At 41.8% G+C, this 142,465-nt stretch overlaps 10 protein-coding genes and 1 non-coding gene across 21 annotated transcripts; 5 read left to right on the top strand and 6 right to left on the bottom strand.

Annotated features, from left to right (window-relative positions):
* The first annotated feature begins 5,799 nt into the window (after window positions 1-5,799).
* On the top strand, window positions 5,800-8,867 carry LOC114788860 (homeobox protein engrailed-2b-like). Its single transcript, XM_028977789.1, has 2 exons — window positions 5,800-6,210; window positions 7,761-8,867. The coding sequence occupies exons 1-2, from the start codon at window positions 5,859-5,861 to the stop codon at window positions 8,075-8,077; spliced, it is 669 nt and encodes a 222-aa protein (XP_028833622.1). The 5' UTR covers window positions 5,800-5,858; the 3' UTR covers window positions 8,078-8,867.
* A 2,954-nt stretch (window positions 8,868-11,821) lies between these two features.
* cnpy1 (canopy FGF signaling regulator 1) lies at window positions 11,822-24,678 on the bottom strand. 3 transcript variants are annotated; one of them, XM_028978047.1, is made up of 8 exons: window positions 24,518-24,678; window positions 23,724-23,843; window positions 22,759-22,867; window positions 19,286-19,401; window positions 15,210-15,419; window positions 14,369-14,465; window positions 13,791-13,858; window positions 13,515-13,708 (listed from the first exon to the last, which is right to left on the bottom strand). In XM_028978047.1, the coding sequence occupies exons 2-8, from the start codon at window positions 23,751-23,753 to the stop codon at window positions 13,640-13,642; spliced, it is 699 nt and encodes a 232-aa protein (XP_028833880.1). In that variant the 5' UTR covers window positions 23,754-23,843; window positions 24,518-24,678; the 3' UTR covers window positions 13,515-13,639. The 3 variants fall into 3 exon arrangements, with proteins under 3 accessions (XP_028833881.1, XP_028833880.1, XP_028833882.1); XM_028978048.1 differs by lacking the exon at window positions 13,791-13,858 and having other exon boundaries at window positions 11,822-13,708; XM_028978049.1 differs by lacking the exons at window positions 23,724-23,843; window positions 24,518-24,678 and adding an exon at window positions 22,415-22,507 and having other exon boundaries at window positions 22,759-22,872.
* Window positions 24,679-25,464: 786 nt separating this feature from the next.
* Window positions 25,465-52,510, top strand: LOC114788926 (RNA-binding protein 33-like). Of its 3 annotated transcripts, none has more exons than XM_028977877.1 (15): window positions 25,465-25,508; window positions 26,240-26,315; window positions 26,701-26,749; window positions 27,649-27,722; window positions 28,195-28,501; window positions 29,260-29,328; window positions 30,626-30,776; window positions 31,489-31,604; window positions 33,241-33,403; window positions 34,841-34,899; window positions 41,822-41,959; window positions 43,994-44,818; window positions 51,986-52,168; window positions 52,286-52,302; window positions 52,410-52,510. In XM_028977877.1, exons 1-15 carry the CDS (start codon window positions 25,490-25,492, stop codon window positions 52,468-52,470), a joined length of 2,307 nt encoding a protein of 768 aa, XP_028833710.1. In that variant the 5' UTR covers window positions 25,465-25,489; the 3' UTR covers window positions 52,471-52,510. The 3 variants fall into 3 exon arrangements, with proteins under 3 accessions (XP_028833710.1, XP_028833711.1, XP_028833713.1); XM_028977878.1 differs by having other exon boundaries at window positions 51,989-52,168; XM_028977880.1 differs by lacking the exons at window positions 51,986-52,168; window positions 52,286-52,302; window positions 52,410-52,510 and having other exon boundaries at window positions 43,994-44,201; window positions 44,296-44,473.
* A 5,766-nt stretch (window positions 52,511-58,276) lies between these two features.
* On the bottom strand, window positions 58,277-70,467 carry shhb (sonic hedgehog signaling molecule b). The gene is given in 4 exon segments (XM_028977537.1): window positions 58,277-58,950; window positions 62,656-62,917; window positions 64,733-64,967; window positions 70,394-70,467. Coding segments are annotated over 4 exon segments (1,245 nt in total).
* Window positions 70,468-71,180: 713 nt separating this feature from the next.
* On the top strand, window positions 71,181-77,220 carry dnajb6a (DnaJ heat shock protein family (Hsp40) member B6a). 2 transcript variants are annotated; one of them, XM_028978111.1, is made up of 10 exons: window positions 71,181-71,322; window positions 72,024-72,100; window positions 72,189-72,298; window positions 72,622-72,675; window positions 72,795-72,905; window positions 72,988-73,134; window positions 73,244-73,409; window positions 73,572-73,642; window positions 75,723-75,854; window positions 75,995-77,220. In XM_028978111.1, exons 2-10 carry the CDS (start codon window positions 72,036-72,038, stop codon window positions 76,060-76,062), a joined length of 924 nt encoding a protein of 307 aa, XP_028833944.1. In that variant the 5' UTR covers window positions 71,181-71,322; window positions 72,024-72,035; the 3' UTR covers window positions 76,063-77,220. The 2 variants fall into 2 exon arrangements, with proteins under 2 accessions (XP_028833944.1, XP_028833946.1); XM_028978113.1 differs by lacking the exons at window positions 75,723-75,854; window positions 75,995-77,220 and having other exon boundaries at window positions 73,572-74,339.
* trpa1a (transient receptor potential cation channel, subfamily A, member 1a) lies at window positions 76,521-88,858 on the bottom strand. The gene is made up of 27 exons (XM_028975646.1): window positions 88,760-88,858; window positions 88,529-88,679; window positions 87,110-87,285; window positions 86,475-86,582; window positions 86,019-86,127; window positions 85,788-85,933; window positions 84,300-84,436; window positions 84,160-84,208; window positions 83,961-84,060; window positions 83,755-83,855; window positions 83,371-83,540; window positions 82,787-82,951; window positions 82,265-82,379; window positions 81,787-81,953; window positions 81,367-81,457; window positions 81,231-81,290; window positions 81,041-81,139; window positions 80,869-80,939; window positions 80,540-80,690; window positions 80,368-80,457; window positions 79,675-79,844; window positions 79,413-79,542; window positions 79,154-79,336; window positions 78,288-78,356; window positions 78,110-78,211; window positions 77,906-78,024; window positions 76,521-77,470 (listed from the first exon to the last, which is right to left on the bottom strand). The coding sequence occupies exons 1-27, from the start codon at window positions 88,856-88,858 to the stop codon at window positions 77,263-77,265; spliced, it is 3,336 nt and encodes a 1,111-aa protein (XP_028831479.1). The 3' UTR covers window positions 76,521-77,262.
* Window positions 88,859-95,445: 6,587 nt separating this feature from the next.
* kcnb2a (potassium voltage-gated channel subfamily B member 2a) lies at window positions 95,446-112,448 on the top strand. Its single transcript, XM_028975398.1, has 3 exons — window positions 95,446-95,676; window positions 97,045-97,743; window positions 108,744-112,448. The coding sequence occupies exons 2-3, from the start codon at window positions 97,165-97,167 to the stop codon at window positions 110,655-110,657; spliced, it is 2,493 nt and encodes an 830-aa protein (XP_028831231.1). The 5' UTR covers window positions 95,446-95,676; window positions 97,045-97,164; the 3' UTR covers window positions 110,658-112,448.
* A 432-nt stretch (window positions 112,449-112,880) lies between these two features.
* rpl7 (ribosomal protein L7) lies at window positions 112,881-115,452 on the bottom strand. Its single transcript, XM_028975402.1, has 7 exons — window positions 115,406-115,452; window positions 114,752-114,857; window positions 114,514-114,680; window positions 114,179-114,316; window positions 113,948-114,057; window positions 113,520-113,736; window positions 112,881-112,937 (listed from the first exon to the last, which is right to left on the bottom strand). Exons 1-6 carry the CDS (start codon window positions 115,417-115,419, stop codon window positions 113,528-113,530), a joined length of 744 nt encoding a protein of 247 aa, XP_028831235.1. The 5' UTR covers window positions 115,420-115,452; the 3' UTR covers window positions 112,881-112,937; window positions 113,520-113,527.
* LOC114789432 (small nucleolar SNORD12/SNORD106) lies at window positions 114,385-114,471 on the bottom strand. Its single transcript, XR_003749682.1, has one exon. It is a non-coding gene; the product is annotated as a small nucleolar SNORD12/SNORD106 (small nucleolar RNA).
* Window positions 115,434-118,381, top strand: rdh10b (retinol dehydrogenase 10b). 2 transcript variants are annotated; one of them, XM_028975401.1, is made up of 6 exons: window positions 115,478-116,254; window positions 116,329-116,561; window positions 116,767-116,865; window positions 116,946-117,091; window positions 117,179-117,310; window positions 117,573-118,381. In XM_028975401.1, the coding sequence occupies exons 1-6, from the start codon at window positions 115,987-115,989 to the stop codon at window positions 117,676-117,678; spliced, it is 984 nt and encodes a 327-aa protein (XP_028831234.1). In that variant the 5' UTR covers window positions 115,478-115,986; the 3' UTR covers window positions 117,679-118,381. The 2 variants fall into 2 exon arrangements, with proteins under 2 accessions (XP_028831233.1, XP_028831234.1); XM_028975400.1 differs by lacking the exon at window positions 117,573-118,381 and having other exon boundaries at window positions 115,434-116,254; window positions 117,179-117,564.
* A 4,769-nt stretch (window positions 118,382-123,150) lies between these two features.
* Window positions 123,151-125,876, bottom strand: elocb (elongin C paralog b). Of its 5 annotated transcripts, none has more exons than XM_028977599.1 (4): window positions 125,782-125,876; window positions 125,540-125,566; window positions 125,309-125,452; window positions 123,151-123,553 (listed from the first exon to the last, which is right to left on the bottom strand). In XM_028977599.1, exons 2-4 carry the CDS (start codon window positions 125,541-125,543, stop codon window positions 123,363-123,365), a joined length of 339 nt encoding a protein of 112 aa, XP_028833432.1. In that variant the 5' UTR covers window positions 125,544-125,566; window positions 125,782-125,876; the 3' UTR covers window positions 123,151-123,362. The 5 variants fall into 5 exon arrangements, with proteins under 5 accessions (XP_028833432.1, XP_028833433.1, XP_028833434.1 ...); XM_028977600.1 differs by having other exon boundaries at window positions 125,786-125,854; XM_028977601.1 differs by having other exon boundaries at window positions 125,770-125,840.
* Window positions 125,877-142,465: the final 16,589 nt, after the last annotated feature.

Consider the following 142,465-nt stretch of genomic DNA (forward strand, 5'->3'; position numbering starts at 1 on the left):
TGATCACGTGGTGCATCGAAAAAGAAGGCGTCGAACGTGCCTTCGAGGCGTCTTAACTGCTTAGCCTGACAGGGGCGATGACGTCACAAGAACCCCGTCACGGTGGTAACGTTTGTACTTAAAAAAAAATCTATTTCCTTTTGTAATTATTATTTTAAGAAATAGTCACGTGACGTCCTGCGTGTTTTGTCTGGTCTGTGGCTTCTTGTTTTGTCTAGACGCGCTCTTTTTGCCAATATTATGTTGCCCCCCTGAGGCAAAGGGGCGCGCAAGGAGCCCACTTGACCGTAATAAAAAGCGATAATCCAGGTGGCCGAAATAGCGGGACGTGCAGATTGAATTCCCAATTAAAGAGCGGCGGGGACACGCGACACCGGCCTTGGAGGGAAAGGTGGGGAGGGAGTGTCCTTCATAGGCCGGGGTTTGTAAATAATGACGTGACAGACGATATCAGTTTCGGGCGCGTGCCTGAACCGATTGATTATGATTGATTATGTGGTACCTACACCCATGATCAAGGAGCCACAACGCGTCGGTCAGTATCGGAATAAAATCAATGTTTTACGTCATCGTCGCTGAACACCGTGGAACACAGTGGACCAGAAGCGCCCTGCGTGTAGGGCGCAGAAACCCCGGATCAATCAAACCGTCTACGTTCAGCTCTAAATTACATGTGCTCGTTCATGTTGCCTTATAGTTTAAGGATTAAAACTTTAGAAAAAAATGGGAAAGTTTCTGGAAAACACCGGGGAAAAGACCGGGGAAAACGACGCACAACGGTGCAAAGACACACCCACAGTATCCCATAATGCATTTTTTTACACCGTTACACTTCCGAGGTAAAAATAGGAGACCGGCGTTGGTCTAAGTTAATACAATAAGTTTCTGTCTCTCCACCGAGATCTGCAGTTTTACGTTGTAAGAAATGCGCAGTTAATCCAGTTTACGAGGTGCCGAATAAAACAGCTGTGATATAACACTACCGATTATAATATGATATTATTGTATGATTTATGGTATCAATACTAAGAACTAAACATTATTGTTTATTTATTAATATTATGGTCCAATTTGTGCATGATGCTTCCCATTGTATGTTTTAATTACAGGAGCAATACGTAAATGACTAAATAAAGTTTGTTAACCCTGCAGGGTTAACAAGGAAAAAAGATTATCATTCAGTATTCATTTATTAATTAGAGAAGGACGGTAATTTGCATCGTGTTATTTTTACTGTTATTCTTGCATAGATTGAATATTAAATAAACGAAAAAAAAAAAAAACCCAATCATGCCACGGGTAGCTGCATCAGCAGACAAATTCCCTTTATAATACCGAAAGGTGAAAGTTCACCACTTTCGCTCCGTATGCGTGGATCCTGCTGAAATCCTGAGTTTTGGTCGTCAACATTTTTCCCTTCTTTACTCTGACGGTTACATTAGTGGCATTTGGCTGACCCCCTCGTCCAGGGCTGCTTCGTCTGTACCCCACTTTTCATCCAGGCGGAATACAGCGGAGAGCCGAGCCTCCGGGGCCGAAATCCGCTCCGTCTCACACGAGGAGAAAGTCACAGGCAGGCGACATGAACTCAAATTTAGAAACTCTACGTAGCCTGGGAACGTTTTTTTAACGCGACCAACGAGGGGTACGGTGCGTTTTTTTTTTGTCACCACCGGGACGCGCGACATCACGGCCAGTGTCACCGTTTCAGGAAGCGTGTCAGTAACCTTCCTGATCCTGATCCGCGCCCCCCCCTATTCCCTCAGTTGGCATTGTGAAAAGGCCGACAGGAAGTTGGGGGATCCCGTGTGACCCCCGCATTGTCCCGCACCCCCGTACCACGGGTGCTGATCCTCGCTCTATGATCTGTGAGCTGCGAAAGCCCCCCTTTTGTGCGCAAATTCAACTTGTGTGAAAATTGAAGAAAACACACTCACACACACACACACACACAACAAAACGAAAAAACGAGAAGAGGAGCCACGAAAATGTCATTTTCGACGTTTCCTTCTCGTATTTTGATCAATTGAGGTTTTTTTTTATTTTAGCAACGTTGACTGAGCGTTAAAGTTTAAACTCCCCTTCACCACAAATAAGAGTCGTCTCCGTTAAATGACAAAGAGAACAGTCGAGGGTGACCCCAACCCTGTCCAGATCCGGCCTTAAAAGCCCACTCGGGTTTTTAAATTTTATTTCTGTTCCGTTCAGTGAAAATAAAGGGGGAAAAGTTCCGTGTTGTGAGCAGATATGCGCCGGACTTTCGGAAAGGCGATAATCCCCAGAAATGTGTACGATATTAGACTTTTATAAAAAGCATATCCAGTTTCTCGGGCTCCCTCCCCACACACACACATCATGAAACGTCTAGAGTTTCCATCACAGACATTGTTTTGACTGAAGGGGCTTCAACATTTCACCAGAGAGAAGGAATCACGTTCCCAATTAGACAACAACACACCAAACACCCCAAAACGATTGACTTATATCACTTTAAACTTACAATAGATAATACGATAAGATAAACCTTTATTAGTCCCACAAGTGGGAAATTTGCATTGTCGCGGTAGTGGATAGAACACAAGGTAAGAGCAGCGAAAAACAAACACAAAAAAAAACAATAGAAAAGAATAAAAAACTACATTTAATTTATATTTAAGGCATTTGGCAGACGCCCTTATCCAGAGCGACTTACCACGTGCTTTCAAGTTACCATCGATGAAGTGATCAACAATAAAGTCTAAAATGTACACTATACAATCTACACACATATACACTATACAATGTACACTATAAAATCTAATACCACAAATACTACTATTGATAACAACAACAATAATGGTATTAATTATTATTCTAATAATGCATATTCTTCTTATTACTGATAGTTTCCATATTCTTGCTATAATTGCTATAAATGTGTTTTAATAGAATTATATGATGATTTGGAATAAGATTTATTAGATCCGTGCATGATTCGGGTTCTCCCCTTTAACGACCCTGTCGGTGTAAATCATGGCAGAAGATGGCGAGTGAGGGTTTTCTGCCACGCAGGACAGTGTAGAACTTCATATTATAGAACTGTGTACTGCGTGTTACGCATCTGTCACAAAAAAGAGAAAGGAAGGAAGGAAGGAATTCCTTTCTTCTCGCTTGTGTAGGACCTTTGCTGATCGGGGTTGGCGTGTCACCCTCACGTCATTTTAAGTGGAGGGACGTCGTGGCACGTCGACTGCACGTCGCCATCCCGGCAACAGCGCGACGTCTCGGACCGGCCACGTCCGCTTCGGCCGCCGACACGAACGCGTGAGTCGAAAGCGAGGCGATCAAACGCACCAACGCGCCACGACGCACGCGCCCGAACGTCTGAGCGTGCGCGGCGATTGGCCGGCCTCGGCCGGGTACGGGCCAATCAAAACGACTTCCGCCAGGCTTCGGCTTCTTGTAGTCCGTGGACTGGTTGCCAGGTCCGGAGTTTCGCGCTCGCCCTGTTGCTGCAGGTGCGGCATTATAGCCTTTCAATCTCACCAAGTACTGAAGTAAAGGATCGAGGTGTCATCATTGGTGCAGGTCTCTCATTCGATTCGCATGTAGATAATATCACTCGGATAGCATTCTTTCACCTTAGAAATGTAGCAAAAATAAGAAAATATCATCTCAATGCATGATGCAGAAAAGTTGGTCCATGCATTTATTACATCAAGGTTAGATTACTGCAACGCATTACTGTCTGGATGCTCTAGTAGGTGCATGAGTAAACTCCAGCTAGTACAGAATGCTGCAGCCAGAGTTCTAACTAGAACTAGGAAATTTGACCACATCACCCCAGTCATAGAATCACTGCACTGGCTAGCCATCATATTTAGGATTGACTACAAAATCCTACTTTTGACCTATAAAGCTCTAAATGGTCTCGCCCCGCAGTACGTGAGTGAACATTTAGTTATTTACAACCCCCCACACCCCCTGCGATCAACAGGTGCGGGGTCACTACTGAAATTTGCCCTCTGCTTTTAACCCATTACCATAACAGGCACCCAGGGAGCAGAGTGTGTGGACTGTGCTTTGCTCAGTGTCACCTCAGTGGTACCTAACCTAACCTCGGCGGATCGGGATTCGAACCGGTAACCTTCTGATTACGGGGCCACTTCCTTAACCGCTAGGCCACCACTGCCCCCACTTTAAAATCCACTTTATCACACAGTCACCCTGTTAAGCACAGACAGTGTTAAATTCACCCTAGTTAGGCTGTCCTAATTAGGGTACCGGGCCACTGTAGCACCAATATACCACTATCACCACATATTTCAGTATCAGTCGTACAGTGCAACCGTCTGCCGCTGCTTCTGTTTGGAGTCCGGCAGACTCCAGTGAAGAGACCAGCAGAAAAATCCTGGTTCCTGACACCTGCTAAACAACAACTTAGCATGAAATGAACCAGAGGGTCATCACAGCCACCACCACCGTAACAACTACAGCTTCATGGATTTTCAAATGGACCAGTAGCATCATAATGGACACATAATGTAGACCATGACACTGGACTATACATTGGACTTCTCCACCTCTACAACTGTAGGACTTTTTTCTCTTATTGGACAAATCAACACAAACCCTGCACTGACACCACTTGCAGGCTCATTCTACCCTGGAAGGGGGTCCCTCTATAAATCACACCTTCCCAAGGTTTCTTCCATTCTTTTTTCTCTCTCCTAGGGTTTTTTTGTGTGGAGTTTTTCCTTGTGTGCAGAAGGGTCAAGTGTGGGGGGTGTCAACTGTAGGGCCTGTCAAAGCCCATTGAGACATACTGTATGTGATTTTGGGCTATATAAGAAATAAATGTAGAGAGTTGTGTGTGTGTATCATCTGATGTGTATCATTAATTAACTTTAAACTATTCCGCCGTGGATCTGGCAACACGACGAACAACGAGCGCGCTCAGAACGCGTTCCTCCGTTCGGTCACGTGGCCTGAGCAGCGTCGGAAACGAGGGGCGAGGTTCCTATCACGGGAAACCGGCGTTTCCACGCCACGCGTCGCCGGTACGTGGACTTTCAGTCCTGGGCCCCGACAGACCGTTCCGCGACTGTGCAGCAACTCGTGGCTTCTTGAAGCTGCGCAGTTTAATAACCCGAATTAATAAGAAACATGACCATTTCTTCCCGATCACGTGACCGTGGAAACCCTCACTTTTTACATTTACAGCATTTATTACGACCTCCACGGTCCAGGCGGACCGGACTGGGAACCGCGCGTTCACCGACGCGTTTTTATAATTTTTTTTTTTTTGCGGTTTGGTCGCGTTGTCCCAGCGCGTTCGGACCGAGCGGAGCGCTGCGGCTTTAAAAAAAAGGCGAGGTGGGGCGCTGTCAATTATTCCGGCGTCGCCGGACCACGTGCTCGCCTTGCAGGCCTCCCATTGGCCCAAGGCACGTGTCTGGGATAAGCGCACCGCGACGTCACCCGCGGGACTCGTATTAAAAATAAGAAGGGGTAAAAAGGCCCGTAGTGAAAGTATTCGCGGAGCGGTCGGCGCCGCTTTATTTATCTGTAGTTTAGGCGCAGCGCTTGTTGCGATCGGGGGGGGGGGGCTTTTCCGCGGGGGACCCCCCAAAATATTTATTCCGTTAAGAATATATATATATTTTTTTCGTTTTTTTTAGGTGAACCCAGTTCTGGATTTAAATACGAAAAGAAAACTATGATTTTTTCGTTGTGAACACGGCCAGGGGTTGGCTCGTGTTTTTTTTTTTTTTTTGGTATTTTTTTTTATTTGATCGTTTTGCTTCACCGTGTGTGTTCATTTCGGACGTGGGGAAGTAAACCTGGAAGTGGCTGGTGGGGTGGAAGAGGGCTCCAGCATGGAGGAGAACGATCGCGGTGACGCGGCCGTCCTGCCCCCCCTGCAGCCGCACCGGGTCACAAACTTCTACATCGACAACATCCTGCGGCCCGACTTCGGGAAACGGCCGAAAGAGACCGAGGAGGCGGCCGAGGACGCGGGCCGGCCGGCGGGAGAAGGCACGTCCAGCCCGCGCCAGGTGACCGGGCCGAAGAAAGGCGACGCGGTGACGGAGCCCCGCGGGGACAGCGGCGACCCGGGCCTGAGCTCGGACTCGGACAGCTCGCAGCACGGCGCGGCGCCCACGTCCCGGCCGCTGCTGTGGCCGGCGTGGGTGTACTGCACGCGCTACTCGGACCGGCCGTCGTCAGGTGAGCGCGCGCGCGTCCCTACTTTGTGGGGAAAAAAAAAACTCCACCCCGTTACGCAGCGTTACGCAGCGAGCAGCGCCCGCCAAGATTTACTCCGCCGATTCTATCAAAACAATATCAAAACATAGTTTTCATTTAATAAATCGTTCATTAAGTATATAATTAAAAACTTACGAATTTAACTTAATTGCTCGTCAGGGCCACGTAGGTAAATAACGGTTCAGGCCTACTATAGTCTCGAAAGTTAAAAGTTAAGTGTCTAAGCAAAAAAAAATATATATAAAAAATTGCGTTCTAATATCGAACGTGTTATGATTATGAATCCTTTTAAAATCATTATTTTTTGGAGGGGGGAAACCCCATCGAAGCCTTTTGTGTTCGATCTCAGGTCCTTTGTGGAAATTCGGACCACGATCGAATCAAAGAAACTTCAATCGTTTTTTTTAGCGCGTCGTTGTCGCGGCTACGAACTAGATTTACGACACGATCATCCGTAAAGTAAAGTAAAAACGCGTGAAATAAAATATTTTGGTCGGATCCGTGCGACGTTTAGGTCCGGTTTTTGCGCTATTGTTCCATCCTTGCCTTTGTTAATATTTAATTAGCATATTTTTGACAATGGATTTGAGCTCGTGAGTGAGGTCCGCGGCATATACATATGTAATCATATGCACGCATTCCTGAGTAACGGGCCTTTCATCAGCGCGGAAAGTTCACCCACGAAGGAAAATTTCCACTCCGGTCGCGCGCATTCGATCAACGCGAATAAAACTCGCGCCATGAATCTCAAAATCAGCGGTGAAGAAAAAGAAACGGTGCCAAAAACGAGCCACGATCGGAATCTTTTTTTCCAGTTCACGAATAATAAAAAAATAAATGCGCGGTACTCTGATTAGCAGTGTTCATTTTGTTTTACTTGAAAAAAAACATTATTAATATTAATGTAATGTTTCGAGCAGCCAAAAACGTGGACAATAATAAAGATCTCGTTTTTAATCGTGCTAATTTTCGATCGGGAGAACGCGTTTGGTCGTGAAATGTAACTTAACCAGCAAATTCACTCTAATTCAGACGAAAATACGAGTTTGGGGCTCCACGTTGGCCACAAGTTCAGCTGCTACTATCGCGACAAAAAAAGAACGAAAACCGTAAAAATCCCTTCATCTCTCCGCTGCAGCGTAACAGGGGGAATTTCAAATGAGAACGATTTTAAAAAAGGCCCGGAGGATCCAGCGTGGTAATAAATGCAGGTTTTTTTCCCCATATAACGACTTTATGAACATCATAAGCTTCCAAATTTGGTTACTATGGTAACAGAGAGAAAGAAGCACCCCCCCCTCCTTTCGGCCTCACCCCACCCCCACACACGGAGCCACAGAGCTAAACTCGAGGGCTCTGAAGATCCGATGCTACTTCATTTCATTGTCGGTTCGCTCGCTGCCAAGCGTGACATTTATATTAGTGATATCACCGCTAATATTATTAGGCCAGCATTGTTGTTATTATTGCAGCGTCTCTTCAATTCGAATCCGTTTTAACTCAACCTGCAGGCCCGAGATCTCGCAAACCAAAGAAGAAGAACCCGAGCAAGGAGGACAAGCGGCCCAGGACCGCCTTCACGGCCGAGCAGCTGCAGAGACTGAAGGCGGAGTTCCAGACCAACCGGTACCTGACGGAGCAGCGGCGCCAGGGCCTGGCGCTCGAACTGGGCCTGAACGAGTCCCAGATCAAGATCTGGTTCCAGAACAAGCGGGCCAAGATCAAGAAGGCGACCGGGGGCAAGAACTCGCTGGCGCTGCAACTGATGGCGCAGGGGCTGTACAACCACGCCACGTCGTCCAAGGACGACAAGTCGGACAGCGAGTGAGGCAATAAAAAAAAACAAAAAAAAAACACAAAAAAACACCAGCATTTCCAACCAATCCTGCAGTATCGCCTGTACATACCGTTTACGAATATTTACGTTTGTTTGTTTGTTTTTTTTTCGTTCGCTCTCTCTTTAATTATTAATATTGCCGAAGGTTGTCTTTTCTTCTCGACGCCACGATCACAGTCGTTCTGAAATCCACGCTGAAGTCCAAAGATAAATATCCTGCTGCGTTCAGGCAAAACTGTGCAAAGCAGCAGCTGTGTTCCGTGTTTGTTTGTTTGTTTGCTTTTGTCTGTTTGTTTGTTTGTTTGCTTTCTGGTCCAATGTCAGGAATATTTGTTTTGTTGTTTTACGAATTTGTGCTGCAGAGACATTAGGGGCAGGAAACGGTGAATTGTATATTGACAGTATTTATAGGCAACAAGCGCGTTATACTTGAGACGTCTGAATGCATCTATTCCATTTAAAATACACGGATCGTTTCCACGCTGGAGCCACGTCGGAATGTACAACGCTCACGTAAGCGAGGAACCGATATATCATTTTTTAATGAAAAAAAAAAGCAATACTGATTTAATCATTTTTATATACATATGCTTGCGTTCATAATGTGGCGAGTGTAGAAATCTACTTTTGTAGCTGGCAGACAGACAATGATCCCGATATTTACAACACCGATCCGTTAACAGAGCAGTCATGAATTAAAAAATAAATTAAAAAAATCTGCTGAGAGTTCCTCATAACTCGTTTTTATCGTATGCAGTGACCGTAATCTTTGTATTTTCTGAACGGGGTGTACTGAGAATGCATTTGGGGGGTGGGGGTGGGGTTAAAGGGTTGTGTTTACATCGCTTGGACTATTTATCTCGCAATAACTCGTTTATTTGGTGAATGGAAACGTTTCGAGGCCTTTTGCATGAAAGCTGCGGTTTAGTTTGGCGATCTGCAGACTGTCTACATACCAAAACGTGACGTTCTGTTGGTGCGAGGTGTGTTATGGTCGTTGTGAGACAGAAAGAAACACAAAAAAGTGTGTATGAACTGAGATTCACCAAACGAACACACTTTGCCTTAAAAAAAAGTTTGAAAGGACTTTTGTATAAAAGCTGTTGAATGAAAAGCCTCATAAACAGCAGAATATATACAAGAAAACAGAGTGAAAGAATTCATGTCAGTTTTTATTATTTTCCAATGTTCCTGTTATAAGTATTCTTTTGGTATAAACAAAATGTACATAATTTGTATTCTGTTTATTTGTGTAATTAACTACGACCTGAGAGCTGGAAGCAAGTAAATAAAAGCAGCTAAAACATCCACAGACACCAGGCGAGAGTCTTTTCAACGTACAGAAACACATTCCACAAAGCCCGGTCCTCATAGGGATGGGAAAAGTTTGCACATCTGGGAAAACTATTTTCTACAACAAATATTGAAAAGATTTGAAAGGCTAGAATAAAAATAATAATAATAATAATAATAAATCATCAGTGCAGCGTACACACGTAACTGCACCATCACGGCCCAGATCGCACAGGACACGTTTATACACGATTACTAATGTGATATCTATAAAGAAGAGACTATTACACAAACCTATACTACACAGAGATTATTAGTAGTAGTATTGGTTATAATTTGTAACGGTACGTGCCAAAGCGCACATAAATTCCCTACTTCCGCCCCCGGGGAGGAGCGCGCAACTAAAACTAATTTAAATATTCCCACATGTCCCAGTAACCTAAACGGAAAAGCTGCAAACTTAGACGAAAGAACGGGGGGGAAAAAAAAAAGAAAAAAAGAGGGGTGCTTGTCACGTGACTGAGCCGCCAGCGCCCAGCGAATGAGCGTCTCTCCACAAGCGCGATGTTCCCGCGCCGACCCGCCGCTCATCTGCATTTCTGCATGTGGAAGTGACGCCCAAGGATGGAGGGAAGGGCCCCACTGCCCGGGGCCGGGGGACCCCGCTGAAGGTCAAAGCCTCCGGTGACAGCTGCAGGTGGCGGATTGTCCTCCGGCCGCAACTCGGCACTTTTCAGATAGACAAAAGGAGGGGGACAAAATAGATGGCAGGGCCACTGCCATCCAGGTGACTTCTTAAAAAAAAAAAAAAGCTTTCAGTGGTCAGTATAGCACCAGCCCATGCAAAGCCCGGTCGCCCTCAAACCCAAGAAATGCGCACCCTTGCATGGCTGTGGCACAATAGGCCAATCCTGTCCCCCCCACCCCCACAGAGTCATTTATCCCCAAATTTTTTTTTTCCTTCTAAACGCTTCCTAGTCAAACTTGAATATGCAATGAAGGGCTGGGGCTTTGTGGCGGAAATATAATTAAGGCAGTGAAAGATGTAGAAGGTGAAGAATGGGGATGACATCAGGCCAATTTCACACTTGGCACTCGGATGGCCGAGCCAGAGCCAGGCTCTTGCCACGCAACGCAGATCAAAGCGCGCTGCCATGGCCTAAAAGCCAAGAGGGGGACTTAAGTATGCTAATCTCCAGGACAAATATATTTTAATCTTGTTAGAATACAAGTTAATGCCGTAGCCCAGTGGCTGAACTCTGGTGAAGAGTGTTGGGGGAGAGAGAGAGAGAGAGAGAGAGAGAGAGAGAGAGACACATTTCCCTCACATTTCTTTCTGAATGAGCGCAGGGCTCTCCTGCTCCATTCACCAGCAGCTGACGTCCCCTCCTCCCCTCTTGCAAAAAAATAATAATAATATCGCGCTGCTCATATGAAGACGCACTTGCACGGAGCAGGTCAGCGAGCCGGAGCCTCTGCGAGTGAGGGTCCGGCTCCCGCCGCTTTCGGCCACAGCCGGCAGCACCTTGGCAACTCTTGATCTGCCATGTATGTCAGCTGCAGGCTGGGGCGCGCAGGCAGAGCAGCAGACAGGTCGGCAAGCTGGAGACGCGCTCCCAGGGCGCTCACCGCGGGGAGACGGAGAGAGGGCTTCCCGGAGCGCAGTCTGCTAAGGCCGACGTTGAAACTCCCACAGATACGCAGCCTACAGACTTCGCCAAGTTAAAAAAGTACCAATTCTGTTCTATAGTGACAACTGAATAAAAAGTAAGCTGAAGTAGGGAAAAATGTATGGAATTTCATGCTCTCTGTCACTTTTAAGGGAGCAACGTGGATTAATGTTTCTAAAAATCATCTCTCTCCAAAACAACCACTGTGTTACATCATGCTCATCCATTATCATCAAAATTACTAGGATTTGACAATGCAACTTTAAGTAAATGAAAAAAAATGAACTGGGGTACCACATCTAGAATGACCTTTGACCTTTCTGAAAGAAAAGAACATTATTAAACTCCTCTCAGAAGAATCTATTGCACATCAATTCCTGTAAAGTCAAGGCAGAGAAAACAGTGAATCCAATGATTCCAGTAAAAGTAAAATTGAACTGAGAAGATGGAGGAAAGATCCATTTTAAACTAGAAAACAAAAAAAGAACAAAGTCTGAAGAACAACAACGTCTGTCTCAGAGCAGCTTTAGGGACACTTACCTTCAGGCTTTAAGCCCAAACGTACAGAAATCAAGACACCTCATTTCACACAACATACTGTATAACCATCACTTTTCTTACCCATTCTTCATACATAAGATACAACAGTATAATAAAAATAATTAATATCCGTTGTGTACTTACACTTACGGCATTTATCAGACGCCCTTATCCAGAGTGACTTAAAATCAGTAGTTACAGGGACAGTCCCCCGGGAGACACTCAGGGTTAAGTGTCTTGCTCAGGGACACAATGGTAGTAAGTGGGGTTTGAACCCAGGTCTCCAGGATCCTAGGCGAGTGTGTTACCCACTAGGCTACTACCACCCCACTTACTGTCACTGTACATGATAACATTTGATTAAGCAGTTTTTGAGGTGAGTCTCAACCCAGGGTGGGGTCCCAGTGTACCAAAGAGGTGCACATGCGCATGCACACAAACCATTCACTCACATTCAAAGTCACCAATCCACCCAGTGTACATGCCTGTGGATGGCGGGAGGAAACTGGAGAACCCAAAGGAAACCCACACCAACACAGGGAGAGCATGCACACTCAGCAGATTCAGACACACAACCTTGGAGGTATGAGGCTACATCGCTACCCACCGTTGAACCTTTTGCAGCCATACTAAATTAATTGAAGAAGGTTTCTAATAATAAACAAAGTTTCTCAAGTAACAGACTTGGGATAACGAACACGGCCTTCCATTGGAAATCAAGAATATTTTCATGCAGATTTGCATTCAGATTTTCCATCATTAAGAGTCATTTACAGCATCAACAATGTCTGGATATTTGACACGTTATTTTATGTTGTTTTAATAGACAAAACAATTCCTAAATGATCCATAACTTCGATGATATAAAAAGTGTACCCACACACACATTATTTCAACCTCCCCCCTTTGATTTAACAGGAATGTTTACAATATTCATATAGACTATTTTGTTTAATTTTTTTGGAAATAAATTTTCCATTTTCATAACCACAGTAACACATGTAAATCACATCTTATCAAAAAATATATATAGCCTAGCAGACTAGAGAAAAATTATGAACTCTTTCTGGTCTACCTGAAATGTTTTTGTGTTTTGTAGATGTTCTTCATCTAATAGCGTAGTGGCCACACATTCTCATCATAACCTTGACATTTCAAGGAAACATTCAATGGTCCCAGTCCGTGTCTGTGCAGAATGAATTTAATCCCATCGTGGCATGAATTGTGCTACTACCAGTACTACTTTGAGGGGGAGAGGGGCGTACAGTGCCGTTCCTTTCCCCTTTAGCGAGCTCCCATCCACCCACCCACTTCACCAGGGGCATCATGGCGGCGTACAGCAGAGGCAGGATGTTCTCCCCTCTGCACTGCGCATGCGTGCTCCTGCCTGGTGGAAGCTGGGAGAGACAGGGGGGGCGCAAGGGCGGCGCTGCCAGGCCCACCAGACAGGGCGCCATGTTCAGTCACATGGGACAGACGTCTCAGTCCACTTTGTCCAGTTAAGGCGCTACGGCCAGATAAAGAGCCCTTCCCTGGCTATTCCAGTCGCTATAAGCCAGTTATTTTAAAAACAACGTTACCACAGAATTTTAAATTAGTCTGTTAATAAAGCAAATTCATACGTAAAACCAAAATAAAAAACAATGTGTACCTGAATTTAAAATCATAAATCATTTAAAAAAAATTCAATGTTTCTATTCTTAAATATATGTCTTTAGCATATATAAACACATTGGCCAATATAAAATTGAACTAAGAGATAAATAAAAATTATAAAATTAATAAATGTTTATCCAAAATAAATGAGCCTTAGATTTAGAAGAAAGAGATGTCAAAAATGTAAAAACAATAGAGTATGAAACTTCAATGCACTGAAATAATGAATCATGGTGAAATTTGCGCAAAATAGCAAATGAAACCAAAAATATTTATAATGAAAGCATTTTATTATTAAAACACAAATTCATTGAATAGCTGTCTCACAGTCTACAAATCATCATTCACCAGCCAATAAGAAAACATCTACATTCATCTCCTTCAAGGTCACAGCTCACACACTGGTTGTTCCTCCAGGGAGAACCTTAAAGCTCAGCATGGAACTGGCTTCCTTTACAGTGACCTAAATGTGAAGATATGAGGCTATGCATTAGCAGATTCTTGCATGATGGGACACATTATTATAAATATATATAGCAGTGCACCTTAAAGAAGAAAAGTAGGTATAGAATACGAGGTTCCAACACGCTTTTGATAGAAGAGCTAGTGTAATCTATGTTCAGAGAGCACAAAGAACCACATCAGGGCATAAAATAATCACATATCAAAACGTAGTTTAATAAACAGAACACGTTCTGTGCAAACATTGGGCTCTACGTCTGGATTTTTTGCATAGCAGGGCTGAAATAAAATGCTAGCAAATGCATAGCGCAACAAAGCAGTCGAGATTGTGGAGGGTACAGCGCTTTACCCCAGGTCTTATGCAAACCAAAAATGTTTTTTGTTTTGTGTTTCTCATGGTTAAAAGACTGGAGATGGTACATTTACAAATATTATTTTATTTATTTTTAAAAATTAATTTATAGTGTGCTCAATACAGATCAACCATCTGACAGTATGTAAAATAAACCATGTGAATGCAACAAATTCATTTGTTTAATCGCTGCCAAATAAATCGGAAATTTCATTAAATTCAAACGTCAAGTTGTAATAAAAGTATTTACATTAATGTTTGTTAAATTGCATTTATTCTTATTTGGTCATTACTGCAGAAAAACTATACCTGATAAATCAGCACACAACTTGTCAGCCACGTGGTCTGCCTCGCTAGCGAACAGAGAGATGATATCCTCTTCAAACTCTTCAACAATGGTCTCGCACTGTGCAAACAGAATAACAGGCCGGTTTTAGGGACAGTCAAGAGTTGCCCTACCTGAGGCTGCTCTCTTTAATGTTAACGTGGCCATCTTTCCTATCCGACATTTTCCTATTGGCAGATCTGCCATCTTGGAAAACTTTGCACTACTGCATGCTCTACAGACCTTGCTAAACAAGGAAATAACAATTGATTGTACACTTCCAATAAATCGCATGGCAAACATGAATAATAAAAAAACAAGTATTAACCTAATATAAAATATGTATATCCTACACTGAACACAACTTGTAAAGAGAGATTTTGCACACTGCGAATTTCTATCATCAAATCATGAAATAGCAAAAGCCATACTCATATATAGGAAGCTAAACATGGAATGAATAATTGAAAAATAAATGAATGAATAAATTAAAACTAAATGCAAATCAGAAAAATAAATTAATGTTTTTTTCAAACATTGAATTGAAAGAACAAAATTTATAAATGAGAATAAAATTAAAACATGTAATTACAAGCAAACATATGATCTGCATTAAAATCTGCAGTTGACATAGAATCAAAAATTAAAGCACTGATTTAAATCACATTTCGAAGACCACAAACTACAGGTTCAATTCAAAAGTTCTGTGCATGCATTAAATGTACCTGTATTGAACTCAAATTTTTATTTTTTTTTTTTAAATACATTTTTTTATAAAGATTTCTTGTGTGAAAGAAACAGAAAAAAAACCCACAGCATACTCACAGCAAATTTTAAAGAGTTGGAGCCGTCTGGACCATCAAACTGAAAATTTTTGAAATCAGGAAAGTCTCCACTCTTCTCGGTTCTTGGGGCAAATCTCTTGTAACTCTTCTCCTTGGTGTCTGGATCCACATAGAGAGCGTAATCGCTCATGCTGGTACAAACTCCTTCCAGCAGCTCAGTTAAGTGAGTTTCTGATCTAGCAAATGGTACCTATTAGATAAAAAATATAACACGATATCATTACAATGAATTCTAGTTTGACAAACTAATCTTTACTAATTTCCCCATCTTTCGTGAAACCATTTCATACAGCTGCGCGTCCAGGTCACACCAGTGACCTTTCCCTTTAGTTCCCATCTTAAACACATCCCCATGTGCCACAGAAAACACATTTAACCTGTACCCCTAAAGTTGGGAAAAAAGTAGATCTCCGCTCCTTGGAAAGCCGGACAAAAACCACGCTGTGCCGTCTAGACAGGTCAAGGTGCACCCTGCACCGCCCCCTTTGGCCTCCCCCGGAAGAGGAGAGGGGAAAGGGTGAATAGAGGTGGAGAATGTGAAAGGAGTGCTGGGTGGGGGGTAAGGAGGTTGGGATTTGGCTGGTGGTGGGGGGGTGTGAGGGTGTCAACAGCAGCCAAGTGCAGGGTGCAGAGTTGAGGCTCATCCTTTTGGTTGCTCTTTTTTTTTCTCTTCTGGCGTCACAGCTCCTCCACCGTTCAGTGATCAAAGCAGGAAGTTTCTCCTTGTCAGCCCTGGTCAAAGGGCAGCAGGGAGGTCTAGGGGGTTAGAGGTAGGGGGGAATATATATGGTGTGGGTTTGTGTGTGTATTTGTATGTGTGTTTGTGTGTAGAGAGAGAGGGAGAGAGAAAGAGAGGGGGCAGATTGCAGATGAACTGGACTTGCCACGAAGATATGTATCCCTGACCCTATTGTCCCTTTTCAGACACAGTATGGACCCTTCCGGTCTCATTGATTATATTAGGGAGGCGTTCTCCCCCCAACTCTGCCCATTCTCTCCCCTCCTTCTCTTGTGCATCCACGATACAAAGAAGCTTCCATGGCTCACTGCCATCTGGTCACAAACAAGATAAAGGGTCCCAAGGAAGGAGTGCGACCATTCCACACACATCCCCCTTTTAAATTAAAAGCATTGAAATGCATCTGGATGGGCAGTGAGATAAGTCTCCAGCCCTCCTGAAATTAAAAGGATCCAACGAGCTTCAATACGCATTATTAATAAAACCAGACAAAACCGAAACATGGCGGTACTGCCAGTTAATAGGACAATCGTGTAAAATGGGGGCCCTGTAATCGGTGTGATGTTCAAAGAAAGCACTATCGCATTTTTCCATCTGGATCACCCATTTACCAAATGCATATTAATCATTACCCCTTTTAGTGCTTGAAATCAAAACACAAGGAGAGGTTACAGAACTGAGGTAAAGGCCTTATAATAAGCATCTTTTTTTGGGGAGGTCAAATCTCTCCCATGGACCTTTCTTACTGTGGCTTCACCAGCTCATCCTCAGCCAAGACCCTTATCACACAGTCCTGAAAATGCAGGGGAATTAAACTCCTGGCCGTAACAGTCTAAGGACTCTGAATAGGCGCTGTCAATAAAGAATTTCCACAGGAATTAGAAAAAAGAAAAAAAAAGAAAAAGGGAAGGGGGGTTAGTAGAGGGGATGGGCAAGCCGGGCAGAGAAAGGAGTCCTCATGGACACAAAGTGTCAGGCTCCATAGGACTTTATGGTTCATGCAGGAATAACAAGGAAATATTTATGTAAATTGTTAAATTAACTGAATATGAAATCAGCCTATTACTGAAAAACAAGCATTAGTGTCTTCAGAGAGACATCTTCCACAGAACAAGTGCATAGAGGGGAAATGTAATTCTTCAAAAAATATACACACCCTGCCAGATAAAAGCCAATAGCTCCTGCAAGTGAAATTATGCTGTCAAAACTAGTTGATTTATTAACATCTCATCTTTCATTAAATACAAAAAAAAAAGAAAAAAAACTCACAATACTGTGTGTCTATATATATTAAATATATATGCAAAATTATGATCATATTTACACTTATGAGCATGAAAATTCTCTCATATCAGGACAAGATCATATTTACCTTTCAGTTCCTTATGCAGGAGAACAACAATTCCAAAGAGACCAAAAAGAGGAGGGGGGGGATCAGCAAGACTCAAGTCACAGTGTGAACTCAACAAGAACTGACACAACACATGGTGAAGCAGTGTCTACACATGCACACATATCCACACACCCAGTACTGGTGCTCTAGCATCCACTTAAAAAAACTACATTACGCTCAAAGTACTGAAATGCAATTCACTACTTTTGTTTCTTTCATGAAATGAGCATGAATTGTAAACACATATTTCATAATCAATTTAAAATAGAATTCATAATAACCAGCAATGAATTTTAGTCCTGTTAATATTGTACAGATCTTACTGGGAATACCTATATGGAATGAACATTTACCTTTAACACGAACCTACCATACAAAATAAATAAATTCAAACGTTTTTGGAGCGTTTCTTAATGGGTTAAATATTTCTTAAGTGCACTAAGCACGGATGGTGAAAAGGGTTTTAAGCGAACAGCAAAAAGGTACAGACGAAAAGGCCAAGCTAAGTGGAAATGGGGCTAAGTAAAAGCCTTGTTATTAGCTACCAATAACAATCAGTGGGGATTAACCCCTGTCATCAACAGAGGACTCAGCCACCTAATGACAGTCCCAGGATACCCGGGGTCAGAGCTTCCACTTCACAGAGGCCTGACCTTTTCACCGCGGTACACTGAGAGCTCAGGGAAGACAGTAGGCTGTCAGTTCTGCTTAAGCCACACAGATTCAAATCACAAAACCTATGCAGATATAGCCACACATCTGCAGATTGTGCCAGGCAGACTTATCAAGCAGTCCATGAATCAATTTGAATTAAAAACATTAATTCTTGACATGAAAGAACTTTTCCATGCCCGGGAAGTAAAAACTAAAAAAAAAAAAAAAAACTCAGCTTACTTTAGCGGCTCAGCCAGACGCTTTGCAAACTCTGGCAAGATGCTGTGTATAACAAGATTGTCACATTTTAGGCCCGACCCGACAAGTACAGCCTCCTTTTCACCCCATCAGCATCCAATTTTTCATCTCTCTTGCGATAACAATAACTTGACGATGGAGACCAACCAAATTAACATTTCATTAACAAAAAAAAAAAACATTTTATAAAACAAATTTACAACATGCAAAACACTTTGTCACTGAAACAAATTTACAAGCTGCGAATCATACACGAAGGATAGGTACTCTAGACCAGAAGTTGGTGTTGCAGGCTCGACTGAAAGGATAGTATTTGAGCCTGAATCCACTAAGATTTACAGCTCTAATGTGAAGTGCGTGGCATTTCCTATGACTAGGGCTGTGCTTCTCAGATATAGTGTCAGATCACTGGGTGAGTGTGATTTTTAAATTTTATGTCTTTACCCAGCCAATTTGGTACGCCGGAGATCTGGCATGGCGCCTGAAAGCTATCAGCCCCACACACTGTAGTGAACTGTAAAATTCACCATAGCATATGTTTTGCATGCAGTTTTAGAGGATGTTTTGTAGATGCATTACTTTAAATTGCACAGCAAAAATAACAACAAAAGCTCTTTCACTTTTCCATGATGTCTTTCAGCGCTGCTATGTAGCAGTTAAAAAAAAAAAAAAAACTCATGTAGGTTAATCCTATATGATGATAAATTTATTCACCTCTTTTTTTAGTCCTCTGGTTTGCATTCATTCTTTACACATACCATCTGTCGATCATTATTTTATGTGGGATCTAATACTTAGTAATTGGGCATGCATAACTGACCACATAATTCAATCTTTACAGAAGACAACAAAAAAATGAACATGAAGCTCTTAATGATCAATTAAATAATACATGTGCCCATTCCCCCTATTTGGTGTGGCTGAACACAGTTTATTACAGTTTATTATAGTAACATAAATACAATACAATACAAAAATGAAATAATTTCAGGAACTAGTTACTGTAACAAACCTTTTTATCTGTGAGACTGCCATCAGGGTTTAGCCTGAATCCCCCGACATGAATAGTCTTCTTTGGATCGGTCTGACTGATGGAATAGTTGAGCTCATCGGCAAGTGCCATGCATGCTGCAGGAGACAATGGTTGTTACTGTCCATATTACTGTAATATGTTGCATGCTAAAGAAAAATTGCTACATAAAACACATGGGCTTTATTCTACAGATTATGATGTGACATAGGACAGATCAATAGCATCCACAATGGCATGGAAATCACACTCCAGCAGAGTTTAGTAGCTGAGATTTAGTGCCCATAAAGTCAGGACAAGGCTCAATTAGCTTGGCTTCACCTCGCATTGTCACTGGAGACCAGTGATCATCATTAATCATTACTGATGATCAGTTATGTGTTACTTTGCACGTTGCTTAGACTCAAACGATGCAGTGAATACTAGCATTAAGAAGCATCCCATGGTCACGCAAAAGCTGTCACGGCATTTCAGAAGGGTCAAATTATTAAGTAAATAAAAATAAAATTACTATGATTGGATTAAGGAAATTTTTCTTCATTATTAAAAAATGGGGTGGTAGTGGCGTAGTGAGTTAGACACTCGCCTATGAACCAGAAGACCCAGGTTCAAATCCTACTTACTACCATTGTGTCCCTGAGCAAGACACTTAACCCTAAATTGCTCCAGGGTGACTGTCCCTGTAACTACTGATTGTAAGTCGCTCTGGATAAGGGTGTCTGATAAATGCTGTAAATGTAAAACATGTAAGGATAGTGCTATGTTGTCTGAGAATATAAAACATTTGTTTGGTGAAGTCAAATCACAGAATGGAGAACTTAACATGGCACTAAACCACTGTCAGGCCAAAAGCAAGACACATGAGATTAACACAACATAATGAAAAAAATTGTCTATGGAAGATGACTGAAAACAGGGCTGAATAATTTAGCAAATTTTAACTGAAACTGCAGCTTTGAATAAGCGCGATTTGAAAATCGCAACGACTGTGATTATTTTTGCACAAATGCTGTGTTGGCTGGAGACAGTCAGTGAGCGGAAGACTGGAGCGTTGGTGAGGCAGGCAGAAGAGGGGCAAGCTGCCAAGATGCCGCGGTGGGGAGAATGGGACCGGGCGTGGCTCGTTGCGGTGGTGATAGTGTCAAATGGCACGTGTTGCAGCCGAATGGGCAGACCGTGGGTGGATGGTGCCACTCCAGTGTACGCGGGGACAGTGGGTTCAGAAAGAAGAGTAAACAACGTTTGGGCAGTAAAACAAACCTGCCCGCGGCCCCCCTGCAGTCGGGAGGGTCCAACAGGTGCCATGACAGTTGATCACATTGTGTTGCTGTACCTGAGTAGACAGTCATGCTCACCAATCAGATGTCTCTCAATTTAAAGCTACACCCAATTAAACACGAGCAAGTTACAGTGCAGTATAAAGCAGTTCATATTTCTAAGTACGATTATGCTACAGTTTTTAATACACATAGTATAGTGAATACTGAACAGAAATCGTAATATCTGTCAAATAAATTGCAATGAGCTATTTTCTTAAATGAAACAACTATGCCAAATACATGCTGTAAGCAAAACGAAATAACAGCGTGTGAAACTTTGTAATATGCCACAAGTGTACATTCAGTCCTTGAAGTTGCAGTGGTGAAAGCAGGAAAACCTGGCAGAAATATGGACTGATTGACCTGGATGAAAATGTGACGCTAGATGAGGTAACAGTTCAATTTCTGTGGCACTTGATGATAATGCTATTTCATTTTTGCTTTTTGGAGCACTGACCATCTGATTACAACTTCTGGTTGGCCTTTAAAGGAAAAGGGCAAAGCATCCTCTGAGTCACTTGGCAAGGGCTCAATCATGTGAGGTGGCATTTCGAACTGACCCAATCCTGTTCATTCACATACATAAGGGTGAACCATATAAAGAAATGCATGAATTACTGGCAAGCTTGTACAACACTCTCCACACCCCTTACTGAAGGGCTACACCACACAGGTTATGAAAACTAAGACGATTACAGTCCTCACAACACAGAACCTCCATATTTATTACCCTAATCAGAGTTGTGGCAGCCAGAGATCATCCTATGACGGGCAGGGACTCACCAAGGGGCTCACACACACACACACACACACACACACACACACAAACACAAACACACACCCTTGGGTGGCCGGAGGAAACTGGAGAGCCAAGAGGAACCCGTGCCAACATGGATAATCCACATACATGTATATTTGGGCTATCTGTTCAGATGATGTTTTTTGTTTAATGGGGTCTGATAATTGATATACATTTACAATTAAATTTTACAAACTTCTATTTAAAGTTAATTTCATTAACTAATGGCAAATTATTCTTTATACTAAGACATGCACAAACATTTTACAAGAATAAAGCATTAAAATAAAGCAGCTTATACAAATTACATGCCGGAGCTGGACAAATCAAATGAATACATGTTTTAATATCATCAACATATTTTGCTTAATTAAAAAAAAAAAAAAAATCTTAACAAATAACACAGACTCATAGGGATGAGTATTGGAAATACTGTCATGTAAAGATTTGAGCTATAATTGCTACTCACACAGAGGTGTAAGTAACAATTCACTAAAGAAAGGGGGAGGTGCTGTCTGAATAAACAAGATACAGATTTCACCTGAGATAACAAGACAGAAATCCACCTTTAAGTAAATGCTGCAAAGGGGTTGCAAATGTCACTTTGGTAACCCATCCACTGGGAATGCATGTGACAGTGCATTTCTTGGTGCCGGTCCCAGGCCCGGGTAAATGGGGAAGGATGCGTCAGGAAGGGCATCCGGCATAAAAAACGCTTGCCAGGTCAATTGTGCGAACAGCCCCTCTGATCAGCTGTGGCGACCACTAATGTTTTTATAGGCTCACATTATCATGTGGATGACAGAGCAGACCAATAGAGTGATAAACCTGTATGGTATAAATGAACCTGAACTCTTTACGGCCCCTTATACGCAAGATACCTTTAGAAGAAACTGACTGGTGGCAGAAAACGTGCTGGTATGCCTGAATGGAGGTGAAGAGGGTGAAAGACCCCCAACAGACCATAGAGATTGTTGCAATAATGTGTTTTACCTTCCTTTCTCAGCAAGTCTCTTCCTGGTGGCTTCATGTTGTGCGCGTGTACAAGTGTAGTGTGAGTGACAGCAGGGCTTCAGCGCTAATTGGCTATATTCACACAAGTAATAGAAATTTTTGTGAGCAGAACATTAAACAACTCCGCAGACTGAGCAGGAAAAGCAATACAGATAAAAGACAAAATGCCTACTATCAGCCACAAGTATCATCCAGGCTGATGATCGCTCAATTCTTAGTGCACAGCAATGAAATACAAAAGGCTCACATACAATTAACACTGACTACTAACATGCTCTCCTACTATAACTGCTACTAATAGTAAAGCATACATGTGAACTTACCTGAACAATACAGCATTTCATCTCTCTTCCCTTCGACTGCTAAAAGACCCAAAGAGGCCATCATCAGACCGAGGCAAAACTGAACGGTCCAAGGATCCATACGGGTTTCCTAAGAGAAATGGGCATTTGTGTGAGACTTGCCAGGTAAGGGTAGACCTGAAACAACAGCTGCTGATAATGATAAGGACTTTGCTGTTATCAGTGCAGCTCACTGTGCAAACACTGTTAAGGCCGTAATATTTAGAAAGACAATTTCAGTAAATGTTAAAATCATAAAACTATCAAGGCAGTGTATAGTGTTGCGGTTGCAGAGCCACAAACATCCTAAATACCTGTTTAGAAAATAAAATGAATAAAATTCCATAGCTCCTCTTCCTCCAGATTGTGACCACAATTATCCATTTGTGAAGCTGGAAGTATCAAATATTTCCAAGCCATTCAAATTGATGCGAAATCTTTTTAAATCATGCAAAAAATACCCATTGCTGATTCATTCACTTCAGAACAATACTGTAAATGTACACCACAGATTTATTTCTGTGATAAGATGTCTCCAACGTTTCCAGATTCCAGCAGAGTGGGGTGCTTGGTCATGTGACAACAGTCAGAACAGTGAACTGGCCACGCTCCTTTCATATGGTAAAGCTGAACTGTAATAGGACTCTTGAGGATGACGCCCAAGGTTTTGTAAATCGGCATTAAACTTCTGTAGTTGATCTTGGGGCGCTAATGTTAACACAATTTTATGAAAATCATATATATATATGAAGTGCGAAACGAGCTTTGATTAAGGGTGGCACAATAAAGCAATACAGATATATATGGTAATGGTTCTTCAAAGTCTATATTATCGACATGATGTTACTGAGTTTTTAGACAAAAAACATGGTTTTACAAGTCCTTCTATACACTATACACAGCAGTATCATCATTACTGAGAACAATAATCTATCTATAATTCCTACCTTAGGTTTGATGCAGTAAAAAAAATACATACAAATGTGTTTGTCAAACACAGAAAAATGGGACAGCAGCTCCCCGTTCGATGTTCACGTCTTGATGGCCGAAGCGTGGGAAAACGTCACCTGAGCGCAGAGCAGTATAAACATCACCAGTTGGTCACAGAAGAAAGGAAAAGAGATTTTCGGGGTTCCACAAATGTATTATTTCTCATTGCAGAAGACCTCAAGTAAAATCTGCCACCGTGTTGTGTAATTGGGACTGTTTACATACTGCAGCAATGTGGGTCAAAGTGCATTGGACCAAACCACAGGTCTTTTTCATGAACATCCGCTATATTATATGACATTCACAGCCAAACATGGACAAATTTTGAGTTATTATTGGGAATCAGATAAAATATGAATCATACAAACTTTTTTAATGGGCTAAAATACACAGGTTGTGTATATAGTTGCTGGACCTAAGAGAGACTGAGATAAAGCAGATTGTGTGCATCGGTCACTCTCAGGCGAGCTGGGTGACACCTGTGTCACGGGCTGTGACGTGACGTGACTTGATTGGTGCACTTAGTTCCAGTTTCAACACACACGCGTGTCGGTGGGAGAGAACGGCGACATACGGCCACGGGCAACAGTGCGCATGAACAAAACACGCCGCCCGCTTTTCTCTCAGGACATCATTTAATGAACAGAAAGGCCCAACGCGTCCGAATACAGACGCGTCCAGACGGCAAAACACGCTCCTCGCCCCACACCGACCGTCGACGGTGAACATGGACGCGCTGATGCTGCCTTACCTGCGAACGAGTGGGAGGGAAATTCGGACGCGGGAAGCTCCGGCGCGGCGTTCGCGCCGACCGACACGAACGGCGACTATTAGAAGGTTATTAGTAGACGAGACGGTCCACGTCAACTCCGCGCAGCCCGCGTTCAGCCACGGACGCACCGGCAGGAAGGCGGATGGCGCCGCTGACTGACAGGCGCGTGGACCAATAGAATTGCGTCGAAACCACAAGGTCCCGGATGAAGAGGGCCGAAACGTGGCCGCGAGCAAGAAGGAAACTTGCGGCTCCCTGTGCACGTAGAGAAATGTCTGTGAGGGGAATAATTCTGGAGACCCGACAAAAAGAAACAAACAAACCCTACACAAAACCTTACAGCCGTAACACAAAGTTATTACATTTACAGCATTTATCAGACGCCCTTATCCAGAGCGATTTATAATCAGTAGTTACAGGGACAGTCTCCCCCGGAGACACTCAATGTTAATTGTCTTGCTCAGGGACTCAATGGTAGTAAGTGGGATTTGAACCTGGTTCTTCTGGTTCATAGGCGAGTGTGTTACCTACTAGGACGCTACCACCCTACTTATTAGTTTAGCTGTATACACACGTTTGTAAACCACTGTTTTTGGTCGTAATTATCTTTATTTTGAGATTGTCAATCTTGTTTGCTGCACGTTGTGCACTTTTTTGGGCCAGGAAGACCGGGCCAGTATGGCCATCGCCTCCGAACAATTTGGAAAGCAGTTTGGCATTTGGCCATTTATCATAATAAAAAATAAATAAAAGCACACCAGCTGTGGCAGGGTGAAAGTTTTGCGATCATTTAGGAACCATTGCCACAATTCGTTGGCCAGGCCACCTCCTGAGGAAGCGCGAGCATCACATCAACGCGCGTGCGTGAGACGTGCACGTGCACGAGCGCGGAATTGGCCGCTTTTCGGGTCGGAAACGGACGACCGCCACCCGTCACGCTGGGCGGCAATCATGGCCGCGCGTGTTAAAGGTAAGGCCCGCCGCTCTCCAGCCGGGGATGGGGTCTTTGGGGGGGGGACTTTTCGGACGAGCCACCTGGGGCAAAATTTCAAGCTGTACGTGAATAGCCTACATTTACATCCTTTACCAGACGCCATTATACAGAGCGACTTACAATCAGTATTTACAGGGACAGTCCCCCCTGGAACAACTTCAAGTGTCTTGCTCAGGGACACAATGGTAGTAAGTGGGATTTGAACCTGCGTCTTCTGGTTCATAGGCGAGTGTGTTACCCACTAGGCTACTACCACCCCGTGTTTGACCTCAGTGTTAGCCTTGGACGTCCACGCACACTCGTGTCTTTTAAAACTTAAAAAAAAGTATTAAAAGTCGTTGCATTGCAGGGGACAGCTGGACTTTGCTTAAACAAAAGGGAGCTGCCGTCCTTTATATGTTGTGTACCAGAGATCCAGAGGTGGTAGATGGTAGTGGCCTAGTGGGTAACACACTCGCCTATGAACCAGAAGACCCAGGTTCAAATACCACTTACTACAATTGTGTCCCTGAGCTTGCTCCAGGGGGACTGTCCCTGTAACTACTGTAAGTCGCTCTGGATAAGGGTAAATGTAAATGCAAATAATGGTATTCGGTCAGCCAGCTACTGCTTGGGCCTGTAAGATGAACAAGGTGTGAATCGCATTACTCTAATATTTCTTTCTTTTTTTTTTTCTTCTTCTTTTTAACTCTCCCATATAAAAACAGACGAGAGTGGCGGGCGTGAGAAGCCGGGGAGCGAGAGGACTCGCCTTCGGAGAGGAGGAGAGGATGACTTGGACAGGTACCCTCACGGCCAATAGCATCGTTCCTCGTTTCGTCCTGACAGAATTAACTTGTGACCGTGGGCCTCTCCGTTAAAATAAACGAGCAATTAGTTATGTTTGCAGAACATAATTGCTGTCTTGTACTTAGCCAAATTTCACGGCGTGTGTTGATTCAGACATAATTGTTTTGTGCTGCTTGATGCTGAAAGCCGGCGATGAAGTCTGAATGACAAGTGTTGACAGTCGAGGGAAAAAATCTTGTTAACCCTGTTGGGTCTTACAAATATTTGGGATGAATTTGAATTCAACTATTATTGAAGTATTAAAAACTGTTCATTTTTCTTTCAAATTTTTGTTCTGCAATGGGTACAATTTTAACGTTAGTCTGTTGTCTCTTCTAAGTGATTTGGACATCTGTCTACTTGAAGATGACAGTTCTGCCGTCAAAAAGGTACGAATGTCTGAAACGCAGTCATAATAACTCGTAATCCAGCTTGTGTGCCATACACCACACACTTCATGTCCTCAGATCTTTAAAAATTGCCCCTCAGTGATAGATTTAAGCTTCATTATGACAATACAATAACTGCTATTATTATGGCAACCAAACGTGTTAAAAGTACAATTGTAAAAGTATATTTTCTGTAGATATATACTAGACTCTCTTGTAAGCAATTAATTTTATCAGAATTCCTCCAAGAGGACAGGAACAATCGCTTCTTTTCAGGCCAATAATTGTAGAGAAAATGACTTATTGCAACCTTTCATAAATATATTTCTGTCTAAATGGCCGTTTTGAATGAATGTGATTGAACTGTGCGGCCCATCTACAGTGCAGTGCCACATTACGGTGTATGCTTCGGCACGCGTTTGTGTGGGGTGAAGTTGTCACGTTTGTGCCCTAGAGTGTGACAGGTGGCCGCTTCACAGGGGAATGTGCCCTGCTTTTCTCACCAGTAACTGCATATTATCCACTAACCATGTCCCGAGGCACAGGGAGAGCGAGGAGCCTGACGGCCCAGTAAAAACCACAGAGCCGTGGTAGAGTTGAGCTGATGAAAAGACACAGCAGAAGCTGCAAATTCCCTTTTTTCCTTAGCCACTGATTTAGTTGCATCAAGTCCAAATTGGCTGCGGTTGGACTGAATGCCTCTTTACAGTGTCGCTTTATGACCAGCAGTCTAATCTGTAAATTGTCAGGGTCGGTCATGCTATATCTCATTATCGTTAAAGGTATTTTGTTTCTGCGACATGAATTAATAGGCAGTTTCTTGCAAGTTGTTTATTATGTTCTGAAATAAATAAAGGCTTTATAGGCTTTTTATTAAAATTGTTGTTTTTTTTTTGCAGAATGTTCATGATTTATCAGATGACGATCTGAATGATGACCTTTTGTGGAGCGATGAGGACGACCAACCCAAAAGGTGAACTAGACTTCCCCAACTCCTCTCAGTTCTATGCAACCACAAATAGACACGGAGCGATTAGGGCTGAGGTGCACCTCTGTGTGTGTGTGTGTGTGTGTGTGTGTGTGTGTGTTTTCTCTCAATGCCCTTATCTCAGCTTCTTAACTGCTTGACAAATTGCCAAGCAGGGATTACGTGTTTCGACTAAAAACGTGGGGATAAGGGAGCCGCTGATGGAGTGTGTTGGAGTGTTGATGGCCAAGAGTCAATATTGTTCTTGTGACTGGGTGTGCATTGATTGAAATGTGATGTTGAGCTTCCATGCTCTGTGCAAGACTTTAAAAGTAAACGTTCATGTGTTCATTTAGAAATCTGCGGGTTCTGCTTATAGCAGAAGTTAATTCATTATGTCAAATTTAACCAAGTATCCAGTCATAATTGATTTTCATGAGAAATGATTCACTGAACCATCTTGTCATATCATTTTCAGGACCCATGATGCATCAGGTAGTGTCAATGCAATAGTTGACCTGAGCTCGTTGCATGACATTCACAAGAAATCCTTCAAAAGCTCAGGTGTCATGGCCAGGGTAGAAGTCTCTTCTGCTATCACCAGCAAGACTGAAGAGGCCCTGAAGGGCGACAGATGCCTCGGTCATCTCAAACACCAAGACTCCCCTGGAAGCAGTGGTGTCACATTGGCCCAAAATGGAAGATGTTCTTCAAAGGTGTTGAAAATAAAGCAAGAAGTGAACCCAGACATCGAACCCAGTGAACCTGCAGATAAGGAATTTCAGGTAATGTTAAGATTATGTCCTGTGGCTAGATTCCAAGTCTGTTTCTGTCCCGGAGGATGAGGGAATGAAAGGAAAGCGGGAGAGAGAAGCAATGACGGGTAGCTGAAATCAGATCTATTATCACACCCTGGCAGTTTATTTATCCCCACCCACCCACAAAAGTTTGCACTGACAGCTTGTTTGGCGGGGTGCAACGTCACCCTGTTGTCTCTGTGGCAGCACCAGGGCTCTGACCTTGAGTCTCGTTTTCCCCCGGTGGAAAATGAAACGCTTTTGTGTCGCTAGAGAAACGCGCTGCCAATTATAAGCTTAGGATAATGCAGGGGCTCACTATCTAGGGTTAGTCGAGATCTGATAAAGTCCTTCGTATCGACATTTTTAAAAGATATCTGGGGGGCTTATATGGAGTGGAGGTAATTGATGCTCTTTCTTTACCCCACTCCCCCAGATACGATGTGTCTAGTAGGGTAGAGTTATCGTATGTGAAGGGCAAAGCTCTTGAGTGCTAGATAGATATAGATATTTACTTAATTTACTTTGGAGAAGCTGTGACCTTTCCTTAAACCATCCAGCTGCAGTTGCATATGATGTTTCATCATTAAAATTTGTAATGTTTCTTTTAAACAGTGAGTATGTGCACTGCAGGATATGTTTGGGCTTATACAAGATGCAAAAAATCACAGAACATCAGTCAATGTCACAAATGCCCTTTAATTGGCAGTTTTAATGAATTAACATGTATTCAACTAATTCTGCAGGTTATAGAGATAAAAGAAGAGCCTGACATTGATGTGGTGCCCTGTTCTTCTGTTAAGAACACCATAAAGGTACAGTACCTTGTTCCTGGGTTAAGCTGGGCATACACTCTGCAGTTTTTGAGCCAATTTTCACCCATGCAATATGAACATCATAAATTATAACTTATCCAGTTATCCAATCAAAAGTCTCAAAGAGTTCAAAGAACTTGTGGTCCCATTATTGGTACTGTGAGTTGGACCTTCTGAAATTATTGTCAATATTCATAGCTTCTGTGTGTTTTAAATGCAGTGTAATTATTCTTTTTAATATTCTCAGTGTAGTCTTTTGACATTTTAAATCATTTGATTTCAAATATGAATATTGCCTGTCTAAACTACTTAAGTAGGACTGCATTAGGATATATTTGCACATAGAATTAAGTATGAAATTTTTTCACAACCACCATACAAATTTGGAAATTGAAATAAATATTAGTTGAGGTTTTATGATCCTAATTATCATTAATTCCTGTTTAATTATATATTTTTTATTTTTCTAAATAAGATGAATACACCTTTATATTACCTGTCACTGACATTACAAGTCGCCCTGCCTTTAGAAAAGCTGAAATGATTGGTTAATCAGGCAGCTCTTTAAAATCATCCTGGCATAGCATGGCCCTGTTAATTATCCTCGTCTGTCACCCATAATGCTCCTCTTCATCTGACTGCCGAAGTTGGAGCGCCGAGAGCAGGAGTGTGAATGACGAGTGTGTGCGCTACAGATGGCGTCTGCTCCACTGTTAGTTTTGCACACCGGTCATGTGGCAGGCTCAGTGCCCAGTGTGTTATCCCCATCTGTGGCACTGGGCAGCATTGTTTGTGTCAGGAGTCTGGACAAAAGGCGAGGGGAGGGTGGATCGGGAGAGGAGGGGGTGAGGGTTTTTTTTTTTTTTTTTTTTTTTTTTTTTTTTTTTTACTGAGGGCCCTGTTATTGTGCAGTGAGAGCCTGGAGTTTGCAGCCATATAGCCTCGCAGTTGTGGCCTATTAAAGACGAGTGTTGTGTGGAGTAAAAGATCTGGTTGACCTTTCCCACCTATGAAGCTCTTGGATTGGTATCAGGGAGATGTTCTTTTCACATGTTAAGTGTGTTGGTTTTTTCTATTTTTTGATATTTTTAGACCTAAAATATTCTAGATGTTTAAATTAAGCTGTCATTTTGATAGGAAGCCTTTCTGTGTTTATATATTGAATTGGAGCTAATAAATTAATTCAGTTTAGAGTTCTTGGACATTTAAAATAATAATTTGAGTAAAGAAAGGTGTTGGTTTTCTGGTTGATTCAGTTCAGTGTTTGTGGGAAGAGGAATCTCTTTTTCTCCCCCAGCAGGAGGAATCTGCCGATGACGGGGAGTCCGATGAGGAAGATGATAAGCAGCGCTGTCATTCACGCTTTAAAACTGAGAGGAGGGAGGGTGTGACAGTGGCACGTTTGTCAGGTGCACCAGGACAGACAAGAAACATTCCTGACATGTTAGGTAAACCAGTAATAATTCAGCGGCTGCCCTGACGTGACAACTAGATGAATTTATTCATTTTTATAAGTCATATTTCTGAAAATGTGATATCTTCCTCCGATCCTCAGATTATGACCCTTGTTTCAATTTTTTTTTTGGGGGCACATCATGTTTTTAACAGCTTTTACAGGCAGGATGCTGCTACAAACCATCTCAGTTAAACTTCCACTCCAGTTAAATGCAATTTTATTTTGTCAGGATTTGTGACCTCATGTGACAGTCCGGTGCCAGTGGTTGGAGAGGCCCCTGTTTGTCGCTGATTGGAGATGTCATTTGAAACCATTCTGTTAGCAGGATGGCTAAAATGAATCCTGACATTTGGTCTGAAGGACGTAATTGCCGATTCGCCTACTGGACTGGGATGGTTTGGCCAAATTAATAATTGGGTCTGTTTAAAGTGTGTCTAATCTCACACCCAGCTTTGAAAGTGAAAGTGAAGGGCTCTGGAAGTCATTATTAGTCTTTACTGTCATCTGCAGATGACAGCAAGATCACAACCCTTCTCAAATGAAGACGTAGAAGAGGGTTTCTTCAGCCTTTCATCTTGTCACTCACTCAGATGTAACATGATGGGCTCTAAATTTAAAATTAATGTCTCAATAACACTGTTTCTTTTACTAACGGATTATTCCTGTCTTATTTACAAAACGGTGCTTTCCACAACTTCCTACAGAGGCCGGCGTGGAGCCTTCCTTTCAACAGACAGGAGGAAGGGGAAAAAGCTCAGTTTTTTTGAGGCTGAACAGAGATATGAGGCTTTCTCAGAAGTCTTCCCTGGAGGCAATGCAGGTGAAGGGAACCTTGTTGCTCTGTGATTGGTCTGTTGCATCGCTCTCTTTTCAAGTTTGTGTCTTCTTTCATGCACTTGTGAAAATGGTACAGGATTGCTTTTCTCCTCCTGTTGATGTATCTTGATAGAAATTACATTGATATCAATTTGAGAGGTGAAATATGTGTTTAGCCTTTTTCATATTGCGCCACATTTTTCAGATACTAATTAAAATGTAATTATTACAGGTAATTATCCATTAATTTTAATTCATAATTACAATTTGTAATTACAGGGGCATTCCCCCCCCAGAGCAACTTAGGGTTAAGTGTCTTGCTCAGGGTCACAATGGTACCCACTAGGCTACTACCCACCTTTAATCTCTCCTTTTGAGCTTTTGATGGGTTCTCACTCATGTCAATCACTTTATATTAGAATATTATAAATATAATTCATATAAATAAAATATAAAATGCTGCCCACTCTGGCCCACGTTTCCACCCCAATCATGATGGTTGGCAGAGAGCAAGGAAGAAAGAAGGGTTAATGAGGAACTCCCTGTCTCTTCTGCCAGCCTGTGCCAGCTGTGGAAACAAGCTAACATCTTCATCTCCAGCCTCCGCTGCGATACTGCAGAGGACAAACCTGTTGACTTAAACACCCTCTTTCTGGGATGCAGAAATCAGTTTGAGATGCTGTCGCTGTCTGTTTTAGGAATGCAAAGCTCAGATTTTTTTCAGCCATAAAGCCAGTGCTGATAAATCAGATGTGCTGTGTGCAACGGTCTAGATTCTGCATATCAAACTCCTCATTTTATCTCCCATACATCCTACTGAAAGGTGTGAGGGAGTTTGAATGAAGTCTTTTTATATGGAATTAAATGGAATAGAGATTTATTATTTTACTGTGCTACTTTAATTCACTTGAATCAGGTTTAATAACAAGTAATAATGCACTGAATACAGAAATAAATTAAATCCTGTTTGTGTAGAAGAGTTACTTAAACATATTCCCAATGATAAAAAAAAACATTGTGTTTTTTTTTTTTTTTTTTTTTAGAACTAATTTGACCCCAACGACAGGTCATTTGTGGGTCTCGTCTCCTACCCGTCTCCTTTTCATTTCCCTTTCCACTCAGTCCCAGTCCTCCTCTCCCCCTTCTTTCGTCTTTCCTCTCCCTCTTCCCCTGTCAGGACTGTTTCTCTGCGCAGGTCTTGTGTTGAATCTCAGCTCTAATGCACTCAGACAGGCAGGAGAAGGAGGTGAAGCTCAAACCTGCACCCCCCCCGCACTCCCTTCCCAGCTTTTTTCCCTGCTTGTCTTTTTCTATCCCCCCTCCACACCCTTTCCCTACTCACACACTTCACCACTCTGCTTAAGAAAGCAGTGAGTCGCCATCTTTACTTTTGGATTGCCTGTGCAAACAATTTTTATTAAGTGTTATTATATAACTCATTTAATTCTGCTCTGCATTTGAATTGGCTGAGATGAGTATAGGGAGTGACAGAATCTCTTAAAATAAATTTCTTTTCATTGCATTGTTATGGGTGCAGATCCATCTGTGTCGTTTAGTAACAGAATGATTTCTATTTTGAATAGAAAATTGCACATCTTTTTTTTTTATTAATTTTTACAGTTTTTCCTCATTTCCTGCAGTCTACGGGTCCTTCACACCGGCTCTTGGTCTCCACACCCAGAGCAGGAGCCCTGACTTGTTCCCACACTGTTACCCCATTTCTCCCAGCATTCTACCATCCACCTCACCCAGCACAGAGCTCCATGCCCTTTCCAGAGCTCCCAGGCTCCTTAGCACAGACAGGTGTGCTGTTTCAATCAATCTGTTTTATTTTTGAATGTATGTTTCATTCTGACTTGTGTATCATGCATTTATCCAGAGAGAGCATTCTAAGAAACCGGTGGTGGCGTTTGTACACCAGTGACTTTTTGTGTGGATAATGCAGACATATTTTTACCTGCATAAACAGCATGAACAAGCCCAATCATCATGGAATTTGTGTATGCATTAATACTGTTGTCAGGACGCTGATAAAGTTCAGACGAAATAAAAATCAAATGGAAAATGTGCAGATTGTGCAGACCAACCCTGGGATTGTACATAGTCTTTACATTCCTTTCATATAATCTGTTTTTCCCAACATTTTGTGAAAATCTGAAGCAGATCCTGCTTACTGACAATCTTGTTCTTTATTAAACTCTACTTTAGGATTTTAGGTTTTAATTGGTATGATTGGTTATGGTGAAATACATCAATCAGCTACAGCATTAAAACCAAGTATTTGTTTTATATCCAAGTATATCCTCTTTGTGACACCACCTCTGACCTGATCTGAAAACTCTAGACCACAAGACCTATGAAAATGTCTTTCGGTATCTTGTACCAAGATGTCAACAACTGATCCCACAGTTTCTCGATTGGATTGGGAGCAGGGGAAATTGGGAAGCAGTGGTGGCCTAGCAATGCTCCCCGGGCGTCTGTCATGGCTGACCACTGCTCACCAAGGGTGACTGTTAAAAGCAGAGGACACATTTTGTTGTCTCACTGTGTGCTGCGCTGTGTATCACAATGGCAATCACTTCACTGTCACATTCGGCCAGAACTAACCAGTGAATGCCCCTTAAGACCAGTCAACCAATTCCAATTGCCTACAACTAAATGTGTCCTCTGCATTTAACCAATCACCCTTAGTGAGCAGCCTGGGGAGCAGTGTGGTGGGAATGTTCTTCAGTGGCACCTTGACAGTTCAGGATTTGAACCCGCAACCCTTCAGTTACCAATCCACTTACCCACTAGGCCACCACGGCCCTATTTTTGCTCTTTCCCGGTTTCCATGCTCCCCCGCTTGTCTGTAGCCATTACCATGTACCAGAAAATCTATGTTTTTTTTTTTGTTTTTTTTTTATATATATGTGGTTTTAATGGCTAATCAGTTTCTATAGTAACAAACTACAATTACTGCATTTTTTTAGATTGACCTTAATCACTTAATTGTTGGAGTCAGACAAGTTATTCTACTGGAAGAATTACTGTGTTTGAAGAATTGCTGTGTCAATGCAGAATTGAAGCACAACCTAGTTAAATTTTCTATTGTGGCAGAATTAGGACTAAACTTTTTTTTCCTTCTTTTTTTGAGGGGTTACGGTTGTCATGCACATTTGTGTTTTGTTTTGGTTGCTTTCTCCTTTTGCTTGTGTGTGTGTGTGTGTGTGTGTAATAGGCTCTCTCCTCTCATTGCAGTGCCCTTGATGTCTGCACAAGGCCAAGCCAGGCCTGCTGTGGATCCCCAGAGTCTCCCAGTGAGTAGCAGCTGCTCGCTCTGTGTGTGTTTGTGCTTGTGTGTGTGTGCGCGCGCGTGTGCATGTGTGTGTCTGCATACTCACAAAAGAAGAGGGGCAGATGATTTCTATACCCATTAACCATCCCTGTTGTGGCTAAACACTGTTGGAGAAATTGTAAACACTGATAGGTGTCCAGACGCAACTGGAAATGTTTGATATGAGCTTTACACACACATGTTTATTTCCATTTGGGGAGGGGATGGGGAGCTGTGCATGTGATGCAACACTGAAGCGAGGGGGCAATTTGCAATTAAAGGATATGATATTGACACACACCTTTATAGTTGGTGATTTGTTTTAACAACAACGTAGTCACATTTTCCCCTTTTGAAAAATGTATTTTTCTGTATTTTACATTCTGGGCTGTATGGTGAATTTTTTGAAAGTGACTAGATGATCCAGTAATTTGTGACTAGCGGTAATTACTGACCAGGAGCATTTTAAATCTCCTGAATGTGCTTTGACTTGACCCTCTCTTTTTGCTGCCCTGTGTCCTGATTGACATCTGCTGTGAAGGGGGGGGCTTTCTGAAAGGAGGGCAGAAAATTGGGTTGCTCTGGGGGTCGAGGTGTCAAAGCCCCCTGCCCGGCTGCGCGTCGCTACCTCTTTCACTCCAAAATCCGCTCCTTTCCTCTTCTCCCCTCTCCTCCCTTCCATCGTTTAGTGGGGGTATTAATTCATGCCAGTTTTTTGCCTCCACTGTGTTAGTGGCACATTATTTGCTGCCTTACTGTCTCTATATAGAACAGTGCGTTTCTGAAAGGCAGCACCAGCTCGTCCAATCATATTGCCTCTCCATGTGAACCCTGGGTAAGATGCCATTTAGAATGCAGGTGACAAAATGCCCCCCAGAAAGTTCCATTTGCCAGTGGGCATTTGATTAATCACAATTATCATACCATTATCATACAATCACACACTAATCGTACATGCAGGGACCCAGCTGCAGTATGTGTGTGTGTGTACGTACAGAATATTTTCCGTGAAGGGGAAAAAATGTTTAAATATTAATCCAGCCCATCATTGGAGACTTCATTTTAAAAAATGGCAATGAGGGCTCTGCCAAATTGAAGTGGATGGATCGCCTCCAGTGAACGATCTCATTAAAGGCATTAATTGCGAAGCTGAATGCATCGGCTCCTGTTTGTTTGTGCTGAATGACAGGCCTGATTGTGCTGGAGTCCGATAACAGGGCTTTGTGCTGTGGATTGGTGGACGGTTCACTAGCTTTCAATATTTTGTTTGTGGTGTCATAGGGGGCCAAGGTGAGGAAAATGAGCTGAAATATTTCATACCCATCACAAAAATAGATAAATCAAAAATCCTTCAACTAAAACTAATGAAGTGGCAGGCATGTTCTGTGGCTGACTCATTTTGAAATATTTGTCTTAAAAGACAAATTGTGTTCCTGTAGAATTTCAGTTAGTGTTTTAGGATTTGGGCATTGTTGTAATTGTACTTCTTTTGTATTTGTTGATTGGGGAGTCCTCCATTACATTGTTATAGCAGTGTCAATGGTACAGTGCCCATCTCCTGTCAGAGTTGCTCTGCTGAGACCAGTAACAAGCGTACTGAATGGGTGAAAGATGTGAAGCGTGGCAGTGCAGCGCTTTGGCCCACTCTTCTTGAATGTAGCACTTGATGTGTCTCATCATGCCATTAAAACCCGGCAAGACTGGGCATGATGGGACCTGGCAGGCACAACCTCTGTGACAATAGGGCAATTTTAGTAGTCAGGAAAATATGACTATATCAGTATGTCTTCAGTTGTTTTAGGCGGTCTCCTGTTTATTTACAACATCTGGAATAATAGCTTTTGGAGACCACAAAATGTGTAGGTCCCATTCACATGTTTGGACTGCTCTATCTTATGATTCTTCTTTATATGTTGCTGAATAGTGATGAGCAAATAATACCACCAGCCAGTATTATTAAAATATTTATAAACATTATTAAAATATTATATTATAAATTGTGTTATTTCAGTAAGTGTTCTTGACAAATGATTGACAAATGTGGAAAATAAAATAATTAAAACCTGTCTGTCATAAAATGTCTGTAATGGCTGAGCAGGTTACAATGTAAAATACCAGCCAATATGCTTCTGATTCTTATGCTCGGTTTCTTCTCAAGTCCCTTCCTTATTCTGTCTCTGAGTACTCCATCCACGCTGCCCAGCCACATCAGGTTGTGGACCAAGGGTCCGCTATCAAATCAGCCCAAGCGGGCGCTACATTGTGGTGTTCTTATAATTAAACTCTACCGGGGGCTGGCAGTGACCTTTCCGGTGCTGAGCTGATTAGATGAACAATGGCCTGCTATTCCCCTTCCCTGGCCGCCTGCATGCAGGCACTGATTGACTTCCTGTTTTGGGAGGCTTGGCTGGTACCCCTTCTCCATTCTCTGTGCAATCACCAGGAGAGAGGAGAGAGAAAAGCAATCAATTCTTGTTGAGAATGTAGATGGAGGGAATTGAATAATTAACAGCAGGTAGGAAACTTAAGTAGCCTGATTTATGTACAAGCAGCTCACAGGAAAAAAGGTTAATTTGTTAACCAAACGTATGTTTTAAGAGGATAAAGGGGAAACCATTCCTCATTCCTCTGAAGGATTTAGAGAATTATCAGATTAATAATCATTTGTTTAGTTTATAAGATAAGATGCAGAAGATAGAAATTATGGTTGTTTAAGTAATGAAGGTTGTGCTTAATATTTAACATATTATTAATAATGGCAAAACAGTAACAATGAGCATTTATTATTTTATATTTAATAGTACTTATTTAGTTAGTCGTATATTGCAATGTGTGACTTAAAGCCCTCTACAATTTGAAACTATTACAGAAACAAGTTTGGTAAAGAGGCTCAGATGAGTAGCGTCAAGGAGATGATCTGGTCATTTTTCTAAATAAAATGCCATGCAGAATAAAACAAAATTTCATTTCTTTTTTTATTATATTTAAATTAATTTTTGCTTTTCGCTTCTGTGTTTGAACCCTAAGATTTAGATATATTTGGAGTGTGGAGAACTGGTCTCATGCCATTAGTGTGTCCTTGTACTATTACCTCGGTTCCTCTACATGTTCCAGTGTTCTCCCGTAGCATGCATTCATGCCCAAGCATGTTTCTGTGCACTTATATGGCCCATGAATGTTAACTTGTGTTAATATACACCAGCCAATGTTTGTGAATGTTGAACATATGCTAATGTGTGGGAGCATTTTTATTGGTCCCTAACAGAGCCGCTGCGTCAGGGCTGGATCACTATCCTGCATCCCTGAGGGGACAGGACACCTCTCTCTCAGAACACTTTATATTTGGGGATGACTATATACAAAATTTTCTGGATGTGAAGTACACTGGCTGAACTGGAGATTTGTTTTTTAATGCCATTTGTTTACTTTGATTCTCCCCTTTTTTACTAAAGATCCCTGGTTTCGGTGTCCCCTGCAGGGCCGTAATTCTCTGGCCAGCTCCCCTGGAGACTCCTCCAATGTGTCTGTGGGGCTGGGATTAGGACTGAGAGTGGGATATGGGTGAGGAGGAGCCTATCATGTCTCCAGGGCTACCCACCACCACCACTGTATTCTTGGCCGCAGGGAATGTCAAATTCAGAGCAGCTCTCTTCTAGTTTGCAAAATCTACTGCCCAGGACTCTCACCTCAATATTGGGCACAGGCAGGTCCAGTTTGGCTGGAATAGTGAATCTGGTTAGCATGAACACAATAGAGTATTTAGTGCATGCATCCCAACAGGCTTCACCAACTCTACTTCCAGAAAGCTGTTCCGTAAATGGAAAGTATTCCATTCCATTCTTCCATTCTTTGCCTTGTTTAAATATCCCTTTTTGAATTGTGAGTGGCCTCTATCACCTCATCAAAGCCAAGGTGTTTGGACAACTGCAGAGGGCAGCAGTAGTCAGAGGCATGATTGCCCTCTAGTGTTTGAGGTGAATACTGCACCTTGTTTCCTTCTTAATTAAAGCAAGGGGTAAACCATGCATATGGTACAGGGGGGACAGTCACGGGAAAATCCAACCTTAAAACAAGGCAAGATAATTATCTGAAATATTTTAATGACCCCAGAATCACAGCACAAAACTGAGTAACAAGGTAGACAACTAATATTAGAAACATGATTTAATGTTGTTAACATAGCTTTCTCATTAAAAACCTATATGGGATTGAGAATCCTTTCTTTATTTTCACCATAAAGAATTATGGGTCAAGGGAAATAAATAGTTAAGCTGGATGACATGTTCAGAATGAGCGTGTGTGTGACCAGAGATGTGAATCCTAACCATTTAAACAGCATGTAAGGTTGTCACCTGTGGTCACATTAAAACTTTGCACATACACTTTTAGTATGAGTTCTATGCAATCAAAAAATGAAAATAAAGTAACGTAAATGTCAGATTTATGAAAACATGAGCACACACACACTCCATGTCTGCACATGGATTTGCCACATATCTGGCCCCTGCACACCTCCTTTTAACCATACAGGATAAATGCAAATCACCTCATGAATATTTAAACCTCTGATGTAAACCTGAAAATATGGTATCATGGAAACTGAGGGAAAATCTAAATAAAAAAATTCTGAAATTAAAAAAAAAAAAAAAGGCAGTGAGCTGCAACAAGTAATGAATGCTGTGAATGAAATGAGGGCAGTGAATTAAAAAAAGTGGTCCGATTTAAAATTGATCATAAAAAAGAATTGCAGCCCATCGAGAGACCATGTCTGCTGCCGGAGGCGGTGAGGGCAGGTCTGAAACCTCTGGAAACCCGGATGGCTTCAATACTGGGAGAAACAGGTGTGTGTAGGGTGGTGTCTGAGAAAGACATGGGTGGAAAAATCACTGTAATGATGCTCACGCTCTTGTGGAACTTTCGATCTGTGGTTCTGTCGGGTTGGGCTCTCTGACATTGGACCCAGATCAGCACATAGCCCAAAAGCACACATCTAGGTAATCTAAATCGGCTTATGAGCCAGGCATAACCATGGGCCAAAAAAATCTTTATGGGCCCTGAACACCCGTTCTCTTCTGATTCTGCCATCAGCATAATCTTCTAACAATGCCAGCGCATTCGTTATGTTACATGATGCATGAATGTGATTGTGGAATTTGCGTTTTAAGATTTTGATTTTATTTTTCATTGATTTAATGTTCGTGATAATCATGGTGACATTTTATCCATTTACATTTCAACAACTTCAGTGCATACATTAAATCTAAACTTAATCTATACTTTTAATCAGAATTAAATATTTTACTTATATATTCACAATTATAAATATGTGACTGAATAAGTGAAATTAAATGTACAGTGTATTAAACACTAGCACAAGGAATTATTATATATGTACTAATGCCACTCATGTTTTTGCTCACCCTCTTCGCACACATTTTCCCCCCAAAATGTTTGCCCGCATGGGTCAGAGTTTGCATAAACGTATGCACAAATTTTCGCAACGTTTGCGTAGGAAGAGGTGAACGCATCTTTTAGGGCTTGTTTGTGCATACGCAATGGTTGTAAATGAGACCCCTGGAGTTCAGTTGAGGAATAATATAAATCATCTTTGGACTTTGGCTAATGTTTGACTGGCAGATCCACCCACAGGGTCATTTGCTCTAGGACTGCTCACAAATGGTTAAAGATGTGCCACTACAGGTTTCATCAGGGGTTGTTTCTCTTCTCCCGTCTCTCAGTCCTACTCACCCGAGAAGACCTTCATTGGATTATTATGACTGATTTTGTGCTGCATCCAGGGACTTCAAAGAAGATTTCAGTGAAGGAGCCAAGGCAGAAGATTCTTGAGTGGGATCATCTCTGTATTCTCAAATTCAACAAATATTCTTTTGTTGTTGCAGTGGCACTATTGTTGTCTAAGACTTAAGCCTGTTAGGAGCCCTGCTACTGTAGATCCTTCAGGGAGCCATGCGAGATTTCTTTTTCTATCAAGGAGGAAGTGAATGTGGCCAGTAAGTGAACCTCAGTAGGAATCACAGGATCAGACATGGATTCTTTTCAGATTCCTCGTTGGGTTTGGCAGGGTAGGTGCTCACCAGAGTCGGGACCTCCAGTGGAATATTAAGACGCTCTGTATTTTTTTTTTCTGTAGTTTCAGAGGTCTCGCTGCCATTGAAGCTTTTAGTGTGCCAGAGGCCATTCAGTCGTAGGCCCTTCGGGGTGTCATACATTGTTCTTACACCACTGAGCATGTTAAGGGCAAAGAAAATGAAAGGAGCTCTACCAGGAAACGCAAGAGTAGCAGGATCCACAGTGGGTTGCTTCAGAGGAGAACTAGTTCTTCTGGTTGTGCTTCTGTAGTCTTCAGTGTGTCAGTGACCCTGCTGTCCATATCCTACCATCCACGTTTAGCATCATTGTCACATTTCAAGAGTTTTTCTTTTTTTAATCTGCTAAAATGGAGGATACTAGCATCTAGCAGGCCTAGTCAATGACTACAATGAAAAGTAAATGAGAAAGGTGTAATAATGAACAAATTCCAATCCATTCTTTACTTTAGCATTTTTGAGACACACTCATACTCATTGGGGACTCTCCTAATGAAATATCTTGGATTTTGTGTCCAAAATGTCCAATGTTGGCATAAGTAATGATGTGCATTTTATGATTTTCTTCCAGTGCCTAGACGCATACCACAACCAGCAGTCTTTTACAACCCATTTGTTATATTGTTGTTACATTTGTTTCAAATATACACATATTTACAAGAGATTTGACAAAATATAGACACTGTATTGCCAAAAAAAAATCCCAAGACTGCCTGTCACCTAACAAATCAATACGACAAATAAATAAATAATTGTTTAATCTTTGCATCCTTTCTTGTTCTGTTTTCCTCATTTCAGACCCTTCCCTGTGTCACAATAAAAAGTGATGGAACCAAGAGGGTTGAAAAGAACCAAGTCACAGTCTGGCCCCAAATGCTTCATTGTATGCCCGTCACCAACAACATTGCCGGTCCAACTCGGACACCCGCTGTGCAGGTGAGGCCCGTTGCCAGGGCTGGACGGATTGCAAGGCCCATGGGTGTTACCAGGGGGATGCCTGTGGGTGCCAGCCTTCCACCTTGTGCCAAGTCTGGGTCGGCTGCCAAGACCTCTATGGAGCTTGGTGTGCTGGTTGGGAATGAGGGTCTAAGGGTCAAGGAGGAGTCTCCGAAACTCGTCCAGAGCCTTACGGCCAAAGCCTGTGTGAAAGATGAGGAGGTCAGTGAAGCACTTAACTCTGCAATAACGGTGGTCAGACATTTTTAGCCACATTTATTACAGTTTTCCTGGTCTGCTGATGAAGAATGGACAGAAATCTAAAAAATGTTGGGCGTGTGAATATGTACACAATATTTTCTTTTCCCCCAGGCATTGGATGGGATTTGTTCAGGCATATCAGATTCACTAGTTGGCCAGTCATAATTCTGTAACCAGTAATAATCTATCAGCATGTTTGATTGGTAGCAGACGTGTTTTAGAGATGAGGGAGGAGTCAGGATGTTTTGAAGTTGGCATTGAGGGAAAAAGGAGAATAGATATTGAGGAACCCTATTCTCATTTAAGTATGTTATTTAATAGAGGTATGAACCTTCACTGGTCTCATGATTCAATTTGTTTTATGATTTTCATCTCAGCGATTCGATTTGATATCTCGATGTATCACAATGCATCCCATCAATTTTTCTACATTACCTCACATTATGGCTTGAGAGTTATTCCTACATGGAGCGGCGCTGCACTCAGGTCAGGCAGCCACAGTCACTACCAACATTACTCTTTAACTAGAATTTTTATGCCAGTGCCAGAAAACTACTAAGGAACCTCATTATGATATAAGTAATTATGTTCTTCTGCATGTGCAGAATCATCCACATTTGCATCGCAGTGCATCGGTTGTGAAATTAATTTCAACACCCCTATTAAGCAGTTAGTTCTGTTTTCTTTTGGTGCAGTTCTTGGGCAAAAAGATATTGGCTGTTTGCTCTATTTTTCAGATAAGGGTGTGCCCATCAACATGGAAGTTTGGTGTGTGACTTTAAATTATCAGTGTGATTCTCAGCTCCCATCTATACAAACATAATTAAAAATGATGTTCTCAGTGATAGGAATAATTAACATAGAATGTCTATTATAGTCTTTTGAAAATAAGGCTCAGAATGACAATCAATATATTTTGACTACCATAATATTTTCTGTGTTTCTTAATGTTTTCAGTTTTGGCTTATGGTTACTCAGGCAGTGATTTGATATACTGGCCATTAAATGTTTTTTGTTATACTTGCAAAATTACATGACCATAAGTTGATCACGGCTGTTTTATGATTTTAAAAGTGAATCAGTGTCTATAGTTCATAATGGGTTTATTCCTCAATGTTCTTTAGTTTAAAAATCACACATGGGTGTTGAGTGTCCCTATGAGGACAATCTTTTAGAAAGCTGAAGAGTCTTGTGCATGTCGAGATGAGTGATAATAGAGTCCTGTTCTCCCATTCTCACAGTCCAAGGTCAGGCAGACAGCACTGATCATTAGAACCAATTATCAGTGCTGACAAACCACTCTGAGGAAATCAATAGTCCTGCTCTGAGTCTTTTCACAAGTCGGCGCTGCCAATCAATCAGTCCCACCACCCCCTCACTCTCAATCCACTCTAACCCCTTTTCATTGACCATTCCCCTTTAATCAGGTGATAACGACTGTGGTATTTTGTACAAAATTTTGTTTTATTGTTGTTAATCCGAACCATGCTCTTAACCTTGAGCATGGCATATCCGTTTGTGTTGTGTTTCACAAATGTTGTGTTGGGTGGGTTCCTGGTGTTTTGTTGTTTTTTATCATTCTAATCTGTTGGATATTCTTCAGAAACAGAATTTTTTTTTTCAGAAAACTCCAATATCAGGGATTTTCTCCATTTGTGGTATCATCTACTATGTTGCTGCTGTTTTCCCTCCATCCATGCAGAACATTTTACTTCTGAATTGAGTTTTATTAATATTGAAATGTTTTTGTCTTGAAACCAAATTGAGTTGCAGGAGGTGGAGGATAGGCTATACATGATTAAGCTGGAGGAGCAGAGGAAGAAGCGTGAGGAGGTGCTGAGGCAGAAGGAGCTGGGGCGACAACAGCAAGCCATGGAGAGGAAAAGGGCCATGAGGGAACGGAACAATCAGCAGCATGACAAAGAATGGGGACATGGGCATCCCCACCAAGGGTGGAACCCTCCCCTGCCACACCCTTATAGTGAGCCATTCCAACGAGCGCAACTGGGCCAACAGCAAGGCCAGAATATCTTCCAGTACAGCAACTCGCACAACCCACATTCTGTTCAACACAGGTTGCAAAGCGGATCCCAGAAGATGCCTCAAGCTGGACAGCAGGTCCTGAACTTCCCACCACATGGTCTGAGCAATACCCGTCAATACCACAATCAATGGAGTTCCCCAGGCCAACACCAGATACAGATATGTGGATCTCGGACAGCATACCAAACCAACACACACTCTCACCATCATGCCCAGTATAAACCCCAACCTGGCCCAGTGAAGTCTGCAGCCAACCCACAGGCCACACATGTTCCAGAGGGCTACATCAAGTCTGAGAAGACTGAATCCCAGGTTGTCAAATGTCCGTGTTTAGGCCTCCACAGCGGGTCTGAAATGCCTCCGAGTTTCCTTCAGACTGTGATGTCTGAATCTGACCAGATGCTGGACCAGCAGGGGGACAAGAAAGAAATAAATGGTGCCATGCAGCCCAATGATTCCAAGAGAAAAAGGACTGGGCTGCATCAAGGGCATTTAATGGAAGAAAATCCAGTTGTACCATCAAAGGTCAGGATGGTCAGACAGGTTCCTGCGGGGGTAAGTCACATTCTGTCAACCATAATTCAGTACATGTCAAAGTGAGCAGTAAATTAGCTGTAATGCAGACACACCCATTTGGTTGGTTTTGGTCTACGCATCCATTGCAATCGCATTAAGATTGAAGGAAAATTGCACGTAGGGAGTGCTCATGAATTTCATAATCTGACTGTATGTTGGATTTTGGTGTGAACGTGACTTGAGCTGATCAAATTTGTGATGTCAGATTGTGAAGGCGCAATGAAGGAGTTATACTGCGAGCAAATAAAACTGAGGGAAAAGGCGGGAGGAAGGGACTAGACGAGACCCTGTGTACTAATCCTTCCTCAGTGTGACTTGTTGGCAGGAGGACCAAATTGTCCAGAATGATGAAGTTGATTGATAACTGATAACTACAAAACAGTATTAAAGTTTATCTTCTGGGTGCCATAAATAATGACACTTAATTAAAGGGCTGATGTGATGTTAGCGAGCGTGCCATGCACTACATCTTATATAGAGCCACAAAAATCAGGCCTATTCTTTTTTTAAGTGGGTACGAAAATGCCGGTGACTGTCATATCGCCTTGTTGTCACTTGTGAATTGATCTTGTGATCGCACAGACAAATAATCAGCTTGTCTCAGGTGCCTGAATCTCCCTGTGCCTGGAAGCAGATGAGTGAAGAAGATAATTAAAACCAAACAGAGCAGTAGGAACGCAGCTCCCCCGGGACGCTGGCGGCTCTGTGTTTACTGTTTGCCACATCTGACCTTAGTCGACCTCAACAACACGGTCACAGCCTCAGATGACACCCAGAAGCAGAAATGTCACCAGGCCTCGGCCTGTGTAGGACCTCAGCAATTTTTTTTTTGCTCTTGGAGTGGCGTCCAATCCTCTCCCAGCAGCCCCACACATTTCTTATCATATTACATATTGCAATAATCACAGTACCACTGGCACTTGAAGTGTTATCCTCTCATGTGGACCCCCTCCAGCACCCACCCTCCTCCTCCTCCTCCTCCTCCTCGGCGTCCAGAGAATAAAAGGCAGGCGCTGCAGCTTGGCTTTGAGCAGCGATGAAGATAACACTGTGTCAGTCTTAATAGAGGCAGAACGGGGATGCCTTTGCAGGGGAAAATATCCGCGACAGCCGAATCAATGATCTGCCTTTGACGCAGCGAGCGGAGGCTCGAGCTGAAAGACAGACAGCTCGGTGAGATGCTACCCTGGGACATTGTTCCGCTGTCAGTCTCGACAGCCCTTGACAATGTTATCTCCTTCCCGCTCTCCGGTATCAAGTATCTTTTCAGGTGTGTGGAAATGGATGTCTCACCCCACTCCTCCCCACCTAGCCAAGACGTGCAATTAATCTTTTATGTGCATGTGTTGTGCGCTCCTCTGGGTGTGTGTGGTGCGTGCGTGTGTCTGATACCTGTAAAGAAAGAGTCAAAGTCGGATTGGATTTGGATTGAGGAGCTTAGAGGCAGATAAGGGAAATTAATTTTTCATCAGGAATAATGGCACCGGCGCGCTAACGGGCAACACAATGCTCGGCTGACGGCGGTCAGGGAATTTGTTGAGTGTTGTCACTCTGGGATAATGGCGCTTAGCATGATACGGGTGCAGCGGAGGGCTGGGAGTTTTCTAAGGACACGGATTAATCAATTTACCCTGTGCTGAGCACAGCAGACCGGGATGCCAGCAGTTTCATCTTCATCTGTAAACCCGACCAGCAGATTCACGTGTCCTTGAGAGGATAGATTCTGTTTTTACACAAAGCAGTTTGCAACGGATTACATGGCATTACTTTTAATAAAAGGTTCATTTTTTAATATAATTCTTCTATTGGTATGTTCATGACAATTGTGACCATTTAAGTTTACAACCTGCTTTGTATTTACTTAAGACCAGTAGGAAATTGTCTTTGCCAGAATATTGAAACCAGTATTTCTTTGCCATGCTAAATAATAAATAAATAAAGTGAAGTGATTGTCACATGTGATACACAGCAGCACAGCACACAGTGCACACAGTGAAATTTGTCCTCTGCATTTAACCCATCACCTGAGTGAGCAGTGGGCAGCCATGACCAGCGCCCGGGGAGCAGTGTGTGGGGACGGTGCTTTGCTCAGTGGCACCTCAGTGGCACCTTGGCGGATCAGGATTCGAACCGGCAACCTTCTGATTACGGGGCCGCTTCCTTAACCGCTAGGCCACCACTGCCCTGTAATAACTGCTGTAATAACTGTATGTACATCTGAACGATACAACCCTATAACCAGGTTGGTAGTAGCCTAGCCTAGTAGCCTAGTGGGTAACACACTCGCCTATGAACCAGAAGACCCAGGTTCAAACCCCACTTACTACCATTATGTCCCTGTAACTACTGATTGTAAGTCACTCTGGATAAGAGTGTGACAAATGCTGTAAAATGTAAAAAAAAAAAAAAGTAAAATGTATAAGTTTGTCTAAGTGATGCACAGCACACAGTGCAACAAAATGCTTTTAACTGTCACCCTTAGTGAGCACTGGGCAGCCATGAAAGGTGCCTGGGGAGCAGTGTGTGGGGACTGTATAGCTTGGGATTTTAACTCGCAACATATCATATTACTGGTCCTTTTGCTTACCCACTAGGCCGCCACTATAGTAGTGCAGTGAAAGTTGTAATCACTTCACTGTGCTCTATTACGGACTGCGGAAATATGTCTGAGGGAGGGACTATTCGTATGATTTGTGTGACAATAGAACAGCAGGATTAAGTTGCACTTCAGTGTTAAAAGTCCTCACACTTAAAACATTCAGGTTTTGTTGTACAGTGTGGAAAAACGTAATGAGATTCTTGAATACTTTCTTTGTAGACTATAGATAATTAACATTTAGGGGCACTATTTTCAAACCGGCACTAAGCACCGTACGTGGGGCTTGTTTTCTAGAGTGACATCAAAGGAGTCCTTAGAATTCATGTAAATTAATAGATGACAAGAAAGAAGGATAATCTTTTAACAATGTATTCCAAAGTGGATTAAGTGCAATTTTTCCTCAGAATTATACACAGAATTAACACCCCATAATGACAATGTGCAAAAAGTTTACTTGAGGTTTTGGCAAATGTATTAAATGTAAAGTTTTTACTTTGTCCATTGGCAGCAATTACAGCCTCAAGTCTTTTTGAATATGATGGCTGAAGCTTGGCACACCTATCATTGGCCAGTTTCACCCATTCCTCTTTGCAGCACCTCTCAAGCTCCATCAGGTTGGAAGGGAAGCATCTGTGCACTGATATTTTAAGATCTTTCCAGAGATGTTCAAGTCTGGGCTCTGACTGGGCCACTCAAGGACATTCACAGAGTTGTCCTGAAGCCACTCCTTTGATATCTTGGCAGTGTGCTTAGGGTTGTTGTCCTGCTGAAAGATTAATCTTCGCCCCATCTGAGTTCAAGAGTGCTCTGGAGCAAGTTTTCTTTCAGGATGTCTCTGTCATCAGTCATCTCTTACACACTCTATCCTGACTAGTCTCCCAGTTCCTGCAGCTGAAAAACATCCCCACAGCATGATGCTGCCACCGCCATGCTTTACTCTAGGGATAGTATTGGCCTGGATGTATGTTGTATCTGAGGTCAAACATGTCTCCAAACATGACTCCTGGCATTCACACCAAAGAATTCAATTTTTGTCTCATCAGACCAGAGAATTTTGTTTCTCATGGTCTGAAAGGCAATGCCTTTTTTGGCAAATGACTTTTTCTAAGGAGTGCCTTCCGTCTGGCCACTCTACCATACAGGCGGGATTGGTGGATTGCTGCAGAGATGGTTGTCCTTCTAGAAAGTTCTCCTCTGTCCACAGAGGACCTTAGGAGCTCTGCCAGTGTGACCATTGGGTTGTTGGTCTGACTAAGGCCCTTCTTCCCCATTCACTCAGTTTTGGTGTCTGCCAGTACTAGGAACAGTCCTGGTGGTTTTGAACTTCTTCCACCCACAGATGATTGGAGGCCAGTGTGCTCATTGGGAACTTCAAAGCAGCTGAAATGTTTCTGTAACCATACCAAGGTTTGTGCCTTGAGACCATCCTGTCTTGTAGGTCTACAAAATTCCTTTGATTTCATGCTTGGTTTGTACTCATGAGGTGTCACCTTATATAGACAAGTGTGTGCCTTTCCAAATCCAATTTTTTTCCACAGCTGGACTCCAATTAAGCTGCAGAAACATGTCCAGGATGATCAGGAGAAACTAGATGCGCCTAATCTCAACTATGAGCATCAATACTTAAATACATATGCTTTCTTCAGCTTTTTATTTTTAATAAATTTGCTAAAACCTCAAGTAAACTTTTTTTTCACATTGTCATAATGTGGTGGTGTGTGTAGAATTATTAGGAAAAAAGCGACTTACAAGAGGAAGACACCAGCGCACTGTTTTGTGGATCAGCTTGGTATACTCATATACTGATTCTAAAAAACAACAGCAGCTAAATTCTGCTGTTCGTTTCAGTGACTTGAGGATACAGATGCCAGGTGCTGTCTCTCATCCCCAAGCTCGCAGCTCGGCCACGTCAGACGCTGGCATCGGAGAGTGCTCCTAATTAGTCTTTATGCTCTCAAGTGTCTGGCTTCAGCTCACCGCCCCCCGGCTGCTGCGAGAGGAGAGCTGGGCTTCAACCGTTGCGAGACGTGATCAGGCTCATTTGTTGGTGTTTATGGAGGGGCCGCGGTCACAGCAGGGCAGCACCAGCCTGACGTGCTATGGGAAGGTCAAAACGAAAAGCATTTCTGCTGGGTAGAGATTGTAGATGGGCATAATGAATCGGGTGGACTGCAAAAGTTTTCTTCAAAAAAAGAACCTTGTCCTTGCATTGACATTTGGATAGCAAGTGAGCAAAACAGCCATGGGAGTGTGACGAATCCCGTTGAAAAACACTGCATCTGTGCTAGTTCCGCCTTACTCACCACTCCCTCAACTTCAGCTCAGCTCAGCCTCATATCGGAGGCCGTCAACACATGTTTAATCTGTAGTGCTTGTTCTGAAAACAAGATTTCTGAAGGTTACTCGAATTATGTGAACAGCGGCTTTAATGTTATTTCATTGTTGTAGAAATGTTCATTGAAATTAGAATGCTAACCAGCTAGGTACGGAACTTTTTTCAGGTTTATGAAGAGTGAGATGTTCATTAGGAGTCATTATGCATTGCGCACATACAGCCACCTGTCTGATAAAAGTATTAATTGGCCAAATATTATACATTGCACCTTTTGATTGGCAAGGATGCACGTGCCATTTGAAAGAAGAATATTGAGGTGATTAAATTTTTGGGTATGTTGACCCCTATTTCTAAGGGGAAGTTGTAGAGTGGGTGGGAACACGAGAAGGGCTGCTGGTTGTAAGTCGCTCTGGATAAGGGCATCTACCAAATGCTGTAAATGTAATGTAAATTCTTGTTGTTTTTATTGCTTTATCTGCATAGAACATGTTCTATGCAGATTTGTGTTCTAACACAGCATTTAGAACCACTGACAGGTGAAGTGGATAAAATTGATCATTATGTTACAGTGACTCATGTGAAGGGCTGTGTGTGTGTGTGTGTGTGTGTGTGTGTGTATAGAGGCAGCTAGTGAAGAGTAGTAATGTATGAAAAGCAGGACATTTAGCAACTGCTACAGTTTGAGCATGTACCTGCCAGAAGTAGTCCATGGATCACCAGTATCTTTGGCTATGAAGGCTATGTGGTCTTTTCTGATCCCTTAGAAGAGCACGAATTGCAGAAACTTTGTAGATGCATGAAAAAGCTGACCCCTGACAACCAAAAAAGCATCTGAACAGGACTATAGGCTAGTTCTGGTAAATCACATTTTGTTTTTGATCTTGAGGATGGCTGTGTCTGTGGAGACACGATCGGTGTTTCCATGCACAGTTTGGTAAAGCTCCAAGTATACCTGGACTTGACCATTTATGGGGATTGCTCTCTCCTTGTCCCCGTATACAAGCATGAGAGGAAAATCCATTTAGAGACGTATTGTCCACTTTGACTACAAAAGCTGGTGATTTTTATTTCATCGCAGGCAAATCAATACAATAGAAAATTAAGCATGTCGAGTGGTGCCAATATGCCATATGTGCTTTACATTTTCTTATTGTGCAAATGAGATGCACGTTATTTGCTTGCTACAGTGTTATCCAAGACAACTTAATAGAGAAGTTTGATTTAATATGATTTAATTGAGGCTATCATGTTTACCTTTTTAAACATGTGGTTGTAGTCAGACTAATTGTCACGTCCCCGTGTCAAGGGGTCGGAGACTGAGACAAAACTGTGTGACAGGCTGGTGTTGGACTGCACCGTAAAAAGTTAAACACAGATAGAGGTTTAATGCTCAGGAATATTGATTCCTTGAATGACTATTTACAAGCATAAAAATTTAAAGTAAAAGAAATACAAGGCCGCCAGTCTCAGTATAAACACTGCTGCCCCACTGGTACGCGGGGCTTCTCTTTTCAACGTTCCCATGTCCGTAGGCGTGGCCACAACTCCTCCAATGCAGGAATGTTGCATTTTGCACAGTCCTGCAGACAAAACAGAAGGCCGACCGACAAACAAACCTGCCCTGCAGGATGTGGGACATAACATTAATACAATAATTATCTCTAACATACTCACCGTAACATGATTCATGCTGTGGAGTTTACTTTGGCGTACCGCAGTCCTGAAGTTTGCTGATTGAAGATTGATTTAAGTCAAGTACATTCCTTCCTTGTAACTTTATATAATGAAGGCAGTGGCAACTTTCAGCAGAACAGTGCACACCGTCACACAGGGAACAATTCTTCAGCTGTGTTTTTCATTTCAAACCAGTTGAGTGTCTGATCCACAGAGGCCACACTTCATAACTTACAGGACTTAAAGGATCCACTGCTGGCAGCGGGCACTGAAGGACACATTCAGACGTCTACTGAAGTCCGTGCTTTGACAACTTAGATCTTATCTGGTGGCATGAGGGGAACCTACAGTGTTAGGCAGGTAGTATTATTGTTGTGGCTGATGGGTGTGTAACTGAAGAAAAGACATCAGTTAAATCATTACTTTAACCTTTGCTTTATTTTGGCTGCCTAACTGTTCACTTCATATTGAAACATCACCAGACACCAGAAGGGCAAACTAAAATGGTGGAATCTCTCCGCTGCTCTGCCACTCTCAGCAGGTCTTTGTTCAGGGGCGCGGCGGCCAGGGCCAGATGGGCAGTGGCCACCCAGTGCCAGGCCAGCAGGGCCGGCCGGAGCAATGTGGAGAGGCGGTGGGGGACCAGCGCACCTTCTACGTGTCAGTTGAAGGGCTTTCAGCTTCGGCTGCTGAGCTCCCCGAGAGGAATCAGCCTGTTCAGGTGGGTTGGAAATACTGCATCTCCTGACCTGCTCTAACAAATATTTGCTCTACTATACCAATTACTAGTAGTTTGAAACCACAATAAAATAATTCAAATCTATTTTTCCTGCAACAGAATACAGCAGATGAAATGTAAGTTAATTGGTTCATATTTTTATTTATATATATTTTTTATGTGGTCCTATATAAGTCTGGCTATAGAATAAGGTAGCATGGCTTTTTTGTTTTGGTTGTAACAGGAGTGCTCAGTCAGGACTGAAGAAGAGAAGTTGTCACCTCATAGTGAAGGTTGATTACTGACTGCCCAGACCGACAGAGACGAAGAGACTTGCAGGGGGTGAAGTGTTTAGTTAAGTTCACCAGGCCAGATGTTCCTTGGCCATATCTCTTCAAATTAGAGATTTTTTTTTGTTGTTCTTTTCCATGTTTCTCCCAATGTTTATAAGTTCAAACTTTAACTGGAATTAACTTTTAAGTTTTACTGACCCCTTTGATTGTTAACTGCAAGCATTTGTTCAGCATTTACACATTTGGTACTTTAAATATATTTTATTTGTGTGCTTGTTTGTATATTTGTTTAGAAAAAAAATCTTTATTTAGTAGAAGTTTTCAATGTTGTTAATTCATTAAAATAATAAAATGACTAGTTGTCTTTATTTCAGAACAGTGTGACCGTATCAGAGATCTTTTATTAACAAATACAAGATATACAGACCTCTGAAATAGGGTCTGACATGCAACAATAAATTCTTACCCATCACAGAAACATTTTACTGTATGCATTTATTATATGCATTTTCTTGTTCATTTGTTTTTGATTGAGTTTTTACAACTGAAGAAACTGTTTATTGATGATAATTACTATAGTTTTATGCAACTGTGTGATTTTAATACTTCATAATATTGTACATTAACATTCTGGGTAAAAATATTTGTATTATTTATGATTATACTGGATGTATACTTTTTTCCCCCCAGTGGGTAACTATATGAATGGCAATTTTTCGGATTCACTGCCAGATCGTAATTCTTTGAATTCCCAGTTTCCCAGCTTTTGGCATTTTCTGGTCAGAAGGTACAGTTGCCACCTGGGATTCTGTTCCTTGAATGTGTTCCCAGACACTGAGCATTTGTTTGCTCTTTTTTTTTTTTTTTTTTTTTTTTTAAAACCTCACCAAGGAATCCAAATCATCTCAAGCCTTCTCCACTTGGCTCGGGTCAGGTGACTCTGCAGGCCACACAATTTGCCACTTCATCACTTATTTATCAGGTACCACTGAGGTCCAGCTTAGCTGACCTCAACCCAGATGGACTATAATGCCATCCATTTCAGTGTCACCATGTGGTTTTGATGACACCTTCTGTCAGGTAATGACCAGCCACTATATTCTGTCAATTTTTAAAAGTTTAATTCTGAAAAAAAAACCCTGAAACATGTTTCCTGGGGGCTTGTGTAATTGTATCCCTCTCTGTGTCCGTCTCCATTGAGCTGGCCTGTACTGCCACCTTGTGGTGCTCATATGGTATGAAGAGGATTTTTTTTGTCTCTACAACGGTTTGAAACGACCAGAGGTGGAGAGGGTACAGCAAAAATTAAGTAAAAGTATCTTTACTTTGCTTAAATTCTGCTCAAGTAAAAGTAAACATCTACTTAAGTAATTTTTAACTCAATTAAAATTTTACTTTGAGTAAAAGTTACTTAGTTACTTTGAATTACTTGATCAAAAAAAAATCCAATGCAGCACTATAATTTTTTTTTTTTTTTACTTTTAGGTAGTATAATGTGAAAACTAGGTTCAGACCAGCCCATAAAATATTTTTAAATTCAATAAAAAAATAATAAAAAAAAAGCCAAATTCAAAGTATCCAAAACTGTGAAAATGTTCAACAATTACTTAACAATCTGTGATTTTTCTTCTTTCTATAGCAAACATAAACATATCTGTTGTCTTTACTGACAAATGAGAACACTGACAGCTGACATAAGAAATGAAATGAAGCGCCCGGCCCCACAGAAAAAATACTACAGTATGAGACTTTAAAACTCTTGTTCAGTTTCAGAAATGTAATGTATGGAATACACCGGCAAAAATCATATACAGTGCATCCAGAAAGTATTCTTAGCAAATAACGTTTTTCCATTAATGTTTGTGAATTTGTTATAACATTAAAAGAGAAGATGACTTACTCTGTGCTTGAAGTGATGCGCGGAGTGTCATTGTTTGAGTCAGCAACGTTTTCGAGAGATTTCATTACAAGCAGAAGAATAATGATAAGAATTCCCGGATAACTCTTCATTGGTTGTGTTGCATTCTGCCCAGATACAGTACTGCTATTTTCTGATTGGCTGTTATGTAGACCTTTTCTTTTTTCTTGGTCTGCTTGATCAGTCATTATCAAAATAACCTCCCAGGAAGGGAACCAAGACAAATGAATTTTAAATTGTTTGTCAGTCGAAATGTTTCTGAAAGCAAATCAGTTTGAAATGCATATATTATCAATCCAAATACATTTATGGTCATTTTGTTAACCAATAAGATATTATAAAAATACAAGACTATTTTTATGTTAAAATACTAAATATGTCACTGATGAATGTGATTCTGTGACTTAAGCCTTATGTCTCTATTCTATGCTTTTTATAAACAAAAAATTAAAGAAAATGAATTATCATTATCACATGATTAGTATATCAGCATGTATATTATGGCTGGTTACATGTGTTTGAAATGAGAATCTCCCTTACCATCATGGGTGGGCAGGAGTATCCTGTATCCAGCACAACGGAAAGCAGTTAAGTGAGGCAATTATCACATTGTTTTCACGTTATTAATCTCAACTAATAGTTTGGGTTGTGCTGTGGTGGGGCATCACTTCTGCACTGCCAGACAGCACCTCCACAGGATGCGGACCCCTCTGTCCTCTCATTACCGTTCCATATGGAGGGGACAGTCTGTTTATGTGCTGGCCATACAAATTTATTACTCATTTCTTATTCATTTTGAATTGAATTGCTACTGTGCAATGAAGGTTGGGATCATTTGTATTAGTTCTTTTATGGCCAATTAATAAATTTGGCCCCATAAATTTTACGTACATGAATCAACCATAATATTATAGCCTAATATTGAATATGTCACACTTGCGTAGGCAGTAGACCTCTGAATCTGTACCAGGTTTCCCTGTAACAAGATAATCGGTGTTCTTAATTTCATAATTTCCGTCATAATGTTGGACAGTCTGTAAAATCTTTGTCAAAGATAAAAATTCACTTTTCATATCTTTTCACAGGATTAGATTCTTAATTGTTTTATAATAATGTTATATGATGTTCGCATGCTCTCCCCGTGTTGCCACGGGTTTTCTCCGGGTTCTCTGGTTTCCAGATGCCGCCCAAAGACATGTATACTGGAAAGTGCATTTACACGTACAGCATTTAGCAGACACAGCTCAGAACCCAAACATGTTTTTTAAGTATTTCCTAAAAAGGAAGCATTCAGCTTCTCATCTTTACATTTCAAATGATCATGGGCAAACCTCAGCCAGGCTCTGATGTACTGCTCTTTGAGTAAAAAGGTTCTTCTGGGACGGTGGCCCTGAAGCCCACCACGATGAAGAGCCCTCACAACTGTGTTCCTGAGTCCAGAGGAGGCCAGGTCAGCAACAATAATCTTGACAGATGTCCAGGGCTCTTTGCTCACATCTTTACTTTACTTTACTTTACTTTACTTTATTTGGCAGACGCTTTTATCCAAACGACTTACAATGGGAAGACACCAGCAATTCTCGTTCGATTTCTATAGAATATCAAGTATACAAACTAAGAGCCCTGATAAGGCTTAGACTTGTCATTGAAGAACATGCTCGGAGAGTGTTGGGTGCTAGACTAAGAAAAATTATAATGTATTTATACATTTTGTATTTGTTTGTTAAATGTGTATGCATGTGTATGTGTTAAATTTGTCTGTAATATTTTTGGAATAAGAGGGTTTTCACCTTCTTCTTAAAAGTGGTGATAGTCTCGGCTAGTCGTGTGGAGGAGGGCAGGTTGTTCCACCAGCCAGGGACAACAACGGAGAACAGACATGATTGGAATCGGAGACCCCGTGAAGAAGGAATTTTTAGTCTCCTTTCGTTTGCCGATCTGAGAGAGCGTGCAGGAGTGTAGCTAGGTAGTATTGTGTTGATGTAGGAGGGCGCAGTTCCATTTACAGCCCTGTAGGCAAGCATCAAGGATTTGAACTCAATGCGAGCAGCTACCGGGAGCCAGTGGAGGGAGGTAAGAAGAGGTGTAACATGGGTGTATTTTGGCTGATTGAAGATGAGACGGGCTGCCATATTTTGGACCATCTGGAGTGGTTTTATGGTGACTGCAGAGGCTCCAGCCAGGAGAGAGTTACAGTAGTCGAGTTTGGAGATGACCATTGCCTGGACGAGGAGCTGCGTAGCCTGTTGTGAGAGAAAAGGCCGAATCTTGCGAATGTTGTAGAGAGTGAACCTGCAGGATCTGGAGATCGCAGCAACATGATGGTTCAAACTCAGTTTGTTATCTATCCAAACCCCAAGGCTTTTTGCAGATGCCGTGGGTGTTAACAATAGCGATCCAATTTGAATTGAAAGGTTTTGCTGAGGAGAATTGTTGCCCGGAAAGATCAGAATCTCGGTTTTGGATAGGTTGAGTTGGAGGTGTCGCTCAGACATCCATGCCGATATGTCTGAGAGGCAGGCCGAAATTTTTGTTGCTATAGTAGCATCTTCTGGTGGGAATGACAGATAGAGCTGGGTGTCATCAGCATAAGAGTGATAGGAGAAGCCATGTGATTGGATGATGTGACCAAGTGAGCGAGTGTATATTGAGAATAGAAGGGGGCCAAGGACAGAGCCTTGTGGAACCCCTGTGGTTACCCTAGAGAGGACAGATGTGTCACCTCCCCATGATACCTTGAAGGACCTGTCGTAGAGATAAGAGGTGAATCTCTGATAATTGTGCTCTCCAGAGAAAACGACCCAAGCAAACATTCACATTTTTACTATATTTTATATAAAGCAAGCCTGTTTATGCCCTGGTCATAGTTGCTTGTGTGTCTACAGCAAACAGCACAGACTCCTTTTAGTCAAGTGCACACATTGTAGACATGAACACCTATCTGGAAGCAAATAACCTTGAACGAAGCTTAGGATGTGTAGATATGAATGACTGGCTGTGTCTAGGTGAGTGTTATTTCCTTAAAAAAATAGAATTAAAAACTCAGCAAAATAAAACTTGCCACAATCATTTATTCAAAGAATAACTTTTTAAGTCACACTAATTAGAGTGGGGTGGATGAGTCTGTTCAGGATCCTGATTGATTTTCAGTGTGGTTTATAGATTCTGTTGTTTGGTCACATCTGCCATACCACCTGCTATTGAGCCTTCATCTGTGTCAAAGGGCAAAGCACAAACTGTGCACACTGTCCAGAGTATTCCTTTGTGCGTTAAAAGCAATAGAATGTGTTTTTTTTGTTTTTGTTTTTATGAAACGGCATGTAAATCCAGGAGGTGTCGCTGTTTCCACATCCACATTTAAAATACGTAAAAACCTTTTTTTAATTAATTATTTACATTCACAGCACATAATACACTATATGTTTGTAATTAAAATGTTGTGGCTGAGAGTCATTATTGACTCATTAATTAATGCTTGAAAAATTAGATTTGATCTTTAAAGGAGAGATCCAGACATTAAAAACCTTGCAACTGCATCAAAGCATACTCAATGGGATATCACTTCAGTTTATAATGATATTTAATGAATAATTATTGATCATAAATAGTATTAATGTATTTGGTGCCCTAATGTGTACCCTGAGTAGTGACTGCCAGTGTGAGGTAAGCCACACTTTGCCACTTTAAACAAAAACAAAAGATGACCATGATCTGTGCCAAATTCAATCCGTGATTAAGAAAAATTAAGAATATTTATATTTTCTGGACCAAAAAGAGCTCACCAAAAACTCTCTTTCAATTATTTATGCCTCCGTTTTACCCAGAAGTGTCACTCTGTTTAATCTGGTTAACATAAATTGGCTCAAATGCAAATAAATGACCAGTATTCTGTTGTCCTTCTCAGTTCAGGTTTGAAATCCCCAGAGGATGGAATGATTGAGCGTCCATCACCCAACAGCTTATGTGGAACAGCATCTTCGCATACCAATGAATGCCATCCCTTTGGCATGTCAGGTTCTGTCTTTTCTCTGGAAGAAATGTGGACGTAAATCTGTGGCCAAATCTGACCGGAGCAAAAGCCCTATGCGCCCACTTATGATCCTCCACCACAGCGTAGCAGGACGCCAGCACCTGGTCAACAACTATGGTTCCGTGGGTCGTAACCGGGGCAAAGGAGCTGTAGTGCTCCTCTGTGTAAACCCTCTCCACTGTAGCTGTGCTCAGTAGGCCAGGTGTGTCCTCGGATACAAGCACTTTGTTGCCAGGTCTCACTTTGCTGGCGAAAGTCACAATCACTTCTGATGCAGAATTGTGGATGAAGATGAGGTGGGCTGGTGTGAGACGCAGTTTCCTGCAAGGCTCTGCAGTCTCAATGACCGTGAACTGTCTTTGTGTTTTGGTGTCATAGTCCATGAAGAGCAGGAAGTCACTGAACACCGCCTGTCCAGCCTCATCTGCAGCTAGAACCTTATCGCCCGCCTTGAGGTCTCTGATGTATTTTCTCCTGCCATCTTCAAGAATTGCCTGAGACTGTCCAGGAAAGCAGCCCCCAGATTTAGCAGCAACTGAATTTTCTGCAAAGGATAAACTATTAAAATCAGCGCTGAATCATGTTCTGTTGGTTACTGCATGTAACCATTAAAATATACACTACTCAAAAAATAAAGGAAACACAAAATAAGACATCCTAGATCTAAATTAATGAAATATACTTTGTCCTTTAAATAGTTTAATGTGCTGAAAACTAAATGACACAAAAAAGTATTGATGGAAATATAATTTATCAACCCATGGAGGTCTGGATTTCAAAATGGGGGGGGGAGAGACACTCCAGGCTGATCCAACTTAGATGTCTTGACCCAAGTTGATGTCCTTAAAACAAGTCAAAATGAGGCTCAGTACTGTGTGCCTCCACGTGCCTGTATGACCTCCATGCAATGCCTGGTTATGCTCCTGATGAGGTGGCGTATGGTCTCCTGAGGGATCTCCTCCCAGACCTGCACTAAAGTATCCGCCAACTCGTGGACAGTCTGTGGTGCAACGTTGCATTGGTGGATGGAGCAAGACATGATCTCCCAGATGTGCTAAATTGGATTCAAATCTGGAGTCCATAGCATGTCTGCCTTCGTCTCGCAGGAACTGCTGACACACTCAAGCCACATGAGAACTTGCATTAGGAGGATCCCAGGGCCAGCATATGACCGCACAAGGGGTCTGAGGATCTCATCTCGGTACCTAATGGCAGTAAGGTTACTGCCACAGCTTGAATTGATTTGCCATCCTGGATGAGCTGCACTACCTGGTGTGAGCCTCTTGTGTGAGTTGTAGACTCCATCTCATGATACCACTAGAGTGAAAGCATTCAAAAGTGACAGATCAGCCAGAACGCCAGAAAGCATAGAAACTGTCACTACCTGCAAAGCCACGTCTTTATGTCTTGTTAATTGGCTGCATGTGACATTGTCAATCAGTGTTGCTTCCTAAGCAGACAGTTTGATTTCACAGAAGTCTGTTTGACTTGGAGTTGCACTGTGTTGTGTTCCAAGTGTCCCCTTTATTTTATTTGAGCAGTCTGTGTGTGTATATATAACACACAAATACACGTGACCCGGTCGAAAATGGCTTCTGACAGATTATCTGTTTTTTTTTCTTCTCTTTACCACAGTCTTCTGAAAGTGTCATAAAGCAGTTTCTAGGGGCCTAGCGGTTAAGGAAGCGGCCCCGTAATCAGAAGGTTGCCGGTTCGAATCCCGATCCGTCAATGTGCCGCTGAAATGCCACTGAGCAAGGCATCGTCACCACACGCTGCTCCCTGGACGCCTGTCATGGCTGCCAACTGCTCACCAAGGGTGATGGTTAAAAGCAGAGGACACATTTCATTGTGTGTGCTGCGGTGTTTCACAATGACCATCACTTCACTTTCATTATGAGATCTTGACTATTCTTTCACTGAAAACAAAAAATATTTCATATCTTAAACTCTTACTCTTAAAAGCAGTGAATTTTTGCTGTGATGACAGTCCTGAGTTCCTCTGTTGAACCTTTCAGTCACTCATGTTAATGATCATCACATCCTGTACAAAGAAATTCTCCATAATCTCCATGTAGGTGCGTCCAGACTTTTGACTGGCAGTATGCACCCCATTCTCAGAAATCCTGCTACCGCAAACGTTTCCCCTGTGCAAACACTCACAGATTTGAAACTGGAATAAGAGCCTCAGACCAAATGAGATTCTGACGCATGAGAATGATCACAAAAGTAACCTCCAGTGGAACAGCAGCATAATGGCAGCACCACTAATGGCGGCCCAGTTAAAAATGCGAGGGCCTGACTTTGTCATTATAATTCAGCTGAAACACTTCAGAATTCTCAGACTTCGGCTCCATGTTTGCTCAGGTGCCGGGAGGCCTGAGTGCCGATTTGCACACCAACGCTCTGAAAAAAGCAGAGGCACAAACAAATTTGCACCGTCCAGCCTCTCAACCAGAAGGACACTTTAAAATGAGAAATTAGGGAATTTAAATTTTAAATGAAGTCTGCTCCTCCAGCCACCTGTCATCGGTCTGTCCCCTTCTCAAGTCACAGGCAAACGCCATCTTCTGGTTTGTTGACAAAGGCACCTGGGGACAAGTCTCCTTGTCAGACTATGGGGTCTGTGCAGACATAAATGTATATAGCAGCTTCTTTCTTCACAGTTTGAAATGTAAATCTTTCACATGGTTTCTCTTTCAGCAAAAAATTTGATTGTGGGAAAGCGTTGAATATTAATAACAGAACTGCCACAAAATAAAATTTTTGTTATAGTTAAAAATAGACATTTAGCTTCATGTTTATATACAGTACAGGCCAGAAGTTTGGACACACCTTCTCATTCAATGTGTTTTCTTTATTTTCACGACCATTTACATTGGTAGATTCTCACTGAAGGCATCAAAACTATGAATGAACACATGTGGAGTTACGTACTTAACAAAAAGTGGAGATCTGGCCTCCACAGTCACCGGACCTGAACCCAATGGTGATGGTTTGGGGTGAGCTGGACCGCAGAGTGAAGGCAAAGTGGCCAACAAGTGCTAAAACACCTCTGGGAACTCCTTCAAGACTGTTGGAAAACCATTTCAGGTGACTACGTCTTGAAGCTCATCGAGAGAATGCCAAGAGTGTGCAAAGCAGTAATCAGAGCAAAGAAACTAGAATATAAAACATGTTTTCAGTTATTTCACCTTTTTTTGTTAAGTACATAACTCCACATGTGTTCATTCATAGTTTTGATGCCTTCAGTGAAAATCTACCAATGTAAATGGTCATGAAAATAAAGAAATCACATAGAATTAGAAGGTGTGTCCAAACTTTTGGCCTGTACTGCATATATATTTATATCTGTCAAAATGTGTTCTATGTGTTAGTGTAACATATACCTCTGAAACAGAGGTAGATGTTGAACTTAGCATGCTAATAGATGTGAGGAGGACCTCCATCGATCAGACTTGTTTTTCAGATCAGACTGAGATCTGTCAAGTGCTGCTGAAAGAGGGAATAGAGCAATGATGTTCAGGTTGGTGGTTCTTGTCAAAGTTAAAAACACACAAATTCAGGAACCAATCAGAAAGTTGTCCAAAGCATCACCAACCAGCCTTCTTCCCATAGTACATTCTGGTGCCATTGCTTCGCCAAGGTAAGTGACGCACACACACCTGAACATCCATGTGATGTCACACATGGTCCAGATCTCATGTTCTATGCAGAAGAACTGTAATGGACTGAAATCTATTAAAACATGTAAATTTCTTTCAGCCATTTCAGCCTTTATACCTCTCTATTGGATCAGACAGCATGGGCCAGTTGGCACTCTCCACATGCATCAGGGATCCTTGGCTGCCCATGACAATTGCTTGCCAGTTTTGGTTGATTCTGACCACTGCAGACCAGGAATATCCCACAAGTACTGCAGCTTTGAAGATCTTGTCATCACAATCTGGCCCACAATTCTAGCAATAGGGGTGGTTGTAGCCTAGTGGGTGAAACACTTATGAACCGGATGACCATAATGTCACAGGCTCAAACCCCACTTACATTTATCAGTAGTTACAGGGACGGTACCCCTGGGGACATTCAGGGTTATAAATGTAAATGTAAGCAATAAACAAAAAAATGCCTACCAGTTACATAATTGGTTGGTAAAAATAAAGATGCAACCAGAGTTAAAATGTAAATAACTGCAACTAATACCAGTTGTGTATTAGTTTAATTTCTGGTCAGTAATAGCAATGGTTCTTACCAGCTTTCACAGAGCAGTGCACATGGGCTTTTGACTCAAAATAGACCCAGTCGAACCCAGCCTCCACCGCCAGTCTAGACAGCATCCCATATTTGCTTTTGTCCCTGTCAGAGGTAGTTATGTCCACGGCTCGTCCCTCGTAGTGCAGGGATTCTTCTAAATGGTGTCCATCCTCATCCCAGCCCTCCGTAACACGCAGCTGGACCCCTGGCCACTGGTTCATGACTGAGATGGCCAGCGAATTCAGTTTGTCTTTACACCGCTAAGTATTGGGAGAAAATAAGTTCTGTTAATGTGGACGCTCCATACGTGAACTAGCTTCCAGTTTGGAAAGCTACAAATCCTGGTAACTCTTATTTACAGTCACCATAATTAAAAATGACTAGGCATAAATAATGAAGGAAGCAAAACTAAAATAAGCAGTTTTGATAAGCAAGGACAAGCAAACTAAAGACATAATGTCACTGTATGTTTAAAATATATTTCATAAATTAGAAAATTATTAATGTATGTTTGCAAGTCTTTTACCCCCCTCAGCCCCATAGTAATCAGAACTTGACCAGAAGATCTGCACTGTAAGACCGCATATGAATCAAACTATGTACAGTACATGACAAAGGTTTGGACACATTCAATGTGTTTTCGTTATTTTCATGACCATTTACGTTGGTAGATTCTCACTGAAGGCATCAAAACTATGAATGAACACATGTGGAGTTATGTACATGTGGAGTTAAGTATGCTGATCTTTTAAAACACCATAATGTCGCGTTCGGGATTGTATAAAGCGGTACTGGACCACGACCAATCAGAGGCGGGTCCCGCCCTTCGCAAACTCTGATTGGTTTAGACACGGACCTCATACGTGTTTGTAGCGTGAACCACGTTGAGTTTACGGTTTTTTTTTAACCCCCCAGAATGGCAGGTCGCACGGCTGTTTTTTTAGTGGCACCATTGAGAAATTAGGTGGCATGTGCCACCAGATCGTTCGGACTCTGGAGCCTTGCTTTATATTTGTTTGTCCCGCATTGTCCCTCATCCTTCCCTTGTGTCGTGACAGAGGTGATTTTTCCTTCTAGAATAATTTTAGATTTTTTATGTATCCCGCTTTCAAAACAATGATTGTGACTTAAATTAATGACAAGGATTTGCTTGATCTCAGACGTGCTAGAATTGTAGAGGTTTGTGTGGTGTGTTCATTTTATATTTTGTTGATCAATTAATTCCCACAGATATACAAAATATATACAAGAGTGTGCAAAATAGCAAAAACACATAAAATATATTACTACCCCCGCTTTTACTACCCCTGTCTTGTCTTGTCACTGTCACTAAAACAAATTCCTCGTATGTGTAATTTTATTGATCAATACCTGGCAATAAAGCTGATTCTGATACTGATTTACATTTGGAGCGACTTCGCGAAAATCAAATTTATAATCCACGCATGCCTCTGTAAGTATAGAAGTAAAACAGCGCCTCCGCGTGGCAGAATGACGAACTGCAGCGGCAAGACGGCGCAGCGCGGCGCCCGGTCTGCTGTATTTTCTTCAGTTTGGCGCGTTCCGAGGCCCCGTCGATCGATGCGACAATCAATGAGGCTCAGCACGTAAGTCACGTTTCGGCGCAAATCGGCTCTGGATCAGAATTGCACCTCCGGCCTGACGGCTTCAGTTGAAAAGACTGGAGCGTAATAACTTGTGACGCAGAAGCATCTGTAGAGTTTGTGCTGTAACGCGGCGCTCACGACGCGCGGACTGTTTGCATGCTAATACAATTTATTTTTTTTTTAGTTTACCTTCGTCTAGGCCACCCGATTCAACTTCTGTACTCGTTACCACTCAGTTCCATGCGGGACGAGGTGTGGTGGAACATGGAAAAGGTCTAAGATGCGCAGGACCGGTGCCCTCCGGGATATTTTAATATTCTCAGTATCAAAACTGTATACTATTTAGTTCAAGTATTTATTAACGAATGCCACATCATAGCGAAGCTTTCCTCCGTCATCATTGGGAGTTGCGGAAAGGAAGGTGGCACGTTTTGGGACATCGCCACGTCCCCAGATGCTCCACTGTACCTGAGTCATGAGGCGGTCGGCGTTCGTCTTTTCCTCGTCCTTGAAGACAATGTCGGGGTTGTAATTGGGGACCAGGTCCTTGAACCTCTCGGAGTCCCTCGTGATCTTGCCCTCGGATTTACCGCTGGCACCCAGGGTCTTCTCCGCCACGTTGGGGATGAACTGCTTGTAAGACATCGGCGCGAGTTTCCTCGGGCGTCTCCGGTCCCCGAACCCTCTGCCGGGGCCGCAGGCCAGGGAACGGGAGTCGAAAATGAGGCAGAAGACGATTAAGAACCCGAATGCGCCCATCGCACCGGCTGACCCGTGGCAGGTGCAGAAGCAGGCGCCTTTATCCCGACTCCAGCGCCGAGTGGATCTCGAATCTCATTGGCTGAAGTTAACATGAGCGCTTCTGAATGAATAAGTCTTTTTTTTGTCACAATTTAAACTAATAATAATAAGTATAATAACACAACTTTTTTTTTTTTTAAGTTGAATTTGCATCTTCGCTAAAATGAATAAACAATTCATACAAGACAGGGTTAAAAGTAAAAGCGCCTCCCATAACAGTAATGCAGACCTGACTGATTTATCATTTGTGATTTCTGAATAGTGTTATTACATGGCATGCACAGTTACTGGTTTTGATTGTAATTATTTTAAAGGTCCCCAATTATGACAAATTTCACTGTGAGATTATTTAACATTAATACGAGTTCCCCAGCCTGTCTATGGTCCTGGAGTGGCTAGAAATGGCGATATGTTTAAAGAGTTATTCGGATCTGGAATTTGTCCCCTTATGTGCAAAGCATTGCAGACACGACTTCCTGCATCAAACATTGAGGCTGGTGAATGGTGTTGATGATTTAATTTCCACAAGTGCCCGCTCACTTCTACAGGTCGCTCTCTTCCTCATTTGCATTTAAAGATATAGACATCGGGTGGTAGTAGCCTAGTGGGTAACTTGCCTATGAACCAGAAGACCCAGGTTCAAATCCCATTTACTACCATTGTGTCCCTGAGCAAGACACTTAACCCTAAGTTGCTCCTGGGGGACTGTCCCTGTAACTACTGACTGTAAGTCGCTCTGGATAAGGGGCATCTGATAAATGCTGTAAATGTAAATGTAAATGAAACAGCGTGTCCTGAGGAGATCTCATTGTGGGACTGAATTTCAGAAAGAGACTTCAGATACAGTATTAGGGAACCACTAAGACTTATAAAAAAGCAAAAAAAAAGTTTGATGTGGCCTGAGCCCTCCAAGGTTGTGAATTTGGACCTTTTATGTGTGGAGTTTGCATGCTCTCCCCGTGTTGGTGCAGGTTTTCTCTGGGTTCACCAGTTTCCTCCCACAGCCAAAAGGCATGCACACTATATGTGCCCCATATGTGAATTTCAAGGTGCCACTGAGGTGCCCCTGAGCAAAGCTCCGTCCCCACACACTGCTCCCCGGGCGCCTGTCGTGGCTGCCCACTGCTCACTCAGGGTGATGGGTTAAATGCAGAGGACAAATTTCACTGTGTGCACTGTGTGCTGTGCTGCTGTATATCACATGTGACAATCACTTCACTTCACAACACTAGGGGAAGCATTTAGGGATAGTGAGTGACAGGTGGCTGGACTGAGTCTGATTCCTGAGTTTGGGAGGACTGCTACCACATCAGTGATATAGACGTTTGGTCTTGTCTTCTATTATGCAGCCAGGATCAAATCCTCACTGTGCCTCTCTCAACCATCTCAGGCTGAGCATGACTGACAGAAGAGTGTCTTCATAACTCTATGATTTGTTTTCTAATCAGATCGTATCATGCTGTCCTGGATCAGGTGCCTATAGCCAGTTCAGAATGGTATTAGTATGTGGAACAAAGGCATAATGAATCTCTTTTAAGTGTCTGTTTTGAGTGGGACACGATGCCGGAATGAATTTGCCCCAGGCCAAGCCCTGGATCTACTCTATGCTTATGAAAAGGTAATTGTAGACTTTGAATTAAGTTAATTTGCTCTCGGGTAAAAGAATGTGAGATATTTTGTAGGATAAAAACAATATTTCTCACATTCAGTGGGACACTGCAGACCTGCCTGTTCCCAGAGGTGGGTGCGAAATCTGCGGTTACTCTCTAAATACGCTCTCCCGAGGTTGGGTATTAATAGATTATCTACCTTACAATTTAACGTGTCTGTTTTCATTGGATGGTGGTATCACTGTAGTAGAAGGACACGAGGTCTCCGGGCTGTTCTTTCACGTCACAAAAGGTGATTGGTATCAGCGAGCACTTGCTGCTGCATACAGATCTCCCTGTCTTTCCCAGACAGCATTTATCCCGCTGTGTTTTTAAAGGGATGTGCCTGGTCTATGAGAAGCAATAGTTTGATCCATGTCCAGAGAATTGCGTTGGCCCGACAGACAGCATGAGGTTCTGCTCATTCTTTGTGCTGACGGAAGTGCTGACGGAACTGAGACGTTATCTGCTCATGTATCTCTACAATCCGCGATTCGGCCAGTGTGTAGCTTGTCACACACACCTCGGCAAGCCCGCTATGCAATTATCACAGACGAAGTTTGACCTCTGAAAACTGCTCAGCATGACAAAGAGCTCAATCAGAGCCTAACGTCTGGGCAGGAGAAACACAAGGCTCCTCTGACATGGAATATTGTTTTTACCCTCAGTAATAATCACGGTTCCTGCACCACAAACTTCACCTCCATGTACCAGCTTTTTAAATACCTACCAGGTCAGTTTACATTTTCCCCTTGGCTGTTGAAAGGGAGCTGTTAACTAGATGCTTGCTGGCCTGCCCAGTGTTAAAGGCCTCTGTTCATACTAGTGAGAGGATTTTTAACCTTCTCAAATGGAACCAGATTTAAACCTTAACATGACATTACATTCAGAACATTAACACAAGGATCCAAAAGTCCTTGTGTTAATCAGACATGCGGATGGTAAAATGGCTAGAAATTTATAGTGATAGTGAGCAGTGGCAGCTATGACAGGCACCCGGGGACGGTGCTTTGCTTAGTGGCACCTTGGCGGTTCAGGATTTGAACCAGCAACCTTCCGATTACCGGTCCGTTTCTTTATCCACTAGTCCAACTACTGTTATTTTACTTATACCAAGGAAAATAGTTCTGAAATGGTGAAAACCTTGAGATGACACAGAGACGCTTTTGGATTGGCTGCCCCTTGGCACAAACTGGCACCAAGAAATGGCTGGATTAACTATCAGATACAATATTACCTCCAATAAATGACCCATTAAGGAATAGTAGACACTCAGAAACAGTCCTGTAGCACTTGGCACCAGAATTTAGCCTTTAAAGGGTCTACGTGAATCATTCCTGTGAAAGGGTGTTCATGGCCTGCATCAAAGTAACATCAACATGAATGCAGGACCCAAGACTCCCCAGTGGAACATTGCATGCTACATCTGATCTTCTATGAGATTGGACCAGATGGCTAGGCTTCTCAATGTGCCTCAATGAACCTGGATGCCTATCTAACCATTATTTTTCCTTAAATCACTTCGGTTGATATAAAGTCTCCATACCAGGAACACCCCATGAGACCAGTCATGTTGGAGATGTCCTGACCTGGTCTAGCATCACAACTGTGTCCTTTATTACTGCCTAATACATGCATGATCCACCCCTTGGCAGGTTTGATTATAATCAGTTAATCAGTTTTATTCACTTCTGACAGTGGTTTTCATAATCAAATAAAAAAAAGTTATTTTTAAAAAAGACTTAAATGACAGAAAATTATACCTCCTGTGATATTTTCTTGTTCCTAACTACACGTAATAATAAATGTCATGGCCAGTGCCATGACACAAGAAGAACACACATGCACGACTCAGGAACAAAACAGAGGTTTAATACACAATACATGGAAACAGAGCTGGAACACATAGTGGGTAACGGAAACAGTGCTGGCATGCATGCTAGAAACACTCAGGAACATGTATTACAAACTACAATTAAGGTACGTAGGCACAGGAAAGACACAGAGCATCGGGAAACCTGTCCCGGAGCGCCGGGTGCAGTTGGGGGCATGACAATTAACAAACGTTATGACAAAGGAAAATTAATGCAAGACAAATAATAACAAAATTCCAGCTATGAAAACAAATTGTTTAGCTAGAAATGGATGTAAACAAGTAAAAAATGTTCTGACAAGGAGGAAACCTAGAATAACACAGAGATGCTTTGATTGGCTGCCACTTGATGTTGAAAGTGAAAGCGGAGTGATTGTCATTGTGATACACAGCACAGCACACGGTGACACAATGAAATGTGTCCTCTGCTTTTAACCATCACCATGGTGAGCAGTGGGCAGCCATGACAGGCACCCGGGGAGCAGGGTGCGGGGACGGTGATTTGCTCAGTGGCACCTCAGTGGCACCTTGGCGGATAGCGATTCGAACCGGCAGCCTTCTGATTACGGGGCCGCTTCCTTAAGCACTAGGCCACCACTGCCCCGTTGTGGTGAATTTAGCAGCCAAGCGTTCCTTGATTGTGCAGTGAGGAAAAAGAAGAGTTTCAGGAATTGATGTTATGACTGAGTCAAGTAACTGAGCGTGAGATTTGGACACTTAATAAAATAAGTGAAGTGATTGTCACTTGTGATATACGGCAGCACAGCACACGGTGTAATTTGTCCTCTGCATTTAACCCATCACCCTGAGTGAGCAGTGGGCAGTCATGATAGGCCGGGGAGCAGTGTGTGGGGACGGTGCTTTGCTCAGATCGGCAACCTTCTGATTATGGGGCCGCTTCCTTAACTGCTAGGCCACCACTGCCCACTCTTGAAATGGAGACCTGTGGCCATGTTCAACACTTATGTTCAACCGAGTATTTACAGAGAGGTCCTATTGTCTTTGTACATTTTGCATTATTTTCTCATTTCTGATTAAAACTGATTATGTAACTTTGTTTAAATGTTACAGGTATTGGGGCAGTGGAGGCCTAGTGGTTAAGGAAGCGGCCCCGTAATCAGAAGGTTGCCGGTTCGAATCCTGATCCGCCGAGGTGCCACTGAGGTGCCTTTTACAAGCTGGACAGAGATGCAGATAATATATTGTCTTGCACTGCCTTCTTTGCTAATTGCCAATTAAAGCAGCTAGCCTGTTAAATATTTTCTGAAATGTAAGCACTTGGTCACGTCCTTGACGTTTTAAAACCCACCTGCCTCATTCCTAGCGAACTGTGAATCAGAGCTATTCATACGCGCAGCAGCTCATTCCATTTCCTGCCGACTCATGTTTTCAGACACAACGTATGCATATTCCTAACATCCTTGTCTCATGGTCACCAAGCACATTATTGTGTCGGCCTTCAGAGTTTCATTGCCATTTAGAAACACGTTTACACAGGGCACATTCCACCATTGGAATCTTTATAAGGAGCAGGAACTCTACTCCTATTCTGATTCTGATCTATTGCTCACCTCCTCCTACCTTCGATCCATTCTTGACTTTTGTTCCATTCCACTTTCATTTTTCATTTTGTGCTGTGATGGAGAGGGGCAGCCGTGACTGACAGTGTGTATCACATACAAGGGCAATGAATTAACGTAATTGACCATTTAACCTATTTCTATTCTTAGAATAAAGTGACAGGACTGGTCATTCCAAATGACACGTATTCTAAGATGAACTGTACAGAGTTGGTCTCGTGTACCGTTAATGGGATAATAAGTTAATAAGCTGCACTAAAAATAGAGAAAGAGACATAGAGAGACAGAAAGTTTACGCATATGAATCAGCATTATAAAATGTGTAATTTAATTTTTTTTTTTTTGTAATGAGAGCAACACACTTTACAGACTGACTTTCAATCTATGCCATTGTGTCTGAATCACAGATGTTATTCAAGTGGGGCAGTGGTGGCCTAGCGGTTAAGGAAGTGGCCCCGTAATCAGAAGGTTGCCGGTTCGATTGGTGCCACTGAGGTGCCACTGAGCAAAGCACCGTCCCCACACACTGCTCCCCGGGCGCTTGTCATGGCTGCCCACTGCTCACTCAGGGTGATGGGTTAAATGCAGAGGACAAATTTCACTGTGTGCACTGTGTGCTGTGCTGCTGTGTATCACAAGTGACAATCACTTAACTTTCACACTTTCACAAGTAGCGAGGGAAAGTACCTTAAAACAATCATTTTTATGCCAACAAGAGACTTCATGAAACTCTTGGATTGAAGTTAATGTACGTTACAAAGAAACTTAACAATTAACTTTTAATATTAAGCAATACATTTTTTTGCTGAACACAACTTTTTACTTTTACAAATTTTGACCTCACAACATGTCATTATTTAATTTGAGGTTAAATGATTTGAAATTCTACAATTACACAGTTTTGATGAGTTTCCTTGTTGTTCTTTATTATTGTTTTCTTCCACTCCTGTACGAAAGTAACATTTCTGTGACGACGCTGGAATTTTTTTAATTCCCTCACCGGATGTGACGTTTTACCTACGTTGCAGCGTAGGTACACAGGAACAACTTCCGGTCACGGTTCGGCTGCGTTGTACCAGCACAGAGCAGGCGAGCAGTGTTCGATCAAAGCAGAATTCAGTGTTCGACCAAAGGACAACCGGGCCGAGTTTACAGGTAAAAGTTCCGGAAGACGCGGCATCTGTTATCGCCTCCTCTCGTCTGCCCTGCTGCTCCTGCTAATGCTAGCGCTAATGTTGTCGTTTTCCCCCCCAGCTCTGTCGGTCCGAGTCGTCGTCCGAATAATTCCGATTTTCTGACGTACCCATGAAATAGGACAAAAAGACTACATTGTTTATTTCGCTTTTACTGTATAAATCGACCTGTTGGTTTCTTATCCAAATGGTGTGAACAGGTCGTTCTTTTAGTCTGTTCATAATAACGCACGTTTATCTAGATCACTAACCAATTCTTATTTTTTCTGTTCGGACTATATTTTGCTGCTGTCAAGATGTGGTTCGGAAAAATAAAACCCAGTCCCCTTTCTTGAATCAACAGAGGGCTGAAAAAAAACATCTTATCTTTTTCATCCCTCGGTCCTTATACTTCAACATAGATGTTTTTTTTTTGTCCTTTTTTGTACTCAACAGTTCTTCAAATATAACTTGATGCACACCGCATTCCTACTTTTTCATGAACTGCTACTCCTTTTAGAGAATGCGCTTCTGGAATTCTTCTGGAAGATCATTCCAATATGATGTAGCTCCAATCTCATTTATCCACAGTAGTCCTTGCAATAATTCTATGTTTCCTTGCTTTTTTATTTTACAATCTTCAATTGCTGACCAGTTTAGGTGTGTGTTTTGCTTGTATTGCAGGCCTTCGAAGTCATGGTGGAATACTATCAGGTTTTAGGAGTGCAGAAACATGCCTCCCCAGACGACATTAAAAAAGCGTGAGTTTCTTGAAGATGTAGCTGTAGATGCAGCCTAATGTGCGTCTGTCATGATCGTACTTATCTCCGCACTGCATGTTTTCTCCAGATACAGAAAACTGGCCCTGAAGTGGCACCCTGATAAAAACCCAGACAACAAAGAGGAGGCAGAGAGGAGGTTTAAAGAGATCTCAGAGGCCTATGAAGTCCTTTCTGATGGTAGGTACATCAGATCCTTCAGAGTAGAAGTTTTCTGATGTGCCAATTGTCTCATGGTGCCGGGACTACTTTTATCGAGATTCTTCTTTACTTTTGCTTAATAATACTTATTTTTGGATAGTATTGCAATAAACACCTTCAGTTTTTCTTTTCCCGATCATTGTGACTGCAGATTGTTATATGATATTGTAATAATTTTTCCCTTTTTTCTAATAAATGTGCCTGAGATTTAGAATTAGTGTGACTAGCTAGTGTAGCTTATGGTTTTAGTCTCTTTTGACACTACTTAATTTTTTATATATATATTTTTTATTTTCCTGCAGTGAACAAACGAAGCACGTATGATCGGTATGGTAAAGATGGTTTAGCCGGAGGGGGTAAGTGAATGCTAACTTTCAAAATGTACAGTAGTGTGTTGGCAAATAATGAGCACTTTAGTTGTATATAGTGCAGCTACATGTTTGGTCTTTGCGTGCTTCTTCTCATTCAACATTAGGTGGACAGTACCACAATGGGGACCACTTTAGTGGAGGTTTCACATTCCGCAACCCAGATGATGTGTTCAGGGAGTTCTTTGGTGGTCGAGATCCGTTTGCTGACTTATTTGGTGAGTTTTCTTATTTGGTGAGTTACATTTTTAGAAACATATTGTTGAGGAGAAGTGATGTTTGTTCTCTTTGCTCTCATAGGTGACCCATTTGGCAACAATTTTGACTTTTTTGGTGGTGGCCGGAGGCACCATCGTGGGGTCAGCCGGAGTCATCCAGGTGGTGCCTTCTTTGGAGGGTTTGGAGGCTTCCCACCATTTGGTGCAGGGTTCTCTGGTTTTGACACTGGTCAGTAAAGGCATCATAATCCTTGTCTGACCTACTCGCTTCCAATATCTGATGACTGCTGCACTGTACCCTCTGTTTATTATCCACTGGATTTTTTTTTTTTTTGTAGGCTTCACATCTTTTGAATCCATGGGTGGCGGCGGCAGCGGTGGCTTCACCTCGTTTTCCTCAACCTCTTTTGGGGGAGGGGGTGGAGGAGGCGGAGGAATGGGCAACTTCCGCTCTGTGTCAACCTCAACCAAGTTCATCAATGGCAGAAAAGTCACTACTAAAAGGTACGATGTTCTGACTTCATGTCTGTACATGTACTTGTTTTCTCACCAGTCTACTCATGACTCATCGTTTCATTCTGTCTCACTTAGCACATTCATACCCTGCAGCTGTACACAAAACTTTCCTCTACTCGTGTGATCTGATCTGAGTTTTTCTCTTTTCAGAATTGTTGAAAATGGACAGGAGCGAGTGGAGGTGGACGAAGATGGACAGTTAAAATCTCTGACCATAAATGGTAAGGAGCAGGTCCTGCGATTGGATAATAAGTAAGGGCTGGAACCCCCATTTAGCACAAACTTGATCTCTGTTCATGTGACTGTGTACGAACGTGTCTGGATTCGATAGGTTTGTCATATTATCGTTTTTAGTTTATTGGTGATTTGGAATTTACTTGTTTAGCGTATTTATCGTTTGAATTTTGTCAGTATTTTGTCGCAGGGTGAAATTGGTGCTTTTAAAAAATAAATAATAATAAAAATTCCTTTGGGACCATAGCACTTGACCAGTATAGGACTCTTTGGATGTTTTTTTCTATTATTCTTATTTATGCACTTTTCTGTATTACGATTTTTGGTCGCAGCTATGACACAGGCATTTTGGTTGCATGCTTTAGGTTAGGCTTAGTGCATTTCCTGAAGCATGACTGCTCATTCATTATTAATTAAGTGAGTGTTTAATCCAAGCACCCTAGCTTTTCCTTTTTTTGTCTTACAAGATTTTTTTGATATGGTCATCTTTTTAAATGCTGGTAGTATGATACACATTGTAATAATATGCAGTTTTCTTTGTACATCTTTTTGAGCATGTATTCCAAGAAATGTTAAAAGTCTTTGTTATTCTGATGAAAATTCAACAACTGAAATTGAATGATATAAGACATTTTGTGTACTTTGTAAGGCAGTTTGGAACCAATAAATATGAGTTTCATCCTTTTTGGGGATGTGGCAGTGTTGGCTTCTGTGTGGTGATCTGTCTAGAAAATAACCTTTAGCACACTGACTTTAACACTTATTGGGCTGGGCAATATACTGATAAATTATAGGATTCCTGTCATTTCCCCATTTAGCATTGTTTATTATTTTAACTCATATGCAACACAAGCAAAGTCCTTTCACACTAGGCAATAATCTGGATTTTGTAATGTAATGAATATTATGATGAATGTGGATATGAATGTCTCTTTGGTTTTTGGGCATATCGCCCAGCCCTATAATAGAACACAAATAAAGGATGATTACCTCTTTTTCACGCATGCTTTATTACCACTAACTGCATCTCGGGCTTTGGGGTACTCTCTTTGTTTTACTCTTGCACTTAATAACCTTCGCCAGCACCATTTGGCAGGTCTGCAGCAATATAAATAAGAAATTAGCATGACCATGCACTGCAGATTTGTCATATGAATACTCCTCGAGTGGTGTATTTCTTCTTATTTTCTCCCAATCCCCCCTCCAGTTTTCCTTATTAACTCTAGACTTCATCATAATAATTTAGAATGTCCACTTTTAGCCTGGTGTCCCTTGCAATAGTTTAATTTTAAATGTTATATTTTCACATTCTGCACTTTACAGACTATTTGTGTCTCATAATAGTTTTAACCATTATTGTTTTCCTTTAGATTTGGAATTGATTTGTTTTTCATTCGTGAATGCTCAGAAATGTATTCATGCATTCACCAAAGAACAATTCTGTAGTTGATACCGTATGTGTTTTTTCCAGATATAAAATATACACAATCTTACTGGTTACTGAGTTGTTAGGACTTTTCGTTGTTTCGGAAGCACCACTAGCATGCACATTTTGGTTAATGTGTACTGTCAGTCTGAGACCATAGTAGGTTCATTTTGCCATGCAGCTTTAATGATTATCTGCTGCTAATTATCCTGTTTACTTGCTTGCTTTCTACTGTTGATTTCAATACTTGAGTAATCACTTAGATGTGCAAACGTATGGCTATTTTAATGGACATAAGGAAGCTTGATAACCTTTTGCATGAATTAGTCTTACATACATTTATTCTACAATATGCCTTATTTTTGGTGATATTGTGTTTTATAATTTTTTTTTAACAATTGGGAACAAATAGAATAAATTTGTCGTGCATGGCACCTTACTAATATGCCACAAATTTTTCATTGTGTCAAATGCAAATCTATGCAATTTTATGATTAGTTATTATGTAAACTTGCCTGCATTGTTTAATATATATAATTTTTAATTCAAATAGATTTAATAATCTCAAGTGGTATTGACCCTTATATATATATATATTCCAGTCCTGCCATTTCCTTAATGTGCCACACCCCTTTTCTTAGGAAAGCCCTGTGGGATAGCCTTGGAGGAGGGGTCCAGGCATAGAGAGGAGGCATGCCTTGGCTCCTCCTCCATCCCACAGCAACTTAAGAGAAATGGCCAAAAAGTGGACAGCAAACACACTCCAGGCCAAGGTGAGTTCAATATGTGCTACATATTTTATTTCCTTGCTCATGTCTTATTTTTTCCCCCCAATATTTTTATTAGTTGGGCTACTTGTGTGTGGGCTGTTTCTTTAAGGCATTTCTGAACATTGTTGTGTTTTTGTCAACAGGACAAGCACACATGAAGAGAAAGAAACCTGTGGTGCAGGATGGGGCAAAAAAGCATAAAGCTTCCTAAGTTATGATACAGGGGTCATGAGCATTTAATTCAATTTATTCTAACTACAACAAAATCAAAGGTGTAGGATGCAGTACCCTTTATTTTCTGTGTAAGTTTTCATCTAAGCTGTCTTTTCATCTTCAGTGTATAATTCAAACTAAATATGTGTTTGAAACATTATTATATTACTACTATAGTACTGCTATATCATGAATACATTTCTGAAGCAAATGAGTGAGAGTTTTGTCTTGCTGCAGTAGCTGTCTCTACTGCATAGACTCTGGCTCAGCATTTCCACAAACGGAAGGCAATGAAGCCATGGTGTTGTGTTTTCTTTCTCCCTCAAGCAGATTGTTTAATGAGACAAGCCACAAACAATCTAAGACTTTTTATAATGACATGTAGATTTCTGTCTGTAATTAAGAAGGTTGACATTCCCACTCTTTAGCTAAGGGTTACACATACCTAATGCACTGAATGAAAGCATCAGTATTAATCAAAAAAATTATCCTGTCCACCCCCTGAATTACCTTCAACACAGAGGAGGAGGAGGAAACCTATTGCATTTTGTGTTTAATTGGGGTTTGATTCCTAATATTCTTATGGAGCCTTCCTGCATTTACTTCCTCGAGATACTGTACAACTAGCTGCAACTTTTTCTTTTCAAGCCATAAAGAAAAAAGGCCGATTATCATCATCATCTACACTCAAAATCCTTTATATGAATTATTACTGTCTTTTGTTCAGTCTATGTTTGTCTGAAAGAATAAATAGTTCAAGCTCCTGTCTCGGATTATACTAGCAATTTATAGTCAGTCTTGTTTAGTAAATGAAAGTTTTGTCACATTAAGAACAGCAGGTTAAATCACCTACACATCTGAGTTGACCATAGTGTGATGTTTTTAGTAATTCTTGAGACTTACTCAGTAGACTATCATTGTATTCATTGTTTTGTGTCACAATTAATAGCAGTATCCACAACTAGTCAGGCAATGCACATTTTACATATATAATATAAGAGTGTATTCTCTTCTCACATGTTTTTCAGAAAGCTATCCCCGGGCCGTATTTAATCATTTAATTTGAATAATTTTGATCAAGATATGAATGGAATTGGTTATATGAATGGCATGCTGGGTCACACCAAGAACAAATAAAATTCTCTGTTCACTGGTTTCCTCTGGCACGTTCGTTCTCAGTTCCGGGCCGAGCGTAGCCCTACAGAGGCTTCCTGTGTGCTGTGTGGGCTGTCACAGCCTTCAGCAGGGGCAACCACTTGCTCTGTTTAGTGAGGAGCCTCTCTCTGTAGATCTTGAAGCCCCGAGGGCCATCACTGTCCTCTGACTCAGCACTTATCTCCATCTTCTGCACAATCAGCTTTAGCAGATTATGCTGCTTCTCCAAAACGCATGCGATGTCCTTCATTCTGGTCGGGAAAAAAAAAGTTTTTTAAAACCCTTAGATAAATTCTGCAATTTCACTAAATCTCAAAGTGTTCACTGCTTTTAATTGGATGATTATATCATAACATCTGCATCATTACTCCCATTCAAAATAAAATAAACATTAATTTTTCATTTAATTTAAAACATGTATCATAGACTTATTATCATGGCATGACACTGAATCATGTGGTAGCTGCCAATACCCAGACATATCATCATCATCATATCAGACTCAGCAGTGTGGACATAGTGGTGGGCTTGATGGCAGTAAAGCTCACAGGGACACTCCTGAGCTGAGCAGAGTCCTTATTTAACCTTGAAGATGTCACCTAAAGACCTTTGGCATTCCATAGATTTGCTGTGACTGGAAAAATGTCTGCACACCTGCCAACTTAGCAGTTATTGTTTCGTTTTACCTGCTCTTCTGTCTAGCGAGTTCTTGCTCCATTGGAGTGTCCTTGTGACTGTTATTACAGATGCGGGTTCTGACTTCCTGGATTTCTTCCCCAAAGAGTAAGAGCAAGAACAGCCTTTTCTGTGTTAGGACACAAAGGTCAAGAATGGCAAGAATAGACAATGCAAAACTATTATCTGCTGCAGAGCGGGTCGGAGGAACACACCCTCGCACATTGTCTGTTCGGGTGGATTTTCAAAGAGGACATGTCTGCCCGTTTCATAAACCAGTATGGCAGCTTCTCTTCCAGATTGGTGTGAAGGTCAATCTGAAAAGAAAGATTACTGAGATTTATCCATGTATTTTACTGCACAGTCTAACTCTGGAGCAATCAGTTTGCCAACCTGCATTCCAATTTGCTTAAGGGTGGCATTTTTCTGGACCTCAGCTATGTCACCAACTGCCAGTCCAATCTTAAAAAGGGGAGAGGTACAAGAGTGTCACTGAACCACGAGAAGTCCTGGGAATCCCTAATGCAACCCAATTCACTATATTCTTGTGAAATGTGATTTATATGCCAATAAATATACAAATGAAATGGGGTAACATAAAAGCCTTGAAAATAATGATTCTATTCTTGAAATATTGTAAGTGAGGTTTGTAATGTGTGTAATGATCCGTCTGCGTGTTGTACTGTATGTGTTGCTTAAATTGTAAAGTATCTAGTCATTGATGAATCAGATAGATTAAAATGTGATTTTTAATGCACTTAAATTATGGTCATCATGAATGTGGTTGACAGTTAACTGGGAAGTGAAAATGATAAACACCACACCACCCAGTGAAATGTGGTCTCTGCATTTAACCCATCACCCCTGCTGAGTAGTGAGCAGCCATGACAGGCACCCGGGAAGCAGTGAGTGGGGACGGTGCTTTGCTCAGTGGCACCTTGGCGGTTTGGGAGTCGAACCGGCAACCTTCTGATTACGGGTCCGCATCCTTACCGCTTTTCCTTGTGTCCAGAGAGGGTCTAAGTATGAGGGGTGTCATCTGTAGTGGGTGTAATGCCCATTGAGACATGCTGTTTGTGATTTAGGGTTATACAAAAATAAATTGCTGCTGTTGTGGTGGCATTCATTTTTATTTAATTTTCATATTTGCAACCCTGAGCCACATCTTAAATATATATTGTTATTGCATCTTCACAATGGACAAGGCTCATTGTCATTGTCATTATTAGGTGCAGGTATTAAGGCTCAGTGTAACTCACCAGAAGATTCATTAGCAGAATTGGCACAAAGAAGACAAACCAAATAAAGATGAAACAGGTGACGTTGGGGAAAGGAAGAGATTCATTTAAGTAGGGTTTAAGAAAATTCTCCTGATGGTTGAGCTCCCCCACCATCATTACAAAGGACTGCATGATTGAGATGAACAGCCCGCTGAAGTGGACCTGAATGAAAGCAACATGTAATTGGTCTGCTGTCTGGCCCCAAACCTGACACTTTCAGAAGTCTGAAAGAACATACCTGGTTGATCATCAACGCGTAGAAGGAAAGGGAGAAGGCGAGTATCAGGTAAAAGAAGAGCACCCCGATGCTCATGAGGGTCTTTGCAATCTCTCGGAACATCACAACGTAAATCCCAAAACGCTCAAAGCTGTAGGGATTGCAGTAGCACAGCTGACAGATGATCACACAGTTCCTACAAGCTACTGATGAGACATTCTTGCAGCAGAATGGACATTTTAAGCCACAATCACTTTTTTCATTAAAAGAGATTTCTCCTCACCGCTGCAGATACAGCAGGAAGTTCACCCAGGAGATCAGTACTGCTATGGAGCCAGCCTGCCAGTGCCAGTGACTCTTGACGTCCAGCAGCAGTGGCACCACGAACGCGATGGAGAAAACTGCTGAACTCCAGTCCAGCATATTGCTTGGATCGTATAAGTAACCCCTCCGCTTGGACAAGGAAAAGTGGAAAGATGTTCTTGTTGTATCTCTATTTGATGTACACATCTGCCTTCTGTTAAGCAGGTCCTCCTCCTGCTCTTTTCAGTCAAGGCATGGACTCCTCAAGATATCATGAGTTATGTGACATGATCCAAATATTCCAAAATATTTGAGCTATATTTGGGCTAGCCAAATGAAATTGGTTCAGGTCTATCAAGATTAGCGATCAGCCAAATTTGAAGGTGGCTATCAAAAGCATGTGATCAGGGACTTTTGTAAATTAAGTGTAACAACTGTTCATTGTTCTATGCACTTGCTGTCAGTTATTCACTTTACCTATCTCTGGTTTTAAAGTGGTGGCCAATCTTATTCACCACGATTTTCCATTCAGTACAGTCAGTTAATATGCTACCTTCATGAGCTATTTTTATTTTATTTTTATTATATTTCAGTGAGCTGGTCCACAAGCTGTACATTTACATACATTTACATTTTAGAACACCATTTGATAGTTATTATTAAGAATTCCTACCTTTTGCCAAATCTGTACCAGCTCTTTACCAACTGCATAAAGATTCATCGCCAGAACCAGGAACATGCAAAACGTAATGAATGGGCATTGCTGTTCAAAGAAAAAGAAACACTTTTGACCTAGTGCTGTTACATATTCCCTGGATAGTGTGTTGTATTCCAACCTGTGGTACCTTGTCTAGGGTGCTGGTGGCCATCTTGACTACGTGGGTTGACGTGCTGTTGAATGTGGGCCTCAGATTCAGGATGAGGTGAGTTAGAGGGAAAAGGCCCAGTGTGTACACCATCATATTGAACAAATGCACTTTCATCCCATATGCATTCCTGCATATTAAAAAATGATCAGGCATCATAATGGCAGTAGGACAGTCTCACTGTCCTGTCTTTTATTTCTATATGTGCCTTATTTCTGGTTGTGGGCTCTAAAACTCATTTTGGATAATGTGGCAGGCTGATAAGCACATTATGCACATATAAAACACTCACACACACGCCAACTCACCATTTCATCTCCAAATACTTCTTGCAGACTGGATGAGTCAAAAGCTCAAGACGATTATAGTTCACCATAGCCTTAAAAGAAAAAGAATGTAGAGCAGAGCAGAGTCACTTTTACTTCCATATCACACGTTATCTGCACATAAATACAAATCAAATCTTCAGTCCATACTCACATTCATTGCAGCAAGGGGCTGATAAATGATTTTATTGTTTTTTTGGGCATTTTTTACATATTTAATTGGAGCTTGTAGCCATTCAAAATTATATTCAATCTGTTTTGAGAGAACCATGAACAGTTTTAATGTTTGCGTATTGTATTGTTTGATATTGTGTTCACATATGAATCTTTCTAAATGCACTTACCCAGTAGTCCTGGCTGTTCACATCATCATCTGATTCCTTTATGCATGTGTCCAGAAGACACTGCAGAGAAAGAAAACTAATAATTATATACATTATATACATTTTATTTGTAACAATTTGTGGTGAAGTGTCTAACCTTGAAGGACTCAGGAAGAAACTCGATCATATCTCTGACTGCACAGCCCTTTGATGAGTCTACATTGAATGTCATAAGGGCCTCAGCACACCTGTAGGACATAAACATCAGTCAGCCGACCACCCCAAAGAACTTCAAGTTCCCATGAGAAGACTCAGTAAAACTCCAGGATCAGAAATCTGCCAGCTGATTATCCTTGTATGGTATGCTAGTAGACTTAGACCCAAATACCCTTGCACAGAAATAAGCCCAGAAGAAATCCAACATTGCAGAAGAGGAAGCGAGTGGACAAAAGTATGGATTTATGTATTAATGGACAAACGTTTGTCTGTCTTTTTAATGCACGCACTACACTACATCACATTACAATACATCAAGATAACTTGTATTTGATGATAAGGTTGGGGTGGCTAGCCTGACCTGCCACTCTGAATTACAACATTGGTGGCTTCCTTCCTGCTGTTGTGCACAGCTTCGTGCACAAAGGACGCATTACACTTGTTGAGTAGGAACTGAGCTCCTCTGCTCAACAGCAGCTTCACAGCAGCAGCGTGGCCCTCCCTGGCAGCCAGATGTAGGGCTGTGTTCTGTGGCAATACAGCATGAAAGATTGACATTATTCACAAAATAATCCTAAGGACAATGTTCCACACAGCTCTGTCCTTGGTCCATTTTTGTCCATTTACGCTCAGATTTTTTATTACTTGCAGAGACAAATGTTCTACTAACTTTAATTAGAGGAAGTAGTACATTTTAAAACAGTTAATTCATGAGCTACCTCCCATACCTCCAATTGCAGCCTTTATTCTAACATGTTTATATTATTGTAACATTATTATAACGTGTTCTTTCATATTCTCATACTAATTGGATAAAAAGCCATTTAAATGTTAAGTACCCCATCTTCGTCCATCTTGTCTAGCAATTTGATATTTGATGACAGGATAGTGTCCATTGTCTGTGTGTAACCTTCAGCTGCAGCATGATGCAGGCAGGACCATCCTTTATAATCACTGAGAAGCCACAAAACAAATCATATTTAGAAGCACAAACCTGGAAGAAAAATACATTTTTTGATATCAGATATCAACCACGACAGCTCAGCATATGGGGCTATGTAGTAGTGTCATGGTTTGGAGTCAAAGGGTCATGACTGGTTTGGGGAGAGGGTCTTCAAATAATATAATACAACCCAGATTGAGAGGAAGGATTGAGAGGGAGGCCTACCTTACAGGGTTTCATGTTGTAATCTGACTATTCAGTTTTTTTTTTTTTTTACATAACTTTTCATAAACAAAAATTCTTTTTTACAGGAACTGTTTGAGGTATTCTAGTCCATTTGAGATATGATCCCATATCTAGACTGTATGAACCACTGGACAGGAAGACGTATCTGACTGGCCACTACGGTGTTGCTTGCCTATGAAACAGAGCTCCTTTGCGGAGCAGAAGCTCCACCACTTGGACGTGACCTCCATGTGATGCCAGATGGAGGGGTGTCATCCCCTTCTCGTCCCCTTCATTCACCAGCCTGGTGTCTGTCATGTTCTCTAGAAGCCTCTGGCAGGTGTTGATCCGTCCATACCTACAAGGAAAATCCATGTTTAAAAATCCAGGTACATATGAATCTTATCTGGTGTAGGAGACAAGATTCAGTTTGAAATGGAGTAGCAGTGAAAAGTTAGAATTCGATACTAGTGAACTGAATTGCACTGAAAGCATAATTAATGCCTATGCAAAATATTTTATTCATGGAGTTTTAGAACATAGAGAATGGATAATGGTGTACAAAAAACCTGAGAAGATTGGATATTTTGTTTACAGGCAATCTCTGTAATGGACTGACATCATATGGCTCCCTGGATATTCACAGTACACCACAGACCCTCAGACCATAAGTGGTTTCTGAGGATTTATGAATGAAGTCTCCTGAAAATACTTAAACTCTGTCAAACCTCAAAGAGGAAATAAGCCCAAAAGTGATCCAAAGCATTCATCACTTACTCAGCTGCAAAGTGCAGAGCCGATTTTTTCTGCTTGGACTTCTGTTCGAGCGAGACTTCGAGGCCCAGCATGTTCTTCACTGAGTCTGGAATGCCCAGCTTACAGGCATAGTGCAGCGGGGTGCAGCCTTCATTGTCTTCATCACTGAGGAGCTCTCTCACACTCTCATGCTAGTAATGTACCAAGATATACAGAAATGTAGGATTTATTTAAGACTTTCAGGCATTTCCAGGTGTTTTTTTCTAGGGTTGTTCCCCCTTATAAAAGTCTTGGATTATTTAAACAGTTTCACCACTGATGCTGACAGGTTGTGATGTAAAATGGAATGCAATCATCATACAGACTGTTTATTTATGATTGCTTAGGCTTTGTCTTAAGAATTACCTGAAGAATTTCTGCAGGTAGGTTCCTCAGACCATGGGGCTGCAATATGGCAAGATGCAAGAAATTGCATCCACAGTTGTCTTTAACTCTAAAATCACAACCTGTACAAAAAGAAACACTTTTTTCAATCAGTTGTTTTAGTCAGGAAAGCTGAATCTTCATAAATTTATACTTGCATTAATAATTGTATTGACATGTTTCCTCACCCTGTGACAGCAGTAGGCTCACGGTTTTCCATGCTCCACAGCTGGTGGCCAGGAGCAATGGAGACTGTCCCTTGCAGTCAATAATGTTTATGTTGGCACCCTGTCATAACACAGACACTTCATTTTATGCATTTTTTACTCTGTGTGCCTAAGTCATTTGTTCCATTTTTGATTGTAAAGAGTGCCCTGGTGAGCTCACCTTAGACAGCAGGAATTCAGCCAAATCGTTGTGATCAAAAAGAGCTGCCCTAATATTGGGGTAAGATGTAAGACATTATGACATGACTTGTTCCTTGTGAATAACCAATTGAGACAAAACTGGGATCTTCCCAGACATACTTATGCAGAGGTGTTTGGTCAGCTCCATCTGCGATATTGATGATGTCATTGACATTGTCAAAGGCAGACAGCATGACCTTGACAGCCTCTGTCGCACCTTGAATGCAGGCACAATGCAGGGCTGTTGATTTGTCGCACTGTGAGAAATGAAGAATCAAAGTCTGCATAGTCTCATAATATGACATTGTATTAAAACCTTTCACAAACTGTCACTGAGCCAAAGAGAGATGATATACATACAACCAATATATGGTTGTTTACTACAGAACTATGGTTGAAGTTAGTGTTAGTTAAAGCAACATTTAATAATATTGTTTGTAAAAATTATGACAACATACTTGTTACTTATGTAACAAATATTACATATAAATATTGAAATACTTATAAATGTCTGCCTTTTGACCAAGCATATTTTCATCACTACAGGGTGGGCCATTTATATGGATACACCTTAATAAAATGGGAATGGTTGGTGATATTAACGTCCTCTTTGTGGCACATTAGTATATGTGAGGGGGCAAACTTTTCAAGATGGGTGGTGACCATAGTGGCCATTTTGAAGTCGGTCATCTTGGATCATGTGACACATCAAACCTATTCACAAGAAAAACAATGTTTAACATAACTTTATTCTTTCATGAGTTATTTACAAGTTTCTGGCCACTTGTAAAATGTGTTCAATCTCACCAACCATTCCCATTTTATTAAGGTGTATCCATATAAATGCTCACCCTGTATATTAGTTCATTAGCTATGTGTTGTGGTGCAATATATGTTGTGCCCATGCCTTTGGTAGTTTTGGCCTGAATTGGAGTGGTAGGAGCCTAATGGGTAAAACACTCACTTAAGGACCAGAACACAGGAGTACTATCCCCATAACTACTGACTGTATGGTTCTATGGTTGAGGGCATTTGCTAAATGCCATGAATGTAAATATAATGAATGGTATCCCAGGCAAGGCCCTCCTTGTGCTGTTGCCCAGGTTGCTGATAACTAGCACTTGCCTCTGCTTTTTAAAGGAAAATATGTAATTGTAAGTGATAGAATATACTCATAAATGTCATTTCTGCCTTCAACTTGTGGCCTTGTGTTAGATTGACTATTTAACTTTTATTAAACACCAGAGTGGATTTTCCACTGTTCTTATGAAGACAATTTGATGTTCAGATGCCTTTAGTTCACAATTCTATATGTATTATTGTATTATGTATTAATGTATATTTGTTGTATAATGGGGCTTAATTATTACCACTGTGTTTGTACCACATTTTTATTTGAAAAGTAGGACCACAACATCATGACAACTATCAATGTACATATGTGAAACAATTCAGCCTTTACCTTTGAAACCGCTGACTGCAATGCTTTAACGCCTGAGCAATCAGGCATCGCAAAGCATATTCAGCATATTCTTTGCAGCTAAGATCCATTGACTGGCCTGTGATTGACCCATTTAATGCCTCACACAGCATGAGAATTTTGCCAACCTGCTGCTTGATGATTTTGGCTCCGTTTCCCAGGCAGAGTTTAATAATCTCAAGGTTTCCTCCACGGACAGCCAGATGCAGAGGGCTGCAGCATGACTTGTCCACGTAGTTTATGTGAGCCTCAGTGGAGTGGCCCATCTCCTCTCCTGCACAAAGGAACACCAGTGTAAAATACTACCATGTTCACATTATCTCATAAAGTGCAGTAAGATAACAAGAATAATAACTGACCTCTTTCCAAAATGACCTGCATGGATTTTCTTGCCCCTGCAAAAGCAGCTGCGTGGATGGGGAAATGGCCCAGCTTATTCTGACTACAGAACTTGGCACCGTATCTAAACTGAAAAGAAAATGTAGTAAATGTAACAACAAAAAATTCAGGAGTCACAGCATTGCATCATGTCTACAAGCAGTAAAGCACCACAGTCAATAGTTAAAGTCATTGTAAAGCACAGCACACGGTGCACAGGACGAAATGTGTCCTCTGCATTTAACCTTAGTGAGCAGTGGGCAGCCATGAAAGGTGCCCGGGGATTGTGCTGATTGTGCAACCTTCCGATTACGGGTCCGATTCCTTTCCCGCTAGGCCACCACTGCCCCTAGCAACATATTTCGCCATATTCACTTAACGAGGTGCCATTAAAAGAGCACGGGAAACCAGCATCCCCAAAATTCACATCTGCTCACCAGCACGTGAAGAGCTTCATGGTTGTCGACAGAGCAGGCGACCATCACCGGGGTGTTTCCCAAATCGCCCTCCAGATTGACATCCGTCTGGCTGTGAGAGACGAGTTCCTGTCAAAGAGTCCTGGGGCTTAATTCAATAAGGTACATTGTCATGTATCGTTTACAACCATAATGTCATTTAGCAGGAATGACTGAATGATTGAATTTGGCTCAAGACATAAACTCATTAGGCTCAGTTATCAGAAAGATCATTTTCTCCCTGCCACTGAAACCTTAATGTTGGGTCTTTTTTTTTGTAATAATAATTAGATCTTTATTTGACACGTAGTGTGCCATGGAGCAGAATATGTTATGCATATACTGTAAAATGGCCTTCTGTTATTCATTAAATTATGTAAGTTGATGTTTACTGGTTGTATTTGCTAACAACAACTTAGTGCCGCACCCTGGGTGAGTCCTCGCTCTACGCCCTGTGTCCCGGGATGGGCTTCGGCAGCCCCAACCCTGAATAACAGGACTTATGTTCTTATGGAAAGTGAGTGAATGAAGAACATATAGCAACCGTTCATATAGTGAAGGCACAAACAGATTTCCATTTTCTGTGGCACCCCATGTTTCTGATATGATGAACTCACCTCCACCAGAGCATTGCAGCCAAGGCTGACCGCGAGGTGAAGGGGGGACTGGAGGCTGTTGTTTAGGATGTTTGGGTTAGCTTTGAGAGACATGAGACTTGAACAGGACTCCAGCTGCTTCTTCTGCACGGCCCAGTGCAGAGCAGTGTTCCCATCCTCATCCACGACATTCAGCTCTGCCGAGAGACCAGAGAGCTCAAACTACACCAGGACCCTGCCCTTACAGACCAACCTGACTTCATACAATGTTTTCCTGCTGAATGGCACACAGGCCTGCTGGTTTGACAAAACACAAAATGCACAGTTTAGAAATTTGAATGGTTTGGACAGGGCGTTGCCAATCAGGTATATTTTCGCACTGCATTTGAAAATGTAATGTACAATTTTTAGAAGGAATTACTAAGAATAAATGGCTGTGTAGATAGTAAAAGATACAAATAACCGGTGAGCAGTCCTTTCTTATTTGTATCGGTTAATTGCTGAAGTCATAAATGCTGCGGCATTAGCAAACATGACGCATGTACTGTATGATGGGAAAATACAGCCCTAAATCCCATCTTAGATAACGCTAGGTTAAAGTTCTAATGATCATATACAGATAACAATGCATCATTTGTTACAATAATTGGATTCTTGGTCTTAGGTATGAAACCTGAGCATAGACAAGAGAGATTTATAATAGACGTTTTAGTGTAGAAAATGGCACATTTTTATATAATTTTAAATCATACAGCAATGAAAGTGTCGGGTTAGGTGGTCACAACTGTATTTTTCACCATTCCAATTATTGCTGTCCATGCTAACACTCATCAAGTGATGGATAAATGTTTCTGATTCACTTATGGAAGCCTGCCCATTACATGACGTCTAATAGGTATCTCTACCCAGCCCTGTCTAATGCCTTTGGCAGCATCCGATGAGAAAGACAGCTTTTTAAATTAAATTTTGAAAGAGTCAGCTTGTATCAATGGTTAAATGGTGATCTTCTTTCATTTATCTATCTATTTATCAAACTATCCATCGCTCTGTCTGAAGAATGAAAATTGTTTTAATATGTTTTAAAAATAAAATGGACTGTTCGGAAAGTTATACTTTACGCATTTGGCAACCAATGCATTTCTACACGAGTTTGCTACAGTGCCTGGTGAGTCCATAAACTAATCTTTACCTCTTTGATAATGATACATACCCCATATGCTCTTTTTAGGTGAGAGGTATGCAGGCATTTAGTTATACATTTATGTAATGTGTAAGTAAAATAAACATAATGAAAATTCACTAGACTGGCAAGACATGCCTCTTCTAATAATTTGTACTGACCCCATCCAGTCCCCTCCCAGTCATATACCAGATTTTTATATCAGAGATTTCCATTTATTTCATGACACACATTTGAACATGTCATATTTAAGCTCTTACCTTGTGCACCAGACACTTGAGCAATCAGACGTATGATGTGAACATGTCCCTTGGAGACAGCATAATGTAAAGGAGTGGCACCTTTCAGGTCTCTAACCCACAGATGAGCTAAATGCTTCTCCAGGGCCATTATGTTGCCCTGGAGGGCCCACTGCAAGATACAGACATTACCTTCATACACACAGTTATTAAGTTATCAAAACAGCGGTTGAATGCTGGAAAAACACATACCTCAAGTACATTCTTAGAGATTTGGATGAGCTCATCTTCATCCATAACTTCTTCATAGGATGTCTTTGGAAGCTTGTACTCCTTTCTAAATAGACTCATGGAGTCAGCTGTTGAATAGCCTACAAAAAGAAGAAAACTGTTCAAACATGCCACAGCACACCCAGCCTGGTTGATTTGAACATTTCGATTCTTTTATATTTTATTTATTTTTCCCTTTTTACAAGGGAAAAAAAACAGACTAAACTAAGTCATACCTCTCTAAAAGCGTTATCCTTCTAAGAGCTTTCTTGGACCAGTGGAGGGACCTTATATACTCCACAGCAGTGATGTTTGCTCAGGATATCAGATTACTGTTATTTAGCTAGATGGGCTGTCTTCACCACACAGAAGCTAATGCAAATGCATCTAGTATTAAGCCACTTTCATAAAATCACAGCAAAATTAAAATCCAACTGTGCAGAGGTGTCATGAAACTGTGCATTTGTAAAACACTTTTAATTGTATTCCATGCAGTTTTCCATGACTCTCTTTTTCAGATCACTGCTTTCAACATTCAATAAAATCACCAGAATGTATTCATTTATGCTGAGAAGTTGAAATCATTGTAGTCCTTTTGAACAATGTCCTGCACACAATTAAAAATCTTGCTACATTTCGTTAAAAAAATGGGTCATAGTCTTGTTGGAAGACCCAGTGACGACCTAAGCCGATGTTTGCATATTTTTTTATATAAAGCAAGCCTAAAATGTTTGATGGGAAGATGTTTATTGGTATCCATTCAATTCCTGCATCAATGCAAGTCATTGTCCATGGTGCTGATATTCTGCAGCATTTAAAACAGCAAGGGGACATCCAAGTACATATGACAGAACCCCTCAGTAGCCCCCACTATGCAGTGACCTCAGTAAATGACAGGAACCTGAACAAAAGCAATACACATATATACATACATACACACACACACACACACACACACACACACACATACATATATATATATATATGTGTGTGTGTGTATATTGCTTAATAATAATAACCTAATGAGAAAAGGTCAGTATTACGTATTCAGTAATCTGAATTATGAGCTCATAAATCCATGACCATCTTTGCCAGACAGAGATGACTGGGTTAAAAACTCTCACAATCACACATTAATGCGTTTTTGTGGTTAATAAAGCTGGTGCTAGAATGACATGCTATAAAAGTTGTGTGTCTTGCCAAACTATTAATATCATGTATGGTATGGGTTTATATCACTAAGTTATGGTCAGTATTACTGATTTTGTGCAGTTTGTTATTAGACAATGACACCACCAACAAACTGAAATGGCTTTGAACAGCTACCTGCATTTATTATGCGGCAGAGTTCCTGACTTCTTTATCTTAAATAAATGTTCTCAAATATTAATGTTACAGCTCCTACAGATAGCAGTCACGACATAGTGCTGTGCGATAAGCCTTGGCAACAAAGTACACAAAAATATGGAAAATTTAATTTGAAAGGCTGACCCAGATAATGGATGTTATCCTGTACCAGACAGTATTTATTCTGGGAATAAAACTGCAATGATTAATTATTTAATAGTGTTTGACACTATAGCTGAATATTAGTGTGTGTGTGTATGTTGTGAGAGGAATCTAGTTTTCAGGAATGAGTTTGTATTAAATATCTGTATTAATTTTAGGTAAAGTTGCTGGGCATTCTTTACAAGTGTCCTACCGTGGGTCTCGCGTAGAAACGTGCATCTTGTCACTGCAGCACTGCGCCTGCGCGCTATACTCCGTTTGGACACCAGGTGGCGGCAGAGGTGGCCTCGTTTATCACCCCCGTAGTGAACTGCGCTAAGCCTAAACGAACAGTCGAGCCTTCTGAATAATAAACAGTGCTATTAGGATGCCGTCATAGCAGACTTGACGGCTCTCAGGGTCCACCGGCTGGCACTGCTGGCTGTTGGCTCGGCTGCGCCTGCTGTTGGTCTGAGGGATTTGGTTTCTGACTGGAATTGTTTTTTGTTAATTTATACCCACTGGAGGGTCGCTGATAATAACTGGGCAAAGAAAATGCGCAATCCTTCATGCTGGGCTTTAAAAAAAAAAGTTTCATTGAATAAACCAAGTAGTTAAGTACATAATGAATATAAATACAAATGTTTCATGGTTTCCAACACAAACGCAACTAGAGGCCTAGATATTTTTGCACAGTTTATTTCTGAATTAACTTAATATTTATGGTCTGAATTAACTTAATATTTGTGTATGGTCTGAATGGCCTCAATTAAAAAAAAGATTGTAATTTAAAACGCAAAAGTACAGTCTGTCTATGTAGCCAAGTAGAGTTTTAAAATCTCACTGTATTCTAAATTACTTGAGGTTATGATGCTGGAGCTTACCACAGCACAACATGTGCTACACTGTGGAAGATGACAGCAGACCCAGAAATTGACTTGTGATTATGCAAATGAGTGCATGCAAATTAGACAAGCGGGGTTAATAAAGCATAAAATGGCAAATGCCGGGCTAGAAACAGTGTTCCGTTGTTCCTGTTCCTCTCTGTGTTCTGTCTAAAAAAAAGACATCATCATCGGTCATCTGTGACACTCTGAGACACTTTGTGGCTCCCTTCAGCAACACTTACTGTGATTACTTACTGTCTTTAAGACAGTATAGAATTGAATGGGCACCTCTCACAGATTCCTTCCTGCATTCAGTCATAATCAACCAAAAGTCACCAAACTGCATTAACATTTACAGCATTTATCAGACACCCTTATCCAGAGCGACTTACAATCAGTAGCTACAGGCACAGTCGCCACCTCCCCATCTCGCTCAGTAAGTGGGGTTTCAACTTGTGACTTTATGATCTTCTGGTTCATAGTGTGTCGAGGCTACTACCATAAGTGATGTCAGGGACTTCTGCTGGTCAAGAGTAACACAGTCATTAAGTTAACTATCTTTGTTCACTGTGTTTGTTCACTATATTTCTACTCATGAAATATTGATTATGTGTTTGAGTCAAACTGTCACTCATGCATCATGCCATGCATTAAATGTAGCATCCAGTTAAAAACTAACGTTGAGATTTGGGGAACATTGCATCTGTCTATGATAGGCTTGGTAAATGCAATAAAGATGGTGAGCCTACCCAGGTTTTTGTGCCTTTTTCAGAACTTGCCCCTATTTCTGAATGCATCTTTCTTTAAGAAGCTTGATTCTATTATTTTACTCGATTCTATAATTTTATTTTGTGTGGGGCTACAAAGCACATAGTATGTCTAAGCTGCATCTTCACAAACCTTCAGAAAAGGGTGGGTTGGGGTTGCTAATCTTCAAACTTTACTATTGGGTGGCTAATTCTAGATCGCTTACATACTGAAGGTGTGGAGATGTGAGAGATTTATTCTGTGGAGAGTCCCCTGTGGCTACAGTTGGATGCTGCTGTTGGTAAAACGTATTCACGTCCACGCATTGGCAGTGTGGAGAGATGAGTATCAGAAGGTTTTTGGATTTAATGATCAATTCGTACCATTTGTTACACTATAGGATAGTTTAGTACAAGGTGCTGCATAGTCTGCATTACTCAAAAACAAAGCTTTGTGGTATTTTTTCAAACAAAACAAACCACAGCCGGAAACTGGGCAAAAAAAATCCCTTAACAAAACTGAATTCACAAGGACACAAGAACAGGAAGAGGAAGACCATATATGGACTTCCTAGGGAGGGATTAAGGTGATCACAAGACGGGATGTAAATAGAGGGCGGGCTCCAGGCCAACCATGACAGTCTCCAGAGTATTAAGTGTTTAGTATCTAAAGGTATCTAAAGTATCTAAAGACTTTTTCTGTATGATTGTACTCTGTAATTAAATTAACACAAAACAACTGAATTTTGTCAACTATAGCTGCAACAATATGAGAATATTCTGGTTTATCAAATATGCCAGCCACTGATATGAATAATCATTTGTTAGCTTTATTTTGGTAATTTTGAAATTTAAAAAAGTGTCAAGATGCTTTATTTAGTGTTCAGCCTCCTCAATCTGATTAGTCTGTAATGTTGCTTTATTGGCTGGCTACTGTACAATGGAAAAAGCTTACTTGGTAGATTTCCTGGAGGCTTAAATAAATGTCTGTACAAATTATGCCCAGAATTCTTTCTTCTGCAATGGTTGCAAAATGTTTGGGATAATACATTTTTCAGATAGCATCACAGCCTGCACTAGAGGAGGTAGTTGCAGCACAGCAGTTAAGGACATTGAGAGCGGTTAGGGGAAGATCACTAGCAAGGTCACTTGTCCTGCCCCCCACAGACTGCACACTGCTGGGTTAAATGCAGTGGTCACATTTCATTGTGTGTACTGTGTATCCACATATGACAAATGACAACTTTCAATTATTTTGCAGGTCAGCACTGCTATCATGATCTAACTGCCACTGAGACATGAGAAATAGGAAATACCAGATAAAGCCTCTGTCATCTGCATCAATCTGGGTTCCAAACGGTCAAAACACTATGACAAATATTTCATTACGTTTTGTTTAAAACATTATTTATTGTAGTTAATTTCACCAAACAAAATGTTCCTGGCCATTACGACAACGTACTACACAGTAAAAAATGGACAAATCACTGCTGGGGAAGACAATCCGCCCTGCACATCACTGGTTACGTAACATGATAGGTATTCTCGTTATAGAAAAGTAACCCTGTATTTCTTATAGTCAATAGAGGCGTATTGCACAACCATGATGATGGTTGATGGTTTGATTATCCAGTTCAGGATCTCAGGATCTGAATACCCCCTCTTCTGCACAACACACCAAGCAGATGGGCAACAGCAGCATAAGACCACGCCGAGTGTCACTCCTGTCATCTATGAAGGGTCCAGGCTGGTGGAGGATTTTTTCTTGGCACATTAGCACCAACTGAGCATTATTTAAAGAGTGCAGCCTATCTGAGTATTGTTGCTGACCACGTCCATCCCGTCATGACCACACTGAACCCATATTGAAAGTTAAAGTGATTAATTGTCACATGTGCACACTACACCACAGCACCCAGTGCACACAGTGAAATGTGGTCTCTGCATTTGAAAGTGGAGTGATTGTCATTGTGAAACACTGCAGCACAGCACACACACACCTCTACTTTTAACCCATCACCCTTGGTGAGCAGTGGGCAGCCATGACAGGCGCCCGGGGAGCAGTGTGTGGGGACGGTTCCTTGCTCAGTGACACCTCAGTGGCACCTTGGCGGCTCAGGTTTCGAACCAGCAACCTTCTGATTACCGCTAGGCCAGAACTGCCCCATCCCCTGAGGGAGTAGAGGGGATGGAATCTTGCTCAAGGCCACCTCAGTGGCACCATGGTGGTTTGGGATTTGATAGCTGCTTAACGCACCATGTCATAAACGTCAGTTCAAAATGTCACAAAGGTCAAATCATGACAATGTCAATAAACATGATAAGCAGTTTGCTGTTCCCCAGTGGCCTTCACAGTCTCCAGATCTCAATCCAATAGAGCACCATTTGGATGTGGTGGAGCAGGAGATTCGCATCAAGTATGTCCCAAGATGGAGCAGTGGTGGCCTAGCAGGTAAGGATCGGAAAGGTTGCCTGTTCAAATTCTGAAGGTACCACTGAGGTGCCACTGAGCAAATACCGTCCCCACACACTTTCCAGGCACCTTACATGGCTGTCCACTGCTCCCTAAGGATGGATTAAATGCAGAAGACGCATTTTGTTGTGCTGCAGTGTTTCACAATGACAATCCCTTCACCTTCATTTTCAGCCATCAAATCTGAAGCAACAGTAAGGTGTAACATTCTGTGCCGCAAAATGAATTAAATTATAACAAAATCAACCTACAATCGATTGCATTGTCACGTTTGGTCCACAAAAGGAAGACATGTCTGAAATGTCAACGATGGAAAATTAATCTACAACTTGCATGTTGTTAATGACAGAAAGTCATTTTGTTAACAGACTGCAGTTAGTCACGCATTAAAACATGCATTTCCTTGACAAAATGACCATCTGTCATTGGCTAAATCACTCTTTGTTGATGACAAAATGCATTTCATTTGTCAACGAATTTTTCTGGCCACAAATATGCTCGTTAGTGTCAGTTTACTGCACAAAAAGAATCAAGGCAAAATAATGTGATGACTTCTTCCTTTTGTGGACCAAATGCAACATAATGTAAGCTGATGTGACACACAGAATGACCCTCAACAAGGGGCCGTGGGCATGGATGGTGTGATGTCCACTGTGGTAGTGGCACACTCACTTATGAGTCAGAAGAACCAGGTTCAAATCCCACTTACTACCATTGTGTCTCTGAGCAAGACACTTAACCCTGAGTGTCTCGGGGGGGGGGGGGACTGTCCCCTGTAACTACTGATTGTAAGTCGCTCTGGATAAGGGCGTCTGGTAAATGCTCCACGAAGTCAGTGTCGAAGTCAAGTGTATGAGGCTTTGGTTACGGGGATTGAGGTTCTGGGTAAAAAAAAAAAAAACGTTTTTATACGAGTATAAGAATAAACGAGGGGAGTCTAGCGGTGCTGACGGCGCGGCGCCGGGACAACTGCGTCCCGCGTCCCGCGCCGCTGATGTGACGAGCATCTCAATCCAATTAGGCTGCTGCAGCGAGCGCTCTCTCTCTCACACACACACACACACACACACACACACACACACACAGAGAGAGAGAGAGGGAGAGGGAGAGAGAGAGAAAGAGAGAGAGAGACAGCAGACGCGAGCCTCGCGCCTCGGCGGCTCCGGTCGGCGCGCGTAAAATGGCAACGGTTCTTCCTCCCGGCGCGCAGAGCTGCTCCGCAGAAAGCGTGGCTTCGAGGTAGTCCCCCATGGGGAGGTAGCTGTCGCCGGGAGAGCGCGACTTCATTCAGAGCCATTGAAGCAGGTGAGCGGGCGCCTTTATTTCTTCCTCGACCAACTACCAGTTGACAGTCGACCTACTCGGACCTTTGCTCGCTTGCAAGGGCATTAAATGCCCAAATTGACCCGGGCTTTAATAGATGAATCTTTAAAGTTAGTCAAATACACTTTACTGCCTCTGTTCTTTTCATGAAGATTCGGCACGTTTTCTATCAGGAGAGGGTCATTTGGGGTGTGGGGGGGAGAATGAGAAGAAGTAGAAATAAGGAAAATAAGGGAGGAAAGTGGGCTTTGCATGCAGCAGTGTAACCTTGCCAGGATAAACTGTAAAGCTACTGAGGTATATTGGATATGGCAGGGAATTAGTGCCGGAGGAAACTACCCCTAAACGCGCAAGAGGATCGAAATAGTACTTAGTACATCGCGTAGCTGTACTGTTCCGTGATCAAATCTTGGCCTATATAGTTTCCTCTGTGGTTGGGTGATTTAAATAGCCCGGCTGTAAGGTAGTCTTTTAAGAGCAGGACAGCTGCCAGCTCAACAGTCCTGCGCGGGTTTTGTGACCGGGGTGTTCCCGAACCCTCGAAGGCATTGCACGACACCAACTCTATTCCTAAACATGACATATTTCCCCAAAGTGGGGAAAAGAAGGCAAAGTTATGATTCAACACATTTCAGTCCCTATGTGATGCACACGCAGAGCTATTTCAAGAACATGGTTAAGCCTATTACTTGGCATTATTACGCAAGTCCTGTATTTGAGCTTGATCGTTCTCTTAATACTTTTTTTTGTCACACCCGGCATTTGTAATTATTTCTTTTTACGGTCATAGTTGTTGGTGACAGCCTTGAGTAGAACATTGTCCTTGCATTCAGGTTAGTGTGGAGGCTGTGCAGCAATCACAAGAGCGTCGCCGCTTTTCTTATGTCTGCACACACGGGGCCGATTCAAGGCAATTGGAGGCTCTCAGGCATTAAGGACGTGGAGGGTCTTCCATCGGACCGAACTGGGCCCAGAACCAGGCCTTGTTATTGGCTGTTATAGGTGGTTTGACACCACTCTGAATTTCCTAGGCAGTAAAAAAGTGCTTAAAATAAACAGAAACGATGTTTCTAATTTTGGAAGAAAATGCAGAAAAATGAACAAAATCAACATTTTGACCAAATCAAGTATATTTCTTGTTATGGTGCTCACAATGAACTGCCTCAAGAAGATAACTGGGAGAGTTTTGCACAGCTTGCACTAGTTTTGTAGACAGTCCCTTAGCACCAGTAGTGCTAGCAATGACAGAAAGTGAATCTTTTTCCGATTAAAATATATAATGGGCGGTCTTTACTTTACCCTGTAAAAGTGCAGAATCTGACCAACTCTTGATTTCTTTTCATTTGACAGAGATGGAGGGCCTTGGAATGGCCGTGGTCAATTAATTGCTGCCCCCACGTATCATTTGGGGTGGGATCCAGAGTTTTTGAACTGTGATTTTGCGAGCACCGTACTCACACGCTGACAGTCATGGCTGAGAGGGGCATTTTAGGGGTCACCAAAAGCTCCTCGCGGGCACCCGGCTCACTCCCGCCCGAGCCCATTGACATCATACGAATGAAGGCCCGGTCCAGAAGGGTCCGGATCAATGTAGGCGGCCTGGTCCATGAGGTACTGTGGCGGACCCTGGACCGGCTCCCACGCACCCGTCTGGGGAAGCTCAGAGACTGCAACACCCACGAGACCTTAATGGAGATCTGCGACGATTACTGCCTCAACGAGAACGAGTATTTTTTCGACAGGCACCCCGGCGCTTTCTCCTCCATTCTGAACTTTTACCGGACTGGGAAGCTACACATGATGGAGGAGATGTGCGCCCTGTCTTTTGGCCAGGAGCTGGACTACTGGGGGATCGACGAGGTCTACCTGGAGTCCTGCTGCCAGGCCCGCTACCACCAGAAGAAGGAGCAGATGAACGAGGAGCTGAGGAGGGAGGCGGAGACTCTCCGTGAGAAGGAAGGGGAGCATGAGGACGAGGGCTGCTGCCCAGACAAGAGACAGAAGCTCTGGGATCTGCTGGAGAAGCCCAGCTCCTCAGTGGCTGCTAAGGTGAGAGCATTAACTATCATCTTCAACAACGTGTAGAACAGGAACAGGATTCGCTGATCGCTAGGATTCGCTAATTACGAATGAGAAGGCTGGACTGAACCTTCATCCAGGGGCTCGTCCAGGAATAGGATGGGTCTATAGGTTAAATTTATTCACTAGTCAATCAACCTGACTGCATACATGCTAACCTCTGTAGCCAAGCACCATCTAGAATCGCCAATCCTACCACCATCAGCACACCTAACCCCATCTGGTTCCATGGGGACTGATCCTGTAATTAGTAAATGGAAGTGGATAAGGAGGGGTTCAATAAATCAATGACTCCACTGGTGACAAGATCAAATAGAAGAAGCCTGGACACTGAAATCAACATAATGATGAATTAAAAGTAAGATCCAAGTCCTTGAAACACATTTTTGTACACATTGTCATTAACCTCCACATTCAAATAAGGCAACATGCTACAAAGGCAAAGCTGCTAGGTCAACAATGAAGGTTTTTTGCATTTGTATAAATGTTTTATGTGTGAACACGAACAGTCTAGAGAACAGATGAGCTTCAACACACAAGGCTTTTTGAGCTTTTCGAGGCCAGGTAAATCAACCTCATACCGTCCTGTCAGGCCTGATAAATTGGCCTGAGCTCTTGTGATTATTGTGATTTTTTTTCTTGCAGACCCAACGTTCAGCCAAACCACTAGGGATATTTATGGCCTTGGCACTTTGGTTTTCCAACTCTTTAGAATTGGCAGCTGCTCTAGAGGTTCACTGAGTGATCAGGGTTAAGGTATTGACTCGTGATAAGGAGTCTCAGTGGAGGACTGTCACAGCAGATCAGTGTCCATCAACTGGCACATCATTGATGTTAATAAAAACCTCAAATGATTAACCCTGCCATTATGTGCCTCATGCATAATGCGTAAACACCCCTTCAATTAACAAGCATTTTAATTATAGAGAAATGGTCTTTGGTTTTAAAAATATTTGCTGTCAGTCTTGAACTGTTTGCACATTTCCAAAGAACAAACACACCAAGCAGCTATTTTCCCTACAGCAAGACATCTTCATCTCATGACCCTCAAGGTCCTGGTGACTTCTTTACCTTTAGGTGGACAAGAAATCTGAAAAGAAATCCTGGATTTGAATTGGGAATATACTAGACATATACTGTTGAATATTTTTGCAACAATATTTAGAAAATTGCAATTTGAATCCATTGACATTTGACAGTAGATTGGCAAGATGCACCCAAGTCTTTGCTGTTCTCATTTCTTTGGGGTGTTCAAAGTGAAGTTGTGGACACTTCAGTCTGAAGTCCAGCTTCTGAAGGAGGAGATCCTTTTTTTATACAGCGGCTCGCTGACTATGCTGTCCCCAGTCAGATCCCGGTCCCAAAGTCACATCACCTACTTCCCAGAATGTGGTCAAGAATAGGCCATTGGGATGACCAATTAATTTGCCTTTTCATTTTTGTGCTAAGCTTGCTACTTGCAAATAAAGTAAATAGAATTTTTTGGACAGTGTTCAGTTCTAATATGACATTATTTTGTTGATTTCTTTGCTTAAATAAATTGTAACCCATGTACAGCCTGTTACCAAAGTGCTGAAGGATGAAGACCGCAGTTTGTCATTCCACTTTCTGAGACATAATAAAGAGGGCAAAAAGTGTCACTTAGTTGTACATACAGGATCGCTGAATTTGAACTTCAACTGAGGGCACTCCTCAGGGCAACATTCAGACCCACAAACGTCTGGTACTTGTGTTTGGTAAAGACAACCTATTTTGTCTTTTCTTGCTTGGGTAATTTTTAGACAAACACTTCTAAAGTTCTGACATGTTGCAGGTATTACTATTAGATGCGTTGAAATTCAGCCGCCTGATGTTTTCTGCTGTCATATTTTGCCAAATCATAAATGCTCTTATAGTCTAATACCCTTTTGAGTGGCCTTTATCCATGCGCTGCATCATTATCTACAGTCAAGTGAAGAACTGAGACTGGGAAAATAAGTTCAAAAATGAGTCCGAAATATTCTCACACGTTTACCTCATTCCAAAATTAGCGAAAAATTCCAACACATAGCACATTTTCAGTGACAACAGGATCCCCTGTTAATCATTTTGCTTGCATGTAGGAACCTGCAACGGGTTTAAATATCATTTTGTTCCGTGAAGAGCCACCGGTTGAGCCGAATCTTTTCCATGAGGTACCTGTGGAGGAAGGGAGGGACGTAATCTCCTTTGCTGGTTTACTGAGTTTGCTTCCACAAATAGCCTGCCTAGGAGAGTTGTGCTTCGTCTGGCTTACAGCTGCTGAATGCCACCAGGTCACATGTTCCTCTGAGCCTCTAATCACTTACTGGAGGTAGTCTTCTGCTTAAGACAGTACTTAAGTCTCCAAAGTGCACAACGAAGAAAGCTTGAGTTTCCACCTTGCTAAGAAACAGCCCCTGTGTGTTCTGTGTGAGGGACAATTCATTTTCAGTGTTCATGATGATGGCAGGGGCTTCATTATTCATTTGTGTCATTCAGTCGGACTCGTTCCTCATGATTAGGCATAGCAGTTAAAGGATCTACAGGGATTAGCATTAGCACTAGAAGTTTAACACTGCAGAGACAACCTCTAACAGTAGAAGTGTATTCTGTAAAGTGTACCGTTCCGCTCCCACTCTTGGGAAGTTTCGCTTCTCGAGAGTCCGCTGTGGAAGCAGGGACGTTAAATGTTTTCATCAGGGCCATGCTGTTTTCATTACCTTGACATAATTCACTAAAACTGATTCATTTCCTCAAATTAATTGAAAGCTGCAGCATACTGACAGAAGCTTTGGCAGAAAAAAAAAAACATTTAAACTCCTTGCTTGTGTCTTTAGTAGAGCGTGACAGGGTCAGTTCAGCTCTTTCCTTGAAGGTCATTTTTTACCGACGACTTGGCGTGATGGACATTGCTGAAAGTGCTTTCTTCTGTTGGCAATCAAAGGAGAAGGTTCTTACCTGGAGGAAAAGGTCACAGTAAGACAGAAAGCTTCACTCTCCTCCTGATTAATGGGATTGGCGCAGTTTCCCTTGTTTCAATTTAATACACTACCCTGTAGACCAAATCACCTTTTGGATCTTTATTCACTGTCAACGATGAAGTTAATGTCTTGGTTCGGTAGAGCTATTGTTTGGTGGACTTAAATCTACATCTCCTCTCCATTTTCCAAAATGGATTTTAATTGGTAATACAGATCAAGGCTAATCAAACCAAAAGGTAGACAGAATCGATTTTAATGTTGCTGGAGACATTATATGTTGGTTCAACATAATGTACAGCATAATGAATAAAACTAAAATTGTTTCCACGTCAATATATCTGAAAATAGCATATTTTGGCATGCTGGCTGAAGTTTTAAATATGCGTTACTCAATATATCTAGGTTGTAGATGACCAGAAACAGAAGGTCCTTGCTTCATGGTAATCATTAATGCAAAAATATAGAACTTTGATTATAATAGACAGTAAACAGCAATGATTTAATTTCTACTTCTGTGATGATGTAGATGCAAGTGGCTCTAATATGTTTTTCTTAGACTTTCATTGTGGCATGTTCTTCAGAATAGCCTAAAAAGTTTTTGTATATATTTGTTAATGGAGAAACAGAGGTGCCTTTAATTGTGCTAAAACTATGGTGTCAGATGAGGTGAACAGGATGGGCATTTGCTCTGGCAGCTTTTCTCAGCCACCTCTTAAAAAGCCATACAGGTCAAGTAGTTAAGGAGAGCGAGGCCTTCAGAGTCAATTTTAGGGAACTTATTAACCATGGCAGGAAGTTACAAACCCACCACTGCAATCCTACAATATTCATTTCATCTCAACACTCTCGGCTGCCTTTGTAGAGCTCAGAGGAGTACAGGACAGGACAGACAGCACCTTCCTGAAGGCCAGACTGTGACTGTTGACAGATCAAACTTCTGATCTTTTTTAAGTGAATTGTGCTGGACATTTGACCACGGTTTGGGTGTTTAGTAGGATCCAAACAAAGGCACAATTAATCAGGCATGAGAACCATACCCTCCTCACCCCACAACTGTACACTGGTAGCAAAAGTAGAAACTGCGGAGTGGGTGGAGGGTGATAATTTGGTTCTTTTGTTACAGTTTACTATGAAAGTGATAATGCTGTCAGCCTGCTGCAGATTGGGCTGAGATGTTGCATCACCTGATCCAGGTTCAGATCTCTGATATGAGTTATGAAGCCATGAAAGTGCCATCCTGGTGGGCAACTGTTGGTTCAGGTTATATACTGGTTTGAGTGATGTTGTGTAAAACATCCATATATTCAGTGCTCTTTACTTTTCATATCTGTGGCACTAATATTAAATCAGATTGTGTCGTATGAATATTTTGTGTACTTTTTTGTATCCTACAGCACTACATTTTGGCTAAGTCGCTCTGGTTATTTTCTTGCACATCCTCACTGGGTACTGGCAGAGTTGCTTATCAGTAAGATTTGGTTTTAGGTGGTGTTCCCTGCCTGTGCCGCACAGCGCGGCCATTTATCAAGAACACAAAACAGAAAATGCGAGCTGCTTGAGCAGTTTTACTTTACAGACTATGTCAACTACCATGGGTGCCACAGCGTGCAACATTTAGAATGCATCAATTTAGAATAACGCTGGAATGCAAGCCGAATACAAACTTGATGAATAGTTACTGTAGCTGACAGTGCAGTACCCAGCTTCATTAAAGACGGGCTGGAGAGCAAGAGACTTTTATACAACGTTATATTATATTATGCTTGGTTTGGCGCAAGATGCATTACGTGTTTAGCTTTCCTGTCCATGTCAAACAATGACTGCGCAAGCTGAATGAAACCCCCGTGTGAGGAATCAGGTTTCTCGCTCTGCGTCAGTGAGCCTAATGTCAATAGAGGATAATGAATGCGGAACAGCCCCGTTCTCCATAATAGGCTGCGCTGTATTTGATTTGCACCCGGTGCCCGGCTTGATTGGCCCCGGTCATCATAACACCGGCTCCCAAAAAAAAGAGATAAAAGCCACGGTATGCTAATGAGATGCACTCCGGCGAGCTAAATGTGTGCTATTGATATGACACGACAACAAACTCCTCCATTACTCTCCTCCTTGCCGTGTTTTTATTTCATTATTTTTCTCACTCTGTGTTGGATGCAGGACTCCAGCACATGCATCTGTTTGTTCATTTAATTGGGAGTGGTCGATGTTTTGGGGTTGTGTTCATTTATTTACTTGATTCTTTTTGTTGTTCTGTTTTCATGTACCCCAGATGTGTTCAGTCCCGATTTAAAAATAGCTGGAAGCAGTTTGGACGTTCAGAATAACTGTGCTCACGCGCTGTGGGTTTAACTAGGGGTTGGCCACCCCACACTTGTGTTTGCAGCGCCCGGGGAAGGCAGGGCGGCTGAACGCTGCGAGGCAAGCGCACGCTGGCTTAACTAGCAGCCTCTGGGCTGTCCTGTAAATCACCGGTGGCCGTCAGAGGCATGCTATTGACTAATCACTATAATCACTGGTCCCTTGCTTCCTGCCTCCCCCACACAGCGGAGGATTCACACCAGCAGCGCCGCTTTTTCTCCCCTCCGTCTTCTGCCTCGGTTCGAGGCCATCATTGCACTTTAAAGGCTAGTGTGCACCTTACTCAGCACTAACTCTGACAAATGGTTCTAAATAAACCTGTGCTATAAAAAAAAACACTCACACGATCAAACGGATCCCATGTCACCCTTCTATAAATACCACTCGATATCGATCAAGACTTTCTTGGGTTTCCTGGCTGCATTTCTGATTCCTCCCAGGACAGGAGTGTTTTCCAGAAATAATTCAACCTTCAGTCTCCCTCTGGTAACACGCCCTCCTTTCAAGCAAAGCTGCCACGGGAGCTCAGTTTTCCTTTTCCATGTAAACTCCATTAGGGGTAAAGGCAAAATGTAGGAAAAATTCAATACAATAGATGATGGAGGAATAGGCTGAAGTATGTTGGATGAAAGCGATACAGCCATTGCAACTGAAACAGAGCGTGGCAGCATCAGGATAAAGCTGTTTTTTTAACATGCATCAAACCACACAGTGAATTAGTCAATCACAGTGTGCAGCTCTGGCATGTTTTCCTGCAGATCCTTGTAGTGGAGCATTGCTGAAATGATTTGAGGTGTTCAGGAGGCAACAAGGGGCAGTGGTGGCCTAGCGGTTAAGGAAGCGGCCCCATAATCAGAAGGTTGCCAGTTTGAGTCTCAATCCGCCAAGGTTCTGCTGACTTGACACTGAGCAAAGCACTGTCCCCACACACTGCTCCCCAGGCACCTGTCATGGCTGCCCACTGCTCACCAAGGGTGATGGTTAAAAGCAGAGGACAAATTTCATTGTGCTGCAGTGTTTCACAATCACTTCACATACACATACAGCATGCCATGAGCAGGATAAGGAACTGGTGTTGTGATGTCATCGGCACCCTCGGCCTTGAGAAGCAGCATTTGTGATGTGCTTATTGTGTCATAACATGAACAATCTGCTGGACTTCATATCTACATATCTGACTGAAAGCCTCAGATCTCTTCAACTGTAGCCACACACTGAATGATTTGAGAGCACTGAGGAAGGTTTATTGTAGTCTAAAGTTGGAGTGCTGTTTACTGCTGGAGCTGTCCGCGGTGCTGAATGGAGCCAGGCGCGGCCGTTCTTTATAGCGCGCTGTAGCTCGGCTGATGAGGTGCGCTGTTACTGCTGATGGAGCTGCAGAAAATTAGCCATTTCTATCATCCTCCTCACAGTGCCTGGCTTCCTTTACCCCCTCCTCTCACTTTCATTCACACAGAACAATGTTTCTTGTCTTTACTTCCTTCACAACACCGTTTAATTCAAACTCCTGAAGCAGATTATAGATCAAAGCTTCATGTTCATCCAGATTGCACCGCTGTAATCAGTTCTCTATGAATAATAGTTAAGTTGTACAGCTAAGAAAGTACCTCAGTGGGCAGGTTGTGAATCCAAATCATGTAGGTCTTTCAAATAATCTGCTTACCTCCCCATGGCCAGATGTTTCAAGGTCTACAGCAGAGCAAAGGTCGCACAGTTTACCAGTAAAACCCCATCCCACCCCCACCCTTCACCCCCTGGTCTCCAGTTTTCACCATAGTGTACAAATGGAAAACTATAAAATATCTTTATATCATGGGCAAAGCTACCATACCCTGTGGTTTCATTTGCAACTAAATTAGTAATGTTTGTATGTTTATATTACATTACAAAAAATAAGGGTTTTCCCGCTAATTGAAATAATATGGCCAATAAGGAGTTGCTGACACAGTGTGTGAGGGTGGAAGGGTTTGTCGTGAAACACAGGTCCTGATTGGTGCATGCAGGGGTTAAATCCTGACTGGGCAGCCTTGGGTGATCGGCCCTGTGCTCACCAATGTGCACATGCCCTGGCCTCACTCCAGGGAGCCGACAATCTCCCTGTGTCAAGATCAGATCCACAAATAAGGACAGGAAGCTAATCCTCTCTGCTGTTCCACAACCTCTTTCCAACTTCCCCTCTCTGATAAAAAAAAATACTAATAATTATTGAGGAGTCCTAAAGAAGGTGGCCGGTGTGGAACATCCGACAAATGAGCAAATGTTCCTCTAAGAGTGTATAAGGGTCCTCCGATCCTGAAACACATTTAATAACTGGTTATGTTTTATAATAATAGACCAGTGTCCAGTATGTAAATATGGCATCGTGCTCAGTAATGGGTATGAACAGCAAGTAAAAATAATTTCAAAGACTCCAAGTCACCTGACAGCATCAACAACCTTTAATATACTGTATCGGATTATTCTTGCCTGTCCTGCCCTGCCCCACCCTCATAAACACCTCATGACCTCTGATTCGACCTCTGGGCTAGATGACCTTAGCTGCAGAAAGTATTCACCCTGACCCTGTCAGTACAATCCCTGTGTCGTGCCACGGCTGCAATCATTTATCCTTCCTCTGCGTCACACGCTGTACCCCGGACCTCCTCTAATGCCGCACAAGCCATCAGTCACAGTTTGTACCTGCTCTGTTGTTTCAACACACAGAAAAGGTGAAGTATGATTAAAATGCTCAGGAGAAACCAATCATGGTAGCTCGATTGATGGATAATGGTGTGACTAATGAAGTTAAACTCTCCAAATGAAAACTCATTTCTTTTCTGATTGAGTTTTGTCATGGGACACTGATCGCAATCATCTTTTTTTAAACAGAAACTGTTTAAACTGTTGAATGGTTGGTGTTGCATAAACGTCTTTATTATTCTATAAGGGCTGCCACACAAGGTGCTTTTCTTTTTGTAAGAAGCCAGTGTGCCCACTGTATCGCACCTGTAAGTTCAGCTCAAGTTCCGGTGCAGACTGAAATTAAGTGGCATTGTTAATGGTTCTGGATGAACTTTTTAAAAATGGGACTCAGTGCATTAGATTTTCACTTTGGACAGATGTATCCTGGCTGTCGTTCATCCTGGGTGTCTTATAGAGTGTGGGCACATTGTCTCCACTGTGTGAGAACATTTTAGGATAATCGTAATAGGATTTTGTTTCTATCTGTAGGAAGGATATAGAGAGGTTAGAAGTGGTTACTCATCCCCCCACCTGCACCAACACACAGACGCACACACAGGCATTCACATCAGCAAGGGGACTTCATGTGATATTTTCATTAGCTTTTTTTTCTTACCTTTTTTATAATGGTCAGATATTGCCCACAAGCAACTAATAAGGCTGCCACACATGATACCTTCCCTTGTAATATTATCAATTATATCATATGAAATACTTTAATTATATCATATGAAATACTTTTAATTTTCTAGTCAGTTAACGTGGTTTGTCAGTGTGTGTGTGTGTGTGTGTACTCTATCAGTTGGTGAAATACTTAACTTCAACCATCAATAGGACACTGAAGACACTTTGATGTTCTTGTGATAACTGTACTGTAACTAAGAGTAATGCCAAATACAGGGGAAAACATATTAATAGAGATGTCAGTAGAGATGTAAGTGTGTTATATGACCTTAGACTGGCAGCAGACACATACTGCAATAAAGAACACTGGCACATAGTTATGCCACAGGGAGGCACTGTTCAAATCAAAGTTTATTACTTATGTCTTATTAACAAAATTTGTGATTACAGAAGTATCATTTTCTACTGAAAATCATACACTAATATCTGTCTTTATTCATCATTACTCTGAATATATAGTGCTTCAGAATATAGTGTTTTCTATTCTCCATAAATTGCATATTTTTAGCTGTATCATTTAACTGTCAGCATGGGAACGGAAATCCTTCCAGTTTTAAGGTATCTGTGTCAAAATCACAGTAGTTCTGCATGTGTGCCGCATGCTCAAAGGATAGAAAAAGATAGAAAAAAATACACAAGTGTATAAAATATAAAAGGTGTAACAACTCTGGTCAAGGTAAGATTGTAGTGGCGTAGTGGGCAAGACACTGGTGCCTTTGAAGCAGATGACCACAAATTCACAGGTTCAAACCCCACTTACTACCATTGTGTCCCTGAGCAAGACACTTAACCCTGAGTGTCTCCAGTTGGGGACTGTTCCTGTAACTACTTTGGATAAGGGCGTCTGATAAATTCCACAAATGTAAAAGTAAAAGTATGACTGTGCTTGGTCTGGCATTTCTGGACTGGAGCTCTCATTGATCCCTAATTGCCTGGACTCTTCTCAACTATGGATATTTGTATAAATTCATCCGTCCATGTCTGTCTTCAATCATTCTGGGGATTGCTGTTTGGCCCTGTATAATTAGAAATAATTCATTACATAGTGACATATAATTTGTATTATTTCAATGAATGATTTAATGATTTAGGGATACAAAGGTTCCATGATTGTCGTTTTCATCATGCATGATACACTCATGTACTGCCCTGTGGAAATCTAACTTAACTCAATGCATATGCCTGCTGGAGGCACACACACTTACACACACGAATTGACAATTAAAATGAAAATGGCCTCTATGCGTTCTTTAGAGACTTCTTAATCATCTCTTTTAACAAAAAAATGAATTCAAGCTAGGCCTGATACTATTGGAAGGAGATAATTAATTGCACAGCTCTGGTGTGAAAACCAAAATATGCCATCTGTGCAATTGTAATGGACCTATACATCATGCTGAGCTCTGCTGCTTCCTGTATGCAGAGGCTGTTGGTAATATTATAGGTGTGCTGAGAGATAGCGATACTGATAGTAACATAGAGAGTGAAATCTGGAGGGGTATAAGTTTCAGTCACAGAGTAGGCTAAAGCCAACATATGATGAGGATCGCAACATATATTTACGATGTTTGATTTTCAATGGCCCTTTAAATTAAACTGTGTTGCTAGTTTTCTTTTCCTTCCACATCATGTTTTGTCACCAATTTCCTCCTTGGACTTACCTGATCAGAGCAGTCCATTTTTTGTGGTGTGAAATACAATATCAGAAGAGGATATATGGTTCTTCCAGGATAATTTGACACTGGAGATGCATGCTCCGTAAACTGAAACATTATTCAATCAATATATGCTTGACAGTTTGAATAGTCTGAAATGTATCGGTTTACACAGTCAATTTAGAACCTTCACATAAGATAGAGGAGTCACTAGAAACCTGAAGATTTTTTGTTGCTTTCACATTCAGGTTTTAATTTTTAGCCCTCTTTGGTATATGCAGGTGCCATAATCACAGATACATCACAGAAAGAGGTGTCTTGTTATATTCATTAACTTCATAGGTCCTCTTGCTGCCTAATACATCTGTTTGCACAAATATAAGCATATGTTTGACGCATAAATATCAAATCTAATTACAGTAGTGACCCTGTAATGTTTACCTGAAGCCGTTTAGCTGAATATAGAAAAAAGGAGAGTATGCATGAAGTAGCACTCATCTGTTCATTTATTATGTTTGGCAGACCTTTCCTAGCTATAACATTAATGCTTCTGGTTGTTTTGTTGTTTCAGATCTTGGCCATAATATCAATCCTGTTCATCATTCTGTCAACAATTGCACTATCACTGAACACCTTGCCAGAGCTTCAAGAGATTGATGAGTTTGGACAGTCCAGTGACAATCCCTACCTGGCTCACGTAGAAGCTGTGTGCATTGCATGGTTCACTATGGAGTACCTCCTGCGTTTTCTGTCGTCTCCTAACAAGTGGAAGTTTTTCAAGGGGCCTCTGAATGTAATTGATTTGTTAGCCATATTGCCCTATTACGTCACAATTTTTCTGACAGAGTCAAACAAGAGCGTTCTGCAGTTCCAGAATGTACGAAGAGTGGTCCAGATATTCCGCATCATGAGAATTCTGAGGATTCTCAAACTGGCTCGACATTCCACCGGCCTACAATCTCTAGGATTTACCCTCAGAAGGAGCTACAATGAACTGGGTTTGCTGATATTATTTTTGGCAATGGGAATCATGATCTTCTCAAGCCTGGTGTTCTTTGCTGAAAAGGATGAAGATGCTACAAAATTCACCAGCATCCCAGCCTCTTTCTGGTGGGCCACAATAACCATGACAACAGTGGGATATGGAGACATCTACCCACAAACCCTTCTGGGTAAAATAGTTGGTGGGCTTTGTTGCATCGCAGGCGTGTTGGTGATTGCATTACCCATCCCCATCATCGTGAACAACTTCTCCGAATTCTACAAAGAACAGAAGCGTCAAGAGAAGGCCATTAAGAGAAGAGAGGCCCTGGAGAGGGCGAAGAGGAATGGCAGCATCGTGTCCATGAACCTCAAGGACACATTCGCTCGGAGCATGGAGCTGATGGATGTAATGGTGGACAAAATGGAGGACAAAGGCATAGACAACCATCTCTCACCAAGTCGGTGGAGCTACATGAAGCGCCCTGACAGCGCTGAGGCCAAATACCATGAAGTTGGCCAGTTGGGATCTCCACGGCGGATGATCAGCCCGGGTGCCAGCCCACAGCGGCTGAATGCAAAAAAGCTGGAGCAGATGTACAACCAAATGACAGCATCCAGTGGAAACAGCCAGCAAAGGGACGGCACCCCGGTAAAAGAGGAGTCTCTGGAGATGAAAGTAGTGCAGCAGCAGCCTGTGCCAGTGCAGAAGGAGAAACCGATCACTGACATGAGAAGCATTTCAAGCGTTGACAGTTTTACTAGTTGCACAGATTTCAGCGAGAGTGAGAAAAGTGCGCTTCTTGCTGCTCCGATGATGCGACACACCCGCGCGCCTCCACCACTTGACCTCAGCCAAATCACATCTCTTGACAAGCGGCTGCCAGAAAAGGTCAAACACACTCCCGTCATCAAGGAGGGCCTCTATGAGTTTGTCCAGTGCAGTCCCGATGGTAACACACAGAACGAGGAAGGCGAAAGCATGAAAAGTGCTGTGAGAGCTCCAAGTCTTGTAAAGACTAAAGGACTCAAAGTCAACTTCACTGATTCCCAAGAAGAAGGCTCCTCAAGTTTGCATCTGGTCGTCACAGATGACACCGGTGCACTGACGCCACCACTTGGCCTGCAGGATGACACATACAGGCAGATGTCACCCCCTGATCCCTTACTGTTTGGGAGTTCCCCTCGGCACAGTCCACGGTCCCCAGGAAATAAAGCTCTTGGTGAGGATGGGTCTGAAAGCTCACCAGGGCTTGGTCCATCTAGTGAGAGTTACAGAGGAAAAAATCATGTTGACCGCGCGGTTGCCACCAGCCCTTCTACTCCCAAGCTTCCAACTTCTCCAAATTGTGCTCCCAGTGTTGGTAGCAGTGGGCTTGTGATGGAAAGTCCAGCAGATAGCAGCCAATGTGGTCAAAAGGCAGAGAATCATCTTGGATCTCTGGATATTCACAACACATCAGGGGATGCATCTTTATCACCACCCTGTGAAACAAGTATGTAACGGCCTGTGAAGTGCACTGGCATGGACTGTCCCACTTCCTGGGTATGTGAGACATAGCAGGGACACACACAAAAGTACTGATGTAGTGAATTTGAATATCTGCATGATTGGATAGGTTGGTGTCTAACAACTATTTCTGAAAGATATTTTGCAGCAAAAAATGCTATTTTGCTGCAAAACAGAGACCTTATGTGGACCCACAAGATGAGAATCAGCGTGAGGACGCTCAGCAAACAAGCTGTACATTATGTACTTAGTTTAGTCTAAACTGTCTCATATTTACAATGTAAAAGCAAACTATTTCAAAAACCTGTGGTCAATTGACTGGATTTGAAAGTAGCGATGTACTGTATGGCATTTTCCAGCAAGCACTCAGTTCCTGCTGTAAACATTTTATCACCAAAAGGAGTGCTTGGTCTGTAATGCATGTCAAGTTCAATTCTTCTCAGTGAAATGCCCTCACACAATTGCCTTGTGAATGTGTTAATTTGATATTTTTTTGCTGATTGTAATTGGCAATTCCTGAACTAGTATATTTCCATGCTGTATGTCCACATATAGCACTCATATGATTTGTTTTTGTGTCACTATTGGACACCAAAATATTAAAGAAAAAAAGTATAGTGCACATTTCATCTTGTAGAATATCAGTGTTTTTGTTTTTATTTTCAGTGTAGTATATCCATGTTTCCTTGAGAAGCATACATTACAGTTGAGGGTGATAATCAACTGCTGAAGGAAACGTTTCATTTTGTTAACTTGTTTGATTTTATTTTTTGTTGTCAGAACCCTGTTGCAATCTATATAGCACATTTACGAATGGCATCTCCAGAATTTTGCTACATTAACATTTTATGTTGCCTTTTAATGTGCTGGGGATAATGTTCTTGCTAAGAACATGTAAATACGCTAAACTTAAAAGTTGTGAGTACAACACTGTGCTTAAGCTTACAAGTAAAGTAATATGGAGGACCAGTACTGTCGCCTACAGGATTAGAACCATGGCACTTTATTTTGCATCATTGAACCACTGAATTTCTTAATCGCTCAACTGCATGTATTAATGATGTGGCTTGATTTGCATGGCTGCCATATAGACATGTACAGACCATAAATTCAGTTTCATTCAAACTATGAATGTGTTCTGACAGAGTTATGAGTGCGCTACAGTGGACTGCTGGTTTTTCTTCCAATCATATATACATGAAAAAAATATATATTATTAGTATTGACTATGTTGTGAAGCATTGTATATTCTGGATTCCCGTACATTAAAGTAATTTTATTTTTTGTATGAAGAGACAATATGGCAGGAACAACTCCTGCTGCACAGATTAAATTACATGTGCCTTTTCATAAATAGTTATTTATGAGAAGGTTAAGTCAATCGGCTTTGTTCGTTGACTCCTGTACAGTACTTTTTATAGCTTAAGATATGCAAGTAAAGAGTTCTCAGGTTTTGTAAAACTTGAAACCATTATAGCATCGCTTGATTCATCATTTTACAGCAAGTTGAACAGTGAGCCATCTCTAAAGTACAAATTTCTATCAATGTTAGGGAATAACTTTTAGCTAAACTCATAGAGCTATAAAGCGATCATAATACACATTGTGGTTCTCTGAATGGTAAGGCTCAAGGTTGCCTTTCTTCCTGCATATTACTACAAGCCCTGTATCATATTCTTTTTGATGTCTGTTTTAGTTTGTAATGGTGGATCAGTAGATACATGTGTGAGCCATACTTTATATAGTAAATGCATTGTTCTCAATAAATTATGCAAGATAATATAATTTGCCTCAGTCATTTAAATAACACATGAAAATGGGACTAGAATCCACAAAAAAAAGTTCTAAAACCATTCAATCGATAAATCAGGGCAAGATGAGGTACTGCTGCACCCACAAGGGGGAACTATTGCACAACACATTCCTGCATTTCACAGGACAGAGAAACCACCATTCATAACCATAGAGCTAAGAAGAGAGAAACCAGAGGACAAGATTCAAGAGATAACCTTTTATGTAAAAAGAGTTTGAATATTGATAGTCCCATGGAAAAAAATTTGAGTTAAAAAAAATTATATTAGCACAACTGTACTAAAGGCTTGCATGTCATACATGATAGAAGGCAAAGAAACAAACATTGACATCTTACCAAATTGAGTTCTGGCCATTTCAGAGTAACAAAGCAGAAGTGAGGACAATAATCACAAGACAAGGGTGGAATGTTATTAAACATTTTATTCATCAACCAACAAACAGAAAAGCCCCACAGAAAACCTGAAACAGAACAAAAAAGGTTAAGTACAAAAACACTTTATGGAAAAGAACATTTATATTCGTGACACTAGAATTAAACAGGAGAGGAGCAACTACTGTTCCATTAAATATGCATGAAAGATTCATAGGTTTTGCTCCAAAACATGGATTGGCTGGGCTAGAATAAAGGCCGTGTACATATGCTATTTTGAACCTGGGAGAAAAAAAGATAGCATAAACCAATTTTGATAAAAACAGTTATATGATCCAATTTAACGTCCCTTTGCGTAACCTTAAAGCAATTGCTTTATGAGGGATATTGCACACAGCCAAATGCAAGAAGTCACTTCATGATGTGCAGTGTAAAATGAAGAGTCGGAGCCAAAAACATACCGTGAATATTAATAATTCACATTAAGTCAGACATTTCAGTCAATTCCACTGACTATACTTTCTAAGTGCGCCTTCATACAATCAGCCCTGCTTGATCATTACCTATAAAGAGCTACATGTTTCTGATATAGACACTCAAACTAGTGTAATCAAAAGGTAAATTAAATGTATTCCTTCAGACTGGGATGATCCCACTCTGTGATCACACACCTGCGAGCCTAGTTCATTCTCCTTATCATCCTGTTGATCTGGTCCTCTCTGTTTCCTGCATCCCCTCCTTCCACAAAGTGGGTGGTTTTCTTGTTCATGCCGCCACGTGGGGAGGACAGCTTGAAGGGCCACAGAAAGTTGTTTGCGGACTTGAAGTTCTTCCCAACAGTGTAGATCTCATGGATGAGATCTTCAACACAGATAACGCCATACTGCCCTAGAGGAAAAGAGGAAAAATGCTAGTGTTACTTCAGTTAATAGCTTTATTAAAAGATGCCACCTGCTGTCAACTGCTTAAAACAGAACCACCCAGACAATATGCAAAGTTTACATGCATATTACCAACAAGGAGACCAGACATGCATAGTAATGTGTTACAGGCTAGGACTTATTGTGGTTTGTAAAGTGAACATGGGAGTGACTCTTACCAAGGGACTTCTCTACCAGTGAGTTGTCGGTCAGAGCAATGCGCTGTTTGTTGATCTTGCCAAAACCGCGCTTGTAGATCAGCTCACGCACTGACTTCAGGTTGGGATACCTGAGAGGTTAAGAGTCACTTAAAACAAGTTCTCTCAAGAATGGAGCACTTACATAAAAGCAAAGTTTGGTCTTCTTTAGCATTTTAACCAAAATGCACATTTCAGAACAACAAGTCTTACCCCCATGCAATGTAGGGCTCAGCAATTCTCAGCATGTTAATAGAAGCCTTGTTCAACTTCACAAACACCCCATTGAAGATCTGGCGAAGGCGAAGCAGCTGCAGCACCTTGCGCACCTTCGGGCTGACCCCATTGATTCTACGAGACAAGACGACAAACACGTCAGCTCCGTCAAATAAACTCATACCGCTACGGTGATGCAACATGCGGCTTCAGATCAACTTGGCTTATTTTCAGGAGAATTCACCATGGTCGATAAGACGGGGAAAAAAAGACCGTCATCATAAAACCACCGTTTCTGGTTAGGACCACACGGGAGCGTCCAACACTCTCACCCTCTGATCCTGATGACAAATGCCAGCTTGGGCTCAGCCGGGACGTAGAAGTTGCCGACTTTGCGCGCCATCCTGGCCATGCGGACCTCGCGCCGGTACAGCTCTCTGTACTCCTTGTGGTAGGCTTCAGCTCGCTTGAAGATGAGCTTCCTGGTCACCTTGCGGGCCTGGAGGGAGAAGGCGCATGTTAAAAAGGCCGCACAGCATCATGCTTCACCATTAAAAATAAATAAATCACCTTCTTTTCGGCCAAGAGGGACTTGACCCGCGCGGCCTTGGCGTTGGCGTACCGCTTTCGCCTCTTCATGAGGCTTTCGGGGACGGAAGGAACCTTCTTCTTCTCCCTGTACATCAAGCAGCCATTTAATTACACGATAAAACAAGGACCGCGACGGCCGTACAGAGGCGACCACGTTAATTAGCCGCTCGGCTACGTAATAAAGGCGTGTAATTACACCATTGCCCGTAGTCGAGCGGGCACTAAGGAGCGGAGCGCCCTGGCCGAGGCCTGCTACATGCTAGCCGGCAGCCACGGCTTGTTAGCTTGAACGTTCAGACGAGCCCGTCAACAATTACTGGGGCTGCAAACGCACCGATTAAAACGACGCGTACCAGCACGGCAGAGGACGCTTCAATCCACAACGAAGTCGGGAGGCATCCACGACGCGCTTCGAAAGCTCGGGACATAATTTCAGCTCGTTTCGCTACACACGCCGCCCGAGCCGAGCCTTGGACTAAGCGCTGTTTATTGAAAAACGAGCTGCACTCGACAATACACACTCCGTTTATGCGACGAGTAGGTCCATAATCGGACATCGTGGTTAACGGCACTTGATGACGAGCAGTTTTTAATGATGGATGAAGATCGCCTTGCACCCGAATTGACACTTACGTTTCGCCCGCCATTATCCCCACAGTAAAAGAGAGTCAGCACGCATGCGCGGTGGCCTCTTATAGGGGTCCATTACGTCACATGGCAAAAGACGTCCTTTCATTTGCCTGTTCTGTAATGAACGCCGGATTCGCGCTTTATTCTGATGTTATTTAAAACTACGCGTGACGATCAACCAGATAATGTTAATTTTACCTAACTGTTATACTACGTGCGGTTCGACTCGGAGTTCGCCTGTGCAGACCGGGCATGCGCGAGGTGGCGGGCTGTCGGGTATTTAAACCGTGTCCGCGGGGGCACGTGGCTAGTCAGCGGTGTCGCTGGTCTGTTTGGCGAGAGAGCTGGTTCACTGTGTGTCCGTCGTTTTATTCGTCTGTCGCGACGTTTTTTTTTTTTGTTTTGTTCGTTTGGGGTGTTACGTACTTTTCTACAGACTTTGTCTTTAAATAACCGTGTAATATACTACACCGGCTTTGTTTACATCGATCGTCCAGACCGTGTCGCAGCGACACCTCAAACTTTTTGCTGCACCAGATTGTTCGTTTGCTTGTGAGCTTGAAGCAGCGGCAGCAGGTTCCGACATGAACATCGCCGCCGAGTTTTTCGTGGTCACGTTTAAAGTCATGTGGGCTTTCGTGCTGGCCGGGACCAAGTGGTTCGTGCGGCCGCGGGAGAAGAGCGTCGCGGGGCAGGTGTGCGTGATCACCGGGGCGGGCAGCGGCCTCGGGCGCCTCTTCGCAATGGAGTTCGCCCGGCGAGGCGCGACGCTGGTGCTGTGGGACATCAACCGGAAAGGAAACGAGGAGACCGCCTGCATGGTGCGCGACGTCCAGCGCGAACTGGCCCGAGGTAATTTCCCGCGCCTCCCGGCGAGCGGCCGCGCTTGCCGGCTCCGGGTCGCCTGACTCTGCGTCTTTCTGCAGGAATGGCCGGCGGCGACGACGGGGACCGGCCGCGTCCGTCGGTTTACACGTACGAGTGCGACGTCAGCAAGCGCGAGAGCGTGTATTCCACCGCCGAGAAGGTGCGAGCTACGGCGGGCGACATAGACGTGCTGGTCAACAACGCCGGCGTGGTGTCCGGACGCCACCTCCTGGAATGTCCCGACGAGCTGATCGAGCGGACCATGATGGTCAACTGCCACGCGCATTTTTGGGTCAGTGTGGTGGTGGTTTATTATTTACTATCACCATTCAACTTTGTATCATCAATTTGCACATATATTAACACTTAAAACAAAAAAAAAATAGAATGAACATAAGTGCATGGTCATCACATGAGTCTTCTCGTTGCATTAGAGGTGTTGTATCATTCCCTCACTGACCAACAGAACAATCAGTCTCATCTGTTTCAATCTACAGACCACCAAGGCTTTTCTGCCCAAGATGCTGGAGCAGAACCATGGGCACATAGTCACTGTAGCCAGTTCCCTAGGACTCTTTACTACAGCTGGAGTGGAGGTTTGTGCATCAGTGGTCCTGTCACGCCTGGCGATTTTACCCAAATAAATTCTAACTTCAGTCCATAAATCCTTATCCAGGACTATTGTGCCAGTAAATTTGGTGCCATTGGCTTCCACGAGTCTCTGAGCCATGAGCTTAAAGCGGCTGAAAAAGATGGCATCAAGATGACCCTTGTCTGTCCCTTCTTGGTGGACACTGGCATGTTCAAAGGGTGCAAGATCAGGTAGGCCTAAATATAGTCCCAAATTATCTTTATCATTGTTTGCGAAGAAATATAGTGCAAACCTCTTCAAACTTGGTCTCTCTACAGGAAGGAGATGGCTCCTTTTTTCCTGCCATTAAAGCCAGAATACTGCGTTGCCAAAGCCATGAGAGCCATTCTCACAGACCAGCCAATGGTCTGCACCCCAAGAGCTATGTACATGGTCACCTTCATGAAAACGTTAGTTTCTCAGTTCGTATGTAGTGCTGCTTTTAAGAAGTGTTTCCCGACCCTGGTCCTGGAGGACCATCTGCCAGGAAGTTTTTTTGTTTCAACCCCATTCGTTATCAGGCCATTAAGTAACGCCTGAGCCTAGTTAAGGTAGAGTTTGAGTGAACGCCTCTTTGGCAGACGTTCCTCCTAATCCAGGGTTTTAGTGTAATTTTTATTTATTTTTAATTGAGCATCGAATCTTGAGCTCCAATATTTGATTTCTTTGCAGGGTCTTGCCTTTTGATGCCATTGTCTGCATGTATCGATTTCTGGGGGCAGACAAATGCATGTACCCGTTCCTGGCCCACCGGAAGGAGTCCATGAACAACAATTAAGCTAAGATGGGAATATAAGGTTCACCAGATGCCTACATATTAGTTAAAGCAGTGTTTTTGCTGATGCAGTAATGTATACTGTTCATCAAGGGCCAAAAAGATGTATGAACCATAAAGGACTTCATTGAGAAGCTACAGCTTTTGTATTTATTTTATTATTATTTTAATTTTTTCCTCCTTGAAGTTGTAGCTCATGGTTAAAACAGTGGAGGTAAATGAGTGCCAGATGTGATACTACAGTGTGAATGTTGTAGCATTGTATTGTGTCATTTGCAATTGTTTACAATCTCGTGGCCTTATATTTAGCATTCCGATGTTTGTGGCCTTCAGTTTTCTCCCCCTAACACTTTAAGCCTCACTGGGGCGTCACACTAGAGTAGAGAAGTGCTTGAGAAACACTGCAGTATGGGCCAAGACGCTTGACAATCGGCTCATTACTCCTGAATGAATATGCACAGACAGGGATGCAAGTGCCACAAATTGATGAACACTGAGCACAATATGCAAAAGTGGCTTTTAACTTCTAAAGGTCCCAGAATGTATTTTTAAAAACTTTTTTTTTTTTTTTTTTTTAAATAAACCTATGCAATAAATCAGAAATAATGTTTAATTTTTTTTTTGTACTATTTGTTTGGGAACATGATTTTATCCGATGGTGGGTTATACAAGATCTGAAATGGAATAAATGTAATGTTTCCCTCTGGAACAGAGTTGGGTTGTTAATTAGAAAGCAACTGTGAGACGCAGAAAGTCGCTCACACTTGCTAATGCAAAATAAACAAGATCCTGCCCTGGCAGATGTAAATCTCTAATTTGAGGTGTTTTCCTTATAAGAGATGTGTCATGTTAAATGTTTGCTATCACACAACAGAAATCCAATTATGACCCGCTCACACATACAGATAACCCCCACCCCCAATTTGACATACAGATGACATACAAATCAAGAGATTTATTGTCAGTACAACAATATACACAATGTCTTAATACTGTTTCACACAAACCCCCCCATAGTGCAAAAGAGCACAGCATGATCTGAACAGCACTTAGGAACCATTGATTCAAAGGGCAATTATTCAAATCAAGGCACTGGTGAGCGAGCCATATCCCATGTCAGGCTATGGATTTCCCTTTAGAATTTGTGGCTTTAGATGTAGAACACCTAGTGGGTGAGGAAGCAGACTCAAAATCCAAGAGTTGCGGGTTCAGCTCTCGAACCATCAATGTGTCACTAAGCTGCCCTTGAGCACCTTACCATCTCCACACACTGCTTTTCATGTCTGCCTACTGCTCACTAAGGTGATGGGTTAAATGCAGAGGACACATTTTGTTGTGTGCACCATGTGTGGTGATTGCTGTGCATCACAATGAAAATCAACCTCACTTTCACTGTAATAAAAAGAAAACATCATTGGATCATTTGTAACCTCACTGACTATTCCGCATCTTTCATCGTTTTTGCACAGTCTGTCTAACTGTGGACTGCCGGGGTTTTTACACACGTATTCAGATAATTCCTTTTGCCTGTCCCATGTTGCACTTTCATGTGTTTGAAGACTAGCCTGTAGTTTGTTTTTTTAAATAAAATACCTTGCATCCATCCACTGGTAGAACCCCCCCAACTCCAGTTTAACCCAATTCAACAGGAGTTACATTTTGATGATACTTTGCACTTACAGATTTGCAATGGTACATCTAATAAAAAAAATAAAGGAATGCATTTTTAAAAGTGAAGAAATGAATGGACAATTGAAAACGTGTCTGACATAATAATTCCTTACACAGAATATCTATGTGCATATCAATACACAACACAAGATAAGAAGCCTGACTCTGTTGCAAATCTGGCTTCCATATCCACAGAGTTTCCTGGTGGGAAGGTACCACCCATGACATCACATCAGCCTACATGTCAGTGGAGACAGAGGGAATCACAGTCAAATGCCAACTTTGACTAGCCCTACTGTATAAGCTTTTCCTTGCCCAAGGCGAAATGGGATTCCGCTCAAAAAGAGCAATAAGCAAAGCAGCAGGACTCTAGCCTTGAGGCTCTGCCATGCACGTGTGGGGCAGGCCTGCTCAGTGGACACGGGCTTTCAAGAGGAAACACCTCGAGTGGTTTCTTTTGACCTTTACATTTTTTCTCAGTGTAGTGACTCAAGCCCACACATTCAGTCTAAATGCACGTTTAAATTGATGAGAACAGTTCCAGTTGTGTAACTGGATTTCTTGGATTCACTTAATTCAATATAGAATGTTTGTACATATAAAGGCGTTGCTTTCAAAAATTTCACAACTAAGCTGATTTGCAGGAGGCTTAGAAGAAGCTAGACTGGATGGGAGTGAAGATAAAAGCAGATCAGATAAAGGGTCTTCTGTCCTTAGATTAAAGGACAACAGTGAAGAATAACAGCACAGAGCACAAGGGGGTTCAGTGAAGCTTTACTGCAAATTGCCACATTATTATTTAGGCATTTTCATTAAATTGGCTTTGCCGCTCTGAACCAACACAACAGAAGCTCTTGTGGGCTTTAAAGTGAAAGTTATCATTTGTCTGCCTACAAAAACCATACTGAAAAAAGTCTTATTTACCAGGTAGCGTCTAATGAGGTTTTGTAATGGAATAATTCAGTCAGCCATATTGTATTAGTTGTATTAGTGTGTTGATAGATAACTAATGATTTACTGCATAATTATTTAACTACCGACCTGTTACAAGTTCTGAAATACCATTTCATGCTTCCAATTACTAGGAATTCCCTTGGAATAATCTCTAGATTAAACAGACCAACCCAATCAGTGGAAATCCTTTCCGTGACATGAAGTCTCAAGTTTGTGAATTTCCTGGACAAAAGGATTAAACATTTTTTATGATCTTAACAAGTACGGTGGGTTGTGGAGAGATGCTCTACTCTGATCGGGACCAAACATCCAAGCAGACGTTCTCTCAGGAGAGGTTCCACTGGGGATTATAAAAAACAATATGAGCCTCTGTACAGGAGGATGTGCCATCTGACAAAAATGCTGAGCGGCTATGAAACGCCGAAGGTCCGCGTAACTGATTTGGAAGCAGACCAGCTTTTCTGATAAAAGTGAATGAGCTGCAGCTCAGTGAACACTAACAAGCCCTCGGCCATAGGCTCCAAGCTGTGGACACACAGATTAACTGGCATCATGTTCCCTTTGTGCAAAGACTGATTAACCCTGGAAATCAAGGCAGTTTGATCATTGTGTTTCCAATGAGAGTTTGATTACAGCATGTTTAAATAGAAAAATATGCATCTCACTTGTATGGAAATTGAAGTATGAATTCCATCCTTCAGTCTTGTTAGGGAAAGTGCCGGTGACCTCATGGGCATGACAAGTGAGATAAACAAAGATGGAATTAGAAGCACATCCTGTTATGGCTGACCAGAAGAGACACAGGGATGGAGCAGATTTTCACAGAGCAAGAGTCTCACTTTGAAACCATGGCCCAATGTGGCCAGCCACTTTATTTAACCAGTGGAGATTTAGGTTTATTGTCAGGATCGGTGGGACAGCGAATCAGTGCAGGAAGGAAGGGTGCAATTTGCACAACTTACAGAAGACAGGAATTTTACTTAGAACAAAAATGACAAAATACAGAACTGGGGAAACAAAGACATGAATCAATGACCCGACTCCAGGAGGCTGCATTTGTACATTGAACATCTGGTGCACACAATCAAGAAATTGGGCTTGTGAAATGAACTGAAATTACGGGAGAGAAGAAAAAAAGAAAATTCATCCTCAAAAGTGGACATGCACACACGCATACACATGGATGGAGTTAGTATTGGTGGAGATATATGGACTGGACACAGAAGGAATGCATCTGTACATACAACTACAAAGAAAGTGGAGGGATTGTAATTGTGAAACACTGGACACAACGAAACGTGTCCCCTGCATTTAACCCATCCCCTTGGCGAGCAGAGCGGGCAACCCTCTAGATAAAATAAGATAGTGAGACCTCTGTGGCGCTTTGGGATTTACCTTCCATTTACGGTCCTGTTTCCTTACCCGCTTGGCCTCAGGAAGGGGTCTGGTGTTTCCAGACCAGATCTTTCCTGATGACAACAAGCATGATGACAGTCTAAATGACTGAAAATGTTCTGCATGATCCACAGTTGCTATACAAAGACACATAGTCCAGTTCCCTAAATATGAACTAATGCATTATTTCATGCAATGTTTAATGCAGTATATCATCACGTGATATATTTCTACAATGCAGGTTACAAAAAATTACTAATCGTAGCAATGGATTCAATATTTTTTTTTTGGTTTTAATATTAGATCTACTAATATTTGTATTCAAACACATTCAAGGTGCCAAGGAGGAAATTGGAAGTAGTGAGGTACAAATAAATGTAGCTGTGCTGCCCTCTAATGGTAAAATGTTTTATTGATTTACAGCAAATCAAGAGAGCAGAAATGACGTGTCTGATGGTGTTTATGGACCAGATCTGATGAAAGCTCCTCATCCTTCTTCATACCTGGATTTGAAGAGCCTATATAAAGTACAAAATGCACTGTCGTTTTCTGGACTCAACTGGAGTGGTTTTCCTCTTGTTTGTAATAACTATGACTGTGTTCCTAAAGGTGGGAAAGCTCACAATTATGCTCAAAAACCAGTGTGATGTGCACAAAGCACAGAGGCCGGCTTCATATCGTGGCATAATGCTTACTTCAGCATTCCTCTTTTGCAAAAACACTTCACTGTGATATAACCTCCATTTGTGTATTGGGTGGTAGTAGCCTAGTGGGTAACACACTCGCCTATGAACCAGAAGACCCGGGTTCGAATCCCACTTACTACCATTGTGTCCCTGAGCAAGACACCTAACCCTGAGTTGCTCCAGGGAGACTGTCCCTGTAAATACTGATTGTAAGTCGCTCTGGATAAGGGCGTCTGGTAAATGTAAATGTATTGGATTCTTATTTCAGGTTTTTAATTTTAAAAATATATTTTTTTATCTTATTTTATCTAAAGTAATTTATTATTCTTAATAATAATTTTCCTTCCAAATATCTGTTATTTTTTAGCCTTTGTCCCATGTTACCAGAGTAAAATGACCTTTACTGCAGCAGGCCACAAGGCAGTGACCGCAATACTGCAGGGTATAAATGGGATGTTTTAGGTACAAATTTGTTGTGTTGCCTTGTTATTGTATTTTTAACAAGTTCACTGTCGCAGGAGTCCATATCCAAGCAGTCATGCTCCAGGACCCACCCCTTCCCTGTTTCTGGTTTGCTGATTGGTTGAGATTGAAAGCTGTGAACTGAGTTGCACTTCTCAGATCTAGTGTCAGATCACTGAGAGAACCTGATATTTAACAGCCATGTCTGTACGCCAGAAAGGTATCACTCCTGCAAATGTAAAATGCATTCAAATAAATTGGGCAAAACCAATTTTTTATTTCTGTAGCACTGCAATAAATGACCTGATGCAGAAATGAATTTTATTGTTATAATACAAAACGCCAGGCATAAAAAGGAAAGAAAAATGCAATACTAAAATCTCCGAACCAGATCTGTGATTTATATACAATGAGTGCACACTTGGAAACTAAATGTACTTAACAACGGAATAAATAAATACTGACTTTGCCTTAACACAACATGAATTCACAGTATACACGGAGACAATAAGAGTCATTTTAACAGTCTAAGAAATTTGCAGCCATAAGCAGTTCCAGAGCAATCTCTGGGGCAATGGGGAATTCTGGGATTTCGGTTGAGCTGTTGGTATATCGCACTTTGTAAGTGAAATACATGCAGACCTTGGACAGCACATGGGATGGGATCTCCCTGAAATTCACTTCATTTGTTTCATTTTCCGCAAACTGGCCTGGATAAATAAAGAAAAAACATTTTTAATTTATATAAGCAATTAAATTGTAACTAACATATTGCCCAAGACCTCGCCTTCAATAAATAGTTTTGATTTCTAAGTGCTTCATTAACATGAAAGTGAACAGGAATGCACCTTGAATCAGCTAAACATTAATATAAAATGTGTGACTATTAAAACATGTTTTTAAACTGAAAAGCAAAGGCGTAATCTGTAAAGGATTCAGGGCCTAAATAAAAGGCATTGTGGAAAAACCTGTGTAAACTGGCTCATCAGTCAGTGTTATGATACAGACCATATAAATAAATCATAAAATGTCTACAGCTAATTCTACTTAAAAGTTCATGATGACAAACAGGTAAAAAACATTTTCAAGCCAATTGTGGGTCAAGGCCTGGGGTGAATTGGTGATTGTACAACTATGACCAAGCAGCTATATACGGGTCATTATGTGTTTATTCACAGCAAGACAATGAGCAGTTCGTGACTTTTTCAAACATGTAATACAAATTGACATATATAAACAATAAAGTAGTAGAATTGTAGTTATCTGACGTTTAAAACATGTATTCTGTAGAGTATATATAAGCACACAAAAAGCAGGGAAACACTTCCATCTAACGGGTTGATTTCAAAGTAGGGGAAACTGCATTGCCCTGAACTCCTGTTTCATATGGAGTTGTATTTTATGGAACCATAGCTGCTGGCCAATGAGGCGAAGCCCCGCCCAACCGAATCCTCAGGCAAGGTAAACGTAAAACGGGGTGACTGAAAAGCCAGAAGTGAAACTGAAAAAACAAGCAGCATAACTGAAAGTCTCACAAACAAAAATTAAGAATACTGAGATGTAAGGAAAAGCATGTTTTTAAAACGCCTGCCTCTTATTTTACATTTCAACGGCGTATTTTTGTTTGATATGTTTTGTTTGATAAGTTTTGGCACAAACCTGATTCCATAAAATTCGTGCCACATTCAAGCATATGAAATGTGAATGTCTGTGCACAGAAAATCCACTTCATCTGAGCACTCGCTCAACTCTTGGCACAGCGTTACAAATACGCCACAAAACACTTCTGTGTTCGTTCAGCTTCACCTGCGTGCTGGATCTACTTTTGGCACAGCTTCATAAATGTGCCACAAACCAACCAATCACAGACCAGAAATACGACGACTCTTTTCTGTTGTTCTGGTCTGTGATTGTCTCGTTTGGTGGCAAATTTGTAACAGTGCACCAAGTAGTGCAATTCTGATGCTCTTATACACAAACTAAATATGAATAAAAAGAATCTAACCGAAAAGCGTGTGTCCTGCAGCGACGGGTTTGTCTTGGGTACTGAGCTGCTGGGGGGAGGGCGGGTTGTTGCTCGCCCAGGGCACCAGACAGACTTAGGCCGCCGTTTTCTGTGGCGACACTGAGTCACGTAGGTGCGCGAGGAGCGGTGTTTCCACCGATTACTTTCAGTCGGGATGTGGTACAGAAGCAGAAGAGCGAAAAATATTGATACCACTGGGCTACCAACTTCATCCATAGTGCCAAGAGTTGAGAGAGCGAGCAGGTGAAGTTGATTTTCTGTGCACAGAATATCACGTCCCGTTCGCTCGAACGTGGCACAAATGTAACTCGATAGGTTTCGAGGAATTATCACCTCTAAAACCACGCAGCGTATGCCCACCTCAGCGGGCCCTGTGGTTACAGCGTGCCAGGACACACGTGGGCGTCGGTTTCATGCTCTTCGCCGAGTCCTTACTCACCAGGGCCACTCAGCATGGCCTTGATGGTCCCGGAGGTCAGGGCGTGCTCCCTCTTCACGATGAACTCGTGGCCGTCTGATGAGATGAGCTTCACGTACATGGCGTCTGGCCCCTCACAGCCGCCGTAAGTCTTCTCTTCGCCATCTGCCAACACAAGCAACCGTAACGTGGACAGCAGACCTTTTAAAACCCAACTTAACACACTTCACCCAGTAATCCCGCGGTCCTCACCCATCACCAGTCTCTGTCGTTCTTCTTCTAGAAAAAAAAGAACATAAATATAATTATAACAAGAATCAACTGTTACTGGGACACCTCAGATTTAACTCAGTAACGTAGACCAGATACTGAAACTGAGATGAATGGGAGAATATGAACTATATGGGAACGGTAACGACAACGTCACGTGAACTGATATTCAGCAATAACAATAATGATGATAATAATAATAATAATCTGACCCTGGTGCTTACCGACCGTCAATAAACGTGACCACGAGCCCCGGTACCCGCGGACAGCTGCGGTTTTCTTTTGTTCCTCTTCCGAGGGGAGTAGACGCGTCAACAGGCGACAGCGACACCTACTGGACTGGAATACGACGCGTCCGAGCGATCATCATCATCATCATCATCATCATCATCATCATCACATGCCCCTGCGTTGTTGTCTCCCGTTAGACTTGGAAAAGGGTTTACGTCCTGACGCAACCCTCCACACTACCCACGTCATTTTTGGTTTGTCTTTTGAAAAAATGCAGTATTATTATGCATCTTTTATGTCTAAATTGATATTTAATAATTCCCTGATAATCACTTGCCACATATTTTAGAATGATTGAAATCAAATGATAGAATTTCTTGGAAATGTATCATATGCATTTTTTTTTTTATCAGATATATTTTTATCAGATAATCCTGCAGTGTATACATTTAACCACAGGAGGTCTCTTGACACAATGTCATGTTTCCCAATCTGTTAATTAAACACTGATGATATTCCTGCTATGTTTATGTGCATATAGTGGCCTTTGATCAATTTTTTTAATTGCTTACCTTCACTCTTGAAATGTGGAGTTGGGGGGTGTCTTTATGATCAGGCTTGCTTAATTTCTATAAAAAATAATGTCTTAAAATTTTGCATGAAGTGCAAAGGTGTGACCTGAGATGAATGGAGCTCCAACTGTGTTGTACCCTGCTGTGGGCCTCAGATTAGTGGCTGAAATGCAGTGGCCCCAGACGACTCACAGGGTCACAGTCAGAGAGCACAGAGGGCCCACAGTGACACAGACTGTCCAGAATGGACAGCACTAGCTTCCACTCATTCCTATCCAATGGGCTTTTGAGTATAAACGGCCGCTGTGAACACCAGCGTTAAATAGATTCAGCAATCCAGGATACCCGCCACAGCAATTAAGTGACAATAACTCTGGATGAATAGTGCATTAGCTCATGCAAAATTTTACAGTGTCATGTTCTGCTGTATATATGCTTTTGCACTTTGTGATGTGCAAACAGTTTCGTGTTATTCTGAGCTGTGAAACGTTGTGTGGTGATATCTGTATAGCTGGATTATTTTAGGCCAGGCTGTAGTACTGTCCTATTTTGTACTTGTGTTGTGTAACGTCTCTGCTGTCAGTCGTCACAGGCTTTGTTTTCTGACATTCTGATCAGCTACAGCATGTTTTCAAAAAAAAAAAAAATTAAGTGCCTGATCTGTGTACTCTGACCTCAGTTTCCGTTTGAATAACATCTTTTGAGTAACATCTATCCTCTGTTCTTCACACAGATATTTGGAAGGGGAATTTTGTGGTTTATGTTATTCTTTTTTTTTCCGGGTATGTATAAAGGCTTAATGGAAGGTTTTAGGGTGCTTTTTTTTGTTAATAGCATGTTGAGACAGAGCCGGGTTAAGTTCTGTGTCTTACCACAGAGGACATCAATTCACAGAACACATACACTAGATCACCAGGTCTATATCACAATCATCTATGCAATGTACATCAAGCCACTGCATTATTGCCTACTAATGTTTCCTTTTCCTCTTCTTCCTATATGAAAATTAAGAAATGAGGGCCAAAAGACTATGAACTACATGGGTGGTCATAATTCAATCTATAAATATAACAGTGAGGGTTATTCAACTTGCATACCTTTTATGTTAACTCATAATATGACTTGTGTGTATGACATCAACTTTCCTGTATGCGCATCTGAAAAATGTCTGGGTCGACTCCTGATTCACAGATACGTCCCACAGGTCTGCAGGAACCCATGGCCCACTGCACTAGGGTCTGACAAGGCCTCTGGGGATTCACCCAATCAGCTCCAAGAGTACCATATTCTCAAGTACATGGAGATCAGTGCAACCCAACAAGAATATACATCCCCAGATGCCACTGAACCGCATGGTAGCATGACATTCGCCATAGCATCTCCGCACACTTTCAATTCGGTGACGTGTTCAGTGTGAACCTGCTCTAATCTGTGAAGAGAACAGGGTGTTAGTGGTGGACCTGCTAATTCTGGTGTACTCCAGCGAGTGCCAATTTTATTGCATGGTGTTGAGCTGTTAAAACATGGAATGTTTTTTGAACAATTACATGCCTTTGTTGGTCCAGAAATCAAAATCAACCAAGCTAAAGATGTGATTATGGCTCAAAGGACACAAGATTTACTTTTTTAGATAACATAATTAAAAACTATCCATCATCTTGGTCTTCAGCACTGTATATCAGTAGCATTGTGTGGGAAATAGCTACATTATTTCTCTTTAGAAATTGCTTTATCAGTGATGACTGCCACTGAGCCAACTGTGGTGCCTGAGCAAACGAGAGAAAAAAAAACTGACTCAGAATGTCTGGCACAAGCATCACTCCTTTTCTTTGTTGTTTTCGGGTTTTCTTTGCCCCACAAAATATGAAACGAGATGTTTAATGGGTCAAACCTGCCCTGTTGTTTTTGGACTGGACAAACAATGAGGGGTTGCACTCTATTTCATTCCTTTTCAATCATCCAGACAACTGACCCCCTTCTTACTGTCCCACTTTCCCCCGTAAATAACTTCTACCACCCCAAAAAAAGCCTGCTCTCCTTTCATTCCTCTGCTTTGTTCCTCTGCACTGCCATGTCTTCACGTTTACGGCCCAGCAGGCTCATTCTGAAGTGTCTCCATTGGTGCAGAAGAAGCGATAGACTGGTGGCACTCATGAAATGCTCCCACCCATGTCAGAAAATATATTATTTTTTACAAGTGGGCACATTTATCTGGAAACCTTTTGGACCAAAAAAAGTGAATAAAGTCTTAGCTGGAGCTCTAATCCTCCTTCCTCTTCCTGGTCTCTAGAGGTCCCCTTTGCTTTTTGCTGTATTTTACAGCTGTATTTTATCACACTTGTGGCTAATGATGTGAGGGTACATACAAGCCAGAGCACTGGTTTGTGGTAAATGCAAGCCATGGAACTGGTCTGTGGTGACATATCAATCCTGGATATGGCATGCCAGGGTTTTTTTTTCTTTTCACTCCCTTTTTGCCTGGCCAGAGAAAATTTGGCCTTAGATGAGGTCCTGTGTCTTGACCCAGTACAGAGAAATTATGCTTTGGTGGCGTAATGCACTTCTTTGTGTATATATATTTTTGTGCTTTATTTTTAAGTACAAGTGCTACATGTAAATGCACAGGATTTGTTTTTGCACGAATTCTTTTTTGTTCTATGTGCAAGTGTTACAGTTTTTTACAATCACTTTTGCACTAATAACAGAACCTTCATGTTGTTTTTCAAAACTTTAGACACATAAATCACAACCAATGATCAAAATGCACATTTTTCAAAACACTTAATTCTTTTTTTTCAAATGCTTGGATACAATACATATAAGCCAAAATCATTTGTTCATTGAACTAAAATCACTGGTTCAAAATGACACAACTTAACATCAAAGTATTACTATTTCAAAATGCAAATCACACATCACATCTGAGTTTGGTAGCAGCCTAGTGGGTAACACACTCGCCTATGAACCAGAAGACCCGGGTTCGAATCCCACTTACTACCATTGTGTCCCTGAGCAAAACACTTAACCCTAAGTTGCTCCAGGGAGACTGTCCCTGTAACTACTGATTGTAAGTCGCTCTGGATAAGGGCGTCTGATAAATGCTGTAAATGTAAATGTAAATGTAAATGAGTTTGGTGTGTATTCGTTTCATTATAAAGATCCAACTATCAATTGATACAACTGCTTAAAATGATAAGTAACTGTTGCATTACTCTTGAAGCATAGCTTTTATGAAAATGTATTAATAATAGTGTATGTTTACATTATGATAGTTTCAGGAAGGATCATTTGATACCAATTAGCACAGAATATGACCCCAGGTGGACTACATTATCTATTAATGTCATATTTCTTTCTTTACCTGATATAGTGTCTAAGGTCCCATGTACTCTTTTACAGAACACATTTTCATATTCAACATTGCTGAATGCAAGATGTCACTTTTTTACATGATTGCTTTTGTGAGTTAATGGCCACTCATTACTGCTGATTGATTTCACCTGTTTGTATGTATATAAGTAAGATGAGTGGTATCCCACTGTAGTAGCCTACTCAACATAGTGAGGACATGGAGCCAGAAGTGGAAGGTGAAAGGCTAGGAATACATAGTGGTCAAAGGAATAGAAGGGGACAAGAACCCCTTTAGAGAGGTGGCCGTGGGCCTCGTCATAGAGGAGGGCTTAGGCCTCACCAGAGAGTTGGCCGTGGGTCTCGTTTGAGAGGTGTGGGTGAACGTGATAGAGGACAAGACCATAGACCTAGACACCGGCAGCAGCAGCAAAGGGTGTCGAATGAAATCAGGGCTATGGTTGTAGACTGTCATAAATCATGGCATGATGATGACAGCAGCAGCTACAATGTTTCAACCAAACCTAGGGTTATCCATTATCAGAACTTTCCACAAAGAAAACCGGTAAGTCTTCAGAATCTACTCAAGTTTAAGATACTTCAAACTGTTGCAGTGAATTAGTGTATACAACATGGCAGTGTGTATCAAAGGGTGTGATGTGTTTTTTTTTTTTTTTTTTTTTTGTAAATATGTTCTTACTATGACTTTCTCCCTGCAGAATAGAGATTAGGCCAAATAGGGGAGGCTGTGGTCAATATGGTTCGGGTCAGAAATGATATTCGCCTTAGAGAAATCAGGCACATCTTGCCCATTATTGCACGGGTGCTGAAAAGACATCAGGTGTCTTTAAAACAACTATATCATGTGCCTTTTCAAAGAAATGTCATTGTAACAGTAATTGTTTTTGTATTTTAGAGGGTGATGGAGCTTGACGCTGATGAACCATCACAAATTCTTGTTTTTGGATGAGGCAGGCTTCAACCTAGCTAAGACAAGGAGGAGAGGTTGGAATTTAATTGGCCAGCGGGCAACCATTGACGTTCCTGGACAACGTGGAGCCAATTTAACCATGTGTGCAGCTATATCAGAAGATGGAGTGGTTGGACGCAAACCTTGTCATATAATGCAGCTCTCATCATAGCCTTCCTTGATGAGCTAAATCAGGTCTGTAGAGCTGATGGTGTGATCTATGTAATAGTTTGGGATAATGTTCAGTTTCATCATTCTCGAATGGTCCAAGCATGGTTTCAGGCCCATCCACAGTTTCTCGCCCTGCATTTACCTGCATACTCCCCTTTCCTTAACCCAACTGAGTTTTTCTCCACATGCTTTGATCAGTAAATTCCACATTGCAGGATTTCAATAATGCCACTGTGTCTGTACTTAGTCTTCAATAAAATAATATAACCTGAATCACATATTTTGTACACCTATATTTAATGATTGTACTAACAAATACACAATGAAGCTATGGGTATCTTGTGTATGGGTGATCTAAAGTAATGTTCCTATGATATTTCATAATAAATTAGTTTTTTAGAAACAATGCTTCTGCAAAAGCAAGGCTTCTCTAAAGATATGAATGCAATAAGCCAAGTTTTGGACAGTCTGTGTTAAGAATAATGACTTTTGTGTCTAGAATTGTGAAAAATGACAAGGTTCTGTTATTAATGCAAAAGTGATTGTAAAAAACTGTAATTAGGACGTCTGGACTAAAAGTGCAGTTGGGATCCCCAATATGCGATGTACAAAACTCAATGTTTGCAATGCTTATGAAAACAGGTCACTTTGCCTGATCTGGTGGTTTTGGTAACAAAACAGACTATTTATCCCCCCATCACTAGCATTTTTCCCTACTTTGCACAGTGAGTGAGTGTGTGAGTGAGCCATGGGTAGAGGTTACCCATTTTGGCTTCTCTATTTGAGGCCTCAGACTTTTTATTTAAAGTAGAAAGTCTCTCAGCACTTGGGTACTGTCATGCTCTAATAATCAAATCTTGTCATCTGGCTTCATGCTTTGTTGGTCACATGCTATTCAGTGGCCATTTCACTGGGATTCTTTATGGAACATGACCCACTGCTTTTTGGAATGGGATCAGGATTCCTGTGATTGGATTGACAGGATGTACATAAATATTAAAAAAAGAAAGGACAGCTTGCTAGTTATCTGTACATTGAAACTAACTTTGTTTTGTTTATGTAATTAAAAGTTAAGTTAAAAAAGTTAATTATTTCTGTCACCCAGAACACCCTCTTTAATAATGTTTTTAAAGCTTTAAGAGCTCTCACACATGATTTAAATCTGCCCCTGTTGACACATCACATGACCATGTGATGTGTAAACATCATAAATGACCATATTATCTATAATCTTATCTATCTGGACAGTAACAACTTAACAAATTCTATTTATTAGCATTCTGGATAATGGTCAGCACAGCTTATACCAGCATTCCTGGCACCTTTGACTGAGACAAACAAAGTATTCCTCTCATCCTCCACCATCATTCAGCATGAACAGCACATCATCAAACAGTATTTTTGGATTAATGAATGTTTATAGTTGTAATAGTTTTTTATGTGTGAAACTAATGATATTAAAACAACACACTACAATCGTTCAGCATGTTCCACATAAAAATGAAAAGTTTGCTACTTCCATATTCAGTGCATGCTCTTTTATTCACCTCTGTGGAGGGTTTTAACACCTTTCGTCAGACTTTGCTATGTAAGCCCCACTGAAGTGCTTAATCTTCCAAACTCTTTGTTTGCCTAGAATGATGTGTATGGGAATCCCTCCAACATCCTTCCGGTGCTGGCCAGCCACAGAGCCCTGGAGTGGGATTATCGTCTCAGAAAGGGACCTGATGAAGCTCAGGACTCCAGTATTCCTTAAAAGTGGGATTACCGTCTTCCTCTGTAAGATCCAACGGACCATAAAAAACAGATTGTTCCTTCTGGTGCCAAACATGTGGAGAAGAGATACAAGATCACCTGCTTCAACACTGGGCCGCTGGTGTGGCTCATTCTGGAGCTGACCAGGAGCTTCTTAGCCAGCCCAATAGAAATCTATCAAATACACTCTTTGTACAAAAGGTTCACTCTTTAGTTTTGTACTTTATTTTTGTCAGGATAAAACTGTATACTATATGAAGTCTTGTATCAAACTTTTTCTCACATCTTCTGAGACATTTTAGACCAATTAAGATGTAACTATTGAACAGAACTGTGAATAGAAACCATTTGCATGCAATCTTGCAGTGCATAGATTGATCTTAATTAAACACAATTATATTTTTAGCTCGGTTAGGACTGGAGCCAAAAAGGGCACTACATTCCCCCAGCATATCTGAGCAAAAGTTATCAGTCCAGTGAACAAATGCAAAAACGTGCTACTCTCTGGAACGCATTGCGCTTGCAGTGCATAGATTGATCTTAATTAAAAAGGGCACTACATTCATCTTATGAAAGCCGGGGCCATGCGCAAATTTCCATAACACAATCGAAAGGAGAGTTGGAAGCCATCAGATTTCCAAAAAAAATAATTTTTGTAAACATTACATAATCAGAAATCTTTGGTTTAAACATGATTGCCAGAGAAAGAGCCAATCTTGCATATAATAGCCATTATGTAATATGCTATGATGGCCCAACTTGGTATCTTCTTTGTTGACCAATCAATGCCTCTTCATACCCTTGTTTAAATTGAAGACCAACAATAAACGATTTTAACACACTTCATGGGCACAAACATATGGCTAGACATTAATTGTGTTTTTTTTATTCCAGTATCTGAACCTGTATAGCACAAGCAGAGACACACTTTACACAGATCACAAACCAGTATGGGGAAACATAGAACATGAGTTTGTGCTGGAGAACAGCTCAGGATTCGTGTTGGAGAACAGCTCTGTAGATCTCCTGATCACATGGGCTGAAATAGGGGAGCGAATGAGACTGAACACGTTGATACACCGTGAGGATCGCTATCTGTGCCAAAAAGCTCTATAAAGGGAACATGATTAGGAAGTGAAAGACAGGTAATGCCAAGTGTACACTTCGGGATTGGGACTAACCAGGAAGTTGGTGGCCACACAAATTTACATTGATCTGATGCGATTACATTTATCAGCCTTTATCCAGAGTGACTTACAATCAGTAGTTACAGGGACAGTCTCCCTGGAGCAACTAAGTGTATTGCTCAGGGACACAATTGTAGTAAGTGGGATTTGAACCTGGGTCTGCTGATACATAGGCAGGTATGTTACTCACTAGGTTACTACAATCGTGCACAACACAACACACAGTCACAGACATAAACCCTAATGCTCAGGGGAGGGGGTGGGAGTGGCTGGAACCAGCGCGGAAGTGACAATAGAAATGTTCACAAGAGATGTTCACAAGTCACGTTTCAAGTCTGAAGTCTCAAATGACTGAAATGAATGTGTAAGATTTTTGGTGTATGTTTTAGATTACACAATGAAATATGTCCTCTGCTTTTAACCCATCACCCTTGGTGAGCAATTGGCCATGACAGGCGCCTGGGGAGCAGTGTGTGGGGACAGTGCTTTGCACAGTGACACCTCAGGGGCACCTTTGCGGCTTGGGATTTGAACCGGCAACCTTCTTATTACGGGGCCATTTTTTTAACCTATAGGCCACCACTGTTCCTATAGTAGGGCCCCCCGCTACTATATCATCTAATATTATATACAGTATCAAAATTGATCAGAACACTTCAGAGGGCTTGCTTGGATGATAAATCTTATTATAAAGTAATTCATATAAAATTATTAAATGTTGGAAAAAAATGCTGCTGTTATTTTATGCTAACTGCATCACTGCAATATTTAGACCATACTGCATTTTTCCAGTAGACTATGTTATTTTGTACAGAGTGAATATTTTTATTGCATTCCTCGCAATAAAAAAAAAGATTTTTGGGATTTTCTTATTGCCCATAATTTTTGTATCAAAACAGCTGCTTCTGCACAGGGCCCAAAGACTTGTGCTACAGCCCTGCTTTCACCAAACTCTCCATGTAAACCTTGTAAGACACTTTATTTAGCTTCCGGCATATAAAGCAAAAACAAACTCCTGTGGAAGCTGACATTCATGCACTCCTAGCTGTCCTTGAGTTTTTATCTAGAGGTGAAGAAGGATGAGGAGTCTCCCTGTTGCACATGCTGAGACACGTGGGCGTGTGATTAAGGGCAACATTTCTCTGCAAAGTCTCAAACGAAACCACTGAGAACAGGAAACACCAGTGGTTGTTCATTGACTGAATGTAAATATTCTCAAAGCAAACCTTTCAGTCAGTTTTAGTTCTTTACATAGATTTTCTATAGGGTTGAGGTCAGGCTATAGGCTGCGCCATTCTTCCTGATTTATTTTATTTCTCTGAAACAACTTGAGAATTTCATTGGCTGTGCATTTGGGAACATTGCCTTGCTGAAACACTTTTTTCATTCATGAAGAGTCTCTCCATACACTTTTCCATTAAACCCTCCTTCATTTAAAAGCATACCGGTCCCATCTATTAAAAAACATCTCCACACCATGATGTTCCCACCTTCAAACTTCTGCTAGGCCACCCACTGCCCCTTTAAACATGCATTCAGTCCTGCATGATAAGCATTCATACAGGTCATGGTGGTTGATTGTATTACTTTTATGTTTCCTTTAAAACAATTGGACCTGCTAATTCCAGGTCTTTCTCTCCACAAGTGGTCCTTGTCTCTTGGACAACTCTAGGGCAAAGGGGCCGCTTCCTTAACCGCTAGACCACCAGTGCCCTAGCGGTTAAGGAAGCGACCCCGCAATTAGAAGGTTGCCGGTTCAAAACCTGAGCCGCCAAGGTGCCACTGAGGTGCCACTGAACAAAGCACCGTCCCCACACACTGCTCCCCTGGCACCTTTCATGTCTGCTGACTGCTCACCAAGGGTGATGGGTTAAATGCAGATGACACATTTCATTGTGTGCACCCTGTGCTGTGTATCACAATGACTTTTTACTTTTCACTTTAATAATTATTTGCTCTCCCCTGTCTAAAATCCTGTGGAGAGAACCTGGTCATGGCCGGTCTATGGTGAAATTATGTTCTTTCCAGTTCCACCTTATGAGCCCAACAGCACTAACTTTGAGTAGTTTAAAAATTCTTCTGTAACCAATGCCATCAGTATATTTTGCAACAATAAGAGTACTTTGTGGTTTTACTCATCACAAGATGTTTCTTGTGTGTCACCTTTGTAATGAGACACCTTTTTATAGGTCATCAGTTGGAACTGTTCCAGTTTATATTAATTTGGATTATACGGCAGGATATAATAACTAATGGATTTCAGATGGTGTCATGACTTTTCATGCCATTTCACACCTTTCTTTTTATGTGTTCCATTCTTTTCCTCTGTGCCCTCAGGTTTTTGTTAGCAACACCTGGTGAGATTTATGTCAGTAGCACCTTTAGGAATATATTTACTTAGACAATTGAAAATTGGTGATGTGTACAATACTGCTTTACTCGGTGAATCATTACTCATGTGACAGACTTCTGCTGCCTGATCTATTTTGTTTATGAACAGCTGACCTTCCTTGACTTGAAAGAAATTCATTTCAGGTAAGTAATAGCAAACATGGACAACTCTCACTCACTTATCCTCCCAGTCCAATAAAACTGTAAGCCACTGAGATTCACTAGACAGCATTTCAAACGTTGCATTTTTTGGATCATGATTCCTGCAGTATTTCCCTGAATAAAGAATTACTCCAGTGGGTACTTTGAATTTTCAGTCAATTAAAAATAAATCCAGACTAAATTGCATCCCACTGTTTTTTATTTCGGCATCTTGGGTAGATACATTATTTGCCACTGTGAGGTTTGGAGTGTGTGGTTACTGTATTGACGATTCTGTCACTAGAAACATCAATGTGCTACTTAGCACGTGAAACACTGCATGCAGACCGTCACCCAAAGACCTATAGGCTCATACTTACAATTACTGCAATTAAAGGAAGAATTCAGATGATGACAGCAGGGTCCGAGGCCGGGCACTCAGCGTTCCAGGGCACTCATTAATCTAGCCAGTGCGTCTCTGTTCCCCTTTCATTTCAGAACTTTGTTGGGCCGGCCACGGTGCTCCCGGCAATCCAACAGCTCTTAGGTCAGCACGTGTGGACCCATATTTTCTCGTTCAGCAGGCCCTTTGTTTGCCTAAACAGTGGGAAACCCTTTTATAACACACACAAACATTTGAGAAAAAATACCCTCAAAGCTGGGAGATGGCACAGGACAACAATGGTGCATGAAACGTGGAAAAGGTTATAGAACATTCTCTCACCCTTTGAGCCTATGCTGCCCTAGTCCTACAGAAACCGTCTGCATCCTTTCTGCCTGAAATATTGTCCAGCCTATTTACTCTATGGGAAGCCATCCAATGACGTCAATGCCCTGGTGCTGAGCAGGGTAACAGCAATTACACTGCTGCCATTTTGGGACTTCACAGGGAGAAAACACAAAAGAGTCACTTGCATTTGTTTAAAATGCTTCATGATCACATCGAGTTGATCAATTATCCTGATTCAAATTGGACTTGTCTGGTACTCAAAATGAATTGCTTGTTTAAATGTTGCATGTGCTATGGATCAGAATCTATGCAACAACTCCAAACAACTCCAAAATTACACCCGGACTCATTTTGCAAGTAAGTAATCTGGACTGCAACCATTGCAACACATTGCACTGGGATTATTTTTACCTGCTTATGTAACTTTCCTGTAAGGCCACCACGGCACCCCCCTCCATCTACAAGGCTCTCTTCACTATGAAACAACCGGCCTAGACAACCGCCAATCAGAAAAATAGCAGTATTGTTATCTGGGTAAAATTCACAACCACCAATGAAAAGGTATTCTGGAATTCTTCGGGATAATCTGCCTCTTGTAACGAACTCTTCTGAAAATTTTGTTGATCGCATTCATAGGAGCTCCGAGCATCACCTGTACAGAACAAGTAGTCTTGGTCATATTTAATTACCACATGATTGAGATATTCTCACATTACAAACATGTCTATCTCCAAACAGGCTAAATCATTTTATTGAATTGTCTGTGGTTTGTCTTTTTTTTTTTCATAGGAGTGCACACAGCCCAAGAATCTTGCAGAATTTGTGGCCTATTGCAAGGGAGAACAGACAAAGGAAAAGACTATTGGCTGACTTCAGAAGCTGTCTAGAAGCTCTGATTACTATTTACCAATGTCACTCAACCTTCTCGCCATTTAGATTTTTCTGTATTTTGTATTCATAAATAATGGAATTCAAATGTAATTATGCTTATTGATATGCCCACTAATATTGAATCTGAGGATAATCCCAATTAGCAGAACCATTAGAGATCACGGTGCATCTGGCCTGGTGACTCTGGCCCACCAGGTGGCACCAGCTCACTGATTGTGTTACCTAATTACAAAAATTATTTAAGTTGCAGTTGTTGTTTTGTTGTGTGGTGTGTTATTGTTCCAGCCACTGAGGCGTGTTTCTTTGTTTGTTTCCATTTTTAAAAATTCTTCACTCTCACAGTGTCAAACCGTTGTGCCTCCTTCACTTTCCAGCATGGCATGACAAATGGGTAGAGTAGCCAAAACTTTCACTGACGAATGAGAACAGAAAGAAACCAGGAGCTGTGGATGACGGCAGACATACGTGAAATGCTCAAAGTTTGAGAGATCGAGGTGGCCCTAAAAACAGCAAGGACTAACCTATCTCGAGCCATTGGAACAGCAAAGCGTGCACATGGGCAGAAAATCTGCAGCTACTTCCAGGACAGCGGAGACACGCGGCGCATGTGGCAGGGCATCCACACCGTCGCAAACTACAAGCTCGGCCTGTGACAGTGACCTTGTCCAAACCGGATGCGCTGAATGACACACCAAGCCTCCTTCCAGCGATCAGGTGCTTTGTCTACTCACGGCGGACGTGAGGAAAACTCTTGGCATAGTTAACTCACAAAAAGTTGCTGGACCAGAGAACATATCTGGAGGATGCTCAGATAATGTGCAGACCAGCTGGAAGATGTTCTCACCGACATCGTCAACATCTCACTGAGCACCACCGTTGTTCCAACGTGTCTCAAAGCCACCACCACCGTGTCCGTGCCGAAGAAGTCTTCAGTGACTTCCTGACTGAGAGATGGTAAATGTTGGTGGACAGCCATTTTTAGATCTCTCCAGAGATGCTTAATTGGGGCTGTGACCCTGACTTAATCCCAAGTATTTGCACCTTACTACAGAATCATTTGCACATTGCTACTCTGCACCTACAAATATCACTTTTATTTCTTTAGCTCTGTCTCTCTTCTTTGTTGTCTTCTTTGTTTTTTGATGTTCCTCTTGTTGTTCTTGCACTGCTTGTCTTGCACTGCCTGTGTCCCATGTTTGCACTTTATGTAGCAAGTTTGTCTCTTGCAAACATGCATTTTATGCCAGTATGTAACTTGGTTTAAAGCACAGACATGTAGCGTTACTGTAAAATAACTACTACTCAAGTACAAGTAAGAGTAGGAAGTGATAAGACTGCTCAAGTACTGAGTCATGTGACTGCATGGCTACATTTGATTGGTGAAACGGTGCAACATGATTATTATTATCTGAATGCATGGAATAAATGGTTATAAAAAGTAAGGAGTCGAGAGTTGCTCAATTAGAAACCAAATGAGTTTCTAATTCAGAGTAGCATGGAGAGTGGAGATTGTATTTTTTGTGTGTTTTATGTATATGAAACAATCAGATTTTTCAGGTCCAGAGAAGAAAGCAGATTTTATTAAGGACTAGAACATTACAAAGCACCGCATATGCCACTGTAGGAACTGGTGATTAATCAATTTGCCAAACGCATACAAATTTGAATTCCTTCATGAAATTGGTTTGGAAAAGAAAGAAACTCTGATCTATTTCAGAGATGTAGACAGAGGTCCTGGAATGTTCAATGATATGATGTATGACTGCGGCTAAGATGTCCAATTGTTGCTAGTCTTTTTAAAAGTCTCATGGGGTGAAAACGCTTCCTATGATTCCAGTGTTATTTATGACCCAGTGTCACTTTAGTATCAGACCTCATTATGGGGACAATATTGAAACCAGACTGCGATTTTTTTTCCAACAGCTGGTCTAGTATCAGAATGTTCCTACGTCATTCAAAATTCATTTGACAGTGCAGAAAGTTAGACCAAAAGTCTCAAACAGTCCAGAGCCCAAGGTGATGAAGTCGCATGCTACGGAACAAAGTCAGGGGGAGATTTACGGTTTGGCCCTGGGTCTGTTGAAGATATGTTTGTTCTCCTCAGCCATCTTCCCAGTCTTTCCACCTCCTGCAGGTGTTCTCAGCATGGACTGTGTAGGGCCACGGGTCACCTTTTGCCGAGGGTACTACATACATTTGAAAGTAACAGCTGGCCCTGTGTTTCTATGGAAAACATTTGCTGTTAGGTGAAAGCGTTTGGAGTTCCGCTGCAGTGGAGAATGGATGGTAGAAACATTATTGGAATAAAGAGGGTTGTTTTGTGAGTGTTATAGTGATTGTGACACAATGGAATGGCTGGTGTACTGGGGAGGGCTTCATCAATTGCTCAGTGAAAGCTCTAATGAAAACACCCTTTTCCCAATACATCACATATATCAGACTATTTAATTTGACCAGATAGAAATGATTGATTAGATGAATACATTTTTTTCTGATTTATTGATTTAACAGATGTCAGCAGAAAACAGTCAGCTGATGAAAATGTTATCACTTTTCCCACGAAGCCTTCCCATGGATAGAAGTGGCTTTCCAGCACTTTAAATTGTGCCATTTGTGAGGATGATTTTCTTCATCCTTTTTTTCCATCTTGCTGTTGTTCCCAATACTCAAATTTTACCTGAAGTTTATTATTGATTAAAGCTTATTTTAATTGCATATATTATAACCACAATCTAATTAGTAGATAATAACATTGCATTTACATTTACAGCATTTTTCAGATGTCCTTATCCAGAGCAACTTTACAATCAGTAGTTACAGGGACAGTCTCCCCCCTGGAGCTCAGGGACAATGGTAGTAAGTGGGATTTCAACCTGGGTCTTCTGGTCCATAGGCGAGTGTGTTACCTACTAGGCTACTACCACGTCACTACATTGCAGTAATAGAAACAGAAAAATATACAGTGGTATTTTATTTCTGAATATAAATAAATGCAATGTACATGTAAGGACAGATGAAAAGAAAAATGTAAGAATCTTAGACCAGATCTTGATCAGATTAGATTCACAGCGAGGTTTTGATCTCATCCCCATTCAGTGACCTGTTTTTCATGTGTGAGCAGGGAACAGTCCTCATGGTTAATCTGTTCTTTTCAACCACAAGATGGCATTGTTAGGTCCTGTTAGCAGCTAGACCAAGCACTCAAACGTGTACAATGTAAAAGTTTGGAAGAGTGTTAGGAAGATTGCAATTAGTTGCTCTGTGGTTAAATACTCTGGGTAAGCCTCTCCCAGAAAAGTTTATAACACTTTTCAAGCTGGACAACGAGGGCATCATCATGTTCAATGGTTTTTATTTGTTTGTCTCATTGCCAAGCAAAGAAATTTAGACTGTTAGATTAAAATGGTCACTCAGAAACCCAAGGTCACCCAAAGAATTGAGTGGTAGTTCCTTCACAGTGTTGGGATTTGCATGTTCAGAACTTGCATTCATCTGGATCAAACTGCACACATCTGCTTTCTGAAGACAAAGCAGAAAGAACTAAAGCCACTGAAACACAAGGAGGCCATTTTTAAACAAAGAAAATATTAATGAATTGGCATGAATTTCCACGTCACTTTGCACAGTTCAACATCTGTAATATTTTATAGCTGAATAGGTTAGTAATAGGTGGTAGTAGCCTAGTTGCCCAGTAATTCCTGAATACTTTGTGTAGGATAATTTACAGTAGATAACGTATGTGCAGTGTAAAAGTCATGGACGCCCATTGTGACTGTAGCATCGATGAAATGCACACGGTGAGGTGCACAGTGCCCTTGCAGGCCTCCACTGTGACTAACCAAACACCAGGGAGTGTGTGGCTTTGTACAAGAGGTCACCTTGATCTAGAGGTCACCAGGGCACTCTCCGACGTCACCCACACAGCAGGCGAAAGAAGCCAATTGATTGAAAGGGCCTCCTCTGATGCTTCTCTGAATGGTGGAGGTGTGGGGAGAAAAGGGGACAGCAGGTCCAGGAGATCAAGGAGAATATAAATCCATGGACGAAGCAACAAACCCAGATGTCCTCCCACAATGCTCCGTCATGCCATTTTTAGCTCCTAAGCATTAAACCTGTCACACTGCACATGCCTAACTTCATAAATCTTCTTCCAGAATGTGATATTTCTCCACAACCACAAGAGGGCATTTCCTTAATAAAGACAACAGAATACAACAGACACAGTTTTCAGTCAAGGATATGTCAGGATGCTTGCAGCTTAATCCCTATTTACCTCAGATGGCCCTCCATGTCACATGTAGGAGACAGCGGCAGCATCTGTGACTGGCTGCTAACTGATGCACTCCACTGCGAAACCACAGAGGAAATGCGGCCTGTTGTTTATGAGTTGCTTGAGTACATGGCTATTCGGTGCATGTGGCCTGCACGTTTTCTTGCTGAACCACTGGGAAGTTCTGGAAACTTGTGTTCCCGTTATAAAGAGAAAACACTCAAGACAGTTGCATTTTGGTTAGAGTCCAG

The sequence above is a fragment of the Denticeps clupeoides genome, chromosome 4, assembly GCF_900700375.1.
Source record: "Denticeps clupeoides chromosome 4, fDenClu1.1, whole genome shotgun sequence".
NCBI lineage: Eukaryota > Metazoa > Chordata > Actinopteri > Clupeiformes > Denticipitidae > Denticeps > Denticeps clupeoides.

Excerpts from the sequence above, each read along its gene's own strand:
- elocb (XM_028977599.1), bottom strand. Across the intron at positions 123,554-125,308 it reads GGCCATGCTGAGTGGCCCTG|GCCAGTTTGCGGAAAATGAA; the intron begins GTGAGTAAGGAC and ends TTATTTATCCAG.
- rdh10b (XM_028975400.1), top strand. The coding sequence starts at position 115,987 with ATGAACATCGCCGCCGAGTTTTTCGTGGTCACGTTTAAAGTCATGTGG. Across the intron at positions 116,255-116,328 it reads CCAGCGCGAACTGGCCCGAG|GAATGGCCGGCGGCGACGAC; the intron begins GTAATTTCCCGC and ends GTCTTTCTGCAG. Across the intron at positions 116,562-116,766 it reads ACTGCCACGCGCATTTTTGG|ACCACCAAGGCTTTTCTGCC; the intron begins GTCAGTGTGGTG and ends TTCAATCTACAG.
- LOC114788860 (XM_028977789.1), top strand. The coding sequence starts at position 5,859 with ATGGAGGAGAACGATCGCGGTGACGCGGCCGTCCTGCCCCCCCTGCAG. Across the intron at positions 6,211-7,760 it reads CTCGGACCGGCCGTCGTCAG|GCCCGAGATCTCGCAAACCA; the intron begins GTGAGCGCGCGC and ends CTCAACCTGCAG.
- cnpy1 (XM_028978047.1), bottom strand. The coding sequence starts at position 23,753 with ATGTATTTTTTTTACTGCATCAAACCTAAG. Across the intron at positions 14,466-15,209 it reads CCAACTCTTTAAAATTTGCT|TGCGAGACCATTGTTGAAGA; the intron begins GTGAGTATGCTG and ends CTGTTTGCACAG. Across the intron at positions 13,709-13,790 it reads ACCTACTTTTCTTCTTTAAG|GTCACTGTAAAGGAAGCCAG; the intron begins GTGCACTGCTAT and ends CTTCACATTTAG.
- LOC114788926 (XM_028977877.1), top strand. Across the intron at positions 33,404-34,840 it reads AGGCTCCTTAGCACAGACAG|TGCCCTTGATGTCTGCACAA; the intron begins GTGTGCTGTTTC and ends CTCTCATTGCAG. Across the intron at positions 44,819-51,985 it reads TCAGACAGGTTCCTGCGGGG|CAGGTCTTTGTTCAGGGGCG; the intron begins GTAAGTCACATT and ends TGCCACTCTCAG.
- kcnb2a (XM_028975398.1), top strand. The coding sequence starts at position 97,165 with ATGGCTGAGAGGGGCATTTTAGGGGTCACCAAAAGCTCCTCGCGGGCA. Across the intron at positions 97,744-108,743 it reads GCTCCTCAGTGGCTGCTAAG|ATCTTGGCCATAATATCAAT; the intron begins GTGAGAGCATTA and ends TTGTTGTTTCAG.
- dnajb6a (XM_028978111.1), top strand. The coding sequence starts at position 72,036 with ATGGTGGAATACTATCAGGTTTTAGGAGTGCAGAAACATGCCTCCCCA. Across the intron at positions 72,101-72,188 it reads CCAGACGACATTAAAAAAGC|ATACAGAAAACTGGCCCTGA; the intron begins GTGAGTTTCTTG and ends TGTTTTCTCCAG. Across the intron at positions 72,299-72,621 it reads CTATGAAGTCCTTTCTGATG|TGAACAAACGAAGCACGTAT; the intron begins GTAGGTACATCA and ends ATTTTCCTGCAG.
- rpl7 (XM_028975402.1), bottom strand. Across the intron at positions 114,317-114,513 it reads TTTGTCATCAGGATCAGAGG|AATCAATGGGGTCAGCCCGA; the intron begins GTGAGAGTGTTG and ends CTTGTCTCGTAG. Across the intron at positions 113,737-113,947 it reads ACTGGTAGAGAAGTCCCTTG|GGCAGTATGGCGTTATCTGT; the intron begins GTAAGAGTCACT and ends CTTTTCCTCTAG.
- trpa1a (XM_028975646.1), bottom strand. The coding sequence starts at position 88,858 with ATGAGTCTATTTAGAAAGGAGTACAAGCTTCCAAAGACATCCTATGAA. Across the intron at positions 86,128-86,474 it reads ATGAAGCTCTTCACGTGCTG|TTTAGATACGGTGCCAAGTT; the intron begins GTGAGCAGATGT and ends TTTTCTTTTCAG. Across the intron at positions 80,458-80,539 it reads CCACCAGCACCCTAGACAAG|CAATGCCCATTCATTACGTT; the intron begins GTACCACAGGTT and ends TTCTTTGAACAG.